At 47.1% G+C, this 144,179-nt stretch overlaps 1 protein-coding gene across 4 annotated transcripts; it reads left to right on the top strand.

Annotated features, from left to right (window-relative positions):
• Positions 1-55,587: 55,587 nt before the first annotated feature.
• dpep2 (dipeptidase 2) lies at positions 55,588-138,571 on the top strand. Of its 4 annotated transcripts, none has more exons than XM_038806751.1 (11): positions 55,589-55,818; positions 59,150-59,349; positions 60,200-60,326; positions 68,564-68,693; positions 68,800-68,944; positions 93,170-93,236; positions 106,955-107,131; positions 108,631-108,715; positions 112,048-112,123; positions 112,204-112,339; positions 134,836-138,571. In XM_038806751.1, exons 2-11 carry the CDS (start codon positions 59,228-59,230, stop codon positions 135,037-135,039), a joined length of 1,269 nt encoding a protein of 422 aa, XP_038662679.1. In that variant the 5' UTR covers positions 55,589-55,818; positions 59,150-59,227; the 3' UTR covers positions 135,040-138,571. The 4 variants fall into 4 exon arrangements, with proteins under 4 accessions (XP_038662682.1, XP_038662679.1, XP_038662681.1 ...); XM_038806753.1 differs by lacking the exon at positions 55,589-55,818 and adding an exon at positions 55,825-55,878; XM_038806752.1 differs by lacking the exon at positions 55,589-55,818 and adding an exon at positions 56,055-56,674.
• The last annotated feature ends 5,608 nt before the right edge of the window (positions 138,572-144,179 follow it).

The raw sequence follows: 144,179 nt of genomic DNA, 5'->3' as shown, positions 1-144,179 counted from the left end.
CGCTCTCTACTTGCTCTCCACCAGAGATGGGTTTTGGCATGAACTCTTTTATTGTTGCTGGCAAGATGCTTTTGAGGGTCATTCTTCAGTGTAACTCACGCACACTCCCCTTGGACATTGTTAACGTGAACACTAGTTCAATGGAAAGAATAAATGGCATCACCTGCTCTTCCATCTGCTAAAAACATTACCCTTCCCCATCCAGATGGTACTATTAAGCAGAATAGCATTGCATCCACTCTGTATGTGACCCTTGGCAATAGGACTCAAAGTTGACAGCTTTTTCAGTGCCAAAGCACCTGGCTGCCGTACGAAATTACAGCTCTGTCCATTGCAGCTTCAACAAGAACTCAGCACATATATTGTTCAGTCCAACATCATTCTTGTGTCCTCAAAGTCAGCAAACCACAGGCCTCTGAGAATCTGTGCCAGCTCATGTGTCACTACTTCCTTTTCACTGTCAGTCTCCAGACTGACTCTGTCAGACACCTAGCTGAATCTGTGCATATCCCATTGGATTCACCAAGCTGCAATGTGCCTGATTGTGATGACCATGTGCCTAGTGTGCCCCGTCATACACCAGACCTCACATTCCTCTGCTCACCAAGTATCCTTTGATGACATTGTGTCAGGTTCAATAAAACACTCTTTCACCAGAAGGTCAGCATGGCTAGTGATCCAGTCTGACTGTCCCCTGTTGCAAAGCACTCACCCTTCAAAGTAGCTTATCGATATTTGTGATGTCAAAATGTTACCTCAGGTTGCTAACATTGCACAGAATGATTTATGCTTCATTTGGTTCAATAAGCCACTTGCCTCATCCAGAGAATGTATTATAATTCCTCTTAATGTCCTCACAGAATCATAGACGGCGCAATTCTCCCAAAAAATGACTAAGTTAATTTGTGGTGAGTTTCCCACCGGCTCTGCCAGCGAGTTTCCCACCGCTTTCAATGACACCTAGTCACTTTTTTGGGCCCTGGGGAGTTTTTCACTGGTTTAGCCCACGCTTAGAATTTATTTTAGTACTGGGGAGCTGAATGCAGAGATCGGGCTGCCATTTTGAAAGGGTTCCTCGATCTCTAAGTGAGCTTACCCCCCACCCATGGCAATGTCACCCCACCGACACATGGACACTATCCCACATCCCCCAAGTGACGACACCCGGCTATTGGGTCCCTGGGGGTCCCCTCTCTTCAGGCCCCCCAATCTCCCTTACAGGACCTCCTCCCTTCCAGGTCTCCCACCTGTCACCCCCCAAACCACCTGGAGGCCCCTACTTACCAGCCCTGCACACCACAGCCTTCGAAACCCCCGCCACTTTCATTTCATCGGCATGGCCGCCCTTAGCCCTTGACCCATGGCACTGCCAATGTGACAGTGTCAAGGTGGCAGCTGGGCAATGCCAAGGTGCTAAGATGCCCACGTTCCAGATGGAGGGCCAGAGAACCACCCTGCACTTACCCTGACCACCTCGAGGTCTCCGATGGCTCGAAAGACCCCTCCCGGGTGCCGTTCCATCTGGTCCACATTTGTGTGAACCAGCACTGATCGGCACCCGGCTGCAGCCTTCCTGGTGAGCCGGTGGATCCCAGAGAAGTAGGCCGTAACTTGGCCCCGCCCATTATGGGCAGAGTTCCGAATCCCAACATCTTGTGGGACTTCAGTGAATCTCGCGAGGCGCGGAGGCTGTCGGGAGGTCCACTGGAGGCCTCTCCTGCATTCTCCGGCCGCGTTGTGCTCTCGCTGGAGCACAACGTGGCAAGAGAATCACACCCAGAATAATATAGTGCAGAAGAGGCCCTTTGGCCCATCAAGTCTGCGCCAATGCATGAAAGACACTTGACCTGCCAATAAATCCCATTTACCAGCAGTTAGCCAATAGCCTTAAATGTTATGACGTGCCAAATGCTCATCCAGGTACTTTTTAAAGGATGTGAGGCATCCCACCTCTCCCACCCACCCAGGCAGTACATTCCAGACTGTCAGCACCCCATGGATAGAAAAAAAATTCCTCAAATGCCCCTAAACCTCCTGCCATTCATCTTGAACTTGTGATCTCTCGTAACTGACACTTCAACTAAGGAACAGCTGCTCCCTATCCACTGTGTCCAGGTCCCTCATAACCTTGTATACCTCGATCAGGTCACCTCTCAGTCTTCTCTGCCCCAGAGAAAACAACCCAAGCCTATCCAACCTCTGTTGATAACTTAAATGTTCCATCCCAGGCAACGTTCTGGTGAAATGCATCTGCACCTCCTCCAGTGCAACCACATCCTTCCTATAATGTGGTGACCAGAATTGCACACAGTACTCCAGCTTGGCTTCACCAAAGATCTATACAACTCAACATGACCTCCCTGTTTTTGTAATCTATTCCTTGATTGATAAAGGCATGTGTCCCATATGCCTTTTTCACCACCCTATTAACCTGCCCTTCTGCCTTCAGAGATCTACGGACAAACATGACAAGGTCCCTTTGTTCCTCGAAGATTCCTAGTGTCAGACCATCCATTTACTACTTTGTCAAATTACTCCATCCAAAATGTATGTCCATTTGTTGTGGTTCCTATGCATATATTTAGATTGCTTTTTGCAAAGACATTTTAATTTCTTACGTTTATGTTACTACCTTTGAACAGCTCTATTTGCCTGAGGGTTGACTTCCATGTGAAGAAGTTCTTTGCATCTACTCGGTGTGGTTAGTTTTTATTTAATTTTGCCATTGTTAGTTAATGCAATAAGAACATTTGCTGTAAGGAGGAAGAGAAAAGAAAGAGATCACTCCCTCTTGTGGCTAAGAGGTTGTTACTGTGTGGACGTGCCTTTTTGTAATGCTCATTCTGCAACTTGATTTAGTATCAAGTATTAAACTCGATCTGTTGATATTTTCATTCTGTTTGTGTTCCAACTAGCCTACTGCAGTGTTCTTCAAACCTTTTTTCCGGGGACCCATTTTTACCAACCGGCCAGCCTTCGGGACCCAACCTGGCCGACCTTCGCGACCTGCGCCAGGCGACCTTCGCGACCCAGGCTGGCCGACCTGCGCGACCCACTATTTTCTCTTACCTTGTATGCTGCTGACAAAAATGGAGGAAATGGTTTTGGATCCCTTTGGCCCTCGTACACAAAATGGAACCTGTTGTACAGGCTATGTGGCTAAGTGATGATAAGCTGTTTTAGTTCCTAATATTTAAGCCTTCTGGTGTCGGAAAGTATGGAGTCTCCATCTGGCCAAAGTTCTGCATTTTTTTCCAGTAAAATTTTATCACATTCCTCCCCGAACTTGTAAAAAAAATGAATAAAATAAAAATTAAATGAACAAAATAAATGAATAAAATGAATAAAACCCCCCGAACTTGTAAAACAAAAAGCTGCGACCATTTAAAAAAAAAAGTGGCCGCACAGCGTATCCGTGCCTGATCATCGGCGCACAGCACATGTGCTTAGTTTTGTGCATGCGCGCCGATGGTCAGGCATGCATGCGCAATGCGGACGCTTTTTTTTACATGTTTATGACCATTTTGAAAACCGCTTGCAAGCCGCTTGCAGCCGGCGTTTTTAACAGTCGGCTGCTGCGCGCAGATTTGCGCCATCGGGAGGGCCACGATGGACGGCTCCGCAACCCTCCTGACACCCGCCCGCGACCCACCCGCAAGTCACGCCCCCGAGTTTGACAATGCCTGGCCTACTGGATGTGGTATTCTTCCGTCCAAATGAGAAAGAACAGTTTACCATTACTCCCTGCTTTCTGTCTATTAGCCATTTTTTGCTCCTAATATTGCTTTAATCTCATGGGCTTTAATTTACCAACAAGTTCCATTATGCGGTACCTTGTCTTCTGTTTCACTTACTATTCTGTAATAATATATTGCTGTTCCACTGGATAAATGCAAGTTGTTGTTATGGAGGTAGGGACGCAGGATGTACATCAGTATGTCATTTGCCATTTCCAAATATTGTGAGGCTATGTGGTTAAGTGATAATAAGCTGATTGAGTTCCTAATATTTAATTTAAACTATTATATCGAACACATAATGTAGCTTGCCTGAGTGCTCAATTTGATATACATAGTTCGTTGGATAAATTTCCCTGGAGACATCAAATTTGGCAAATGTATGTCATAATGGCATCAACGTTTTACCATCAATCTTCTGCTTCCTTCTGTCATGACGCTTCGACTAGAAAGGTCTTGCCACTAAACAGATTAGTGTGTAATTATGAAATGTACTGAAGATATTATCTCAAAAACATCAAGACATGACTTATTAGAACAACGTGTTAAATGGATCATGATGATGCATTTTAAATTTCTCTCTGAATCAATTATTTGATTTATAGCTGGAGAATGAATTGATTGTCAATCTTGGAAAATCACATGTGCTACACAAACACATCACAAGGCCTTACCAGTGATGATGCGCTATCAGCATATGCTCATTAGGTGATTCAGTTAGTAGATTAATGATCCAATCAACTGTGAGAATTTGATGGATGCTTTAATGACAAATCTCCACTTTTAATTCTTTTCTGGTTCAATCAGGAAAAAAATATGTTAAAATACCAGACTAGGAATCTTGAATAATGTTTCTTCACAATTTTATTGTTTGAGGATCATAATATTACATTGTTATCAATCAAAAGTAATATCACTAAATGTTTTAGTTCTCAATACATCAATTGTGATTCTCAATTCTATGTGACTGGTATGATAATTTGTATATTATTTAATTTATTTATTGTCACGTGTACCGAGGTACAGTGAAAAGTATTGTTCTGGGTCCAGTCCATACATGAAGATATAGGACATATTATAAATACACAATGTAAATACATAAACATAAGTTTTGTGAGGGCCACGAAGAATCCAGCACGAGTCTTCAGGATACAAAGAAATAACATTTATTTACAATAACATATATTACAGCAGCAGCAACTTCCCTTGCAGCTAACTCCTCTCTCTCTGCTGGTTCCAAACTGGCCAGCTTTATTTATGCAGGGAGTCTGCTAATGATTTCTCCGCCCCCCTCATTGGGGAAGCTCATACTCCCACAGGATTGTGGGATTGTCATTAGTCCCCAGCCAATGGTAAGCAGGCAGGTTACAACAATAAGATGCAGCATACAGTGCTACAACTGCAGAGAAGATGCGTAGAAAGCTCAGTTCAGTCCATAAGAGGGCCATTACCAGGAGTCTGGTAACAGCAGGAAGAAACTGTGTTTGAACCTGTTAGTGCGCGTTCTCAAATGTTTGTGTCTCCTGCCCGATGGAAGAAGTTGGAAGAGAGGTGGGAGTGGTCTTTAATTATGCTGCCCGCTTTCCCAGGACACAGGGAAGTGTAGACAGAGTTAAAGGATGGGAGGCGGGTTCGTGTGCTGGGCTGGGCTGAGTTCACAATTCTCTGTTGTTTCTTATGCTCTTGGGCTGAGCAGTTGCCATACCAGGCTGTGATACAGCTAGATAGGATGCTTTCTATGGTGCATCTGTAAAACTTGATAAAAGTCAATGCGGACATGCCGAATTTCCTTAATTTCCTGAGGAAGCAAAGGCGCTGTTGAGCTTTCTTGGTCGTGGCATCGACGTGGATGGACCTATGGTACTGTGGGACTTTGGCTGGGTGTTTATAGATTTAGGATATTGCGTGTATGAATATGAGTTCAGGATGGTAGTTTATTGGCTGTGTGGTTATAATTTGTCATAAAAACATTAATCATCATACTTCCAAACCTTTTGTGGAATGCATCGCTTTTCGAGTTAAGATTTTGCAACCTCCAACAACCAATCATAAATTCAAAATCAGCTCCAATGACCACTTTAGCGCACTAAAATATCGGACTGAATATTAACCTTCAGACCAGCTCAAAGTGGGTAAATGGCTGACAGTGCATTGGGAACCTGAAAGTTACAGAAATGTGCTTGTTTGTAGCATTTTAACCCAGATACTGGCTCCCAGGTTTCCCAACTGACCAGAGTGGGATGGGGTGATGACGATCCGCCTTAGCTAGTTTCAGCTCCAATACTTAAAGGGACCCTGCAAGGGTCAGAATTGTCGAAGCGTCGTGGCAGGGCCAGGAACTTCACACATTGGCGGTCAGGGTGGAAAGACAGCACCATGCTGTTCTGATGTGCTCTTAAAAACCATACTGCAGTTAAGGTCCGGCGGAGCAGGAGGAAGAAGGCAGCCTCAGATAAACAAGCAGGGTTGGCTGCAAGAAGCCGAGGGCCTGGTGCCTTGCTTCTGGATATAGGTTGAATGACTTGCCCAGGACAGGAATGGTGAATGGGGCACGTGTACAAACCACCCGACTGTGCCTTTCGCAACCTTCTCACGCACATCACTCCTCAGACCAGCACCACCTTGCAAGCGCACTCATCCCCCTCTCTAAAGGCAACTCTTTACATCCCCAACAGTCCAGCCACCATGATACACAGTCTCATTTAAATTGCAATTTTACACCTTTACCACACCACATATGCTGTCCTTCTGTCCTCTCAAAGCCTTCTCCAGCTCACCCTTATAGATCTCTTCCTTCCCGCCTTGCAGGATGGGAGAGCACAGGTCACTGGGGAGAACCTGGCGACAGAATTTAATAAAATGCAGCCACACGGCTCTCACAAATGTCGAACTGATGTCAGCAGCCACAGAAATATGATGAGTTGCTCAGCCATGACTTGTGAACCTCTCACTTTGTCAGTCCCCAATTCATGTATTCCACCCCCAGTAGCTCCGACAAGTGTCCTTCAGGAAGTGGTGCTGGAAGGGGAGAAATATTCCTCTAAGGAGGGCACTCACTCTGAGGAGGCACCATCACACCACTCATGTGCAGCCTCCCTGTGTTCAGATATGTTCCCCTCAGTGTGGAAAAAAAAATTAAATGAAAATCGCTTATTGTCACGAGTAGGCTTCAAATTAAGTTACTGTGAAAAGCCCCTAGTCGCCACATTCCGGCGCCTGTTCGGGAAGGCTGGTACGGGAATTGAGCCATACTACTGGCCTGCCTTGGTCTGCTTTCAAAGCCAGCGATTTAGCCGTGTGCTAAACCAGTGTGGTCACCAAGGCAGGCGGTGTGGGGGTGAAGAAGATATGACATGTGAGCTGGAGTATATGATGGCAACAAGGACAACAGTGGAGAATTCCCATCAGAGGGTGCAGGACATTTCAATCCCTGCTCAGCGGGATACAGATACCTGGGGTCATTAATGAAGGCAACTATTCTAGAGCAGCAGCAGAAAATGTGAGGTTCTGTCTTAGGAATGTAGGAATTGAGGCAGTAGTAGGCTATTCAGCCCCTCAAGCATGCTCCACCATTCGTGGCTGATCATCTACCTCAGTGCCCTTTTCCGGCACTATCTTCATACCCCTCGATATCCTTACTATCTACAAATCGATCAATCTCTGTGTTAGATATATACAATGATGCAGCTTCCACAGGCCGCTGGGCTGGAGAGTGCCAAAAGCTCACCAGCCTCTGATTGAAGTTTTGCCTTCTTACTTGCTTGCTACACCTGCATGTTCGCCCACTCACTTAGTCAGTCTAAACCCCCTTGAAGCCTCTTTGCATCCTCCTCATAACTCACTTTACCACCAAGCAAACCTGGAATTATTACATTTGGCCCCCACATCCATATCATTGATATAGATTATGAATGTCTGGGGCCTAAACACTGATCCTTGGGGTATCCCTCGAGTAACAGTCTGCCATCCTGAAAATGACTTCTGCAGATTTATTTAAGTACCTGAAGCATATCTTCGGCATTTCGAAGGCTTGCTCTATGACACACCAAGAGATCATGAGACTTCCAAAGTCATGATCCTGTGCGCCATTGGTGGGACTCCTCACTAGTATCTGTAGTGATCTTTATATAGGTGTGCTTATAAGGGGTTAATGGGAAATTGGAAGATCACTAGAGGGAGCACTGGCGGGTATAAAAGCCAGATGCAAGCAGCTCTCTCGCTCTCTTGGTGATTAGACTGTGAAGAGAGCAGGAGCAGTGATCTAGCTCAGGGTGACTAGCGTGGTCAGACATAGCTACTGTATATAAACTTTGTAAACTTTCTACTGGTATTGATCTTAAAGTAAGAACTCACACAGTTGTTAATTCTGTTACTCAATATGCGCTCCCCGCGAAGGGGGTGAGTGACAGGGTGCTCTCGGGGGTCTGGGTCGGGGAGGGGAAGATATCCGATATCTACAAGCTTATGCAGGAGAAGGAAGAGGCGTCAGTAGAGGAGCTGAAAACGAAGTGGGAGGGGGAACTGGGGGAACAGATCAAAGACGGGACATGGGCTGATGCCCTGGAGAGGGTAAATTCTTCCTCCTCGTGTGCGCGGCTTAGCCTCATCCAATTCAAGGTGCTGCATAGGGCCCACATGACTGGGACGAGGATGAATAGGTTCTTTGGGGGTGAAGATAGGTGTGCCAGGTGCTCGGGGAGTCCAGCGAACCATGCCCATATGTTCTGGGCATGCCCGGCATTGGAGGAGTTCTGGAAGGGGTTGGCGAGGACGGTGTCAAGGGTGGTGGGATCCAGGGTCAAGCCAGGATGGGGACTCGCGATCTTTGGGGTTGGGGTAGAGCCGGGAGTGCAGGAGGCGAAAGAGGCCGGTGTGCTGGCCTTTGCGTCCCTAGTAGCCCGGCGAAGGATTTTGCTACAGTGGAAGGACGCGAGGCCCCCAAGCGTGGAGACCTGGATCAATGACATGGCGGGCTTTATTAAGCTTGAGAAGGTTAAATTCGCCCTGAGAGGATCGGTGCAAGGGTTCTTTAAACGGTGGCAACCTTTCCTCGACTTTCTGGCTCAACGATAGGGTACTGGGACAGTAGCAGCAGCAACCCGGGGGGGGGGGGGGGGGGGGGGCGTTGATTATGTTAGCTTATTTTATTTAAATTTGATTTATCTAATTTTAATTTATGGTTAAGTTCTCTTGTTTGGGGGGGGGGGAATGTGATACATGTGATGTTACGGTATGGGGGGAATTGTGGGTGTTATGGGGCTGTTAGTTGCATATTACTGCTTTTTGCTATACTTTTTGTTATATTTTCTGCAAAAAATTTCTGCAAACAATTCCAATAAAAAAATTAAAAAAAAAAAAAAAAAAAAAATTCTGTTACTCAATAAACCTTTCAATACCTGTGGACAACTTCGATCCTTCTTCATCAAGGTACAGAAAGCCTCTGCAGCAACTGGATTGAGTAACGCATGTTACGCACAGTAGAGCTACCAAACACACTACAGTAAGGTAACAAAAGATGGTACCAGGCTGGCTTTAAATGAACAATACTAGCTAGATTAGGTTAGAGAAAAATAAAACAGAAACTAAAGTACTGACTGCTCGACTGTGGAAGATTTTGCAGCATTTGGATCATCGACAACCAACTGACTCGATGGAACACGTTCAAGCTCCACAGCAGCTGAAAAGTACTGGTAATTTAAATAGTAACTGGACAATGTTTAAACAACAGTTCCAAATATACATGGCAGCGACTGACTTAGACACAGCCTCCAACGAGAGAAAGATTGCGCTGTTACGAGCAATGGCAAGTCAGCAAGCTGTAGATATTTATAAACCTTTCAATTACGTTGAAAATGAAGACAAAACTAAATTTAAAGTTATACTCGCAAAATTTGAAGAACACTGTAAAATGCAGTCTAATGAAATCCTGGAAAGATTTAACCTACGCAACAGGTTCCAGAGAAACGGTGAGACAATCTCTAATTCTGTTACAGAGCTCGGACTAATAGCACGAGGCTGTAATTATGCTGACTTAACAGACTCTATTATCAGAGATCAATTAATCTATGGACTCGCCGATGAAGGGAATCACTAATTCAACAAAATGATCTAACTCTAAAAAACCACCACGGCAAAGTGCACAGCGCAAGAACAAAAGAAACAGCAGTACCTTGAGTTTCTTCAGAAAGAAAACAGTGAGAATTTCCTCCACTAGATGGAAGAAGTTAAAATGGTGTCCTCTCTTCACAGGCATCTTCTCCCCGGCGCCGGCTCCAGTTCAAATATGTATGCGCATGACACAGTCAAGAGAGACGCGACCCGCCAAAATCCCGTTCTGCGCATGCGCAAGAAGCTGCGCGTGCGCACTTCACAAAATACCGAGCTCAGCCAGAGGAGTGATTCGCGCATGCGCAATCACTGCTTACGCATGACATCATGAATGTCATGACGTGCTACCGCTGTGGCAACGCCCACATCACGACTAAACAATGATATCCAGCTTCTGCTCAGTGAGTATCCTGACGTCTTTCGTGGCATGGGTACGCTACCTTACAAATACAAAATCCTGCTCAAGGAAGATGCAAACCAAACCTGTCATTCATCCACCTTGGAGGGTACCTTGGGGGAAAGGCTAAAATCAGAGCTCCTACGCCTACAATCTCAAGGGATAATATCAAAGGTCACACAGCCGACTGACTTGGTCAGCTCATTGGTGTGTGTCAAGAACTCATCAGGTGACGTCAGAATCTGTATAGATCCCACAAACATTCGCAGGGAACACTACCCCATCCTCAAGCTAGAGGAGATAACATGTGAAATGGCAAATGCTCGCATCTTCACCAAACTTGATGCTTCCCAAGGCTTCTGGCAGATGCAGCGCGAGGATTCCAGCAGACTGCTGTGTACGTTCAACACGCCTTTGGACAATACTGCTATAACCGCATGCCTTTCGGGATCATCTCTGCATCCGAAATTTTTCACAGAGTCATGGAGCAGATGATGGAGGGCATTGAAGGTGTTAGAGTATATGTTGATGACATTATCATATGGCCAATGACAGAAGAAGACCACATTGCTCGACTCAGACAAGTCTTCAAAATAATTCACCAATTTGGGTTGAAACTCAACCAATCCAAGTGCACCTTCCCACGCTCATCTCTGACCTTCCTGGGTGACACAATATCAGCGCAAGGGTTGAGGTCGGATAATGAAAAGATCGTGGCAATCCAGAACATGCAGCAGCTAAGAGACAAGAAAGCTGTGCTCAGATTTCTTGGATTCATTAACTTCCCAGGTAAGTTTATACCGAACTTATGGACAAGGACGTCAGCAATATGAAAGGTGATAAGGAAGGACACAGAGTTTGACTGGACTCCACGCCACCAAGAAAAATGGGTGGATCTAAAGCACCAAATGATGACAGCTCCAACTCTGACGTTGTTCGACCCAACAAAACCCACAAAGGTCTCCACCGACGCCAGTCAAGATGGAATTAGTGCGGTACTCCTCCAACAGGATGACCAATCAGACTGGATCCCAGTTGCAAACGCGTCCAGAGTGACGACCGCTACAGAATGCAGGTATGCACAGATGGAGAAGGAGTGCCTGGGGCTGATCACAGGTATAACAGCATTTCACCACTATGTGTACGGCCTTCCCACGTTCCTCGTTGAGACTGATCATAGACCGCTGGTCAACATTATTGGAAAAAGTCTCAATGATATGATGCCTCGCCTTCAACGCATGATGATGAAGTTGCGAAGGTACGACTTCACACTGGTCTACACTCCTGGGAAGGACCTCATCATAGCTGACACACTGTCCTGAGCCATTGTCACTGACAGACCACCTCCTGGGTCCATTGACGATGTCGAAACTCAAGCACAGTTGTGCAGAGAGACTCTCCTGGCATCTGACGAGAAGCTGCAGCAAATTCGTCTGGCAACATGAGGAGATGCGACCTTGCTCCAGGTCATGCACAACCTTCAGCATGGCTGGCCAAAAGGACGGGGCCTGCAGTTCCAAAACATCAAAACTGAACTGTCAGTAGTGGACGGATTAATATTGAGAAATGACAGAATCGTCATTCCACTAACGCTCAGGTCAGACATGCTCCGCAGGATTCACGAGGGACATCTCGGAATCGAAAAATGCAAAAGAAGAGCAAGGCAATCTGTGTACTGTCCTGAGATCAATGAGGGCATTACAAACATGATACTCACATGTGACACATGTCAAAAACATCAACTGGCACAATGCAAGGAGCCACTCCAGCAGCATGAGATGACTACGTCACCGTGGACCAAAGTTGGCATAGACTTGTTTCATTCCATGGGTCGAAACTATGTTCTTATCATAGACTATTACTCCAACTTTCCGGAAGTAATGAAATTCCTGGATCTCACTTCTGCATCGGTTATTAAAGCCTGCAAGGAAACATTCTCGCGGCATGGTATTCCAAAAACAGTCATGTCCGATAACGGTCCTTGCTTTGCAAGCTCAGAGTGGACAGAATTATCCAATAAATACAACTTTAACCACGTGACATCGAGTCCACACTTTCCCCAATCCAATCGCAAAGTAGAGAAAGGTGTGCACATTATCCATCAACTCATAAACAAGGCTACTGACTCAAATTCCGACATGCACTTGGCTCTATTATCATACAGATCATCACCATTGAGCTCAGGGCTATCACCAGCTCAAATGCTCATCAATCGAGATGTGAGAACAACGGTACCAGCGTTACACTTCAGCAATCCGGATCACTCACAAGTGCTTGACAAGCTATGACACCAATGTCACAAACAAAAGCAGCACTATGATCAGCATGCAAAACCGCTGCAACCATTAGCAGTCAATGACATGGTTCGACTGTGACACCCAGGTGGAGGATGGTCCAACGCGGCAACAGTGTTACGTCAAACAGCGCCACAATCATACATTGTAAAGCCCGATGAAGGTGTGCTGTTCGGACGCAATCAGCGAGACCTGCTAAAGGTTCCACTTCCTGAACCTGTCTTTCCGAAGTTAAATCTACATGACTTACTCACACGACAACACTTGACACCATCAGCTGGTGAACAGACGGACATTAAAACCTCAGTGTCTCCATGCTCACTCAGGAGATCAACTCGAATCAGACGCAAACCCAACCGTCTGAACCTCTGATCATTGGACTGGTGCACTCATTGATTTCTGTAATACATTTGCACATGACACGAACTATGTTTATTTAATTCTAGTAACAACACTGAAACTAGGTAACACGAAAAAGGGGGGATGTAGTTATCTTTATATGGGTATGTACATAAGGGGTTAATGGGAAATCGGAAGATCAGTAGAAGGGTAGCACTGGCGGGTATAAAAGCCAGATACAAGAGGCTCTCTCTCTCTCTCTCTTGGTGATTAGACTGTGACGAGAGCAGAAACATTGATCTAGCTCATGGTGACTAGTGTGGTCAGACATAGCGACTATATAAACTTTGCAACCTTTCTACTGGTATTGATCTTAAAGTAAGAACTCACGCAGTTGTTAATTCTGTTACTCAATAAATTTTCAATACCTCTGGACGACTTTGAGCATTCTTCATCAAGGTACAGAAAGCCTCTTCAACAACTGGATTGAGTAACGCATGTTATGCACAGTAGAGCTAGCAAACACATTATAGTAAGGTAACAAAAGAGTATCATGACTGAAGTTTGAAGTGTTCAGTATCATAGAAACCCTACAGTACAGAATGAGGCCATTCAGCCCATCGACCCTCTGAACGAGCACCTCACCAAGGCTCACTCCCCCACCCTATCCCCATAACCCCATCTAACCTTTTGGACACGATGGGAAATTTAGCATGGCCAATCCACCTAACGCTCACATCCTTGTGGGAGGAAACCGGAGTACCCAGAGGAAACCCACGCAGACACAAGGAGAACGTACAAACTCCACAGACAATCACCCAAGGTTGGATTTGAACCCGGGTCCCTGGCATTGTGCGGCAGCAGTGCTAACCACTATGCCGCTGTGCCACCTATTTCCTGTAAGCTGCTTCCTGGTGCTAAGAGGTTTGGGATGTTGGACTGCTGTAATAAAAATGCAATATGACTACTCCCAAGAGTCTGTTGTACACTTTCTTAAACTTCTTATGTGGTTGCAAATGTGCTGTACGTTGATAGAATACTATCCAATGTGATTTCTCAATCTTCCTGGGTAATTTGGTGATGCTTTCTTGGTTGTAGCGTTGATGTGGGTGGACCAGGACAGACATTTGGTGATGTACACACATAGGAATTTGAAGCTGTCAACCATCTCCACCCTGGTCCTGTTGATGCAGACAGAGGTGTATACGATACTTTACTTCCTGAAGTCAATGACCGGCTCCTTAGTTTTGCTGACATTGCGGAGAGATTGTTGTCGTTACACCACGTCATTAGGCCTCTTCTCTTCTCATATCTTTTAATATTTCTTATCTTGATCTGTACTTCTATATGTTGAACTCCACTTGGAAGAAGCACTGAGGGTATCAAGGGCACAGAATGTAGTTTGACTTCAATGTCCATCACCGAGTGAGGCTATAATAATTACATTTTCAATTATCTTTATTGTCACAAGTAGGCTTAGATTAACACTGCAATGAAGTTACTGTGAAAAGCTACTGCGGCAGCGCCAAGACAGACAGAGTAGCAATTCTGATTTATTCTTGCATGGGATGTGGACACCTTTGGTTATTTTTATAACCCACATGGGTCTCACAGGGTAGGGATGATCCACTACCCCAGGGAGCTTGCAGAATACAAACTCCCCCAATAAGGGGGCAGGGGACCCTTAACTAAGTCAATGTGCCTTTGTATAAATAGAGTTGGCCAGTCAGGCACCAACTGGAGAAGACACAGTATGGACTTACCACAGCTGTACATAACAGTTACGTGTTAAATAAAAATAAGTTTGTTTTTCTCTACAACTCGTTGTGGACTCCTTTAGTTGTCCCCCACAAAAGTTAGGCCAGCATTTTAGCCCATCCCTCATTTCCCTTGCGAAGGTGGTGGTGAGCCACCTTCTTCTACCGCTGTAGTCCATGTGGTGTAGATACCATAGTTGTGTTGTAATTCACCGACTGACCACTAGGAGTCTCACTAGTATATATAAGTGAACGTCAAAGTCAGCTGATCCCTCAGACTGGCTAGATTAAGTCAAAGAGAGAGGTTGCTTGTGCATGATTTCACTGTGTTTTCATCTGTTCTCTTGTATATTGTTTACCCACAGTTAAAGTTAATAAATCGTTCATAACTTTAACTACATGTGGTTCTTGTAATAAATAAGGACATCCAACAAGAACATTACATGATATCAGAGTGGGAAGGTATTAAACACCGAGGAAAAGAAAAACGATCAGCCTGCAACAGAGATTTTAAGATTTTCCAGACTGCAATATTAACAGCATGGAGTTGTTGAACCCACCAAGGAGTCTTAGATTTCATGATCGCCTCAAAAAGGAGCTAGACAGAATGGCAAAATTAAAGGTAATCAGAAAAATAGAAGAACCTACCGACTGGGTAAACTCCATGGTTTGTGTGAAGAAAAAGAATGGTGATATTCACTTAAGTATGGATCCTAAAGATCTTAACAAGAATGTCAAAAGAGAACATTACCAAATACCAAAGCGTGAGGAAATCACATCTGAGGTGGCTGGTGCACAATTCTTTACGAACCTTGACACATCTCAGGGTTTCTGGCAAAGCTGGAGGAACAAAGTACAGAATACTGTTCCTTTCAATACACCATTTGGGCGGTACTGCTTTCTGAGAACGGCGTCTGACATAATTTTGGCATCAAAAGTTTTTCATCGTGCCGTGGAGCACATAATCAAAGGCATCGAAGGTGTAGTGTGTACATGGACGATATCATTGTTTGGGGCTCAACCGCAGGAGAGCACAATACGAGGTTGCTAACGAGCATCAGAAGAAATTGGCTGAAGCTCAACAAGCAAAGTGCAATTTGGAGCAACTGAAGTCACATTCCTAGTTGTCAAACTCCCATCGCATGACATTGAACCTGACACGGACAAAATCCAAGCAATTCTCAACATGCCAAAACCAGACGACAAGAAGGCCATCTTAAGAATGTTGGGTGTGATCAATTTTATAGGGAAATTCATTCCAAACCTGTCAGTGAAAACAACATATCTAGGTGATCTCCTGCACAAGACAAAGGATTTCACTTGGACTGAGCAACATGAGCAAGGATGGAAGAAGTTAAAGACTTCACTCACTAACCACCACACCAGTTCTCACATTTTTTGACCCATCTAAGCAGATTGATGGTCTGGTGGCAGTTCTTCTGCAATTCGAGCATGACGATTGGAAACCAGTTTCCTATGAAGAAAGAACAAAGAACAATACAGCACAGGAACAGCCCTTCAGCCCTCCAAGCCTGCCCTGGACACTTGTCCTATCTGGACCAACCACCTGTATCCTTCTATACCCCATCTGTTCTTGTGCCTATCCAGATAAGTCTTAAAGGTCGCTAACGTATCTGCCTCAACCATCTCACTTGGCAGTGCATTCAAGGCCACCACCACCCACTGTGTAAAAAACCTCCCCCGCACATTGCCACTGAACCTATCGCTGCTCACATTGAACCTGTGCCCCCTTGTAATTGTCATTGTCTTGTGTCACTTCTTGGATTCTTACGCACATGGACACTGACGGCGTTTACAAAGCAATGCCACCATTAACATCCGCGCCTCACCAACCAAACAAGAAAGACAGTCGACCATAATAATTAATGGATTTTGGACTCATATGTATGATTTGGACTTATTGTTTAATGATCACTGTTATCATAACTTGTACATAGCATCACTTATCTACCTGTTTTTGTTCAATTTTCTTTAATACTGTACAGAAAATAAGTACCACGAAAAAAGGGGGATGTGATGATATGCATCACTGTAAATACACAAGGGGTTAATGTAAATACACGTAGAATAGATAGACACGAGAGGGAGCACCAGAGACATGACACACAGGCATTCAACCAATAGGCCAGTAAGATAGGACACGACCAATGGGCATTCACAATACACACAGAGGCGACACCACCACAGGAGGGCATTACACCAACCCATATAAAAGGACATAGCACACATGCTCAGCCTCTTTCCAGTGGAGACACTCAGTGAGTACACAGGGTTGATTTGAAACACATCACACCCACCACGTGGATTGTAGCAGACTGGTTAGTCAGCCTGAGTAGCTATAGCAGGATTAACAGGAGAGTTGAATCCAAGTAGGAGAATTGTTAACAGTTTAATAAATATGTTAAAGCTATCTCCAAGCCTGAACCTTCCTTTGTCAGAGTGCACATCAAGGAAGCAGTTTATGCAACGTCAAGAGCATAACAAAACACAATCCTCTGGGATCTCACCTGTGGCCAGTGAGGACACAAAGGTTTCTGTCAGAGGCCCAGCGAGTTCATCTCTTGTCTCCCTCCATAATCTGGGATAGATGCCATCTGGCCCTGGGTATTTGTCTACCTTAATGCTGTTTAATACACCTAACACTTCCTCCCTCATAATAACGGCCTGTTCTAAAGTGTTTACATATCCCTCTGAGACACCACCAATCAACATGTCTCTCTCCTTCGTGAATACTGATGCAAAATACTCATTAAGGACCTCAACTACTTTCTTTGGTTCTACACATAATTTCCCTCCTTTGTCCTTGAGTGGGCCAACTCTTTCTCTAGCTACCCTCTTGTTCCTAAAATACGTATAAAATGTCTTGGGATTCTCCTTAATCCTGTCTGCCAAGGACATTTTGTGACTCTTTTTTCCCTCCTAACTCCCTATTTGAGCTCTTTCCTACTTTCCTTGTATTCCTCAAGTGCTTTATCTGTTTTTAGTTGCCTGTACCTCACATATGCATCTTTTTTCTTTTTGAAAATATTCTCAATTTTCTTGGTCTTCCATGGTTCCCGAATCCTGCCTTTCCTGTCCTTCCTTTTTACTGGCACATGCCTGTCCTCCACTCCCATCAACTGCTCCTTAAAAGACTCCCACATACCAAATGTGGATTTACCCTCAAAAAGCCTCTCCCTAACAACAGCCTCCAAATCCTGCCCAATCTGATTGTAGTTAGCCTTCCCTCAATTTAGCACCTTAACCCTATGACAACACTCGTCCTTTTCCATGAGTATCCGAAAGCTTATGGAATTGTGGTCACTGTTCGCCACATGTTCTTCCTACTATAGCACTGATGACCTTGCCGGGTCCGTTCCCTAGTACCAGATCCAATATAGCCCCCTCTCTTGTCAGACTATCTGCATATTGTTCCAAAAAACCTTCTTGGACATACTTTTTTTTTTTTAAATAAATTTAGATAAGCCAATTCATTTTTCCAATTAAGGGGCAATTTAGCATGGTCAATCCACCTAGCCTGCACATTTTTGGGTTGTGGGGGCGAAACCCACGCAAACACAGGGAGAATGTGCAAACTCCAAACAGACAGTGACCCAGAGCCGGGATCGAACCTGGGACCTCGGCGCCGTGAGGCAGCAGTGCTACTCACTGTGCCACCGTGCTGCCCTTCTTGGACATACTTGACAAATTCCTCAACATCCAGACCCCTAGCCCTGAGGGATTTCCAGTCAATGTGAGGAAAATTAAAGTCTCCCACTACAACAACCCTATTATTTCTACATCTATCCAGAATCTGCTTATATATCTGTTCTTCAACTTCCCGTGGGCTGTTGAGAGGCCTATAGTATACCCCCATCTTAGTGACTCCCCCCTTCCTGTTTCAGCTCTACCCACAGTGCTTCATTACTTGATTCTTCCATGGTGCCCGCCCTCTGATCAGCTGTAATATGATCTCTAACCAGTATTGCAACTCCCCCACCTGTTTTACCTTCCTCCCTGTCTCGCCTAAAACACCTATAGCCTGGAATATTTAGCTGCCAGTCCTGTCCCTTTTTTAACCATTCTCCGTTATAGCAACCACATCCAAGTTCCGTGAATGAATCAAAGCTATAAGTCCATCTGTCTTACCTGTTATACACCGTGCATTTAATCAGATATAATCCAGACCTCCAGGCCCACTGAGTTCGACCTACCCCAGCCTACCTTTCCTCTTAGCCAGCCTGACCCTGGTACCATGTTCATCCCCAGTCTCTACACTTGCTGGCTCACTGTCCTGATCCAACTCCCCTGCCAAATTAGTTTAATCCCACCCAAAACAGCAAACCTCCCAGCCAGGATATTGGTGCCCCTCCAGTTCAGGTGTAACCCGTCCTTCTTTTACAGGCCCCACCTTCCCTGGAAGGCATCCCAGTGATCCAAAAAACTGAAGTCCTCCCTCCTGCACCAGTTCTTTAGCCACGTGTTCAACTGCACTATATCCCTGTTGCTAGCCTTGCTAGCACGTGGCACAGGGAGTAATCAGGACATTACTATCCTAGAGGTCCTGCTTTTTAATCTTCTCCCTAGATCCCTAAATTGCCACTGCAGGACCTCGCTACTCTTTCTACCTATGTCATTCGTACCAATGTGGACAATGACCTCTGTGTGATTTCCCTCCCGTTTTAGGATGCTTTGTACCTGCACAGAGACATCCAGGATCCTGGTACCAGGGAGGCAAACGACCATCATGGAGTCCTTTTCGCGGCCACTGAAGCGCCTATCTGTGCCCCTGACTATTGAACTGTGAGAAAAAAAAAAGAAAAACCCTTACCTTGGAAAATGTAACTCAGAATCTACTCCGGTGAGTAGGTAAGTTCCCGAGCGAGACTAGGCCCGAAATCCGCCCCGCACTCAATTTAAACTCTTACCGGTCACTAGGCTCCGTCCTCCGGACATTGCTCCCACGATTCCCGGCTGCTCCTAGGGTTTCTGTAATGGTAAGTTCCCAAACGAGATTAGGCCCGAAATCCGCTCCGCGCTCAATTTAAGCACTTACCAGTCGCTAGGCTCCACACCCCGGACACTGCTCCCGCGATTCCCGGCTGCTCCTGGGGTTCCTGTAACGGTAAGTTCCCAAACGAGATTAGGCCTGAAATCCGCCCTGCGCTCAATTTAAACTCTTACTGGTCGCTGGGCTTCGCCCTCCAGACACTGCTCCGGCGATTCCCGGCTGCTCCTGGGGTTCCTGTAACGGTAAGTTCCCAAACGAGATTAGGCCTGAAATCCGCCCTGCGCTCAATTTAAACTCTTACTGGTCGCTGGGCTTCGCCCTCCAGACACTGCTCCGGCGATTCCCGGCTGCTCCTGGGGTTCCTGTAAAGGTAAGTTACTGAGCGTGACTAGCATCTCGAGTACGTATCACAATCCATGATGACAACAGATCAGAGGTATCCTCAAATCGTAAAAGAATGCCTGGGTTTAGTTGTAGGCTTGGAGAAATTCCACGACTACGTCTATGAGCTTCCGACTTTCTCAGTTGAGACAGATCATCGTCCTTTGGATAACATCATCCAAAAAAACAAATCTCAACCAGATGTCTTCACGCATTCAGAGGTTGATGATGAAGTTACAATGCTCTGACTTAAATCTCATCTGTATGCCAGACAAATATTTGTTCTTAGCAGATGCATTATCGGGCGCGCCGATACAAAATATTTGTGGTGAGATTACTGAGGATGTAGATCTCCACACTACTGCCAATATCAGATGCGAAACTACGGGAGATCCAAGAAGAGACCAGGAAGGATCAAACTCTTCAAGACGTTATGAGGAGCATCAACTCACACTGGCCAGAGGTCAATGTATGGAGTTCTACAGTATAAGATCTGAACTCAGTATCATTAATGGGGTGGTACTTCGGTTGTCCTCAATCATGCCGCAATCTCTTCACAAAGATGTACTAAAGAGGATACACGAAGGACATCGTGGGATTGAAAAATGTAAATGGAGAGCTTGTGACTCTGATTACTGGCCAGGTATAAACCAGGATATTGAAAGGATCATCAGTTGTTGTGACACATGCCGAACGCACCATTGCAAGCAAACAAGAGAGCCTATGCAAATGTCTGATTTACCTACAGCTCCATGGCAGAAAGTAGCTATGGATCTCTTTCATCTATGAGGGAAAGATTATTTAATGATCATAGACTATTTTTAAATTATCCTGAAATGGCTCTACTGTCAAGCATAATGGCAAACAGTTTAATACTGCATACCAAGTCAATTTTTGCTAGACATGGAATTCCGCAAGTCGTCGTCAATGACAACGGTCTTTGTTTTAGCTGTAAAGAGTGGCAACACTTTGCAGTCACGTATGATTTCAATCACGTCATGTTGAGTCTGTTATACCCTGAAGCCAATGGACAAGCCAAAAAAGGTGTACATATTGTTAAGCAATTGTTGAAGAAAGCAATGGGCAGCCAATCTGATCCCTATCTCGCACCATTGAGTTACAAAGTATCACCATTGTCACATGGTAGATCGCCAGCAGAGTTACTCATGAATAGAAGGTTCCATACTTGGCAAAGAAGGAGGAGGATGCAGTGGTACTGCAAGAAATGCAAAACATTAAAGACATTAAACATTAAACACAAAAGCAGTTCTATGATAGAGTGTGTAGAACTTTACGACCTCTGAGTAGTGATGACATTGTGAGAATAGAAGATTCAGGCAATTGATCGAGAAAAGCCATTGTACTTGAAGAAGTAGCACCTCATTCCTACAATGTACAGGCAGAGGATGGGTTGCGCACTCTTGAAAACCAGAGAACACTTTCACAATAACATGATGGATTATGAATCTACATCAGAACCAATGCAAGCTGCAGTGTCAGATAGTCCAGCTGTTCCTGAGTATGAGATTGTCATGGAGAACATTGAATCTACAGATTTTGAGCAGCAAGGTCAAACTTTGAGAAGACCAGAGTCAGAAGAAAACCTGATCGACACAATTTATAGATTTGTACTATTTGTACATACACTGCTTGCTGGTCTTTATATATATATATATGTATATGTATATGTGTGTATATATATATATGTGTGTATAGTTGCCCAGTTTAAAAAAATAAAAAAAACAATCATACTCTTAGACTCATAGGCTCATGATACCACATGTAAATATACTGATGAGAATGTATTCATTTATTATTTCAAATGAAAGGGGATGTAGTGATAGCATGGTTGTGTTGTAATTGACCGAATGGCCACTAGGAGTCTCACTAGTATATAAATGAATGTCAAAGAAAGAGGTTGTTTGTGCATGATTTCACTGTTTTCTCATCTGTTCTCTTGTATATATTTTACCCACAGTTAAAGTTAATAAATCATTTATAACTTTAACTACAAGTGTTATTGTTAAAAATAAGGCCATCCAACAAGAACAGTACAGCTACTGTTAATCATTATAGTTGGTGTATGTTATGTTGGGGCAGTCTTACTTTAAGAGACGGGCCATGTGAGCACTGGTGACATCATCAGTCAGGTGCACAGGCTTTCAGCCCAGTCTTGTATTTAAGCCTGTGAGAGTGCATGGCATAAAATAATAAAAAGCCTACCTGTTGAGTTACAGCAATCCATGAATTGTATATTCTTTGGGTCCAGCTGTGGCCTGCTACATGGCCCAGTGAAGAACAGATACACCCACCGTGCTGTTAGAAAAGGAAAATTATGGATGGGCAACAAATGCTAATCTCGCTAGCAAGGCTTACAATCCATGAAAGAACTAATAAAAGGTTTGTCTTTTGGCTGACACTTCTCCTGAAAGGTTAGATTCCCTTGTACTCAAAGCTGTTCTGATATTTGTTACCATTCGCTTGATAGTAAGATGTCTGTTTATCTTTATGCACCACCTGCCTCCACACCCATGATTTGAACAGTTTGCAAAGGTCTCACAACAGTTTGGAAGCGATTCCAGAAGACATTGTGCAGCTCTGGTGACTCATGACTCACACCAGGTTTCCCAAGATACATCTGCAAACCAATTGTGTGGACTAGTAATGACCAAGCTAAGAGAATTGATGTTACGATTGGATAAAATTAACCATCGTGTCCTGAGAAAAACCTACCATGTTGAAGCCATAAATTCTTATTTTTAGTTTTAAAGTACCTACTAAGCTACTGTCAACCAGCAAAACCAGGCGTTGGTATCAGAAAAGAACAGGCCGTAGTTTAAGGAGAAATTTGCAGTAGGAATTGGCCTTGAAGGTTCTGTAAAGTAAGATAACACGGGACCTGGTGGACAGTTGATTACTTCTGTAAATAGCCTGACCTGGACGTTTGCCAACTCAAGGGTCAAGATGCACATAAAACACAATTAAATTACAACCCGACCTCCAGCTTTATACTGTGGTCTTTGCTTGATGGAATTTCATTGGTTGAGAAAGATTGGCAGTGTTGGAGTTTGCTTTGACTCCTTGCTTTTGTCAGGGACAGGAGTAGGGTTAAGTTAAATAGCTCATCTGTGAACAGAAAGGTTTTTTTTTATTTCCCGCTTTATACGTGTTGGCGAATTTTCCCCAACCCTTTGGAGTATTCCAATCCTCTGAATAACTCACTCAACAACTCGGGATAAGGGGTTGGTTTATTTCACACACGCAACTTGTGGGAAAGGGGTTTCACAGGGCTGGCTTAGCTCACCCGGCTAAATCGCTGGCTTTGAAAGCAGACCAAGCAGGCCAGCAGCACGGTTCGATTCCCGTACCAGCCTCCCCGGACAGGCGCCGGAATGTGGCGACTAGGGGCTTTTCACAGTAACTTCATTGAAGCCTACACGTGACAATAAGCCATTTACAATGTGTGCCCCTTTTTGCACACATCCAGTAAAAAGGGGGGATATAGGAAAGGAAGAGGGTTCTGGGCAAGCTCAGAATAAAAATACAAGTTGGGGTTTTTCATATGTCCAGAGTCTAGAATAAAAAGCCGATTGGAGCGTTCCTGCAGAGGAGAGGTTGACTGTTGCAGGGTGATCTGTCTTTCCAGAGGCAAGACTTCCACCAGGTGAGAAGGCACACAGGGTTGAATTGTGCTTAAAGGCATCAGTTCCAATGTTCCAGTAGTTCACAGTTGAGATGAGGGTCAGGCAATTGTACCTGAACAGAACTCCTTCTTTTGCTACCTGTTTGATGGTAAGATGGTCATGAGCACAGGCTGTTGCCTGGAGTTACTATTTGCTTCGGCGATCAATCAACAACTGAAGACAACTTACATCAGCATATTAATTGAAGGAAGTTAGACAGCTCAAGTCTTGTTCATGTGACAGCATGCTTTTGCGCAGTCATTTTCAAACCCAGGGTCGTAACCCACGGGTGGGCAGGAATCGGGAGGTCACGGGGCTATGCTTTGTGGCATTCCTGATTGTTGGGCCATGCGTCGTGGGATCGGAGGACAGTGACCCACGATCGGGGGATTAAAAATGCCCATCATGACCGGCTTTCAGAATGCCGGCCATTCCGCGCAAGCGTGCCCCTCAGCAGTGCACAGGCCCGGAACCCAGCGCGCTAACCCAGGAGCAGATTTAAAAAAAACCGTTGGAGTCTTACTGCCTGGAATGATGGCGGCGGCAAAGAGCAGATCACACACCCTGTACACTGATGTCATGTGTCCTGTGCACGAGAGAGATTCCTCCATTTTGCAGCTGCTGGGTTTCTGGTGAACAACCCATCAAGAAGAAGCTGAAAACAGGAACAAAGCAGCATAAAGATGATTATTTGAGTTCTGGGTTATTAATAGTGCCATTGAAAAATCAGGATTCAAAGTTCATGTGTGTTATATGCAGGGAAGCACTGGCAAATGAAAGTTTAAAACCCTCAAAACTTCAAAGATGTTGCATGGCGAGTTCGAGGACAAACTTGTTGATTTTTTTTCAACAGATGCAGTGAAATCATAAATCATCAGCTGAAATCATTATCAGAAATGTAACATTGAATAACAAAGCAAATGAGAACGTGAAGATCAAGAAGGCTCACCTGTCACATTAAAGGTAAGTGAAAATGGTATGTCGCAAAGTTCGGGCAGTATGGGGCATGAAGGTCGGTCGATGCTGGTCGCAAAGGTCAGCCAGCATTGGTCATGAATGTTGACTGGTGTGGGTCAGGAAGGTCAGCTGGCGTGGGTCCCAAAGGATGGGCAGTTGGTAAAAATGGGTCTCCCGCAAAAACGTTTGAAAAAACACTGGTTCTGGGTATTCAAGGCCCCCTGGATGAAACCCGTTATGTTTGGATGCAGGTAATGGTTGGGCCATTACACCACCTTGTTATTTTAGAAGTCACAAATAGCTTCCTTTGTCCATAAATGACTGCGACAGACAAACCGGGCGTGATTTAGCGGCCTCATCACGCCTGACTTGCTGTCAGGTCAAGGCCTTTGAATCTCGCTAGAGGCCTCTGCCAGGGTGGCACTGTCAGGGTGCCAGGCTGACAATGCCAGGGTTGGGGCCTGGGGAGCCTTACCAGGTAGGGGAGGGGTGGGGGGGTGGGGAGGGGGGATGAGGGCCTCCCCAAGGTTGGGGCATGAGGGGTGAGGCCTGAAAGGAGGGGAAAAAGTTGGCGCAGCCTTCCAAATTAACACTTCAAGCTCGCCCGCAGGGAGCACGGTAGCATGGTGGTTAGCATAAATGCTTCACAGCTCCAGGGTCCCAGGTTCGATTCCCAGCTGGGTCACTGTCTGTGTGGAGTCTGCACGTCCTCCCCCTGTGTGCGTGGGTTTCCTCCGGGTGCTCCGGTTTCCTCCCACAGTCCAAAGATGTGCGGGTTAGGTGGATTGGCCGTGCTAAATTGCCCGTAGTGTCCTAAAAAGTAAGGTTAAGGGGGGGGTTGTTGGGTTACGGGTATAGGGTGGATACGTGGGTTTGAGTAGGGTGATCATTGCTCGGCACAACATCGAGGGCCGAAGGGCCTGTTCTGTGCTGTACTGTTCTAAATCTCTCTAAGTACAGCCCCAGCAGAGAGAAACACCCGAGGCTAAGAAAAAAAGCAAAGTGCCGTTGGATAGCGAGGTATTTTATGGGTGCAGCCACCGAGAAACACTCCACTAAACAAGCCTAAAATCGGACATGCACATTTATCGGGTGAATCACGCCTATTATCTCTGGGGCTGGAATTCTGCCTTAGAAATTATGGATTTCTCTGGGAATCGATTGTGAGCTGTCACAGAGGGCACCTTACGAGTCTCTGATGGTTTGAAATTCCTCTGCTATGAATCAGACCTGATCTGGGAAAGCTCGGCCCATTAAAAAAAAAGCCAATTTTTTTACAGGATAGTCCGAGTGATGTAGATTATATATTTATTTCCCGTCCCGTCTTGACCAGTACATGTTATATAATCTACTGAGCATGTTATTTGACATTGTGTCGGAAGGTAAATGTCAGTTGGATAGTGGTGCCTTGTCATCTCAATAACCCAGGTCTACCTCAAGACAGTAAAAATTCAGAGACCTGTACTACAGTCATGAAAAAGGAAATTTGATGCATTGATGGAGGGATATCTAATACCAACAGAAGCTGATGAATTCAGAGTGATTGTCTGACTAGATTTGTGTGTTCTAGTGCTGTTTTGAGCATTATATTTCTCTTGTACCATATTTCAAACATTGAGTGCTATGCGCGTGGGCTCCCGTCTCCGGCGCGGAGACAGGAACCCACGCGCATGGGCGGACCTTCGCCGACCATGGCGTGCATGCACGGACTCACGCCTGCCGTGGCATGCCGGCTTTCGAGCGCTGGAGCAGCGGACACCACTCCGGCGCTGTACTAGCCCCCTAGGAAGGGGTGGATACCTGCCACTTGAGGCCCGTTGACGCCGGAGTGGCTCACGCTGCTTTTCACGCCGGCGTCAGAACTTGGCCATGGGTTTGGAGAATCCCGGCCATTGGGTTTGGGAGCAGGTAATTGTTGGGCCATTAACATCACTTTGGAATTTTAGGAGTCACAAATAGCAGCCTCCAGTTCATACACTGAGCTGAGTTCAATTATAGGTTAATCAGACTTCCGGTGGCAACCATGGAGTGAGTGGTTACACATTTGATGGCTCCCGCTCAAGGTGGATTTTTTGGGTATTTCCCCACCCAAATGGTGTGGTATCCGAGGGCAAAAGGTATATGAGTGACCAGGGAAGGTAATACTCCTCTGGTGAGGCTGGTGTATGGCTCATCAAACGAGGAGTGCCACAGGAAAATTTTCGTGGTGCACCACAAGTGAAGATAGTGGAGGGCAGCACTGCCCGCCCGGTGATTGGTCGAGCAGCTGGTGGAGTTATTGAACAATAAATTCCAGCAACAGAGGAAAGAAGCTTTGGAGGATTTAGCCAAGGTGGCGGAGCCACTCAAGGCTGCAATCGAGCAGGTGGAGCAGCGACATGAGGCTCAGGGCCTCACGATCCAGAAGGTCAAGGCATCAGTGGGGGAGCATGAGGATTGACTGGCCTCGCTGGAGGCGGAGATGGGATGCTGTTAAGCAGCCAGAAGAGGCTAAGAGAGAAACTGCAGGATCTTGAGAACCGCTCAAGGAGACAGAATGTGAGGATTGTCATGATGCCTGAGGGCATTGGGGGGTGGAGCCCGCCAAGGATGTGGCGGGTATGCTGGAGAACGTGAAGGGGGAGAGGGTCTCTGGCCGGCCCCTCGAGGTGGATACGGGTGCATAGGGTGTTGAGGAGGAGACCACAGATGGGGGAACTGCAATGGGCTATGGTGGTGAGGCTGCATCAATTTTTGGACAAAGAAAAAATTCTGAAGTGGGCAATATGCGTACAGGCATATTGATCTATAATTGTACATAGTTGTATCAATGTATATATTGTATATAACAGTGCCACTGTATATAGACAATGACCAACACATGTAGGGACAGCTATAAACTCCCGCCAGCAGGTGGAACCAGACCGGACAGATGTATATATATTAGAGGATGGATGGGAGCCAGGCACTTTGATAGCAGGCTGGACAAGGCAGCAGACTTCAGTAGCGGAGCAACTACATCTTCGTGTTCAATGTGTGTCTTCATCCCCAAGGAAGTAACAATACAGCAGGCGAGGCAGACCAAGAAATGCATCTGGGAAGGGAGTGAACTGCAGATTTTCCCGGACCTGGGTGTGGAGCTGGCTAAAAAGATCCGGGTACAACCAAATAAAGGTGGCCCTCTTTAAGAAGGGGATGAAGTTTGGGGTTTTGTACCCTGCCGCTTGTGGGTGATGCACCAAAAGCAGGAATTGTATTTTGACTTGCCAGAGGAGGCGATGGACTTTATGAGGAAACGTGGACTGGGAGTGGTGTGAGGGCATTGAACTTTGGAGAGGAGCTTTGTGTTCATTGTGGGGCACATGGGGTGGGCAATCTGAGGTGAATTTCACCGGGGGAAGAGGTGATTGTGAGTGTGCCTTTTATTTCTCTTTGTTGGTGTTTGGGAGAATTAGCGGGGGGAGGGGTGGACTGGAGGGTGATTGGAAGTCAAAGGCTTTGGGCGGGGGGCCGCCATGCTAGCTGGGCAGGTTAGTTAACGGGAGTGGAATGGGGGGTTTCAGGGAGGATGGCGTGGGAGGATGGACTTGGGTTTTTGTTCAGTGGTTGGGAGGGTCGGGGGAGGTTTGCTGACATGGGCGTGGTTGGTTTGATGTCGTTGGGAATAGAGAGAAGGTGGCAGACATCTGAGGGCAGACTTGGAAGGGCACACGAGGCGGGCCGGGGACTGGCTTAATAATAATAATAATAATAATAATCTTTATTATCACAAGTAGGCTTACATCAACACTGCGATGAAGTTACTGTGAAAAGCCAAGTCAAAGAGCAATGGGGAGAGAGGGCACCCCTGCCTCATCCCACGATGTAGCCTGATGTACCCCAAATTCACTCCGTTTGTCCGCACGCTCGCAACTGGTGCCCTATACAACAAATGGACTAATTCCACAAACCGCTACTCGCCTCAACACCTCCAAACAATACATCCACTCCACCAAATCAAAAGCATTCTCCACGTCTACAGCCACCACTACCTCCAACTCCTGCCCCTCTGACGGCATCATGATTACATCGATTAGCCTCCTCACATTCACCAACAACTGCCTTCCCTTCACGAACCCTGCCTGAACCACACCTATCACCCCCGGCACACAGTCCTCAAATCGCATTGCCAACACTTTCGGCAATAACTTGGTGTCCACATTCAATAATGATATTGGGCGGTACAGCCCACACTGCTCCGGGTCCTTGTTCCTCTTCAAAATCAGAGAGGTGGAAGCCTGCGACAATGTAGAGGGGGGGGGGGGGGGGGGGGGATTCCCCCCCCCCTCTCTCCCTCACTTCATTATATACTGGTCGCAGTGGCCCCATACCATCCATCACTTTTTATAAAACTCTACCGGCAACCCGTCCGGCCCCAGGGCCTTCCCTGTTTGCATTGTCTCCATACCATCCATCACCTCCCTCAGCCAAATTGGGGACCCTATCCCCTGAACCAGCCACTCCTCCACTTGGGGAAACTCCAACCCATCCAGGAACTGCCACATCCTGTCCTCCCCGAGTGGGGCTCCAATTTGTGGAGCCTCCTATAAAAGGCTTCTCACACCCCATTCACCCCTCCGGGCCCATCACCACCTTATCATCTCTAACTCTGCCGATCTCCCTCGCTGCCTCCTGCTTTCTCAGCTGATGGGCCAATATCCTACTTCACCTTTTGCCCAAACTCATACAATGCCCCTCTGGCCCTCCGCACCTGTCCCACCGTCTTCCCTGCAGAAACTAACCCAAACTCTATCTGGAGCCTTTGCCTCTCCTTCAATAATCCAGCCTCTGGCATTTCCAAGTATCTCCTGTCCACCCTCAAAATCTTATCCACCAACCTTGCCCTCTCCTTCCGCACCGCCTCCTCCCTATACGCCCAAACCGATTTAAACTCCCCCTGACTACAGCCTTGAGTGCCTCCCACAATGTGGCGGCAGGAAAGTCTCCCATGTCGTTCAGCTCCATATAACACTGAATAGCAGCCCCCACCCACACGCCTCCTCATCTGCCAGCAACCCGACATCCAGCCTCCACTGCGGTCACTGGGTCTCCCTCCGAGCCACCCGCAAAATCAACCCAACATGGCACGTAATCGGAAACCACAATCATTGAGTAGTCAGAGTCGGCCACCCATGGCAGCAACGTTTTGTCCAACACAAAATGTCAATCTGGGAGTACCCCTGGTGCACATGGAGAAGTATGAAAACTATCTCGCCCTCGTCCTCCCAAACCTCCATGGGTCCAACCCCCCTCATGAACCCCCTCAGCTCCCTCACCACTGCCGACACCGCCGAAGACTTAGGACTCGACCAGTCCCAGCTCAGATCTATTATGTATTGAAATTACTTCCCATGATCAGCCAATGCGAGTCCAAGTCGAGAATCACCCCCAATGCTTGCCTCATAAAATCCACGTCATCCTTATTCAGGGAACAGACATTTACCAAACCAATCGGCATCCCTTCCAAATTCCCACTAACCATCACATACCTCCTTCCGGATCAGCCACATTGCTCCCTACCTTGAGCGCAACCAACACCACCACCGTCGTCTTCATATCCATCCCCGAATGAAATGCCTGCCCCACCCATCCCTTTCTCAGCCTCAACTGATCCCCCAAGTTCAGGTATGTCTCCTGCAAAAAAGCCACGTTCGCCTTCAGACTCCTCAAGTGCGTGAACACACGCAACCGTTTAACCGGCTCATTCAACCTCTTCACGTTCAACGTGACCAGCCTGGCCAGGTTGGCTCTCCACCCCCTTCCCCTGCCGATCAGCCATATCCCTTTTTCAGCTAGCCCCCGGCCCACGTCACGCAAGTCTCCAGGCCCCCCCCTCGGATGTCCACTGTCATTGTTCCCTTCCCAACTGTACCACACCAACCACACCCATGTCAGCATCCCTCCCCCTCCCCTCCCCCCAGCCCTTAAACAAATAACCAACCCAAGCACCAATCCCCCCCCCCCCCCCCCCCCCCCCAGTCTTCCTCCTGGCAACCCCGGACTTCACTCCCGTTAATTAGCCCGCCCAGTTAGAATGTGTTGTGTTTGGTCCCTTGTACTTTATGATTAACTCACCAAACACTTTGATCTATCCAAACTAAGATCCTTTAATTGTGTCTCGTGCACTAGGATGGCAATCTAATACAGAGCACGTTATCATGGAGTCTTGCTATTCCTCTGGGTACAACTTCTGCTCACTTGTTACCTGTATGTCCTATTACCCTCTATCTCATGTTCTTCTGGAGATGGCCAGATGAGTCTCCCTTTATATACAGGTTCCAGCACACATGACCTCGGTCTTGAGACCTCATGGTGTGTCTGTACCGCCACCTGCTGGTTGGAGGTCTCACACCATCCAATTCCGATGTGGTCCATAGGCATATCACCAGAGGATGGTAGCCCCCACCCAAGGACTCCAAGCATCCCTCCTCCCTCTAGTTACCCTCCCCCCCCACCATCCCAACCATCGACCCCCAAAGAGTCGCAAAAGACACACTCACCATCACTGCTTCCCCGCCAAGACCTGCCCTGGAATACCCACTCCCAAGCACTTTAAAAAGCACACAAAACTCCTCCAAAGTTCAATGTTCACACACTCCTCCCAGCCCATCGTCCCTCATAAATTCAATCGCCTCCTCTGGCGTGTCAAAGCAGAGCTCCCATTTCTGAAAAGTCACCTACAGGTGGACTGGGTATAATACCCCAAACTTCACCCCCTTTTCAAAGAGAGCGGCCTTAATCCGATTAAACTTGGTCGTCCTCTTAGCTAGCTCCGCACCCAAGCCCTGGTAGACCCGCAGCTCATTCCCTTTGCAGGTACATTTCGTAGTCTTCCTCACCCATCGAAGGATCTTCTCCTTATCCAGAAATCGATGCAACTGCACCACCATTGCCATCGGCGGCTCGCCTGCCTGTGGCCTCCTCCTCAGTGCCCTATATTCTCGGCCAACCTCCAAAGTCCGATCAAAGGCTCCCTCCTCCATCAACCTCTCCAGCATCCTCACCATATTCACAGCAGTCTCCACACCTTCAATGTCTTCAGGCATCCCGACAATCCTTACATTTTTCCTCCTGGAACGATTCTCCAGATCCTCCATCTTGTCCTTCAGTCTCTTCTGACTCTCTCGCATCACTCGCACCTCCACCACCAATGAGGCCAACTGCTTCCTGTGTTCCCCACCACCTCCTCCACATTCAAGATCGCCTGGCCTGGGACTCCAGCCTTTGCTCAACTCACTCGATCGCAGATCTCAGCAGTTCCACCACCTTGGCCAAACCATCCAGGGCCTCTTTCCTCTGTTGTAAGTATTTGGTATTCAGGAACTCTACAAACTTCTCCATCGACCACTGGGCGGCCAGCACGCCCCACTTATCCTCTGCCATCTTTACCAGTGGTGCACCATGAAGACCCTCCTGCTCCTGCTGCTCCTGTCTTTCTTGCAGCACTCCTTGTCCGCGGATCCGTCCACCAGCCGCACCAGAAGAGTATTATCTTCTCCGAGCACTTCTGTACCTTTTTGCCCTCAAATACTGCGTCTCTCGGGCAGGAAAGGACCGCAAACATCCGCCTTGAGCGGGAGCCCCCAAATGTGAGACCACTCACTCCATTGGCTGCCACCGGAAGTCCCCTTGTGAGAGGTTGAATTGAACTGGTCTTAAGGTGTCTAGTGCCAGTGTCCTCCTGGCAGCATCACATGACTATGGCAAGCCAGTTAGTTAGTAAAGCATTGCATTTCCAAAACCCAAATATTTTCTCCTCATTCATGCCTCCCCAGTCCACTGATAAACTTTTCCATCTCTTTTTTCTCTTTTCAGGCTTACAACATGTCTTCATGAAAAATGTCTGAAAGGTTTAGTGCAATGGAAAGAATGACCAACTTGTTCTATCTTCGAGCTTCAGTCCCCAGGATAATGTTTATTGTTTTGCATTTGAGCTGACACTTTTGCGACAGTCTCTATTTGAATTTTACTGGCTCCACTGACAAATTTGTATAATTCAGCTGGTGGATTCTCCAGCCAGAGTAAAGACACTTGCAGGTACATCACATAAAAGCAATGTTGTTCCACGCCTGTTGTAGTAAACATTCTTCCGACTTCCTTCTTGTGGATATTCTAATTTAACAGTACTTCCTTCCAACTGAATGTCTGTCATAATATACACACAAGTATATGATGGTGCATAGACACACACTGACTGACACACTGAAAGACCAATCAACACACAGAACACATCAGCCAATCACCAGACAGGACACGGCCACTATAAAGCCAGAGGGCACTAGTTTTCCCGCTCATTTGGGTGCAGCCTCTGAGACAGCCAGAGCCCGCAGTCAGTAGCACGAACATCTACCATGTGCTAGCAGTATAGTCTGGTCAGGTTAGCCATAGGTCTTCAGTCAACCTAACATAGTGTCGACCCACAGTGCAAGTATTTTTAACAGCTCATAGTTAAATAAAATAGAGTTGTACTTCTACAAGTGTTGGTAGCCTGTCTCTCTCACTACTCTGGTAAACGCAGTCCTTGCAGACCCAGCATACCCAACACATCAATGTCCTTCACAAGTTTAATTTCAATTGACAGCTTTCACAAAGAGTCATCCAGACTCGAAACGTCAGCCCCCTTCTCTCTGCACAGATGCTGTCAAACCTTCTGAGATTGTCCAGTATTTTCTGTTTTTGTTATCTCCCCGTGTGCTTAACTCTGTCCTGCTTGTTGCATTAAGTTCTCTGTGAAAATTAGTTTTACAAGTGCCTTGATTGTACAGTTTAAATCAGAAGTTAATGCTCTCCTGAGCCACACTGTGTGGAGTTGAGTGTGAATGCGACTTATCCTTAACTTGACAAACTGAGTAACGCAGGTGGTGGATTGTTGATATCGGTGGAAATTCACATTTGTTTCACCTTTCCTTTGGAACAGTATTAAACAATATTGTATTCCCTTACTGTATCCAGGACTTCACCTCGCATTAAAAAAAATCAATGCTTGATCAATAGACAATAGCATTTTTTCTCTGAATGCTGTATGAATTGTTGAAGTATGGGCCAGGTTGTCCACACATTTTCATAATGACTCACCTTTCTTTATCGTCACCAGATCTAAACAATTCAAAATTAGCATTCCTGTTTTGAATAACACCACTACTGCCATGTGTGCTCCGTGACTGGGATAAAGGTTTCCTCCTGTTTGCAACCAGAGACTCACCCAATGAGTACACCAATTTTACTCTGTTCGACTTAGTTTATGGGCATCAAGTGCAAGGGCCTCTGAAACAAATCCCTCACTATTCTCTGAGAGAAGAAATTCCTCCTCATCTCTGCCGTAAAGGTACGAAAAAACAGGTCGACAAACATGCCAACGCTCGAACATTTCAGCCAGGAGACGATATATTAATGCTTTTACCAGCACCTGGTTAACCCTTGCAAGCCTGGTTCAGTGATCCGTAAAGAGTAGCAAAAAAACTTGGGGAACTGAACTATTTAATCGAGACCGCCAGTGAAGAAAAAGCAAAGGCTGTATCATGCCAACACAATAATGTAATGTCACAGTTGCGAAGGGGACAAGCAAGTTATGGTCAGTTCCACTGCCACCGACCTAGAGGGCGAAGGTAGTAGGGGAGACGAATTGGAGGGAGATGTGGGCAACGCCCACATTGAAGCCCCTACTGCCTGGCTAACCAACACCAAATCTCCAGCCAACTTAGACTCCTTGTTCTCCCACTTGGGTTCAGAACAGCGAGTCAACCTGACGAAGCTGTTCACTGCATTTAAAGGTTTGTGCAGAGACAAGCCAGGCTTCACCACACTGTTTTGTTATGCTCTTGGTGTAGCATAAGCTGCTTCCTTGATGTGCACTCTGACCAAGGAAGGTTCAGACGTGGAGATAGCTTCAACACGTTTATTAAGCTATTAACAATTCTCCTACTTGGATACTTGGACTCCTAATTGGACTCTACTGTTAATCCTTCTATAGCTACTCAGACTGACGAACCAGTCTGCTACAATCCACGTGGTGGGTGTGATGTTCAATCAACCCTGTGTCTGTACTCACTGAGTGTCTCCACTGGAAAGAGGAAGATCATGTGTGCTGTGTCCTTTATATATGGGTTGGTGTAATGATCCCCTGTGGTAGTGTCACCTCTGTGTGTATCGTGAATGCCCATTGGTCGTGTCCTATCTTACTGACCTATTGGTTGAATGTCTGCGTGTCATGTCTCTGGTGCTCCCTATAGTGTCTATCTAGTCTACGTGTATTTACATTAGCCCCTTGTGTATCTACAGTGATGCATATCAACACACACACTAGCCCTACATAGTAGCCCTACAGTGTAGCTGGAGCCATTTGGCCCATTAAGTCTGCACTGACCCTTGGACCGAGTACCCTATTTTAGCCCATGCCTCCACCCTATCCCCTTAACCCAGTAATCCAACCTCACCTTTTGGACACTAACGGGCAATTTAGCATGGCCAATTCACCTAATCTGCACATATTTGGACTGCATGATATGGATGTGGGAGAGGCCCCTCCGATAATGCAACATCCTTATCATCTAGGCCAAGAAATTCTGGCCTACATCCAGGAGATTAACTACATGCTAGATTGCTAACTATAGAGCCTAGCAACAGTCACTGGAGCTCCCAGATGTGCTTGTACCCAAGCCAGATGGCTCCACAAAGCACTGACTATTGAAAAGTTATGCAGTAACCTAAGCTGACTTCGATGTGATACATCAGTTAGATTGGGTAGGTAAAGCAGCCCATATTATGAAGATAGATTTACTCAAGGGATACTGGCAGGTTCCCTTGGCTGCCCACATGAAGGAAATCTCCACCTTCATAACTCCAGACAGTTTATACCAATGTTGGACTCTGATAAAACCAAATTACGGCGGATGCTGGGAACTGAAACATCCTGGCTCTCTGAAAATCATCCCACTCAAGCACGACCCAATCACCACCTGTTACCAGGCAGACTATATGGCCTTTTAGCCAATTCATTGGTCACCAGCCAACCAAACAAAAGAATTCCCATCGATCTCTCGGATGTCAAAAAGTCTGAGTTCTGCTGTCCAAACGCTAGCACAGTGTTCTCCTTTGTAACTTTTGAATTCCTCACTTCCCCTGCTCGATTTAAAGTTATATATCCATTAAGCATCCATGGATCAAAATGATGACAGCATAAATAAAGAAATGGGAAATAAGGGAATCAACAGGAAAGGCCCTTACATACCTCCCTCCCTAAAGGAATCAAGCATCAGTACATGGATATTTCATTATGAGGTACGCAAGACATAAATCGCCATCATATATCCATTCAGCTGCCCCCCTTATATAAGTTCACTTTGCAGTTTCTACATTGGTAACTAATCAGCTCTTAAACACATTCCAAAGCAGCCACTCGTTATGACATGCTGGGGATGTGTACAATGTTAACATTTAACTGCTGTAATAACAAACTCTAACAGAATAATTTTGCTTTTAAACCTTTACATAAACGCAAGCAGATTATGGTCTGTATAAACTAAACGTTGTTTATTATCATGCCGGGCATATACTTCAAAGTGCTGAAGGGCAAGTAACAAATCTAAGGCTTCCTTTTCGATGGTGGAATACTTTCTTTGAGATGGGCTTAGTCTTTTTCTGAAACCCCACTGTCTCTCGATTCCTGCGTTGTCGTCTTGTAGGAGCACCGCACCTACCCCCAGATCACTGGCATCTATGGCCATTTTAAATGATCTGGAAAAGTCCGGGGCAGCAAGCAATGGTTTGCTTATTAAGATGGCCTTTAATCTCCCAAACTCTACTTTGGCATTCTGTGGGCCTCAGCGTTTTCACTTGTTTCCGCAACATATCCAACATGCATTGTACTTCAGTCTCTAACTGAGCCAGACTCCATGGTTTTAATTGAGACAGCTGTTGCTTTATTGATTCAGAATATGTCTACATCATGACTAGTTAACATAGTGCACCTTGGTGAGACTCAACAAATCTGTCTATATTTTTTCAGTTCCTTTATTAGATCATCTCACTGTTCTTCTGGTGATAGGTTTGCATCTTTGGTTTTAGAACTCCCTCTAGTATCTTCAAACAGTGTCTTGTTCTCACTCTCTTCTTCAAAATCAAAGACAACTTGCTTCCCTTTTTCCAAATTGGAGAGGGTCCCCGATTGAGTTTCTTCTGCATTTCTGTCTCTTTCTGTCTCTCGTGTAATGCAGCCAGCCTTTTCTGATTGTCCAATAAATATTGATCCAAAATCTTCTGCAGCCAAACTACAAGCAGTATTGTCAAAACTGAAGGAAATATTTGGTTCATTTTTAATCAATAAACACTTTCAAGCCCTCCAGCTTTATATTTTCTCTTTTCCTTCATATGGTTACTTTCAGTGACAAGTGAAGTTAAGAGTTCAATCTTCACAGAATTGGTTGGCTTGGCTGTATGTCCACCATTACATGTTTTACAGGTTTTACCTCTTCATCAGAGTTTTCATGTTCTTATTTATTAATACCATCTTATACAATTTGTTCTTCCCCGATTTCAACTTTTCTTCTTTACTTTCAGATATACCAAGGTCAAATCTGTAGCTACAACTGTCCATGGTGGATGTGTTGAATTGTAGAGACATTGAGTGGGATTCTGACACTGGAATCGCGTTCGGCGATCGGCCAGAGAATCCACGATGGCGCCGAAATCGGGGGCGGCGCCTCTTTTGCAACGCTCCGCCCCCTCCAAAATGGTGTGCTCGCAGAGTAAGCCGCACGCCGCATGGATGGCCTCAGGACATTATCTGAGGACCCCCCCTCCCCCCCCCCACCCCCCCCGTGCTCTGCCCCTGTCGGGCCGAGTTCCCGAAGGGCCGAGTTCCCAACGCCGTGGGTCTCTCATGTTATTTATTTTTGTGAACACGGCAGGGTGGATGCGGACTGCGTCCAGCGGCCGCCACAGTCGGGGGAGAGCCGATTCGCGGGCGGGGCGAGGGGGGGGGGGGCGTTGGCTGGGGCTGGGGGCACTGGTGGTGGGGTGAGTCCGGGGGTGGTAAGCCTGGCCAAAGGGGGGCACTATTTGGCAGGCCAGGTCCACACACGGCCAGCACCATGTTGCACAGAGCGGCCAGTGGAGGCCGCCACCGTGCACATGCGTGGCTACGGATCCGGTAATTCTCCAGCCGTGTCGGCAGCTGGAGCCAGGTGCTCTATGCTGTGTGCCTGCTAGGCCCCCACCAGACGGGGGAATAGGTGGCTGTTTTGCGCCATTTCTTCAGTCGTAAAAGATGACAGTTTCCACACCGGCATCAGCACTTAGTCTCAGAATCGGAGAATCCAGCCCATTGTTCCTTGAAATGATGTGACCTGAAACTACTTTTCACATCATAATAATATTTATTAATGTCACAAGTAAGCTTACATTAACACTGAAATGAAGTTACTGCGAAAATCCCCTCGTCCCCATACTCTGGCGCCTGTTCGGGTGCACAGAGGGCGAATTCAGAATGTCCAATTCACCTAAAAGCACGTCTATTGCGACTTGTGGGAGGAAACCGGAGCACCCGGAGGAAACCCGCGCAGACACGGGGAGAACGTGCAGGCTCCGCACAGACAGTCACCCAAGCCGGGAATCGAACCTGGGTCCCTGGCGCTGTGAAGCAACAGTGCTAACTATTGTGTTACAATGCCGCCCTATATCAGAATCAGGAGATGGCACATAGTTGGTTCCATGAACTTTCTGTTTTTTGTTCATAGGTGTAGAATCACTGTATGGTTCTTTCTCCACTTTCCTCTTCATTTTCAAAAAGAATTGATCACTAATGATTTCATGTCCTTTGCTATTTACTCTCTTTACCTCGAGGAGGCACTGTGGACCTTTAAAAGGATGTGGGTTAACCAGCCATTTGCTTGTTGTAATTTCACAGTCATAGCTGTCGCCATCCTGAACAACTGATGCCATGCCATTATTTATATTTTCCTTCAAGACAGGCATGCTCTGGGAAAAATTTGCACCTGAAGTGGGTGACAATGGGTTTACTGCAAGAGGCTGTAACAAGTTACATTTAGGAAAGCCTAACGCTTTCGATTTGCTTCCGATTTGCTGTCTTCCTTCCTTAGCTTTGGAAGAATTACTTGAACTGATCTGTTCAAGATCAGTTCGTGACAGGTCTATTCGGTGTCAGTCGTTTAACATTTCATCATAATCAGAATCCAAATCGGAGTCAGAACCCTCGTCTGAATCTTCATCATTGTTATCAATAACTTCGGACGCCTTTTTCTTAGGATTCAGTCATGGAGTTCTCAGAATCTGGTTTTCTATTAGATTTTATCTTTGAGAAACTTCTGTGTGGATTTATTCTTGTAGAGATAATTTAATCACTATCAGCAGAATTGTATTTACTACTATTGTCATTTGATGTGTGATTCACGGCTTTGAACATTTCTGCCTCTGAGTCATTTAATGCCCAATGAATTTTCCTAATTCCCTACTGTCCTACCATTGGAATCTCATGTGCTATCTACTGCCCTTCCCTTGGACTCTCTGTAATCATGGCTGAAGCTGCAACCCTCACTCCTGCCAAATCATTCCTCAAAAGTAAGTCTACTCCATCCACTGGCAATTTCTTAACCATTCTGACAGCTACTGGACCCGACACTAAACCGCACTCTAATTGTACTTTATACAATGGAACCGGATATAATCTCCATCTATTACCTTCACTAATACCTTAGATTTCATTGAGCTCTCTGGGGGAGGGAGGGGTGGGGGGGGGACCAAATCCCTCTCCAGTAAGAGAGTTTGAGTAGCACCTTTGTTCCCCAAGAGAGTTATGCGTTTGGCTACATGAGTTGATGAAAATGGGTAATCTTCTCATTAGACAAAAAACAGCATGGCCAGGATTCTTCACTACCCGGCGGGGCGGGGGATCCCAACGTGTTGGAGTGGCGTGAACCACTCCGACGTCGGACCACCCAAAGATGTGGAAGTCTCCGCACCTTTAGGGGCCAAGCCCTCACATTGAGGGGCTAGGCCCGTGCCGGAGTGGTTCCCGCTCCGCCGGCTGGCGTGAACGGCCTTTGGCGCCATGCCAGCCGGGGCCAAAAGGACTTCGCCGGCGGCGTAAGTCCGCGCATGTGCCGGAGCATCAGCGGCTGCTGACGTCATCCCGGCGCATGTGCAGGGGAGAGGGTCTCTTCCGCCTCTTCCATCATGGCGAAGGCAGAAGAAAAAGAGTGCCCCCATGGCACAGGCCCACCCGCAAATCGGTGGGCCCCGATCGCGGGCCAGGCCACCATGTGGGCACCCCCGGGGTCAGATCGCCCCGCCCCCCCCCCCCAGGGCCCCGCCGCCCACCCGTGAAGCAATCCCGCCATTGGGAGAGGCTTGACAGCGGCGGGACTTCGGCCCATCGCGGGCCGGTGTATCGCCGCGGGGGGGCCGCCGACCGGCGCGGCACGATTCCCGCCCCCGGCGAATCTCTGGTGGCGGAGAATTCGGGACACGGCAGGGCCCTGGAGTATTCTCCACTTTGGTTACCTTTTCAGAATCCTCCTCACGGATTCCAACAAGTTCCATGGGCTTTCCTCACAACTCCCAACATGCTGAATGAACTTGTCCCAGTATTTTACAATGTTAACACCTAGGCTTTCAAATGTCACCTTCTCCCTCAGCACCTTCCCTCCTGGTCTTCGGAGATCTCGGAGCGTTCCTAGCTATCCATTCGTTACATGGGTGAACTATTACAATCCCAGGCAAGACCCCAAATGTGGCATCTACCACCACTTCAGTACTTTTCACTGGTCTCTCTAACCTTACCTTACATAGTGGTACTCTATGCCTCTCACCACTAATTTCACATATTGCCACCTTTTCTAGCAGTACTCCTTCCAAACTACATATCTCATTATCTCTCACCATTAAAGATTGACTTGCTCCTGTATCCCTTCAGATCTTAATCTTCTCATCTCCTCCACCTTGTACACACATGTAAACCTTACCCTCACAAAATAAATCCTTAAAAAGTTCTGGCACCTGATTATCCACCAACCTCTGACCATGCTGTACATTCTGTTACACCTCTTCCTCTGGCACAATGTTTTTTGTTCCCACCCACTTTAATAGACCCAACTGGCTTATCCTGTTTTACAGAGTCTGTGTTTCCGGTACTTTCCTTAAGCCACCAACACTGCGAATTCACAGGTCTAACTTTATTACAATTAAATCCCTTAAGTTTTCTTATCTCTCTTCCACTATCATCAGTTTCCTTTCTTTCTCTGAGGCAAACTCTACTTAACTCTCCTTAACATCACCAACTAAACCTCCTTTTCATTGACCAGCTGTGACTTTCTCATTTCCCCAGTTTCTATCCTTTACAAAAACCAGACTTTGCTTTGTGAACCAATTCAAAATCACCTGCCACCTCTGCTGCCAGCCGAGCAGTTTTAACTCTTTGCTCTTCCACGCGAGTTCTCACTGCTGTGGGAAGTGAATCTTTAAATTCCTCCAAGATAATCATTTCCTAAAAACTGCAGCTTCATGGGAGAGAGCTGATTGGTAAGTAGTGGATAAGAACCGTAAGTCTTTGCAACTTTCATCACTTATAGTTTGAAAATATGTTTTGTAGTTTATAACGTGTAAAGGCTATAATTGGTAGTAACTAGGACAAGGAGCCATAGAGAATTGCATATAATCTGATATTAAACATCTTCCAAAAAATTAATTTAAAAGGGCAAATCATGACAGGAGAAGGCAAAGCCTTGGTTTGCTCCTCTTGCTCCATGTGGGAGGCGGGAATATTTCCAGTGGCGAGGGTCAGCATGTGTGCAAGAAGTGTGTCCAGCTACAGCTCCTGGATGCATGGTTTTCAGAGCTGGGACAGTAAGTGGGGACACTGTGGAGCATTCGTGAGGCAGAGTGTGTTGTGGATAGCACATGTAGAGAGGTGGTCACACCGCAGGCTCTGACTTCACAGGCAGGAATGGAATGGGTGACCACCAGGCAGAGCAAGAGAGCTAGGCAGGCAGTGCAGGAATCTCCTGGGGACATTTCCCTGCAAAACATATATGCCGTTTTGGGTACTGTTGAGGGGGATGACCTTTTAGGGGAAAGAAGCAACAGCCAAATTTGTTACAGCACAGTTAGTTCTGCTACAGAGGGGAGGAGTAAGAAGTGTGGAAATGCAATAGTTATAGGGGATTCGATTGTAAGAGGAATAGAGAGGCATTTCTGGGGCCACAAACTAGACTCCATGAGAGTCTGTTGCCTCCCTGGTGATAGGGTCAAGGATGTCTTGGAGCAGTTACAGGACATTCTGGAGGGAGAGGGTGAACAGCCAGTGGTCATGGTACACATCGGTACCAACCACATAACTAAAAAAAAGGGATGAGGTCCTGAAAGCAGAGTGTAGGGAGTTAGGAAGAAAGTTGAGAAGTTGCACTACCAAAGGTAGTGATCTCAGGATTATTACCAGTGCCACATGCCAGTCAGAGTAGAAATAGTGGGACGTATTGGATGAATACATGGCTGAAGAGATGGTGTGAGGGGGAGAGTTTCAGATTCCTGCGGCATTGGCACCAGTTCTGGGGGAGGTGAACATAGAACATAGAACAGTACAGCACAGAACAGGCCCTTCGGCCCTCAATGTTGTGCCGAGCCATGATCACCCTACTCAAACCCACATATCCACCCTATGCCCGTAACCCAACAACCCCCCCCCCCCTTAACCTTACATTTATTAGGACACTACGGGCAATTTAGCATGGCCAATCCACCTAACCCGCACATCTTTGGACTGTGGGAGGAAACCGGAGCACCCGGAGGAAACCCACGCACACAGGGGGAGGACGTGCAGACTCCACACAGACAGTGACCCAGCCGGGAATCGAACCTGGGACCCTGGAGCTGTGAAGCATTTATGCTAACCACCATGCTACCCTGCTGCCCTGCAGGTGGGGTCTATACAAACTGGACAGGTGCCATCTGAGCAAGACCAGGACTCATGTCCTTGGGAGGTACTTTCTAGAGCGGTTGGGGAGGGTTTAAATTAATATGACAGGGGGATGGGAGTCTATGTAAGGATGAAGAGCAGGGGGAATCAAGAACAAGACAAAAAGGAGCAAGGAGAATAAGAAATGTGAGAGGCAGAGAAATCAAGGGCCTGTATCAGATAATGACACCGTAAAATATAGTAGGGACAGGACAATGAACGTTCAAGGGACTAGTTTAAGGTTTTGTACCTGAACGCAGAGTATTCAAAATAAAGTGGATGAATTAGTTGCGCAGATAGATGTAAAGGGATATGACATAGATGGGATTATGGAGACAGGGCTTCAAGTTGACCAATAATGGAAACTAAACATTGAGGGCTATTCAGTTTTTAGGAAGGACAGGCAGAAAGGAAAATGTGGTGGAGTTGCATTGTTGATTAAAGAAGACATTGATACAATAGTGAGGAAAGATATTAGTATAGACAATGTAGAATCTGTCTGGGTCGAGTTAAGAAACATCAAGGGGCAAAAGCATTTGTAGAGATGGTGCACAGACCACCAAACTGCAGTGGTAATGTTGGGAATAGCATTAGACAGGAAATCAGAGATGCATGTAATAAAGGAACATGTGTGATTATGAGTGACTTTAATCTGCATATCGATTGGGTGAGTCAAATTAGTGACGGTACAGTAGAGGAGGAATTTTTGGAGTGTATACGGGATAGTTTTCTGGACCAGTATGTTGAGGAACCAACAAGGAACAGACCATATTGGACTGGGTGTTGTGCAATGAGAAAGAATTTGTTGGAAGTCTAGTTGTGAGATAACCCTTGGGGATGAGTGACCATAATATGGTAGACTTCTTTATCAAGGTGGATAGTGAGTTAGTTGATTCTGAGACCAGGGACGAGAACCTCAATAAAGGTAACTGTGATGTATAAGGCATGAGTTGGCTATGATGGAAACATTACTGAAAGGAAGGACAGTGGACAGGCAATGGCAGGCATTCAAGGAATGAATGGGTGAACTCCAAAAGTTGTTTATTCCTATTTGGCGCAAGAGTAGAAAGGGAACTGTGGCCAAACCATGGCTTATAAGGGAAATTAGAGATACTATTAGATTCAAAGAAGAGGCACACAAATTAAGCAAAGAAAAAGCAATCAACTTGAGCATTGGGAACAGTTTAATTTTCAGCACAGACGGACCAAGGAATTGATTAAGAACGGGAAAACTTGATAGTGAGCTAGTGGGGAACATAAAAACTGACTGTAAAAGTTCCTATAGGTATGTAAAATGAAAAAAGATTGATAAAAAGTAATCTAGACCCCTTACAGTCAGAAATGGAGGAATTCACAACAGGGAACAAAGGAATGGTTGAGGAACTAAATTCATTCTTTGCTTCTGTCTTCAAAAAGGAAGACATGAATAACGTACCGGAAGTTCTGAGAAACACAAGTTTAGTGAGAAGCTGAAGGAAATTAGTGTTAGTAAAGGATTGGTTTTGGGGAAATTAATGGGACTAATGGCAGGTAAATCTCCAGGGCCTGATAATCTTCATCCCAGAATATTTAATAAATGGCCCTAGAAATAGTGGAACCATTGGTGGTAATTTTCCAAAAATGTTTTGATCTGCAATGGTTCCTCCAAATTGGAGGGTAGCTAATATAACTCCATTATTCAAAAAGGGAGGGAGAGAGAGAAAACAAGGAACTATAGACCAGTGAGCCTAATGGCAGTAGTAGGGAAATTGCTGGGTTCCATTATGAAATGAAATGAAAATCACTTATTGTCACAGGTAAGCTTCAAATGAAGTTACTGTGAAAAGCCCCTAGTCGCCACATTCCGGCACCTGTTCGGGGAGGCTGATACGGGAATCGAACTGTGATGTTGGTCTGCCTTGGTCTGCTTTCAAAGCCAACGATTCAGCCCTGTGCTAAACAGCCCCTTATCAAGGATTTCATAGCACAGCATTTGGAAAGCAGTAGTTTAATCAGACAAAGTCAGCACGGATTTATGAAAGGAAAATCATGCTTGACAAAACTGCTAGAATTCTTTGAAGATGTAACTAGTAGAGTTGATGAGGGAGAACCCATGGACATGATTTATTTAGACTTTCTGAAGGTCTTCGACAAGGTCACACATGCAGATTAATATGTAAAGATAAAGTGCATGGGATTACAGGTAGTGTCTTGAGATGGATAGAAATCTGGTCAGCAGACAGGAAGCAAAACGTTGGAATAAATGAGTCTTTTTTCTGATTGGCTGACTAGTGGGGTACTTCAGGAATCTGTACTAGGACCCCAACTGTTCACATTATATATTAATGATTTAAATGGGCAACTAAATGTATTATCGCAAAATTTGCAGATGATAGAAAATCGGGTGGGAGGGTGAGTTGTGAGGAGGATGCAGAGGAACTTCAGTCGGATTTGGACAGGCTGAGTGAGTGGGCACATGCATGGCAGATGCAGGATAATGTGGATAAATGTGAAGTTATCTGCTTTGGTAGAAAAAACAGGAAGGCAGATTATTATTTGAATGGGTGTAAATTGAGCGATGTGGATACTCAGCGTGATCATTCGCTGAAAGTAAGCACATAGGTACAGCAAGAAGTAAGGACGGCAACTGGTATGTTGGCCTTCATAATGAGAGGATTTGAGTGCAGGAATAGAGACATTTTACTACAATTGCATAGGGCATTGGTGAGGCCACACCGGGAATACTGTGCTATTTTGGTATCCTTATCTGAGGATGGATATTCTTGCTATGGAGGGACTGCAGCGAAGGTTTACCAGGCTGATTCCTGGGATGGTGGAACTGTGATATGAGGAGAGACTAAGTCAGTTAGGATTATCTTCATGGAGTTTAGAAGTGCGAGAGGAGGTTTTACAGAAACTTACAAAATTCTAACAGGATTAGACAGGGCTGATTCAGAAAGAATGTTTTCGATGGTGGGGGAATCCAGAACTAGGGGTCATAGTTTGAGGATAAGGGGTCAACCTTTTAGGACTGAGGTGAGGAGAAACGTCTTCACCCAAACAGTGGTGAATCTGTGGAATTCATTACCACAGACAGTAGTTGAGGCCAAAATGTTGTGCGATTTCAAGAAGGAATTAGATATGGGTCTTGAATCTAAAGGGATCAAGGGGTAGGGCGGAAGACAGGATCAGCGTATTGAGTTTGATGATCAGTCAGGATCATAATGAATGCTGGAGCAGGCTCGAAGGCCTCCTCCTGCTTCTATTTTTCATGGATGTTTCTATGTATATCATATGCTTGCTCAATTTATAATGCTCATATACACCTATCAAAGGCATTTTGTTCAATTCTTTCGAATTCTATATAGGTCTGACCTGGTTTATTCCTTAAATTTCTAAATTTTTGTCTGTAGGTTTCTGTTACAAGTTCATATGTACTGAATATATTTTTCCCATCTCATCATAATCCCTAGATACCTCCTCTGATAATGATGCAAACACTTCACTAGCTCTGCCCACCAACTTTGCTTGAACCAACACTGCCCACATGGTTTTTGATCAGTCCAATTGTTTAGCTACTGAGACGAAAAAGGCTTCCACATCTTTCTCACCAAATCGTGGCAATAGTGAATATTTTTAAGCATATCCGTACTACGCTTTTGACTTGGAAGTACTTCTTCCTCCTCTAGACCTTCCTCATCATCTGCCTTTAACTCCAACCTTTTAAGTTGATGTTCTCCTTGCAGTGCCATTTAGCTTGAGAAGATTATGTCATTGCCAATCGGCCACGCGTCTGACCCGGACCGCCCGCTCAAAACTATCCCGGTTCCATTTGAGGCCCCCCCACCCTCCGTTAGGCCCGCTTCCAAACATGGCGGGCGCAAACACGAGTATCCAAAACAGCAGGACCAGATTAGATCCACGCTGTCAGGACTTCGGCCGGTCGGGGGCGGAGAATAGCGGGGCGGGCCTCTGGCAATGGCCGCTGATGTATGGCACTTTTTGGGGGCCAGTAAATCTAGGATCCGCCGCTGGTCCCGATTCCATGCATGGAACTGGATTCCCCGCCCCAGCACTGGACACGGTTTCGGAGTCGGGGTGTGGAGAATCCAGCCCATTAACTCCACAGGGACTTCCTCTTGTCAAACAACATTGCAGTAACCCAGGCTGAAAACACATTAACTCCCCAGGGACTCCCCTCTAGTCAAATAACATTGCATTAGCCCAAGCTGAAAACACATTACTCAGGTCAATTTCACCTCTGGCTTCTAAAAGCTTTCAGGTCTTGCAAATCTATTCTAATTTTACTTTCATATATATTTAGATAAACTACAAAAAGAAATCGAGCAACATTTTGCATTGTTGGCTCTGTAGTACCTTTTAAGTTATACATATCTTCAGGTAAAATTTGCAACTAGGAAAGAATTTTCATATCATCATGCAAGGAAATTAAAGAAAAAAATCTGGTTTGAGCCAACTGTGATTCATTCAGCAGGGTTTAGCAATTCTGGTCTTGTAAACCACAGGGTAAAGTTTCATATCACTAGTAGATCAGTATCGCTTGTCGACTTTTTCAATTGCTCCAGGGCAATACTATATTTGTTTTGCTTGCTTTTTTCTGGATAAATTATATGGGTCGGGATAGTTGTCCTCCTGGCTTACTGCTCCTTCCAATATAGAAAACATATTTCAGATTTATAGCTTTGAAAATATACATCATACTACTTTTGCAAGCGTTTTCCGATGATAGAGCAACTGAGATAATGTTTTGACTTGATAACCTGGATGTTTAAATACTCTAGGTCATGTCGGCATAAGGAAGGGGGAGGTTTTGAGTATTCTAAAAGGCATTAAGGTGGACAAGTCCCCAGGACCAGATGGGATCTATCCCAGGTTCCTGAGGGAAGCGAGGGACGAAATAGCTGGGACCTTAACAGATATCTTTGCAGCATCCTTGAGCACGGGTGAGGTCCTGGAGGACTGGAGAATTGCTAATGTTGTCCCTTTGTTTAAGAAGGGTAGCAGGGATAATCCAGGGAATTATAGACCTGTGAGTTTGACGTTAGTGGTAGGTAAACTGTTGGAGATGATACTGAGGGATAGGATCTATTCACATTTGGAAGAAAATAGACTTATCAGTGATAGGCAGCATGGTTTTGTGCAGGGAAGGTCATGTCTTACAAACCTAACAGAATTATTTGAGGAAGTGACAAAGTTAATTGATGAGGGAAGGGCTGTAGATGTCATATACATGGACTTCAGTAAAGCGTTTGATAAAGTTTCCCATGGCAGGTTGATGGAAAAAGTGAAGTCGTATGCGGTTCAGGGTGTACTAGCTAGATGGACAAAGAACTGGCTGGGCAACAGGAGACAGAGAGTAGTGGTGGGAGTGTCTCAAAATGGAGAAAGATGACTAGTGGTGTTCCACAGGGATCCGTGCTCAGACCACTGTTGTTTGAGATATAAATAAATGATCTGGACGAAGGTATAAGTGGTTTGATGAGCAAGTTTGCAGATGATACTAAGATTGGTGGAGTTGCAGATAGCGGGGCAGACTGTCAGAGAATATAGCAAAATATAGATAGATTGGAGAGTTGGGCAGAGAAATGGCAGATGGAGTTCAATCCAGGCAAATGCGAGGTGATGCATTTTGGAAGATCTAACTTAAGAGCAGACTATATGGTCAATGGAAGAGTCCTGGGGAAAATTGATGTACAGAGAGATCTGGGAGTTCAGGTCCATTGTAACCTGAAGGTGGCAACGCAGTTCGATAGAGTGGTCAAGAAGGCATACAGCATGCTTGCCTTCATCGGACGGGGTATTGAGTACAAGAGTCGGCAGGTCATGTTACAGTTGTATCGAACTTTGGTTAGGCCACATTTGGAATACTGCAGTTCTGGTCGCCACATTACCAGAAGGATGTGGATGCTTTAGAAAGGGTGCAGAGGAGGTTCACCAGGATGTTGCCTGGTATGGAGGGTGCTAGCTATGAAGAAAGGTTGAGTAGATTAGGATTGTTTTCATTGGAAAGACGGAGGTTGAGGGGAGACCTGATTGAGTTCTACAAAATTATGAGAGGTATGGACAGGGTGGATAGCAACAAGCTTTTTCCAAGAGTGGGGTGTCAATTACAAGGAGTCACGATTTCAAGGTGAGAGGGGAAAAGTTTAAGGGAGATGTGCGTGGAAAGTTTTTTACGCAGAGGGTGGTGGGTGCCTGGAATGCTTTGCCAGCGGAGGTGGTAGAGGCGGGTATGATAGCATCATTTAAGATGCATCTGGACAGATATATGAACGGGTGGGGAACAGAGAGAAGTAGACCTTGGAAAATAGGCAACAGGTTTAGATAAAGGATCTGGATCGGCGCATGCTGGGAGAGCCGAAGGGCCTGTTCCTGTGCTGTAATTTTCTTTGTTTGTTGTTCAGACAGACAGATTGTCTCATTAAAATCGAGGATTCCCAATGCATTGAAGAATATTGAATTAGAATTTGATTGCTGTGGTGAGTGTAATTGACACTGTATTGTGTTGTATGGTATCGTGTCCTTGTGGGCTCTGTCTGTGAGCCATTGCACGGCTCTGCCCAGAGGGGGAGATGAGGAGCTTGTACAGGGCTGCACCCTCGGCTCCGCTCCCACTACCGGAAGTATACAGGGCTGCAGCCGTGTGAGCCTGCCCTCAGTTCTTCTGGTCGCAGGCAGGCTCAGTTGTAAGACTATTAAAACCACAGTTTACTTCCAATCGTGTTCCGAGTTAATTGATGATCACATCAATTTAATAGTCTTAGAAAACTTGAAGAAAACTACTATGGAATCAGCCCTCAAACCTGATCGACTAGAACTCGACCCGCAGGCTGCAGAGGCGAAGGAAATCTTCCTACACTGGCTTCGGTGTTTCAAGGTCTACCTGGCTGAATCGATCACCTCCGAGACTACAGAGGAGCAGAAACTCAGCCTACTGCACGTACGGGTGAGCCATCGCATCTCTACGCAACTCAATTGTACCAACTCCTATACTGAGGCCCTTGCTATGCTCAACCAATTGTACGCACGGCACATTTTCACTACCCGCCGCCAGAGCCCTGCAGAGTCGCTAGAGGACTTCCTGCCCGACTTAAAAGCCCTTGCTCGGGACTGCAAATTTCAGGCTGTAATGGCCTCCCAGCATATGGAACTCTCTGTCCATGATGTATACGTTGCGGGGCTCTGGTCTAACTATGTGTGCCAGCGACTACTCAAGAAAGGGGCCCAGAACTTGGAGGACACGGTAGAGCTAGGAACTACTATGGAAGTCGCATTCCGAAGTCAAAACTCATTCCATGCGGACCAAGCGACCCCATCGTGGACCCCCGACCAGCGACTGCCCCAGACCTGCACGGCGTGGCCAGCCCCAACACCCACGGCAGCACTGCCCGGCCCGCAATGCGACGTGCAGCAGCTGCGGTCGAAAAGGACATTATGCCAGAGTATGACTGGCGAAAACGAAACCCTCTAATTCCCCCGCAGTCCAGAACAATCACTCCCCCAACTCGCAGGCCCACAGACCCCGCAACGTTGCAACGTGTCTGCCGACTCCGCCTCCGCCCGACATGTGCGAGTCATGGGGGCCGCCATCTTGGATGCCATCTTCCTCGCCGCCCGCCACGTGCGATCCACGGGGTCGGCCATCTTGGACTCCATCTTCTTCATCACCCGCCACGTGCGATCAACGGGGGCCGCCATCGTGGCCATTACCCGAAGTCCACCTCGACGACTACGACCTCCGCGGACAGTCATCACGGGGCGACTCCAGCACTGCTGATCGAGCTGCCGACTACCCGCAACTCAACGCAGTCACATTGGGCCAGTCGCGTCCGAAGCACCTCCAGAGCTCGATGATGTCCGTAAAAATCAACGGACACAAGCCTCTTCGACTCCGGGAGCACCGAGAGCTTCGTACATCCTGACCTAGTAAGACGCTGTTCACTCCCTATCTTCCCTGCACGGCAAACTATCTCCCTCGCCTCGGGCTCGCACTCGGTCCAAATACAATGGCGCACCGTCGCGACCCTAACGATTCAGGGCGCCAGCTACTCTAATTTCCAGCTGTATGTACTCCCCGACCTCTGCGCCCCACTCTTACTCGGGCTCGATTTCCAATGTAACCTCAAGAGCCTCACACTCAGCTTCGGCGGACCCCTACCTCCACTCACTATATGCAGCTTAGCGACTCTAAAAATCGACCCCCTTCCACTCTTCGCTAACCTAACGGCTAACTGTAAACCAGTAGCCACTCGCAGCAGGCGGTACAGCCTGCAGGATAGAGTATTCATTAGGGCCGAAGTCCAGCGCTCCTACGTGAGGGAGTCATAGAGGCCAGTAACAACCCCTGGAGAGCTCAGGTGGTGGTCGTCAAGACCGGGGAAAAGTTCCGGATGGTGGTTGATTATAGCCAAACCATTAACCGGTTCACACAACTCGATGCGTACCCCCTCCCCAGAATTGCAGACATGGTCAACCAGATCGGCCAGTAGCGCATCTTCTCCACGGTGGATCTGAAGTCTGCATACCACCAGCTCCCAATCCGCCCGGGGAACCGCCACTACACGGCGTTCGAGGCAGATGGCCACCTCTTCCATTTCCTCCGGGTTCCCTTTGACGTCACGAATGGGGACTCGGTGTTCCAACGAGCAATGGACCGACTGGTGGACCAGTACGGGCTGCGGGCTACGTTTCCGTACTTGGACAATGTCACCATCTGCGGCTATGACCAGCAGGACAACGACGCCAACCTCCACCGATTTCTCCAAACCGCCCAGAAACTCAATCTCACCTACAATAAGGAGAAATGCGTTTTCCTCGGCTATGTCGTGGAAAACGGAGTCCTGGGTCCCGACCAGGACCGCATGCTTACAACTGCCTCTCCCTCATTGTCCCAGGGCCCTCAAGAGGTGCCTGGGATTCTTCTCCTATTACGCCCAGTGGGTCCCCCAGTATACGGACAAAGCCCGCCCACTATTTAAGACCACGCTCTTCCCACTGTCAGCTGAGGCCCACCAGGCATTTAACTGCATCAAGGAGGACTTCGCCAAAGCCGCCATGCGGGCGGTGGATGAATCCGCCCCCTTTCAGGTGGAGAGTGACGCCTCAGAGGTCGCTCTCGCTGCCTCTCTGAACCAAGCAGGGAGACCAGTCGCCTTCTTCACCCGGACCCTCTCCGCTTCGGAACTTCGACACTCCTCAGTCGAAAAAGAAGCTCAAGCCATTGTGGAAGCCGTACGGCACTGGAGGCACTACCTCGCAGGTAGGAGGTTTACCCTCATCACCGACCAAAGATCGGTTGCCTTCATGTTCGACAACTCGCAAAGGGGCAATATAAAAAACGATAAAATCTTGCGGTGGAAGATCGAACTCTCCACCTATAATTATATCATCATATATCGACCGGGGAAGCTCAACGAGCCCCCAGATGCCCTGTCCCGCGGCACTTGCGCCAGCACGCAAGACGACCGCCTGAAGGCTATCCATAACGACCTCTGCCAGCCGGGGGTCACCCGGCTCGCCCACTACGTCAAAGCCCAAAATCTGCCTTTCTCCACCGAGGAGGTAAAAGACATCACCAGGGATTGCCCGATCTGCGCGGAGTGCAAACCGCACTTCTATAGACCAGACAAGGCCCACCTGGTAAAGGCATCCCAGCCCTTTGAACGCCTGAGCATCGATTTCAAAGGGCCACTCACCTCGACCAATCGAAATGTGTACTTCCTCAACGTCATAGACGAATTCTCCCGCTTCCTCTTTGCCATCCCATGCCCTGATATGACCTCCCACACAGTCATCAGAGCCCTGCACAGTGTCTTCACCCTGTTCGGCTTCCCCAGCTACGTACACAGCGACAGGGGTTCGTCCTTCATGAGTGATGAGCTGCGTCAGTACCTGCTCGACAAGGGCATCACCTCGAGCAGGACTACCAGCTACAACCCCAGAGGGAATGGGCAGGTGGAGAGGGAGAACGCGACGGTCTGGAAGACTGTCCTACTGACCCTCCGGTCCAGGAATCTCCCGACCTCCCACTGGCAGGAGGTCCTCCCCGACGCGCTCCATGCAATTAGGTCTCTCCTGTGCACCGCCACCAACCAGACCCCTCACAAACGACTATTTGTTGTCCCTAGGGGCACTACCATGGGGGCTTCGCTCCCATCTTGGTTGAGGACACCGGGCCCGGTTCTCCTCTGGAAGCACGTCCGGACACACAAAATGGACCCACTAGTAGAGAGGGTACCATTGCTACACTGGAACCCACACTACGCCTTTATTGAATACCCTGACGGCCGTCAGGACACCGTTTCCCTCCGGGACCTGGTGCCTGCAGGATCCACCACTACCACCACCACCGCCGAGGTACCCCTCACACTACATCCCACCCAACCCCCCACCTTCTGCGCCCCCATGCCTATAGGTTTTCTACCCGCCCCCGCGCCTATAGGTTTCCTGCGCCCCCCCCCTTCGCCCGTCGCACCGGTCAGGAGCAGAGCTCGGACCGAAACACCCCCAGAGTCCACCCCCATACCCACACCGACCGTCACCATCCAGCCACCCGAAGAGGCTGCAACCCCGGTGCTTCGCCGATCCCAAACGACGACTCGGCCACCGGACCGGCTCAATCTGTAGACCTGTCGCCTCCGCCGGACTTGATTTTTTTTACAGGGGGTGAATGTGGTGAATATAATTCACACTGTATTGTATTGTATGGTATTGTGTCCTTGTGGGCTCTGTCTGTGAGCCGTTGCACGGCTCTGCCCATAGGGGGAGATGAGGAGCTTGTACAGGGCTCCACCCTCGGCTCTGCCCATGGCCCCTCCCACTACCAGAAGTATAAAGTGCTGCAGCCGTGTGAGCCTGCCCTCAGTTCTTCTGGTCGCAGGCAGACTATTAAAAGCACAGTTTACTTCCAATCGTGTTCCAAGTGAATTGATGGTCACATCAATTGCACAACACAGGACAATACTATCAGTCACCATGGGTCAAGGATAGATGGTAAAAATGTCCCTATAATATCAGATGCTTTTCATGAGGCCCCATTTTACTGAGTTGCTGCCATTTTTCATTCAAAGTTTTTCTTTTGTGTGTGCAGACTTTGGTCCTTGAATTAGTTTTCTCAGCAAAAGAGAGACAATATGCAATTATTTTCCCAAAACCTGTGCAATTAGGACACCGCATTGACCATAGAACAGTACAGCACAGAACAGGCCCTTCGGCCCTCGATGTTGTGCCGAGCAATGATCACCCTACTCAAACCCACGTATCCACCCTATACCCGTAACCCAGCAACCTCCCCATTAACCTTACTTTTTAGGACACTACGGGCAATTTAGCATGGCCAATCCACCTAACCCGCACATCTTTGGACTGTGGGAGGAAACCGGCGCACCCGGAGGAAACCCACGCACACACGGGGAGGACGTGCAGACTCCGCACAGACAGTGACCCAGCCGGGAACCGAACCTGGGACCCTGGAGCTGTGAAGCATTTATACTAACCACCATGCTACCGTGCTGCCAAATATTAAGGATTGCATGGAGTAAAGGAGGGAGGGAAATTAGCCTCCAGGACAGCATGGTTTAGATCTGGAATCTTGTAGCCTGTGGAGAAATTAGGGAAAAAAGTTCAAAACAAATAGGGTAGCTTATGTTAAACTGTTCTACTATGTTCAAAATGACAGAGTTTCAGCCAGAGAAATGATTTTATGGATGACCTAAGACATTTTTTAAAAGGTTGCCTGGATGTATGTCCTACAACAGAAAACTGCTATTTACAAGCTGCAGAGTGCGTGTAGCTATTGGGGTGCGTGGCAAAAACACTTGCAAGGTGTGGAGAGGTGCTTTTTTTTTAGTACAATCTACTTACCCTTCCACTCGTAAGAAAAATGGAAAAACATCAACACACTGCCTCAAACAAGACAAAAGAAAAGACTTTTCCCATTGAATGAAGCTGCCAGTGATGTTATTCAAATTGTGTATTTAGCTTGTACAAACTCGGCCAACACAAACAATGTTTCAAACGCAAACTGTCATAACAGCTGGCCACCATCGAACAACATGCCTTTGGTTCAATTTACTGCCCCCGGTCACTCAACGCTCTCCAAATACAAGGAATCTCAAAGAATCTTAGTGAGAAATTAACCACCCTGGTAGCTGCCACAACAGGACTCACTATAATTGCAGTAGATAATCTAATTCACATCATCACCAGAATGCCAAATGAAACATCACTGAACAGCCAATTTGTTTTGTTTGAGGAAAATTCCTCTTCAAACAAGACCACCACAATTTGAATATCACACAAGCGCGACACACACACACAAACGTGCCAAATAAGCGCGGGAATCAGAACAAAATCCGAGGTTGCTCCCAATGTTGGTTTTGACTAAAAAAAAACAATGTAAAGATACAGGAGAGCTATCAAGTGAGTTTTAGTTGACGACATTTCTGCATGCACGTTTCATTAATCAATCTATATCAGAAAATGGCACAGCAGCTCACCACATGCTGAGGGGAAAACGGGTAGAACCAGAAAAAAATGATTATTTTGCAATAATGTAGTAATATTATTGTTTATGTTGGTTTCATAAAAAAATTGTCCAATTTTTACCTGATTATGGGATTAGTTTCAGCGCTCTCAATTCTAACTTTTCTTGAATGTCATCCACCCCCCCCCCCCCCCCAATCCCCCTCCCGTTTCCTCTCCTGATAGTTTGAAGTTTCTAACTCTCGCAAGCACTGTTAGCTGGCAATCTACCCAGGAGTTGCAAACATTCAGGACCTTGAGCGAATGGTGGGGAGGGGGCATCCCAGTTAGATTTGATCCTGTGATCAGTCTGCCCCCCCCCCCCCCCCCCCCTTCCTTCCACATAATGCTTCCCCATCCAGCAGAGTTTGGATAAGGGACCTTCCCCGGGTGTGAACCCCTGGATGAATGTCCCTCTCTGTCCCCACCTTGGGGGAACCTTTGGGCCAATTATCAGCAGTTTAATTTGTCTTAAACAATTGGGCAAGGAGGTTTCCAGACCATGTGTGAGAGGCACTGCTGCAATAAGTTCTGCTTCGGGGCTGGGCTAGGAGTGATGTCAGTGGAAATGTAGGCGTTTGTGTACCGCGGAAAGCCGTCCAGCTACAGCCCTCAGGGTCAGTGCCACAGTAGCAGAGCCCGGGACAAGGTGAGAGCCAAAGTGGGACAGTCCTTGGCCAGCCTGTGAGTGGCTGGAGCAGCGGGGCAGGTACACAGGGGTCAGTGTGAGCGGTGCCTGGCTATCTCGCTTATCAATTGTGCCGCTGTGCTTAACGCGACTGGCTCCCTCTCAGGAACAGTCTAGACTTGCCAACTCTCCCGGATTGCCCGGGAGCCTAGCGAAGAACCCGGGAGAAAACTTACGCTTTATTTTTTACACTCTAGAGTATTGGAAATTAAGAATATTGGAGAAGGGATGTGACTGGGGAATGCTGAAGGAAGCGGAAGGTTGTCAGATGAAATCTCCAACCAGAGTTGGCAACCCTACAGATCAGGAGTTACAATGTGTCTCACCTTCTGGGAAATTGAAACCTGTGGAACAGCCTGAACCCGGAATCTTTACCAAAGTCCAGCTGTTATATAGAGCTGAGAAGGGTTTGCGAGTTGGTCCTTTTCCTCTCCGCCACACGCTCGAAACCTGCTTCATTCACAGTTCGTGCCTCTAACGCAAAACCCGGCGGAAACTTTAAAGGGACAAAATAAGACGCGGGGCCGAGCCTGCTGCAGTGCCCAGCTCAGCTAATCACACTCCTGCCTCGGGCAGTACCTTGTGGGCTCACAGCCCCACTCCACCCAGGGGCCAGGGCTGTGCTGAGGCACAGGTATCGCAGGCACATCCGTCCTTCAGGAGTCGGCCAGCTCAGTCGATAGTGGTGCTACCAAACCCCTTCTTGATGATGGACATTGAAGTGCCCCATCCTGAGTACATCTTTGCCACCCTCCGTGTCTCTTCCAAGTGGTGCCTCAGCATGAAGGACTGCTGATTCACCAGCTGAAGGAGAGAGGTGGGTGGTTGTGAGCACCACGTTTCTTTGCCTATGTTTGACCTGCTGCCATGATCTTTGGTTGGGGCCTGGAGTCAGTGTATACCACTGTGCTGCCACCTCTACTGCGTCTGCCCTATCGATGGGACAGAACATACCCAGAGAGGGTGGTGGTGGTGTCTGAGATACTTGTCTATCCGGTACGATTCCGTCAGTATGATTGCGTCGAGCTGTCTGATCCACAGGGTAGATCTCCGTTGGCGGATACCCGCAGATGTTAGGAGGAATTTGCAGGGTTGGCAGCGCTGGGCACGCCATTGTCATTTCTGATGTCCATGCCGATGCCAGATGCCTCATTTAGTTTTATTTCTTTATAATCTTTTTGTAGCAGTTCCATATAACTGAGTGGCTTGCTAGACCATTTCAGAGGAAATTTGAATCAGCCACATGGCTGTGGTTCCAGAATTGCCCGAACAGCCAAGTGCAGCTGATTTTCTTAACTAAGGATCATTAGTGAACAAGGAGAGCTTTTGTGACAACCCAATAGTTTCATGGATACCGTTACTGAGGCTATCCTTTTTAAACTCCAGAACACAGGGCAGAAAATATTTTATGAGCATTGAACGCAGCCTTTTTGAGTAGGGATGTTGGTATTTATCTTAAATTCTATAAGCAGCTGGTACGCTCACATCTGGAGAATGAATCTACAGTTTGGAATCCACACTTTCAGAGGGATGTACAGCTTATAGAAAAACGAAATGAAAATCATTTATTGTCACAAGAAGGCTTCAAATGAAGTTACTGTGAAAAGCCCCTAGTCACCACGTTGCGGCGTCTGTTTGGGGAGGCTGGTACGGGAATTGAACGTGCTGCTGGCCTGCTTTAAAAGCCAGCTCTTTAGCCCTGTGCTAAACCAGCCCCCATGAGAATGCAAAGACATGTTGCCAGATAAATGGAAGACATGAGGGGAATACCTTAGGAGCATTTAAGAATTCTTGGATTTCAATCTTTAGAGAAGATTGATTTTTGATTTAGTTGAAGTTTATAAATTGATACATGGCCTACCTCTACGCCTGAAAAGTTCTTTACTGGCAATTATAGTATTTTGCATGGTCACCAGTGTAAACTACAAAACGTCGCTTCACATCTTGAAATTCATAATATATTTTTTACATAGAATCGTTGATACTTCGAATGCTGATTTTGCTGTGAATGCTGAAAATGTAGTGACTTTTTGAAGATTTGTTGGAAACATAGTGTGATTTCTATGTCTGTTGTTGATGTTTTTCATACTGTGCCTATGTGCTTCGCAGTGTGTGACAATAAAGATAAATAAATAAATGAAATGAAAATCGCTTATTATCACGAGTAGGCTTCAATGAAGTTACTGTGAAAAGCCCCTAGTCACCACATTCCAGTGCCTGGGGAGGCTGGTACGGGAATTGAACCGTGCTGCTGGCCTGCTTGGTCTGCTTAAAAGCCAGTGATTTGTGAGCTAAATCAGCCCCAATTTATAAACTTCAACTAAATCAAAAATCAATCTTCTTTAAAGATTGAAATCCAAGAATTCTTAAATGCTCCTAAGGTATCCCCCTCCTGTCTTCCATTTATCTGGCAACATGTCTTTGCATTCTCATGGGGGCTGGTTTAGCACAGGGCTAAATGTAGTTAAATTAAAAATTCTACCCTCGAGCATTTGCGTGTGTTTCTGGATTGCTAGTCTAGTAATGTTACAATTATGCCATTACCTCCCAAGATGCCTCTGGAGCCTTGCCCAATATTTATTTTTCAAAGAACAAAGCTAAAAATACAGATGACCTGGTCAGTTGTTGTGTCGGGTGCAGCCGTGTGTTATTTAGCTGCTGCTTTTCTTTGCAAGAGTGACTGCTTCACAAAATTTTATTGGCTGCAAAGGACTCTGGAAGTTATATAAATCCAAGTCTTTGGGCAGCATGGTGGCACAGTAGTTAGCACTGCTGCCTCACGGCGCTGAGGACCCCTGTTCGATTCCAGCCCTGGGTCACAGTCTATAGAGTTTGCACATTCTCCCCGTGTCTGCGTGGGTCTCACCCCAAAACATAAAAGATGTGCAGCGTAGGTGGATTGGCCACTTAATTAGCCCTTAATTGGAAAAAAAATAATTGGGCACTCTAAATGTAATAAAAATAAATAAATGCAAGTCTTTCTCCCTCCTCTCACTTTCTCTCTTTAAAGCGCGCTGAAATTTCATTACGATGGATTTCTGGGGTATCAGGCAGGAACACCCTGCTTGCTGTCATCTACTGCTCAGCTGGATTCTTCAGGAAAGTCCCGTGTTTGGTACCAGTACCCCCCCTCCCCCCCCCCCACCCCCAAACCGTCACCGCCACCACCACCAGCATGAAAGAAAGGTGAAACTGTTTCCAACACATCCAAAGTAGTATCTGTCTCAGAATGAATGAGTTTTGGCATTTGTTAACTTCTACATTCTGTTTTTTTTCTCCTCTCTTCCGACAGCTGTCTGGGTTGTATTGTCATACAGAATGTTCTTTATCACATCTCTACAATTCTGAGATATTAGCTTCATCCTACAAGATGGGTTTCTGGGCATCACTCCGCCCAGCTGTGTTTCTACTCTTACTACTGTCCACCACACTGATGTCCGAAATAGACAACACAGTCAATCAAATAATGAAATCTGCACCGTTAATTGATGGGTATGTTCACCATATTCCCCTAACCTCCTTACTTAGCAATAACTATTTGGAAGACTGTTAATTTACAGGAAGGTAAGAGATTCAGATATGGAAAAGGCAAATTGGAATCCGACAACAGAAAATGTTCAACTAATTAAAATGAGCAGTGGAAACAAGAGAAGGGAACGCAGGCTCAAACCAGTAAACCCCAGATGGAAAAAGATACTCTTGGTGATGGAGTATATAGTAGAGTCGGAAGCACAGCTCAGCGTCAAATTGCTCATAAAGTCTGCAAGTGGTTTGGTTCAGCCAAAGAGAGTGACATACACAAGAGATGAAGCCAGTGGATAGGGAATGGAGTTCATCGGGAGAATCAAAGACAATGGACTTGATCTTCCTAATATCCAGTTGGAGGAAATTATTTCTCATCCAAACAATGTCAGGCAAGAATTAGCGATGAATTGGAGGAGGTGGAGTGGTTACAAGAAAGGGTAATGGTGCCGAGGTGAGTGTTGTCAGAGTAAACGTGGAAACTGAAATCGTGTCTTCAGATGACGTTACAATATGTAGATGAGAAATAGGAGGGAGAAAAGGATAGATCCTCAGGGACAACAGAGGGAATGGTTTGGACATTGCAAGTGAGTCTCTTGCTACAACTGGAAAGTTAAGAATGGGATTCGGTGAGAACGACAAGGAATGATCAACATATCAAATACGCTTCTGGGTAGAATAAGGGACAAATGGGATCAATAATGGGAGACTGATTTGGAGGGACAGTTATTCATCAAATAGTGTTAACCAGAATCAAAACAATTTAACTTTCGCAGGCTGTGTTTAGAATAAGCTGATAATCTTTTGTTATTGTTCTTAGCCATAATGATTTAGCACTACAGCTGAGAAGATACTTTAACAACAATCTGACGGGTCTTGACTTGAACACCTTGAAGAAGACACACACAAATATTAACAAACTAAAAGAAGGAAATGTAGGAGCCCAGGTATGTTTTCTCAATTTTCTTTTTTTAATTCTCTTTCGTCTCCATTCTCCCCACCTCTTGTCATCCTGGTACATCCTGTAAGGCACAAATTATTGAGAGTTTGAAGTGGCTGGTCTTTTGTTACGCTTCTGTAGTATGTTTGGTTAATATAACATTGGTTTGAATGTAATATACGTTACTCAATCCGGTTGCTGATGAAAAAGACTCAAAGTTGTCCAGTAGTAATGAAAGGTTTATTGACTAACTAAAACAATAATTTTGTGAGTTCTTTACTTTAAGATTAATACAAGTAGTAAGGTTACAAGATCTAATTACAGGAGCTATGTTTGACTACACAAATCACTCTGAGTTAAATCTATGCTCCTGCTCTCGTTACAGTACAACCAAAGAGGGCGAGGAACAGCATGAGTCTGGCTTTTATACCTGTTAGTGCTGCCCTCTAGTGATCTTCTGATTACACATTAACCCTTTATGTACTTGCACATACAGAGGTCACTACAGCTGGTAGAGTACACTGAACTTCCACAATGAACAGTAATTTTATCATTTAAGATTAAAAGGTGCTTTAGTTGGATTTTGTAGATTGGGGTTAAGACTTGGTCGAATCCATCACACACCTGGCTCCTTGTGTTCGCACGTTGCAGTTTTATCCCATGCTGGGATATTTTAACCCATGAGGTTATGGGTGTCACTGGCAAGTTTGAATTGATTGTCTCTACCTAATTTCCCTTGAGAAGATGATGGTGAGCTTCTTTCTACAATACAACTAAGTGACTTAGTTATCGAGGTCAGTTAAGAAATTGTAAGATGAGTATCTTATATTGCCAGCATCTGAGATGCTAGTAACTGCTATATATATTGAATTTTTCCAATTGAGGGGCAGTTTAGCGTGGCCAGTCCACCCACTGTGCAAATCTTTGTGTTGTGGGGGTGAGACCCACGTAGACATAGGGAGAATGTGCAAACTCCACATGAACAGTCATCCAGGGCTGGGATCGAATCCGGGTCCTCGGCGCCGTGAGGCAACATTGCTAACTATATAACTGCAATATTTGCTAAAAGATACTGACCTGAAAACCTGGACTATCACAGCTAATTTCACCACGCTAAAGGAAATATTCATACCAGGTGACCAGAAATGGAAAATCTCCAAACTTTATCTGCATGTGTTCACTATATTGAAACACTAAAAAATGAATACACCCCTTATTGCTTGTATCAGCTCAACTGACAAACCAGTCTAGTCAAGCAGGTGACATTTTTGAATTTTTAAAATATAATTTACAGGATGTGAGCATTGCTGGCCGGGACAACATTTCTTGCCCATCCCTAATTGCCCTTGAGAGGGTGGTGGTGAGCTGCTTTATTGAACTGCCGCAGCCCCTGGTGTGGGTACAGCCATAGTGCTGTTCGGCAGGGAATTCCAGGATTTTGATCCAGTGACAGTGAAGGAATGACAATACACTTTCAAGTCAGGGTGGTGACTGACTTGGCTGGTGGGCGGGGGGGGGGGGGGGGGGGGGGGGCTATATTTCGGGTGGTGTTCACATGTGTTGCTGCCCTTATCATTCTAAAGTGAGACTCTCCAATTTAGTTCTTTGGCACTTTTGGGCTACTTGGTGGTGGTTGGTCAGTGTTATACATTTTAGATAGGTTTCGTGAACGAGGCGGAAAGGCGACAGAACGCTACTTTAGTTCAGCAGTTCAGGAGAATGTATGAAACTTAACAAACCGCGCAGTGGGTTTCAGATCGCTTTACTTCTTGTTTTAGCCTTGGATGGTGGAGCACGGCAGGAATCATCCAGTGGTCTGCTCATGCTTGCAGTTTCACACCACTGTGTGGCCGGCCTTTGTAAAGGCCTTTTTCTCCATGGTGACAAGGGCTTTTGGCTCATTCGGTTTATGAAGTTCCCAGTGCCTGGGTCTCCATGGTGTGACATGATTTGCACTCGATGTGATTAAGTCAGTGCTGGCCCCTTCCAGGGGTGATGTGATTTATACATACTATTAGTTAAGGATCAGTTCAACTGGTTGGATTGGCCCTTGCAGTTATATGAATAGTTTTTTAACCGGCATGAGCTATTTTAGATAAATACATAGATTGCAGCCGAAAAGACTCCTCCAGAGCTTAAAATCGAACATTTAAAATCAAATATTTATGTTATTTTCCTGCAGACATCATCACATATAGGGGTTGGTTTAGCACAGGGCTGAATTTCTGGCTTTTAAAGCAGACTAAGGCAGGCCAGCAGCACGGTTCAATTCCCGTACCAGCCTCCCCGAACAGGCGCCGGAATGTGGCGACGAGGAGCTTTTCACAGTGACTTCATTTGAATCCTACTTGTGACAATAAGCGATTTTCATTTCATTTCATTTTTCATTTCATATCTTTTCCTTATAAGGTCATTTAATTAAGTTAAACTATTCTACTGTGTCAGTCATCATGGGTATCCAAAAGTTCTATTTCAAGCAAAGCCCATATAGCTTCTTGATAATACAATTTCAGAAGGTATTTGATAAAGTACCACATCAAAGGTTATTGCAAAAAATAAAAGCTCATGGTGTAAGGGGTTAACATATTGTCATGGAGAGAAGATTAGCTAGCTAACAGGAAGCAGAGAATAGACATAATTGAGTCTTTTTCAGATTGGCAAGATGTAATGAGTGCTGTCCCACAGGGATCAGTGCAGGGACCTGAACTGTTTATAAGTTATTAAAAATACTTGGATGAATGCCAAGTTTGCTGATGCCACAAAGGTAGGTAGGAAAATAAGTTGTGAATACGATATAAGGAGACTACAAAAAGATATAGATGGGTTAAGTGAGTGGGCAAAGATCTGGCAAATGGAGAATGATGCAGGAAAATGTGAAGTTGTCCATTTTGGCAGGAAGAATAAAAGAGCAGCATCTTATCTAAATGGTGAGAGATTGCAGAGCTCTGAGACACAGGGGAACTGGGTGTCCTACTGCGTGAATCGTAAAAGTCTAGTATTGAGGAACAGCAAGTAATTGAAAAAGCTAATCGAATGTTATCATTTGTTGCAAGGGGAATTGAATACAAAAGTAGGGAGGGTATGCTTCAGTTATACAGAGCACTAGTGAGACCACATCTGGAATGCGGTATACGGTATTGGTCTCCTTATTTAAGGGAGGATTTAAATATGTTGGGAACAGTTCAGAGAAGGTTTACCAGACTACTACCAGGCAGGTTGTTTTATGAGGAAAGATTGGACAGACGAGGCTTGTATCCACTGGAGTTCAGAAGAGAAAGACGCAACTTGATTAAAACATACAAGATCCTGAGCACGTTTCCTCCATGGGAGAATCTAGAACAGGGGTGGGCAAACTTTTCCGTGCAAGGGCCACATTCAGAAATTCACAATTTTGAAGGGCCGCATAGTATATTAAGTAAAATAATTAATATTTAAAATAGCCAAAATAAAAGGTTTTTAAAGAAAAAAAAGCAATTAATTTTTATTAATTAATATTTTAAAGTAGAAACTTCACATGAAACACATGTTGTGCCGAGCAATGATCACCCTAATCAAGTCAACGTATCCACCCTATACCAGTAACCCGACAGCCCCCCCCCCCCCCCCCCCCCCCCATTAACCTTAAAATTAAAAAAAAAATTAAAAAAAAAATTTTTTTTTAATGACTTGATCTTGGTGGGCCGCATAAAGACCTTTGGCGGGCCGCATGCGGCCCGCGGGCTGTAGTTTGCCCACCCCTGATCTAGAACCTAGTGGTCACAGTTTAAAAATTAGGGGTGGCCCGTTTAAAATGGAGATTCGGAAAAATTGTTTGCCTCAGAATGTGGTGAGTCTTTGGAACCCTCTTCCTGAAAAGACGGTGGAAGCAGAGTTTTGAATAGTTTTACAGCAGTGGTGGAGAGATTCTTGGTAAGCAAAGGGGTGATAGTTTATCAGGGGTAGGCGGGATGCAGATCTGAGGTTACTATCAAATGGGCCATGATCTTGTCAAATGGTAGAGCAGGCTTGAGGGGCCAAATGACCAACTCCAGCTCCTTGCTCATATGTTTGTATGTAATTAAAACTGGGAGCCGGGATTTGCAATCATGCAGCAATTGTAGTTCATTACCTGAGTTCGAAACACAGACATGAGCAATTTCTCATAAAAACTAATCACTACGAGGACCCTTAGTGCTCCTATTATTTACAAAATGGAATGTTAACATGACTGTAATTTAATAAACATGGACTATAATTGAACACAATAATCCCTTTAAATGTTAGCTGAATTATACAATTGGAGACCAAGTATACTCCCTTACACTGTGTAAAATTATTTTAATTAGGACCTTTAAAGCAGAAAGCGAAAGAAGATCTCTTCAGTCTAGCCTGGATTCAAGCTGTAATCACAGAAGTAAAAGGGCAGCATAAAAACGACTATCATCCTTGTACCCCTAAATTCAAGTTCCCAAATTAATTTATTTTATTCTGCCATCAACTCAAATTACAGTGTTCAATGCAACCTGTTTGAATGTTAATGTCTTTTGAGATGCCAGAAATTAAAAATAATAAAGAACATTTTACATTCTCAAATCAATTTTCATCACAATTATATAAAAAGTGCCTTACTGTGAAATGATTCTCAGTAAATGCACTATTGGGGTAATCAGGTTATTCATACGTTCGATTTTTGAAAATACATATGGCCTGGATCCTACCTGCAGCTGCAACGATCACTGGATTGCCACTGTGATCAAACATTCCCCGACACTGCTGCACACTTCTGGAGTTTTCCGAGCCCAGCTTCCTTAGAAATGTCAAACAGGGAACTCCGTCAGAGTGGAGCAGAGTCAGGAAAAGACAGGATACACTCCCTTTTTACTGCACTAGCCGCCATATGGTAAGTTTAAAAGTTCAGTGTGAATGTTAGTAAATAGATGAGTGAATGGACGAGTGCATGAATGGGTAGGTGGGTGAGTTAGGTAAGTGGGTAGGGGGTAGGTGGTTGGTCAGTGTGGTGGTGAGTTGGGTCAGTGGATAGAGGGTAGGTGGGTAACTGGAAAGAGGGTAGATGGATAAATGGATAGAGGGTAGGTGGGTAAGTGGATAGAGGGTAGATGGATAAATGGATCAAGGGTAGGTGGGTAAGTGGAGAGAGAATAGATGGGTAACTGGATAGAGGGTAGGTGGGTAAGTGGAGAGAGAATAGATGGGTAACTGGATAGAGGGTAGGTGGGTAAGTGGAGAGAGAATAGATGGGTAACTGGATAGAGGGTAGGTGGGTAAGTGGAGAGAGAATAGATGGGTAAATGGATCAAGGGTAGGTGGGTAAGTGGAGAGAGGATAGATGGGTAACTGGATAGAGGGTAGGTGGGTAAGTGGCTAGACGGTAGGCAGGTAAGTGGGTGGGGGTTAGGTGAGTTGGGGGTAGGTGAGTAAGTGGGTAGAGGGGAAGTGGGTTGCTGGGTAAGTGGGCAGAAGTTAGGTGAGTAAGTGGATAGACGGTAGGTGGGTAAGTGGGTAGAAGTTATGTGGGTAAGTGGGTCGAGGCTAGGGTTAGTGGGTAGGTGGGTAAGTGGGTATGGGGTAGATAGGTAAGTGGGTAGGGGTAGGTGGGTAGAGGTTAGGTGGCTCAGTGGATAGAGGGTAAGTGTGCAAGTGGGTATACGTAGGTGTGTCAGTACGTAGGGGGAAGGTGGGTAATGCATAGGGGGTAGGTGGGTAAGTTGGTAGGGGTAAGTGGGTATTGGGTAGGTGGGTAGGTAGGTAAGTGTGTAGGTAGGTATAATTAACCATTCGGCTAATTACAAAAATCTAAATTTGAAATGCTAATTCAAAGGTTAAAAGTGGGGATTTCAAGAACCAATTTTGCTAATTAGGCAGGAAAGATGGAGAGCAGTAGAGAGAGAGAGACTAAGAGGTGCCTAGTGCTCCCTGGCACAAAATTTTAGGGAAATCACTATCAATGAGGTAACCGGAGGTTGATTTGCACTTCTACCTGGATTGATCACCCAACTGACGTTGTAAAAGCCTGTCAGGTATTTGATATGTATACCTTTCACATTCTAAAAATAAACTAATTTTAACATTTATTATCTGTTCTGCTTTTGCCTTAATTTGTTAAAATTGTGTCAGAACCAAAATGTATTTTTCAGTTAGAGAGGAGAAAGTCAGATAAGATAACATCTTTTGTAAAAGTTTACAGTCAGGTGGGTAGGAGACAGATGGGTAATGTATGAGATGAATAAGGTTATATGGTGGGAAAATGGGTAGGAGATAGATTGGTGAGGTGGGTAGGTCCTTAAATGTGTGATTGGTAAGTGGGTGAGGTGGAGAAGTGGGTAGAGGGGTAGGTGGGTAGCGATATTGGATGAGGTGGATGAAGTGGGTCGGTGAGTAAGTAAATGAGGTGAGTAAGTGGATGAGCAGGGGAAGTGGGTGAGGTAGTTCAGGGGGCAGTCTGGTCGGGGGCAATCAGATGGCCAGGTGATATTCACATCAGGGCGGGTTGGTGGTCAGGTGGCCAGGGTGTTGGTCAGGTATGATCGCACGGGTATTTGGCTCAGAATTTAGTCAGACGGGGGTGGGGGGGGGGGGGGGGGGGGGGGGTGGCTCTGTCACGGTGTAGATTATGGGAGTCAGGAGGTGAGTTACTCGGCACATGATTCCTAGCCTCTGGCATGATCTTTTAGCCACAGTATTTATATGGCTAGTCCAGTTCAGTTTCCAGTCAATGATAATCCTACAGGATGTTGATAGTGGGCGTTTCAGCCATGTTAATTGCATTGGATGTCAAGGAGTGATGGTTAGGTTTTCTTTTGTTGGAGGTGGTCATTCCGTGGCACTTGTGTCACGTGAATAATACTTCTCAGCCTGGATATTGTCCAAATCTTGCTGCATTCAGACATGGACTATTTCTGTGTCTGAGGAGTCACAAATGGTGCTAAATATTGTGTAATCATCAGCAAACATACCCACTTCTGACCTTATGATGGAAAGAAGGTCACTGAGGAACTACTGCAGTGATGTCCTGAGATTGAGATCATCAACCACCAACACCACAACCATCTTCCTGTTTTAGTTGGCTCCAATCAGCAGAGTTTTCCCCTCAATGCTCATTGATTCCAGTTTTGCTAGGGTTCCTTGACGCCGCACTAAGTGCCATATCTTTCCATTAGCCTTCCCCTTGTCGCATCCTGCCTCCAGAAGCTCACATTCCCCTAGATTTGGAGTGGATCTGTCAGTCCATGTTGACTTCCTACTCACCTACCACACTGCTCCAGGATTCCCTTTCCTCCATGAGGTCCTTCCAAGAAATCCGTGACTCAGTACCAGAAGGCATTCTCAGGAATGATGTTTTTCATGCTTGACAGTCCTCTCCTTCCTTCCCCCCCCCCCCCATCACCGCTCTTAAACCCCCCCTCCAAACTGAGTCATCCCCCCAATCTCCCTCACAGTCCATCCCCATCGACTTGGCTCCCAGTACGCTGTTGCCTTCCCCCCACTGCTCCCCCATCTCAGGTTAGGATTAGTGATGTGGCGTCTTCCACCCCGATACCCTGGAGTTAACACCTGAGTACCTTTCCGGAATTACCCGTGTCTCGTTCCAGTGTTACCCTGGCCGCCCTTGTCTCAAAGGCTGCTTTGACCCCGAGTCAGAGCCGGTACCCCCAAGTCAAAGGATGCTTAACCCCAAGTTAGTGCCAGTACCCCCAATTCAGAGTCAGTGCCCCTGAGTCAACCCCCTTAATACAGAGTTGCTCAACAAACTCTGCACTCAGCTTGGGGCTCCCCTTGGAGGTGTGATTGGCAAGTACATGCATTTTGAAGCCAGTTGTGAGTCTTGCTGTTCTGACATCAAGCCACTGCAGATGAATATATTGACGGGAGGGGTGTATGATTCCAGTGTATGGACCGGATAGTGAGATGCAAATGTATTATAATAATGCTCCCAATGTTGAATGGTGGGAAACTTGGCCCACCACTGACGGGGGGAGAGGCAATCGTGACAAGTTATCACACCGGCATAAAATGTAGCTGGCCTTCTTGCGATATTTTCCTCTCCCTTAACCGTTCCTGCCCGACGTTGATGGGAGCGGAAAATCCCAGCCAATGGCTTTGCTCTTCAACTATTTGTTCAGAGTGTCTGCTCTACACATACATCACTTGAGGACATTGTTCCTCCTTATCTTTCGCTGAGGCTTATTATTTTTAATAGTCACAATGCATGCAATAAATACAACCGGGTTTTATTATTCATTCCAGTTGTGGTCTGCATATGTACTGTGCTCATCCCAATACAAAGATGCTGTTCGCTTGACCATGGAACAAATAGATGTCATCAAACGCATGTGCAGGAAGTATAAAGAATTTAAGTTGGTTACAACTTCAGAAGGTACTACTTGTGAATGTCTCAATAAAGCTTATCTGGAAATTGAACATTTCTGAATTTATGCATCCGATAAAAAATATTAATTTCAATTTGTTGATTTTAAATCTAGGCATGAGAAATGCTACTGACAAAATAGCTTGTCTAATCAGTATTGAGGGAGGACAGTCAATTGACAGCAGTTTGGCAGCCTTGAGGATGTTTTATGATCTTGGAGTACGCTCTATGTCTTTGACTCACATGTGCCATACACCATGGTAATAAACTTTGTTCAATATCTTTTGTGTTGAGAAAGAGGGATGATTCTTCTGTGCTCAAAATGGAGAATGTCATTGGTACGATTTGGAGATTTTCCAATCTTGGAACCCATTGTCAACATTGAGCACTCCCTAGTTATATGTGATGCATGACAGATTCAGAGTTATGCTCCTTCAGCACATATAACAATGTATGTTAACTTCAAACTCACAAGGTCAACCAGACCACCCGGCCGTGTATTTTTCGGAGGTGGAGGCAGCCCGCCGGCGGGATCTACCAACCCCGCCGTTGTCAACGGGATTTCCCGGTGACAGCATCCCTCGTCACCGGGAAACCTGTCCGCCGGCGTGGACAGCTGGTAAATCCCACCCATTGATTAATTTCCTCTATCCTTCCTCCCTGACCAATACCAGTGGAAAACCTCTCCGACAGATTTTATTACAGGCAATGCACGTAATAATGAAGGCTGCAGGAGACTTGGGCCGGAATTCTCCGGCGTTTGTGATTCACTTTTCCCAACGGCAGCGCATCCCCAGCCAGTGGGTTTCTCGGCGGCATGGGGTGGCTTCGGTAGGAAATCCCCCTTGACAAGCGCCGGGTAGATATTCAGTATTATGTGTATATATGTTTCTATTATACTTTCCATTTTAAACACTCAGTGACATAATGCGAGTGAAAACTGACCGACTGAGAACAGGATTCCAGATTTCTTTGATGGGACGTGTGCCTATAATTTAAAAAACAATTAAACCCTATGATGGAAATATCGGTCAATAGCTTGTTTATTTCTGCGAAGGAAACGCAAAAAAGTAATTTATGAGGCAAATATTCTAATAAATTCCATTCAATCCAACCAGACTCCTTTTCTGAGCAACACCCGTCACCCGTATCTTGTAAAGAGATGAAAATGATACCCGGCAGCAGTTCTAGATCCACTGGTCTCGGGTTCGAATCCCACCACAGCAGATGGCAAAATTTGAATTCAATAAAATAATGTCTAGAATTAAAGTCTAATGATGACCAAAAACCCATGGTCAAATGTCGTAAAAAACCCATCCGGTTCACATGTCCTTTGAGAAAGGAAATCGGCTACCCTGACCTGGTCTGGCCTATATGTGACTCCAGATCCACAGCAATGTGGTGGACTCTTAACATGCCCTCTGAAATGGTCCAGCAAACCGCTCAGTTCAAAGACAATTAAGGATGGACAATAAATGCTGGCCCAGCCAGCGACACCCACATCTCCTGAACAAATTTTTTTTAAATTCAGAGACGGGTTTAGCAGCAGCACTCCATGAACAACCAGGATGAAAAATCTGTTCACATCTGGGCCGGTATTCTCCCCTACCCGGCGGGGCGGGGGTCCTGGCGTAGCGGAGTGGCGCCAACCACTCCGGCGTCGGGCCTCCCCAAACGTGTGGAATTCTCCACACCTTTAGGGGCTAGGCCCGCGCGGAGTGGTTTCTGCTACGCCGACTGCCGCCAAAACCGGCGCCAACGGCCTTTGGCGCTACGCCGCCCGGCGTCGGGGCTGGCCAAAAGGCCTTCGCCGGTCCGCGCATGCGCCAGTGCATCAGTGGCCGCTGACGTCACCACCGGAGCATGCGCGGTGGAGGGGGTCTCTTCCGCCTCCGCCATGGTGGAGGCCGCGGCGGCGGCGGAAGAAAAAGAGTGCCCCCACGGCACTGGCCCGCCCGCCGTTCGGTGGGCCCACATCGTGGGCTAGGCCACCGTGGGGGCACCCCCCGGGGTCCAATTGCCCCACGCCCCCCCACGCGGGTCCGCTCGTGCCGCCAATCCCGCCGGCACCAGAGGTGGTTTAAACCACGCCGGCAGGAGAGACCCGACAGCGGTGGGACATCGGCCCATCGCGGGCCGGAGAATAGCCGCAGGGGGCACGCCAATTGGCGGGGCGTGATTCCCGCTCCAGCCGATTCCCGGGTGGCGGAGAATTCCGGCCACGGTGGGGGTGGGATTTACGCCGGCCCGGGGAGATTCCCCGACCCTGCGGGGAGTCGGAGAATTCTGTCCCTGATGAGGTGTGATGCATTTCGAGCATAGTGTATAAAGCTGCAACAAATCGTCAGCCATGCCAATTTAAAATCATTTACAGGATGTGGGCGTCGCTGGTTCCGCCAGCATTTTATTGTCCATCCTTAGTTGATACTATTTCCTTTTTTGATTAATAATGACATTTCTGCTGTTGGAAACATTGCTGATTTAGTGAAGGACAAAAGAGCTCAGATGACGATCATCTGCATGATAGTGATTGACCAAAACAATGAACTAAATTCCGTAGTTACTCCATGTTTGTTCCAGATGCAGGACAGCTGCTCAGTGTCTTCCATCTTATTAATTCCTATTTTATGAAACTTGAAAATAATCAGATCAATATTATCTGCATATAAACACGCAGGACCTTCCCCACACACCAAATTATTGCCTTCACGTATTGCTCATTGGGTTAACATAGGTTATCTTTATAGGATATATTTAGTATATCCTAGATATTAAAATTACATCTCATGTACAGCAACAAAACAGGTCTTTCAGCCCAACAGGTTTATGAAAATAGTGTTCCAGATGACATGTCAGTCTTCCAATCCCACTGGAACGTGTTGCTATTTTCAAGGTGAGGGTGGTGGGTGGACGGTATAATTATAATCTTTATTAGTGTCACAAGTAGGCTTACATTAACACTGCAATGAAGTTACTGTAAAAATCCCCTAGTCATCACACTACGGCGCCTGTTCGGGTATACTGAGGGAGAATTCAGAATGACCAATTCACTTAACAAGCACGTCTTTCGGGACTTGTGGGAGGAAACCGGAGCGCCCGAAAGAAACCCACGCAGACACGGAGAGAGCATGCAGAGTCCACACAGACAGTGACCCAAGCCGGGAATTGAACTCGGGTCCCTGCTGCTGTGAAGCAACGGTGCTAACCACTGTGCTACTGTGCTGCCCCTGTACCCACTCACCTCTGCTTCAGTTGTTGATGATTGGCAGTGGAATGTTGACCAGGACATCCATTTTGTCCTGTTTGATTGTATTGTCTGATGGTATGAGAGAAACTTATTGCGTTGTCTGTAAAAGGGTCTGTCCACCTCCGTTCTCAAATTTTACAACAGAATTATAATGAGAAAAATAAACAAAATTAGAGGTGGAAATTCAGAAAAGAAAAATATCCTGAAATATAAAATTAAGGAAATCACAACTGCCAAATCATGTTTTTGTGTAACAACTTACAAACATAGAAAATATTAATTTTATTTCCCGTCTGAAAAATATTTGTTTGAATTCGGGTCCAGTAGTGGAAAGGGTATGTTCGTTAAAAACTTAAGATCAGTTATTTTTTTAATTTAGAAAAATTGTATTATTTTTGGGAAAAATTGTATTATTGATGGTTCAAGCATTCATAATGTTATTGATCTGTGAATACTTGAAAAAACGAGGGTGCAACGAGGGTGCAATTAAAGAGGAAGTGGATCACTTCGGCAGAGATATATTTACAGTTCATTGGCAACAAAGGGTACTAGATGACGGAATATTTACTCCATCGTGGGAGGCAAGACTAAGTTCAAGAAAATCAATCTGCAAATCTTGCATCGAGTCATATGGTCCCTCAGGAGGCTGTTGAATGGATTGCCAAGCTAAACATCCAGTTATAAGTTTCCCCTTCAGGTTATTTGAAAATGGATCCAATTCAGCATTTTTAAATGAGTCATTAGGCTCATTTAAATATACGTTTGTGGCATTCGTCTGACGCCCGGGTACTATTGGCCACACCTGGGAGACCTTGCCAAGGCACCATTTAGTGTTGGTTTCCACAACTGTGGACCAGTTGTAATGGTACCCGTGCATTAGAGACTCTCGGGTGATCAGGGACCGAGCAGGCTGGCACTCTGGCACTTCCTCTGGCACCTGGGCACTGCCAGGCTGGCAGGGGCACTGTTAGGGTTCCAGGCTGGTGGTGCTAGTGTGCCAGGTTGGCACTGCCCGGGATCGAGCCCAGTGGGCCTTACCAGGTGGAGGGGGTTGAGGGGGTGTTTGTGGGGCCTCCCCAAGTTTGGGGACGGTCGGGTTGTCAAAAAGGGGCGGGGGGGGGTGATGAAACAGGGGGAAAAGATCAGAGCAGCCAGACAAAATGGCACCCCGATCTGCGAGGAGCGTTTCCTGTTGGGCTTGCCAACAGGAAATGACTCAAGTGCGGCCTTGGCAGAGAGAAACTTCCGAGGCCAAAAGAAATGGCAACGTGATATTGAATAGCGGATTGATTCTCAGTGGCTGCAATGCCCAAAACCGGACACAGATATTTTTTCATTGAATCGAGCCCAATATTTGTATTGTTGGGTGTCAACATTCCCATTAATGCTTTAAAAAATATATATTCCGCTGACACAAAGGGTCTACGTTCTGACTTACAGTTGTGTGGTAAGTAACAGGCTAGATGTTTTGGTTACTTTGCGTTGTATTAATGTCAGTTCATACATAAAGATCAAATCTCAGCAAGTTATTGAATCAGTTATGGGGCCAGCGTAGCTAAGTGAAATGGCATTGAAAATTCAGCACTTTGAAATCATGAATTACACAAAAGGATATTGGATTCTCTGGTCGCCGACACTGAAATCACGTTCGGCAATTGGCCGGAGAATCCCCGTTTGCGTCGAAATAGGGGGGCGGCGCCGCTTTTGCGATGCTCTGCCCCTCGAAAACGGCATACTCAAAGAGTACGGCACACACCGTCAGGACGGCCTCAGGATATCACCTGATGCCCCCCCCCCCCCCCCCCCCCCCCCCGTGCTCAGCACATGATGGGCCGAGTTCCGGATGGCGTGGGACACTTATCCTTTTTTTCTTGTGAACCCAGCGTGGCAGCTGCGGACTGAGTCCGGCGGCGCCAAAGTCGGGGGTGGAGCTGTTCCACGGGCAGGGGGGGCTTCGTGTAGGGGCTGTGGGGACTTTTGGGGGTGGTTAATGGGTGGCGAGGGGGGTTACTGGGGCTCACTGCACCCCCAGCTCCAGCAGGATCCCCTGCTCACTGGACCCCAGCCCCTCTACCCCAAACACCCGCACGTAATGTTACCTGGACAGGGCACCGGTCCCCTCCCCTGTGCACACACCCACCCTCTGGGAGTGTACTGTAGCCGGTGCTGGGGCCCAGACACTGGGAGGTCGGATGCTGCCCGCTGTGTCCATGGTGTAGCCTCCCGCAGCGTTTAAGCACATCGTCCAGGCTTCACAGTCTCTTTGGGGTGCGAGGCAATAACCCCCACATGACACATGGCACATGTACCCACGGGAGTCCACTTGGGAGGTAAGTGCTCACTCAACTATGCCAATTCCAATTGGCAATAACCTCCAGCCACGCAGCCAGAGTCCTCCGCGGTCATTGGAGGTTATGGGCGGTCAGTGGGGCAGGCGGGCAGGGGCTGGGGTTTTTCCTGGAATGGGAGCACACAGTCCAGGAGTCAGCATGGTGGACCCGCAGGCGCAGGGGCATCTACCCCCCCCCCCCCCCCCCCCCCCCCCCCCCCCCCCCCCCCCCCGATGACGGTCCACCCCAACCGAGGCTCAGCACCCTGGGGGCTCCCCACGGCCACCGAGCACTGGGGCAGCAGTACCAGTGTCCCCGGGCTCTGTGCCTGTGAACAAAGATGGCTGCTCACCTCCTTGTGTCCCTGCAGCAGCCCTTACGCCATCCCGTACCAGCCTCCCCGGACAGGCGCCGGAATGTGGCGACTAGGGGCTTTTCACAGTAACTTCATTGAAGCCTACTCGTGACAATAAGCGATTTTCATTTCATTTCTTCCTGATAATGAAGAGTGCTAACCGGCGCTCGCGTGACGACTGGCTGGGTAGGCGGGCCAATTACGGGAGGCCGATCAATAGGGGGCCGCTCTCGTTAATTGTGTGGAGATTGGGCTGAAATGGTGATAATCGGTTTTTCACAACTCTCAGGCGAGATCCTGATTTCGCCAATGGGAACGAGTTAGTTCGATCGCAAACCAATCGGTGCCCGGCGCAGTTCTCGATTTAACGGCCTCCCACGATTTAACGGCCTCATCGCGCTCTCGCTTCAACACAACGTGGCCACGAAATCGCACCCAAAATGTCTGACATGAAATTGCACAGTGAAGCCAGAAATATAATAATCTTATAAGGGCAATTTATGAAATGAATGAAATGAAAATCGCTTATTGTCAGAAGTAGGCTTCAAATTAAGTTACTGTGAAAAGCCCCTGGTCGCCACATTCCGGCACCTGTTTGGGGAGGCTGTTACGGGAATTGAACCGTGCTGCTGGCCTGCCTTGGTCTGCTTTCAAAGCCAGCGAATTAGCCCTGTGATAAACAGCCCATGACCAATCCACCTAACCTGCGCATCTTTGGACTGTGGGAGGAAACCGGAGCACTCGGAGGAAACACAGACATGAGCAGAACATGCAAACTCCTCACAGACAGTGACCCAAGCCGGGAATTGAACCTGGGACCCTGGAACTGTGGAGCAACGGTGCTAACCACTGTGCTATCGTGCTGCCCACTATGAATCCGCATTCACAGACATGTGAAATAAGTACATGTGCATAAGCATTTAATTAAAATAGAGAGAAGTGACTGATAGTTTTCGCGCTCAGTGGGGTGAAGGAATTTAAACCATGGGACGCGATTCTCCGCCCCCCACGACGGGTAGGAGAATAGCGGGAGGGCCTTCCCGACATTTTTCCCGACCTCCCGCTATTCTCCCCCCCCCCCCCACGCCCGCCCCCCGACACGAATCGCTGCTCGCCGTTTTTTTACGGCGAGCAGCGATTCTCCCCTAGCCGATGGGCCGAGTTCCCAGGCCTTTACGGCCGTTTTCACGAACGGCAACACACCTGCTCTCACCGTTCGTGAAAACGGCCGCAAAGTGCCGTTCTGGGTAACCATGACGCCGATTGGCACGGCCGCACCACGGCCATGCCAAGGGTGCCATGGGCCCGCGATCGGTGGGCACCGATCGCGGGCAGCGGGTCCGAACCCCGCGCACTCTTTGTTCCTCCGCCGCCCCGCTGGATCAGTCGCTGGGCGGCTGAGGGGCATACCGGCCCGCGCATGCGCGGGTTTCACGCATATGCGCGATGACGTCATCCGCGCATGCGCGGGTTGGAGCCGTCTAATCCGCGCATGCACGGCTGACGTCATCGTGCGCGTCAGCCGCCGTTAACTTTGGCTTAGCGAATTTAGCGGGTCTTAGCGGGTCCCGGGAGGGGGCGCGGAGGCTGCCGGGAAACACGGCCGGTTTCACGGCAGCCTTCACGACTCTCCGCATTTGCGGCGAATCGCGCCCGATGTGCAGAATCACAAAACAGTCTGAATCCCATTTGCAGATCTTTCTAAACAATGCTCAACTGTAATCAGCAATTAGAAGAGAATTTCCGATAGCTCCATGTAAATTTGCCTACGAGCCAATGTGCAATTTTACCTCGATCATTTAATGAGAATTGGTGACTCACTACTTTAAACAATAGACAAATAAATCGGTTAACTACGATATTTATGATCTTGCCAATCCTGCCCTTCAATACAGAAGTTGCCTCCCACGCTTTACAAATTTGGTATTTAATTAAGTGTCGCCTTAAACACCCTTCACTCATCAGCGGCCGGCTTTGTCACATTTCCGGGCAGGAATGCTGAGCACAAATTAGGGATGGGTTTTAAGCTACGAAGCCCCATCCTGTTCTCACCTACGTGGTTGACACACGGTCACTTCCCCTGAGTTACATTCACTCTGTGCTATCTTTATTATCAGACAACAAGCTGCGAGTATGTTTCTTGTATTGACTAAATGACCACACAACCAGTATGTTAGTTCAAAAGACAGTTTATTATTAAACACAAGACTTATTTTCATGTGTAATGATACACGCGGCTACGTATTAAACTACACCTATCAACTAAGATGACTTTTACTTAACATCTGGGTGACCGGCTCTGTGCAGGTAGATAAGGCCTTTATTTGAGTCCCCATGTATATCGGCTGGAAATCATCAGGTTCGTCTCGGCTGCCGTTCTCTTTCTCAGGTAGTGATCGCAGGTCTTAAACTTGGCTGGTCATTATGCTGTGATTGGTGTGGGCACAGGCCAATCCCAAAAGAGACCGATCCCTAGTGAGCAGGGCTTCTTATCCTTCTTCTCTTTTGCGCCCTTTTGGGTGGTGCTGACTCAGGGTCCAATGGATTGCTAGAGTCTCAATCACTCTGATCGATACCGGCCAATTAGGGGCGGGTACCTTGACGGCTGGCGGGTCGTCGTTATTGTTCCAAATGTGTATGCCTTTCCAAATAAGGGGGAGCAGCGCCGTGGAGTCTGCTACTGTTGCTATTCCTTGATTTGAGTCTATTGTCCTGGGGAAATCGATGATTGACCTTTAACAGGTGCAGGTTTGAGTTCGGTCTGGTTTTTCCTTTGCACAAGGAAGGTGTACGGTGTGTTAGCTTTTATTGGTAGAGGAATTGAGTTTCGGAGCCATGAGGTCATGTTGCAGTTGTACAAAACTCTGGTGCGGCTGCATTTGGAGTATTGCGTGCAGTTCTGGTCGCCACATTATAGGAAGGATGTGGAAGCATTGGAAAGGGTGCAGAGGAGATTTACAAGGATGTTGCCTGGTATGGAGGGAAGATCTTACGAGGAAAGGCTGAAGGACTTGAGGCTGTTTTCGTTAGAGAGAAGAAGGTTAAGAGGTGACTTAATTGAGGCATACAAGATGATCAGAGGATTAGATAGGGTGGACATTAAGAGCCTTTTTCCTCGGATGGTGATGTCCAGCACAAGGGGACATAGCTTTAAATTGAGGGGAGATAGATATAGGACAGATGTCAGAGGTAGATTCTTTACTCAGAGAGTTGTAAGGGCGTGGAATGCACTGCCTGCAACAGTAGTGGACTCGCCAACACTAAACGCATTCAAATGGTCATTGGATAGGCATATGGACGATAAGGGAATAGTGTAGATGGGCTTTAGAGTGGTTTTACAGGTAGGCGCAACATCGAGGGCCGAAGGGCCTGTACTGTGCTGTAATGTTCTATGTTCTATGTTCTAATACACGGGGGCTGTGCACTGTCTGTGTCCAACCTTGACTACAATTCCCATTACCCTTGTCAGGCGGCTATTTTAGATGGCCACATATCCGTCCTCTTGATCCTGAACGCGAAGCGTGGTGGATCACAAACTCGAGCCCATGTTTACCTTATTGTGCCGGCCACCTATCAGTCAGTTCAGGTCCTACTCTACTCTGTCCAAAAATTCATTGCACAGTTTTACCTAATTCATTAATATTACATACAGTTTCTCAAATTAAATACATTGCTAATTATTATTTTATCTTTAAACTAAATTCATATCAGAAGTTCATTTCTAAGTAACCTCTAAGCTAAACTGCTCTCATGCTGCTTGTTCACACATTAAATAACTTTTATTTACAACACAAGATTTAAAGCAGCAGCACCTCATTCATTCTATTTACCCTTATAACTAAAGAAAACACAAATGGCGCATTTCAGTAGCAGTTATTACATTCGCATATAAATTGACATTCCTAGAATACTTTGTTATTTTTAATTGAATTCCGAAAAGGGGCCTCAGACCATGTGCATTGAGGCTGGGAGGCTTCTGCCTTCCCTTTACAGAGTTGGAATGTTAGGATGACGATATGAGCGGGATTCTCCCGTAGCCGGCGGGGTGGGGGGGGGGGGGGGGGGGGGTGGGGTCGGAGAATCCCGCCCTAGATATTACTGAAATCAGGAGGAGGGTCTCAACAACGTAGGGGAGGGGGTTCCACTTTGCAAAGTAATCCCACCGTTGCTGGGTGGTGTCCTGACTGGAGATGGTCTGTTGGGTGGTGGTGTTTGGGGCTGGCTTATGTCCTTCTCTAATTGTGTGCAATACTAAGTTACCTTTAGTGGGTGTCTGCGGGCAATTTTGTCCGATTCCTAACGTGTTCCCTAAGCTTCTCTTGAAACATCCAATTTCGGGGCATCCTTTATTCATAAGTTCCTACCAATCCCCTTTTCCAGTTGTGCTTATGTAGCATGCAAATGTGTTCCCGTTGGGCCTTTTGTGCATTGCCCTTTGATTATTACACCCAAAGAGGATGCTTCTGTTGGATTTTACCCATAAAATACCATGCTCACATTCCCCTGCACTTGGCGAGGCAAACCATAGCGGTCCAGTAAGGAAAAAGGTCAAGTTTTGTTGTGCTCGGATTTCATTAAGTCCAGCGTTGATCAGTGTGAAGAGTAGGGATCCTGGATTCATTCCGTATGTTGTCTGTCTTCCGTGTATTCCTAGGGAATCAAGCATGGTATCGTGTTATTATGTTTGGTTAATATCTGTATTTATTAGTCTTTCTCTCTTAATTCCAAATACCACCATGTCACCATGTGTGACTCCCCCATTTAAAAATAAATACATTTTGGAGGAGACCAGAAATGCAAATTTAAAATACAGATTCAGTGTTCAAATATCTCACAGCCTGTATGGTCGATGTTTGGAGTGGGCGGACACTTTATTTGACCAGTCTCCATCTTAAATCACAACCATGGGAGGTTGAAGCTTTGCTTAACTAGCCGAATTTAGGACGGCCAGTTTTATAAAGTTTTGTCCCAGGGGCACAGAGGGGTTCCGTGTATGGCAGCAGTAATTCCAAATCGTCAGGCGGGATTCCCCCCCCCCCCCCCCCCCCCAACGCCGGTGGGAGAATCACCGGGGCACCAAGCGAATCCCGCCAAGCTGCCTCGCACCCGCACACGATTCTGCCCCCCCCTCCCCAAACCGGCGTGGTGAGATTCACGGCTGGCCGCTGGGAGAATCACCGCTCGCCGTTTGTAATGGGCGAGCGGCGGTTCTCCGGCCCAGATGGGCCGAGCGGCCTGCCCAACACGACAGGTTCCAGGCAGCGCTGTCCACACCTGGTCGCTGCCGGTGGGAACAGCGTGGGAACGCTGAGGGGGGGCGGCCTGTGGGAGGGGGAGGGAGGTTCTTCCATCGGGGGGGGGCCTCAAAAGGGGTCTGGCCCGCGATCGGTGCCCACCGATCGGCGGGCCAGCCTCTCTGAAGGAGGACTTCCTTTCCTCCGCCGCCCCGCAAGATCCATCCGACATCTTCTTGTGGGGCAGCCGCGGGGAGGACGGCAACCGCGCATGCGCGGGTTGGCGCCAAGGCCCGGCGCGCATAAATGATGCGGCGCCGCTCCTAGCCCCCGGGGGCGGGAGAGTAGGGGGCTGGGAGCGGCCTCCGACGCCGGAGCGAAACACTCCGGTTTTTACTCCGGCGTCGGGACTTAGTCTCCTGATGGGAGAATTGTGTCTAACGAATAAATAGCAGGTGGGAGTGACCAAAGGGGTCTGGAGAAAGGTGGAAGGGAAAAGGGGTTTACAGTGTGGAGCAGTGTGGAGTACATTCTTTATCCCACAACCAAACAGAGAGGATAGAGTCAGATTGGGAGTGAAGATTTACGACCTGCCCAAGTCAATGAAGTGTGTAGAAGACCATTCAAGTGAATTTGAGGGTGACATGGGGTGCGTATGGGCCGCAACAGGTGACGAATGTGTGGGATCCCCGGGTAGGGTGGGGGAAATGGCGTGTCTCCACTACCCGAGCATTACTTGACCAGTTTTTTTTGTGGAATCCGTAGGTAGGACGGGGATGAGTGCCGTGTCTCCTTACCTGGGTGACTGTGATGAATAGGAAGAGTTTGTGTTCATATGAAAGTTGTTTTCACCATGGGAGTCTAATCTAAAAGGGGTGTGTATGCCTGTGGCCACAAGTTGTGTCTCTGACTGCCATTAGTCAGTAGACTGCGTCTTGGACTGTACAAAGAAATTCTTGTGCAATGTGGTGCTGGTCTGACATGAGTTAAAACCATGTATTAAAAAGAAAAATTAGGAAGAAGAAGAAGAAAAAGGCGGGCAGGCTCCATCAGAAATTGGACACCTTAATTCTTGGGAGGCATACGCTTGTCATCATCTGGACACCTCAGATATTTGCGTGCATCAATTGTTCCATTAAATCATTTCCCAGAAGAGGCTCATTGTCTGAATCATCTTCCCTTCCTGGCTGCCAGACTCGCGTCTGCAGATTCATGCCGTTGCTTTGAGCGTTTGCCTCGTGGGCCTTTGAATTGTCTGATCCGTCATACCATACCAATCTGCGAGAAGGATCACGGTGCCATAGTGGAGGATTGGGGTTGTGGTGTGTCGGAGGGTAGTCATAGTCTGAGGTCCTGGAAGGGAAGCAATGCTGTGAGGGGAGGGTGTATATGTCGGTGGGGGACTCCAATCAAGCATAGGGCTGAATTGGAACAAGTCGTTGCTCTGGGGGCTGGGATAGTTGAAGTCAGAGAGATCAAATAAGTCACCAGGGTTACTAGTCAAATCCAGGAGGTCATCATCCGAGTTAAGTTCAAGTACAAAGTCTGCATGTATGGGAGGGGTTAAGGGAAGGGTGGCGTCATGAGGGGGGGGGGGGGGTGGTGGTTGGATCAGGGGAGGGGCGTCATCGTTAGTGGACGGGGCATCATCATCTCCCATTGCCAAGGTGATGTGGTGGGCATGGTTACGTTGGGCTCTGTAGGCTTTGAGTTGATTGATGTAGAACCAACCAGTCTTACCGTTAGGGTACGCTATCTTGTACACAGAGGGGCTTACTTTGTCAGAAATGGAGTAGGGGCCTGTGAATTTAGGGGCTAGGAAGGAGCTTGGGTTGTACAAGATCATAACTTGCTGGCCAACTGTGTATTCTATGGGGTGGACCTTTTTGCCAAAGCTGGCTTTACTCTCCCTTTTTCGAGCGCCTAGTCAGACAGCAGCAGCCAGTTGTGCAGCTGAAATTTTTTCTGTGACCTGTTGCACTGCTTTTTCGTGTGTGAGAGCGGTTACTGCAGGCTTTGCCAAATTGAGCCCTAATAAATATTCAATGCCTTTCAATATTCAATGGGCCTCCCTGTCATGAGCATGTGGCGGTGAAACCTGTGGAACGGGAAACCGTGTTTCTGATGAACATGAGGGCGAAGGGAAGTACCGTGTCCATTTTCCCCATAGTCGTTTTTAAAGTGCGGTTCATGCGCTCTACTATGCCACTGGACTGGGGTGGTAAGCTATGTGGAATTTCTGTTTAATGTCAAATATTGTCATTACGTTCTGCATCACCCTGCCGGTGAAGTGGGAACCTTGATCTGACTCAAGGCTGCGTGGAAGACCCCAGCGCGTAAATATCTGATGAGTCAAAATTGTAGCGGTGGCCTTTGCTGTGTTGGAACAAGTGGGAAATGCTTCAACCCATTTAATGAATGTATCGATAACGGCCATAACATATTTGAAACCAATTCTGCGGGGGGGGGGGGGGGGGGGGGGGCAGGAGGGGACCAATGTAATCGATTTGAAGATTTGTCCAGGGGCCCTCTACAGGTCGGGTGTGTCTTAATTGTCCCTTCTTTGCAAAACGATCGGGATTGTTTTGTGCACAAATGAGGCAATTCTCTACATAATGTGTGACATCGCTTTTCAATTCAGGCCACCAACACAGAGGTTTTAAATGGCCAATGGTAGTGCCCATTCCCTGATATCCGTGTTCGTCATGGAACTGGTATATTAACTGGTTTCTGTCCTGGGTGGGGAACAGATAAATTTGGTCCTTTAAAACTATGCTGTCCTGTATAGTGAGTGGGTCCTTCCATTTCTCATAAGGGGCTGGGTAGGTGCCATTTAAAACCTGTTTAAGGGTTGCCTTCTGTGCTTGGGATTAATCCTCGATATTGGTTTTGGATACCTGGAGTGTATGCATCTGTTCGCCTTCGGGTGGTTGCCAGAAGTGACCATTGCGGGCTCCAGCTTTAGCTAAGGCGTCTGCCTTGAGATTACCGGGTGGGGAGATGTGGTGATGACTTTTTACTTTAATGAAGCCACATGATGGACAACACCTAAGTTCTGATTCAGCAACCGTTTTGTTTTATACAGTTAGGGCAGCACGGTAGCATAGTGATTAGCACAATTGCTTCACAGCGCCAAGGGTCCTAGGTTCAATTCCCAGCTTGGGCCACTGTCTGTGCGGAGTCTGCACGTTCTCTCCATGTGTGCGTGGGTTTTCTCCGGGTGCTCCGGTTTCCTCCCACAGTCCAAAGATGTGCAGGTTAGGTGGATTGGCCATGATAAATTGGCCTTCGTGTCCAAAATTGCCCTTAGTGTTGGGTGGGGTTACTGGGTTATGGGGATAGGGTGGAGGTGTGGTTTTGGGTGGGGTGCTCTTTCCAAGAGCTGGTGCAGACTCGATGGGCCGAATGGCCTCCTTCTGCACTGTAAATTCTATAATTCTATGATGTGCGGCCAGCTGCTTGTTTAAGGATGTGTTTCAGTACGGGGCGGCGGATAGGGGTTTTCCATCAGTGGACACAAAACCACGAGCTTCCCATAGGGGGAGGAATTCTGTCAAACTGTTGCAAACATACAGGCTGTCTGAGTGTATGTCGGCAGGCATTGGGAAGTAGTCCGGGTGGTCAATTACATAGGCTATGGCTGCGAGCTCTGCTGCTGCTTGGGCTCCTAAATGTCCTGCTAATTTTAAAGATACCTCTGCTACTGACAGTCGCTGTGGATCCTCCATATAAATCCCGCATCCAGTGATCCTGACACCATCCTCTACAGTGGAGGAGCCATCCACATAGATTTTAAATGTGTCCCCTGAGTTTTGGGAACCGTTTCTCGCTGCCTGCGCGTGGCTGTAGTGACTTGGGAATAAAGGGTCCTGTCTGGTGTTTGGCTGTAATGATCTGGTATTCATGTGGGATCCCTGCATATTGAAAATTGTCCGCTAAAAATGTGTGGGTCTTGGTGCGTTTCATGGAGATGTCCCTTGTAGTAATAGTGTCCTCCTTCTGCACTGGTGTAGTGTAGTAATAGCTGCTCTTACCTGGCTGACTGAACGTCTTTTAATCTGCCGTCTAACAAAAGCTGAATGGGGGGGTGTGCTCGGTGAGAATAGTGACTGGGTTGAGGCCTGTAATATATGTGAAGTACTGAACTGCCCAAAAGACTGCAAGCAGGTGTCGTTCACAGGCAGAAAATCCCTGTTCTACGGGGTCTAAAACTCTGGAAGCGTAGGCGACTGGTCCTAATCGGTCATGTTGTTCCTGTAGGAGTACTGCTTATAGTGTTTGGTCGGTAGTTGCTACTTCTATGGCATATGGCACGTCAGGGTCGGGAACTTGTAAAGCGGGGGCTGTTCCTAAAGAGCGCTTTAAATCATCAATGGCATTTGCGTGCTGTGGGAGCCAATTCCAGGGGGTGTTCTTTATCAAGAGCTCGGAGAGTGGGGTGGCATTGGTGGCAAACCCATCTATGTGATTCCTACAGTATCCTACTAAACCTGGGAATGAACGGAGTGCGGTTACATTACGGGGCAGGGTCAATTTAACTATGGAGTCTATTCATTTCTGTTCAATCTCTCTTTTTCCATGGGTGGTAATTGTCCCTAAATAGAGCGCCTTCTCCCTCAGTGTTTGAGCCTTTTTGGGGTTTGCTTTACATCCGATGGACTGGAGCAGGGCTGGCAATTCGGCTAACAGAGCTATATGCTCTTCCTTGGTGTTAGTTTGCAGGAGCAGGTCATCTACATATTGAACTAGGCATTCGGGGCGGGAGAATTTAGAGAGACCCACAACTAGCTGTCTGTGGAAAATGGATGGGGAGTTATGGAATCCTTGAGGGAGAGACGTTCATGTGTACTGCTGACCTTGAAACATGAATGCAAATGTATATTGGCAAGCTCGGTCCAGAGGAATGGACCAGAAACCATTGCTAATGTCCAGCACAGTGAAATAACTCGCTTGCACTCCCTGTTTAAGCATGGTCGCGGGACTCGTGGCAACGGTGGGGCTGTTAACGAGGTAGCTTTATTTAATTTGCGGTCGTCAATCGTGAGTCGCCATGAGCTGTCTGGTTTCTTTACTGGCCAAATCGGGGCATTATTCGTGGAAGCTATGGGTTGAATTACTCCTTGTTTTAGTGGACTGCTGATGACATTTGAAATCTCGCTCTCAGCCTGCTGGGGAAAGCCGTATTGTATTAGAGCATCCCGGGGGGGGCTTTTTTGTCTTAGACATCTGCCATACACACCTCTTTACGGGGTCAAAGAAAAGGCTATTGGAGTTCATGAAATCCATACCAAGAATGTGTTCTGTGGTTGGGGGTAGCTCGACTAAAACGACAGGGTGCTTGGTGGCTATGGTTCCAACATGGACAGGTATAGGGGCTGTAATGTATCCTTCCTGCATGTGCCCAGTGAATCTCACTTAGTGTGATGGTGTCTGTAATTGGCCAGGGGCTTTCTAGGAACCGGGTTGAGGAATTTAGTGTGGTCCGGGAGCCTCCTGTGTCCCAGAGAAAATAGACGAATGTCCCCTGGCTTTGCCTGTGACTACTGGCCTTCCGACATTATCCCAGCGCGTGTCACAGACCCAAGTTGGAGACTCCGGACACCGTCAATCAAGGGAGTTGTATGTGAGGTTATCTGAGCGGGCGTTTACGGTATGCATGGGGTTCGGGTTGCCTTCTAGCTGGCATGGCTGGCGATCATGATCTGGCCTATTGTTTTTGGGTGGGGGGTTGGGTTGCTCCTGTAGTCTCTGGTATCCGTGATTGGGTGGGGGGGTTTTGTCTGCAATCGTGGGCAAAGTGTCTCGTTTGTCCACAAGTATAACATGACCCTCGTGGCGCGTGGGGTGAACCTTATGCTCTGGAATACTGTTCTCTGGGGTACTATTCCTCTCTCCTACCTTCATTTATCCATATGGGTTCATAACTAGGTCTGAATGGGTGCATGGGGCAGCACGGTAGCACAAGTGGCTAGCACTGTGGCTTCACAGCGCCAGGATCCCAGGTTCGATTCCCCGCTGGGTCACTGTCTGTGCGGAATCTGCACGTTCTCCCCGTGTCTGAGTGGATTTAATCTGGGTGCTCCGGTTTCCTCCCACAGTCCAAAGACGTGCAGGCTAGGTGAATTGGCCATGATACATTGCCCTTAGCGTCCAAAAATGTTTGGAGGGGTTGTTGGGTTACGGGGACAGGGTGAAAGTGGGGGCTTAAGTGGGTCGGTGCAGACTCGATGGGCCAAATGGCCTCCTTCTGCATTGTATATTCTATGTTCTAATCCATTCTGATCTATCTGGTCATGTAGTGACTGTTCCCATGTTCTAGAAAGATGTCTGAGTACCCATGCCTCATTATGTATGTTATCTGCCGGGTCATAGTTTGCACAAGCCTTTTTACCTGTTTCTGTTGCATGTGAAATTAGGGTTCGGGACCATTTAGTGGTTTCTTCATCATTTAGGTTAGCGCGGTTTAATTTGCCAAAAACTGCTCTGAAATGGATCCAGAGGCGACCGGCAAAGGGCTCCGGGGGCCCAGCTTTCTTTTGCCTACATTTATTTAGACCTTCGATTGGGTCCCCTTCATTATACCCGATAGCAGCGAATATGGAGTCCTTCATTTCATCTAGGATTCCTCCTCCTACATTTTGGGGTTCAGGTAATGCTGATCTTACTGACTGGCTAAGGCTCATTACTATTAATTTTACTTCCTCCCTCTCATCTAAACCATACATAACCTTTTGTTGGCGCACCTCCTCAAAGAAGCTATGCGTGTCTGCATTGGGTTCAAATTGTGTTATCTTATTGCAGACGTCCCTTAACTGGGTTATCGTGAGCGGGGTTGTGAAGGTGATAGGTGGACCTATAGGATTCCCTATCCTTCTTTCTGTAGTGACCAGATTTATGGGTGCCGGGGCAGTTTCACTACATGTGGGGGTTGGTTCTATCTGTTCAGCCGGGGATGCTGGTGCTTTTCTCTTTGGTATGGGTGGCAGTTGCTTTTGACCTTCAGTTCTATCTTCGTATATGTGCGCGCTTTCTTTTAACTCTGCCTAATCGGCCGTCTCTTCCTCCTCTTTCCCTGCTGTTGAGAAGGTACATATAACTCCATTCTGAACCGAAAGTAACAATTGGAGTCTGTTTATCTCTCGCTGGCACTTGGTGTGATTAGCGGTACTTTGTTCCTTAGTGGTCTGGTGGAGCGCTCTTAAAGCTGCCTGTAAGTCGGCACATTTGTTCGTTAATTGAGTGACCTTTTGTTCAGTCTCCTCTCTTACCAAGACCGCACATTATCTTGGTAGGCCTTGTCATACTGGGTCTGAAAGCTGCTAAGGTGTACGATACAGGACTGGTGGGCGCGTTTAACATTGGCGATTTCCCTTTCCTTAACGGCTAACATCTCCCGGAGTTCCTCAATGTTTCTCCTATTTTGTTACTCTGCTCTCTTAACTGACCCCGGAGTGCCTCTATGACCTCCTCGGTGCCTCGCAACTGTGCCAAGCAGCACACTGTTGCTTTCTAAACTTTACTGCATTCTTCTTATATATGTCACAAAGATTCTCCCACCAAGTCTGTCCTATCTTTCCTGGAACTGTCTTGGTGTTTGCCCAAAAATTCAACCAAAGGGGCCATCCTTTCTCCTTTAAATGCTTCCTCAACACATCCTCCTATACGGGGCACTGCTCTGACTTATCGACTACTGTAACCTCGGGTTGCAGATTCATCACCTTTTCTACTAATTGCACTGCCATCTCTTCTCTACTTTTAATTTTGAACAGGGGGAATAAGGAGTTGATCGAACAATGGGTACAGCTTACGGTTATATTCCGGTTCACAATCCCTCTAGATTTGCATGCAAGTCTAACAAGTTTACCTTACTTTTCCCTATTAGTTACACATGCGGTTAGTGCACCCTTCTGAAATTCGGTTATTTGGTCAATACAAAATTTGTGCTTGTGGTTTATTTTTCCTTTTTACAATTTAATTCAAAGTTGTGGGATCTCTCGGAGTAACAAAGTCACTTCTAATCGAGTCCCACCAGAGTCGCCAATAAATGTTGCTATCTTTATTATCAGACCACAAGCTGTGAGTATGTTTCTTGTACTGACCAAATGACCACACAAACAGTATGTTAATTCAAAAGACAGTTTATTATTAAACACAAGACTTATTTCTATGTGCAATGATACGCGCGGCTACGTATTAAACCACACCAATCAACTAAGATGACCTTTACTTAACTTCTGGGTGACCGACTCTGTGCGGGTAGGTAAGACCTTTATCTGGGTCCCTACATGTGTCGGCTAGAAATCGTCAGGTTCGTCTCAGCTGTGGCTCGTCTCTCTCTCAGGTAGCGATCGCGGGTCTTGAACTTGGCTGGTCGTTATGCTGCAGTTGGTGTGGGCACAGGCTGATCCCAAAAGAGACCCTAGTGCACAGGGCCTCTTATCCTTCTCTCTCATGCCCTTTTGGACGGGGTTGACTCAGGGTCCAATGGATCGATAGAGTCTCAATCACTCTGATAGATACCGGCCAATTAGGGGCGGATACCTTGATGGCTGGTCGGGTCCTAGTCGTTATTGTTCCAAGTGTGTGTATGCCTTTCCAAATAAGGGGGAGCGGCGCTGGGAATCTGCTACTGTTGTTATTCCTTGATTTGAGTCTATTGTCCTGGGGAAATCGGTGATTGACTTTTAACAGGTGCAGGTTTCAGTTCGATCTGGTTTTTCCTTTGCACAATACACAGGGGCTGTGCATTGTCTGTGTCCCAGCTTGCCACAATTCCCATTATCCTTTGCAGGTGGCCATTTAAGATGGCCACAACTCTAACATGATCTTCTTGATAAATGTACGTCCATCAGCTCCGATGTCCCTGAAACCAATTCCAGTGCACTGAAATTACTTCTTGAAAATAATTAAAGGAGCAAAATTGATAAACATGAATCTGATGCAATAAGGGGCAGCACGGTAGCACGGTGGTTAGCACAATTGCTTCACAGTTCCACGGTCCCAGGTTCGATTCCCGGCTTGGGTCATTGTCTGTGCGGAGTCTGCACGTTCGCCCTGTGTATGTGTGGGTTTCCTCCGGGTACTCTGGTTTCCTCCCACAGTCCAAAGATGTGCAGGTTAGGTGGATTGGCCATGATAAATTGCCCTTAGTGTCCAAAATTGCCCTTAGTGTTGGGTGGGGTTGCTGGGTTATGGGGATAGGGGTGGAGGTGTGGGCTTAGGTAGGGAGGCTCTTTCCAAGTGCAGATTGATGTGCCAAATGGCCTCCTTCTGCACTGTAAATTCTATGATTAAAGCTAGAATTCCTAACTGTCAAATCTGTCCTCATTGTAATTCTTTAAGGAGAGGACTGTATTGACATTTTAGATGGGATTTTCCCTGCAGGCTTCTCAATGCTGCTTTTGGGAAAATCCGCGTTAGCGGCTGACGGTCAGAACGAGCAGCAATTTGATCCTGCCTCCGTGATCCTTCTGACTCCTGCCCGCGGGTCACGACCCCCACTTTGAAAACCCTGGTTTAAAGAACACAATAAACGTGGGTTATTAACTCCATGGTGCTGATATTTATTGAGGCCATGAGGAGAGTAGGAATGCGGGAATGGAGAAAGATCTCCGGATGGAAAACCGAAAAGGACTGAGTCGGTCAGATGTCCAACTGAAATTAAAATACGAGCCAGATTTATTCAACAGAGAAGAGATAAAGAATATTAAATAAAAGTTGCAGGTGACAACCGACAACAGATTTTAATGCTTCTCTTTGAATAATTGAGAACAAAATGCTTCTTACTTTAACGTAGACTGAAAGCATAACTCCTGACTAATATGCAAAGGTTAACTGCCATACGAACCACTTTATTGCGTTCTGTCAGTATTCTGACCTGTGTCTGTCTATGATAGTTTCAGAATGACAGCTGAATGGGACTAAATCAGCTTCAGATGTAACAACATCCTTCAAAGGTCTGGCAGAACAGAAATTACTTTACTCAACCTAACTAAAGCTCCCATTCAAATATGTACATCACAAGATACATGTACCTAATTGTGTGGCTTTGCCCACTTATTTTTTTTTGTTTAGATATTTTTATTCTCCTTTTTCACATTTTCTTCCAAATTTGCACCCACCATCAATAAACAATAATCAGTAACGAATATAATGGCAATCCCCATATCAATAACAACGATTCCATCCTCCCACCAAACCCAAAACATTAGCCCGCATGTTGACATAAACAAATGACAAAAAGCAATCAGGAAACACCCATAGTCACCATTAGTTCAGGTCCATTGTACCCTGAAGGTGGCAACGCAGGTTGATAGAGTGGTCAAGAAGGCATACAGCATGCTTGCCTTCATCGGACGGGGTATTGAGTACAAGAGTTGGCAGGTCATGTTACAGTTGTATAGGACTTTGGTTCGGCCACATTTGGAATACTGCGTGCAGTTCTGGTCGCCACATTACCAGAAGGATGTGGATGCCTTGGAGAGGGTGCAGAGGAGGTTCACCAGGATGTTGCCTGGTATGGAGGGTGCTAGCTATGAAGAAAGGTTGAGTAGATTAGGATTGTTTTCGTTGGAAAGACGGAGGTTGAGGGGGGACCTGATTAAGGTCTACAAAATTATGAGAAGTATGGACAGGGTGGATAGCAACAAGCTTTTCCCAAGAGTGGGGGTGTCAGTTACAAAGGGTCACGATTTCAAGGTGAGAGGGGGAAAGTTTAAGGGAGATGGGCATGGAAAGATTTTTACGCAGAGGGTGGTGGGTGCCTGGAACGCTTTACCAGCGGAGGTGGTAGAGGCGGGCATGATAGCGTCATTTAAGAAGCATCTAGACAGGTATATGAATGGGCGGGAAGTAGACCTTGGAAAATAGGAGACAGGTTTAGATAAAGGATCTGGATCGGCGCAGGCTGGGAGGGCCGAAGGGCCTGTTCCTGTGCTGTAATTTTCTTTGTTCTTTGTTCTTTGTTCAGGCGATCAACGAGGCGCAGGCTACACCATCTGCCTCCGCACCCGTTTCCAAGCCCGGCTGGACTGACACCCCGAATATAGCCTCCCGAGGGCCCAGGCCCAGTTTCATGTGCACCACTTTAGAGATTACCCTAAACACCTCCTTCCAGTAAAACCTCCAGCTTCGGACAGGACCAAAACATATCAACGTGATTTGCGCCTCCCCCCCCGCAACATTCACACACATCTTCTACCCCTTCAAAGAATCGGCTCATCCTCGCCCTCGTGAGGTGTGCTCTGTATACCACCTTCAGCTGTATCAGCCCCAACCTCGCGCACGAGGTGGAGGCATTCACTCTCCTGGACACCTCACATCAGAACCCCTCCTCCATACCCTCTCCCAGCTCTTCCTCCCACTTTGCTTTGATCCCTTCCAGTGGTGCCTTCTCCTCTTCCAAAATAGCTCCGTAAACTGCCAACAGTACCCCCTTCTCCAGTCCCCCTGTCGTCAGCACCTCCTCCAGCAATGTGGAGGCCGACTGTACCGGGAAGCTCTGTATCTCCTTTCTGGCAAAATCTCGAACCTGCATGCATCTCAACATTTCCCCCTGCTCCAGCCCATACTTCGCTTCCAGCTCCTTCAATCCTACAAAACCGACTCGCAAGAAACAAATCTTTTAGTGTTTTAATCCCCTTCTCCTCCCATTTCCGAAAATTTCCATCCCACTTCCCTGGCTCAAAGCTGTGGTTCCCCCGAGTCGGCATTTCCCTTGACCCTGCCCCCAACCCAAAGTGCTGGCGAAACTGCCTCCAAATTCTCAATGAAGCTATTATTACCGGACTGCCTGAGTACTTCCAAGGGGCCATCGGGAGCGGCGCTGTTGCTCGCACTTTGCCCACTTGTTTGCGGAGAAAATTAATCTGTCCCACCTCAACGCTGTGAGAAGAAACCAACTAACGTCTATCAGTGACCACACCTTGAAAACAACGGTGCGGACAAACAGGCAGAGTTCCAGTTTAATATCTCCACTTATGGTTCCATTTCTATGGTGCCTTTCATGCACAGATGTGTTCCAAGCTGCTTTACAGGATCACACGGCCATGCCAAGCCAGAGAAAATACAAGGAGGAATTACCAAAATGCTGGTCGGAGTGAGGGTTTTTGAGAAGGATCTTAAAGGTGGGTTTGGAGAGTGGGGTTTGGGATGGGGGGCATTATTCCGGAAATGGGCAGCACAGTGGCACAGTGGTTAACAATTCCGGCCTCAGGTGACCGTCTGTGTGGAGTTTGCACTTTCACCCCATGTCTGAATGGGTTTCCTACGGGCGCTCTGGTTTCCTCCCACAATGCAAAGATGTGCAGGTTAGGTGGATGGGCCTTGCTAAATTGCCCCTTAGTGCCCAAAAGGTGATACGGTGGAGGCGTGGGATAAAGTAGAGTGCTCTGTCCAGGGGCCGGTGCAGACTCGATGGGCCGAATGGCCTCCTTCTGCACGGTAGTGATTCTATTCTATGATTCTCTGATTTTATGATGCTATCACTCTATGACATGGGATCTTGATGATTGAGAGCATAACTGGTACATGGTGGAAAGGTGGCGGACAGAGACAGAGGAATGTGCTAGGGAGATGCAACACTGAAGATGGGATAGAATTAGGCTGTTTAGGAATTACACACAAGGATAAGATCAGTTTTACATGGAGTCAATGTGGATAACTGAGAACAAGGGGGATGGGCGAATGGACTGTGAACACGTATGTCATCTTATCCTTGACATTAGAAGGTAATTTCCCGATTTGGAGTGAGTAATAAAAATCTTTTCCTGAGGGATGTCTTAATTATAACACTGTATTTATATACAAACGTGTGAATTAGGAGCAGTAGGAGGCCATTCGGCCCCTCGAGCCTGCTCCACCATTTGATAAGATCATGGCTGATCAGATTATGGCCTCTACTTCTCTTTCCTGTCCAATTCCTATACCCTTTGATCAGTTTGCCAATCAATTATCTATCTAATTGAGCCTTAAAAATATTCAATGACCACGCCTCCACTGCTTTTTGGGGAAGAGAATTACAGTGAAACGTGAAAAGAGATAAAATAATGTACCACGGATTTCCTTTTAACCACACAGTGTATCTAATCCACGAAACCACCACGGGGGCTAACCTGAATCAAAAGGGTACGACTCTCTGTGTAATCCTTTTCTGGTGGCTCTTAATCCGTTGCTCCTGCCTATATGGGCATTGCATGTTGTTAAACAGATTACTGTTACAAAGGGTGCATGTGTAAAGTTCCGTCAACATGTTGATAATCCTGTAGATGTGAACCCTGGTTAAAATGGCAAAGTACAATCATTGGTGTCGACTTTTTCAGGGCAAGAAGCACAGAGGAGCGTCCTGACATTGTGCCTCCCAAATCCAACTTGACTGATTTTGGTCGGGTAAGATCTGTGTTTTCAATGTGTCTTTAAGTTTTGCCCTCCTTGGGCTGTGATGCTGCTGCAATTATGACTCCCAACATTGATTAGCTTGTGCAAATCCTCCTGAAAACCGGCCGTGTCCACAAATCGGACATTTCCTTTCAGGGGATCATGCCAGAGGTTTGGAGGTCTTGTGGCGCAGTGGGCAGCGTCTCTGCCTCTGAACCAGAAGTTTCGGGTTCGAGTCCCATCCCAGGAAGTGATGGCCAAGGAAGGTGCATTCATAACGCAGCCAAAAAGGCTGAGTGTCAACCTGCAAATCTTTCCAACATGCTAATGGCTGGTAAGAGTGAGAGATACATCTGGTCAGCCATGCATGATGAGGAGTGGCATCCCTCAAGCTATAAACCTATAAGCTAGCAACCTGTTCCAGGTTAAACTAGTTATGGAAACAGATGAAAGTCTGCCTTCTGCACCACTAGGTGTGGGAAAGGAAACAAACAAAGCACGCAATTTATATGAGTGAAAAACCTTACTGGGTTGGATTTTGCGGCCTACCTTGCCACATGTAGATTCTGGCAGCGGAGGTGGCCTGCCTGCCTTTGGCCAGTGGCGAAAGCTTCTGGTGCCACCAATTTCTATGGGTCTTGAGTCCCCTACACCTGACACTGCCGGAGAATGTGCCATGGGGGGGGGGGGGGGGGGGGGGGGGGGGGGTCACCCCTCGGCGGGATCAGAAGAGCCAATCGGCCGAAAGGGCTGGAAAATTTAGACCTCTCTTATTCAGAGATTTGCTGCATCAGAAACGTAGTGTCCCGAGAAGTTACTCATCTCGTGTGGCTGATGTTGTAAGTGGCTTTGTGACCCTTGACCCTCCCCCCACCCGACCCAGGTCGGAAAAGTTTGGGGAGTTGCTGCATTGCTTTGCGCGCCTGTCACTTCCTGTGATCTGAGTGCGTTGAAGATGTGGCAGAGACGATTGAGCTCATCCACGAAGACCATAAAACCTTTGCAGATTCCAGTAAGGTAGAATATTTAGCTGTACTTGCGACCAGAACCTATGCCTATTCTTACTACAGTGCGGAGCTTTGAGGCTACTAAGGCCACTCAAATAGAAGCACACCGGCATAAATTCAACCATTGCATTTCATTCCTAAAAACCTGTATTTTCTCTGGACACTGGTTGCCTTTTTGAAGTTAATGTAAAGAAAGTTATTGAAGCGTACTTTACAATCTTGTGTAAAGAAAACCAAAAACTTTTCAGTTTCAATTGTTTTTAACATCATTTCATTTTGATTGATCTTTTCTCATTTAAATCAGGACGCACTGGTGGAGGGAAGTGGGGGAGGCAGAATGAGTTATTAACTTCGATATATATGAAGTGAATAAACATCAGCAGAGACACGGTCATTACCCCAAAGTGCTTTCAAAGCAGTCATATAATTTGGTTTTCATGTGTGACTTATTGGCTGAATTCAGGGGTTCCAATTTTTGGAGAAACCAGCACGGAGTTGATCTCAAAGTTGCAACTTTTGAGACCATCTGGCCGGGATTCTCCCCAATCCGGCGGGGTGGGCCGTACCGACACCAAAGAGTGGCGTGAACCACTCTGGCGTGGCCACCCAGAAGGTGCGGAATCCTCCGCACTTCCAGGGTCTAGGCCGGCGCTGGAGTGGTTGGCGCCGAAGGACTTCCGCCGGCCGGCGTCAGTTGGCACATGCGCAGAATCGCTGGCGTAATTCCTGCGCATGCGCAGAACCGCTGGCGTGATTCCTGCGCATGCGCAGAACCGCTGGCGTGATTCCTGCGCATGCGCAGAACCGCTGGCGTGATTCCTGCGCATGCGCAGAACCACTGGCGTGATTCCTGCGCATGCGCAGAACCGCTGGCGTGATTCCTGCGCATGCGCAGAACCGCTGGCGTGATTCCTGCGCATGCGCAGAACCGCTGGTGTGATTCCTGCACATGCGCAGAACCGCTGGTGTGATTCCTGCGCATGCGCAGAACCGCTGGTGTGATTCCTGCGCATGTGCAGAACCGCTGGCGTGATTCCTGCGCATGCGCAGAACCGCTGGTGTGATTCCTGCACATGCGCAGAACCACTGGTGTGATTCCTGCGCATGCGCAGGGGGATTCTTCTCTGCGCCGGCCATCGCGGTACTTTACAGAGGCCGGCGCGGAGGGAATGAGTGCCCCCACAGTACAAGCCCGCCCGCAGATCAGTGGGCCCCGATCGCGGGACAGGCCACGGTGAGGCCCCCCTCCCCTGCCCCCCCCTTCCCCCAGGGCCGGATACCCCCTGCACTCCCCCGAGGACTCTGCAGGCCGCCCTCAGAGCCAGGTCCCACCGGTATGGACCTTGTCTATTTTACACCGGCAGGACCGGCCGCAAACGGGCAACCACTCGGCCCATTGGGGCCCCGGGGAGGAAGGGGGGGGCACTGCCAATGGCCCCCGACCGCGCAGCGCGATCCCCGCCCCTGCACAACCGGCACTGGAGAATCCGGCGTTGGAGCGGCGGGGCAGGATTCATGCCCCCTCCCCCCCCCCCCTCCCCCCGGCGAATCTCCGACCCGGCGGAGGGGTCGGAGAATCCTGTCCTCTACCTGGACAATCATTTTTTTTTGCCACCATATTTCTTGCAATGTACATCAGCAGTAGGGAAAGTTCACCGGGAGGATACAACATGAATCTAAAGTACTGATGCAGAAGTGCCGTCTCCATTTCCGACAGATCCCACTTTTGCCATCAGGGAAAAAGTGTGGAGCGTGAATCATACAGGGGGGAGACCTGAACTCAACAGGACCATTTAAAATAAGTTGTGACTTCAAACAGACTCCATTTTCACTGTTTTACGGGCCTTATCCCACAGTGTGGCAGTCACAAATTTATGGAGGAGGCAGGAACATTTGTGAAGGGCGGATAAGGTCTGTTTTAGTGTCATGGTCTGAAGTAATTTAAATCTCCAGCCTTTTAAAAATGAAAAAGAAAACAGTCTGCAGTTGTCTGTTAGACTAAAACACAGATAGTTCCTGAAGTGCATTGATTGACAAGCCATCTGGTGTAGCTTACAAAAATCCCATTAACCATCTGTTCCTGCAGTTTCAATAGACACCGTTGTTGATATTTTCTAAGGGCTGTTCACAGAATCATAGACGCTTAACTTCCTGGCTTGCTGGCATTGGATTTTCAGGGGATACACCCAAAATGCACTGGGAATCCCTCCCAGGTAGTTTATCTGGCAATGGGCCAGAAGTGCTAGCTTCCCCAGGAAAATTGCACTGGGAACCATCCAACAAAGCAATTAAATCACTAACTTCAGATGGTTTTGCCAGTCTTACACACATAGACACTAGAAGAAATAAAAGCACTTCTAACTTTAGCGGAACTGTTTTAAAGACCGACACCAAGCCCTGGTGTGGACAGCCTCCAAACCCCTCAGGGAATCCCCCACATCATTCCCCAGCTAAGCCCACCCTACCCCCCACACCCACAGAATTCCCAACCTCCCATCTCAAACTAACTACCCGACCAGACCCGATCCGACCTCCCCCTGCAACCCGAAGACACCCAGCCCCGCGGACCCGATTCACCAGATATGTTTGACTCCACCCCCCGATGTTCGGCCCCCCCGCTCCCCCCACACCATGTCCAAATCCCTACCCTCAGGCATCCCATTCATTTACCTTGGGGACTTACTGTCTCCCTGGCCTGCTATTTTCAATGGCTTGTTTACAGGAGGGGTGGGAAAACTATGGCCCGCGGGCCGCATGCGGCCCACCAAAGGTCTTTATGCGGCCCACTAAGTCATTAAAAAAACATTTTTTAAAAAACATTAAAAAAAATTTTTTAATTATTTTTTTTAAGGTTAATGGGGGGGGGGGCTGTTGGGTTACTTACTGGTATAGGGTGGATACGTTGACTTGAGTAGGGTGATCATTGCTTGGCACAACGTCGAGGGCCGAAGGGCCTGTTCTGTGCTGTACTGTTCTATGTTCTATATGAGGCGCCCAGAATCATAACCGGGTGAAGTAATTATTTTACTTAATATACTATGCGGCCCTTTAAAATTGTGAATTTCTGAATGTGGCCCTTGCACGGAAAAGTTTGCCCACCCCTGGTTACAGTCACCTGCTTAATGGCAGTTAGTGCTGTAAAAAAGGGGACATCCTCCTGTACTCTGCTACTTTTCCACTTGTTGCTGGAACCAGGAATGCGCTGAGCTGCCAGAATCTCACTCAGCCTGTGTCAGGAAGGTTGGGTAAAACAGGCATTTAGTAATTTACTAGAATCACAGAACGCTTGCAGCTATTTTGGCCTGTTGTATCTTCACTGGCTCACTGACTGAGCAATTTATCTCGTGCCATTCCCCACCTTCTTCCCATCACCCTGCACATTCTTCCTTTTAAGGTTTAAGGTAGCAGACTAATTCCCTTTTGAATATTTATATTAAATCTGCCTCCACCACACTCCCAGGCAGCGCATTCCAGATCTTAACCACAGTGAAAAAGCTTAATCTCCTCTCGCTTTTGCTTCCTTTGCCAATTACTTTAAATCTGTGCCCTTTCATTGTCAACCCTTTCATGATTGGGAATAGTTTCTACCTACCTACTCTGTTCAGACCCCTCAAGATTTTGAATACCTCGAGGGGCGGGATTCTCTAATAATGGGGCTATACACCCACTCCAGCATCAAAACATGGGCGTTTCACTCTGAACTTTCCTGAAGAAAGTCCAGAGTGATCCTTCCACCTGAAGGGGGCTAGCAGGGCCCCGGAGTACTCCAGGCAGCTCTGCCTGGCAACAAGGGGCCCTGCACTTCCGGTCAGGAGTCCGCGGAAGCGCACGGCGCTGGCCTTTGGCGGCCGCCCCGGGCGACATGGCGCACTCTCAATGCGGAGCGGCCCCAAAAGTATAGGCCCCCCCGAGATCGTGCGCCCCCGCGAATCGGTGGCCCCCGATTGCTAGCCTGGCCGCCCCTGAGGGACCCCCCACGGTGAAGGGTTACCCGCCCGCCCCCCCCCCCCCTCCCCCAACCAGGGTGGATGCCGGCTGAGTCTGCAGCTGCCGCCGACCGTTCCCGCCAGACAATACGTGGTTAGAACCATGCTGTCGGGAACTCGGCCACTTTTCTTCGGTGAATGGCGGGGGTGGGGGCCTCTATCAATGGTCCCTTACCCGCGCCGCATAGACCACGCACGATTCGAAGCGATTCTCCGGGGACCGGAGAACCGTGAGAGGGGCATTGTGCCAGATTTCGGCGTCAACGCCCATTCCCCTCCCCCGCGCCGATTGCGATTTTGGCGCAGAGACTCAGAGAATCCCCGATTGTATTTTGTTCTCGCAGGAAAACAGTCCTAATTTCTCCAATCTAACTTTATAACTGAAGTTCCTCATCACTGGAAACATTCCTATGATTCCTTACTGCACTCTTTGCAATGCCTCCATTCCTAAAGTTCGGTTCCCAAAACTGGACACAATATGCCAGCTGAGGCCAAATCAGGATTTTACATAAGTTCAACATAACGTCCTTGCTCTTGAACTCCATGCCATTATTAAGAAAGCCTAGGGTACCATATGCTTAATTAATTGTTCTCTCAACCTGTCCTGCCACCTTCGATGATTTGTGCACATTTAGCACATTTATATCTAGGTCTCTGCTTTTTTAAATTCACTTCAGGGTTGTGGGCGTTGCTGGCTAGGCCATCATTTATTGCCCATCCCTAGTTGCCCATGAGAAGGTGGTTGTGGGTTGCCTTCTTGAACCCCTACCATCCCTGTGGTGTAGGGTCACCAACAGTGTTCAGGAGAGTGTTCCAAGATTTTTACCAAGCGACACTGAAGGAACGGTGAAATATTTCCAGGTCAGGATGGGGAGTGGCTTGGAGGGGAACCTCCAGGTGGTGGTGTTCCCATGTATCAAATTCTAGGTGGTAGTTGGTCGTGGGTTTGGAAGGTGCATCGTGAGTTTCTCCAGTGCATCTTGTGGATTTCTCCCTTCTGAATCAATTCTCTGATTTGTAATCCACTGCCTAGCTAGCCAGTTTGTGGAGTGGTGTGGTCACAATGGTTAGCACTGCTACCTCACAGGGCCAGGGACCTGGGTTCGATTCTGGCCTTGGATGACAGCCTGTATGGAGTTTGCACATTCTCTCCATGTCTGTGTGTGTTTCCTCCAGGTGCTCCGGTTTCCTCGCACAGTACAAGGATGTGCAGGTTGGGTGGATTGACCATGATTGATGCGTGGGGTTACAGGGATAGAGGGGAGTAGTGGACCTAGGTAGAGTGTTCATTCGGAGGGTCAGTGCAGACTCAATGGCTTCCTTCCGCAGTGTAGGGATTTTGTGTCGGAATTCTATGGAGAGTTCAATCACTCCCCAACAGCAATAGCTAAACCCCCCTGCGAAGATATTGGTCTCAGCTATTTCTTAATACCACATGGAATTAATCAAGTTGATTGAAGACTGGCATTTGTGATGCTGGGTACTAAGGTGGATCATCCACTCTGCACTTCTGACTGAAGATGGCTGCAAATGCTTCAGCCTTGTTTTTCTTTTGTAAAACTCTCGCAAAATCGACTTCGACGGACTGGACACTGTGTCTAGATGGCTGAGAAGCATTTCCCCCAACAAGTCCTCTTTTCTCAACTGTAAAATGGCCAACCTTACAGGGGAGGATGAAGGAAACACTTCAAAGACATTCTGAAGCTCTCCTTGAAGTGTGAGAGTATTGATATTAATGACAGGCAGGAGCTTGCTACCAAATGGCGACAACTTGTCCGTCAAGCTGCATCGCGCCTTGAGTCACAATGTCATAATGAGGGGACAGAACAGTGGCAGAGAAGAAAAGAAAAGAAAGAGAATCCTGCACTCCAGATCCCACTACCTCATAAGGTGTTTATGCCCCATGCGCCCAAAGATCTGAGGGTCAAAAATTAACCTGTTCACACACATGAAGACCCATGGCAGAAACCTTCGAGCCAGAGTAGGTGTCTTCCTCGAATTGAGGGTTTGCTGATGACGATAGTGACATGATGGGCTCTACCATCATTAAGGAATCGGGATGTTTGTGAAGCTTTCTCCTCTGATTACCTTTTTAATGGTCTTCCACTATTCACGACTGGTTATTCAGAACCTTGCTTATGTCACAGTATCTTCTCAACTATTCAAATAGTTCAGGCGCCAACATCCCCGTGACATTATCAAAAATAATGGACTTGATGTAATGTGAATGCTTAGCATATTTCTCGGAAATTCTTCTCCATTATTCTAGCTGTTCAATTGACATTTGCTCAGAAATGTCACTGCCCCTATTAAAATAGCAGAGAGAGGACTTTCAGAGAAATATGTACACCTTTATTTCACAGCCTGGTAACGGTACTATCTAGTATGCCTCAGACAGAGATAATAAGCATGGTTCCTCCTATTCATTATGCTCACCATTAGTCAAGAAGTACCAGACTGTCTCACTTGGAAAAATAAATGTTTTTCGTACAGACAGTCTGTGATTTATCTTGAAATATCCTGCTAGCCCCCTTCAGGTAGAAGACGTTCCAGAGAAATCATCACATCTTGCAGAACTGGTTTAACTCCCATTTACCTGGGCTGCCGGGTACAGCCCCGCCGGAGGAGTGTGCATTTATTTATTTGTGCAATTACTTTTTAAAGGAACGCCACGTTCAAGAAAAGTGTTTGGTGAAATAAACTCAAATTGGGAAGGAGGAGGAGGAGATCCAGATGGTATTTTTGTCACGGTGATGCCACCTCATTGACGGAATGATGTGAATCAGTGACATTTAACCAATTGCCCATCAGGGAATCAGCGGAGATGGTAAATTGGTGCCAAAGGAAGTGAAGGACTGAGACAGGGCAAACCCCAGGATTAGTGTTGTGTGCTGGGACTTGCTGCTTCTGTGATCTTCAATAAGTTATTGAAAGTTTTTAAGGGGCGGAATGTTCCGATTTTTTTTTTTGTCCCCAAAGTGTCAGCTCGGGCAGAAAAAGCAGAGTGCAGCCCACTGGCTGCGCTGCCGGCTTTTCCCGCCATATTTTCTGGCACGTTGGGGGGCAAAATAAGGTGAAGGGATTGGTCCCATGACATCATGCAGGCAGGGCAGGTGGCTTTTAAAAAGGGCGCCCCATTAGAAAGCATTGCAGGGAACCTGTCCCTCCCCAATTGAACCCCCACCAGCACTGCCTCTGTGGTAGTGCCAGGGGAAAGTGCCATGGGACAGGTAGAAGGGTGCTGCCCAGTATGAAACCCTCCCCACTGGGATCTCTATTCACCTTTGTGCCTCCGGCAGGCTCCATTTGCCAGGTGCACATTGTAGTGAATTTGTCGTGATCCATGTCAGCGTGAATGGACAGTCTAACGTGGGGGGAGTGGAGTGCAATCAGGCATAAAGACCTAATTTGCATATTTCATTACCTCATTGGTGGGGTTAGTGGGGCAGGGACAATCGAACAGGGAAATCCCGACGACGTAAAGGCCGATGTGGGTCTCCTGCATGATTCGCCAAAAACGTGGGCGCAAAATCCTGGCCAAGGGATAATTACTGCCCTTCCCATTCACAGTTATGACCTGCATGGCAGAAGAACTTCAAATAACAATGTAAATCACTCTGGCAAATCAATACCACTGACAGATATCAATCCTCTTTATGGGATCTGAGCACAATCAGAGTGTTGTCCATACTCAAATTACTGAAAGGTAACGGAAATAATACCATCTCAGTCACTGATTCTGGGTAAAGAGAGCTAAAGGAAGCATCACTGTAGCAGGTCAAGAGTGTTGCAAACATATTTCCACGTTAGATAATTCAATTGTTCCATGCTGCTTGCTGAATAATAATGTTGGTTGCAAACAATGTGGGAGTTCAGAGTTCATGCTATGTTTGGCAACCTGTTTAAAACTGAGCTGCTTCTCTGCCAGAGAACTTGTGTTTTCTTCCAGCCACTAGCCAATGATCTGAGGAGCCTGTGCACAACTGTGAAGACCTAGCAGCAACACTGTTAATAAGCAGCAATGCAATACTCAATGGCACACCTCCCATTTTCAATGTTTTTTTAAAATTAGCATTGTACACGGCATATATAATTTTATTCTTTCATGGGATGTGGGCATCGCTGGGCCTGCATTTATTGCCCTTCCTTAATTGCCCTTAAACAGTGTCCTGGTTGATGATTTCAGAGGGCAGTTAAGAGTCAGCCACCGTGCTATGGGCCTGGAGTCACATGTAGGCCAGACTGGGCAAGGATGGCAGATTTCCTTCCCCATTAGTGAACAAGATTGTTTTTTACGACAATCGATGATAGCTTCTTGGTCGCCATGACTGAGTCATGATAGATAATAAGGCATCACTGTAAAAACATCATTCCTGCTCTGCCTCTGTGGATCTCTCGGGTCCTTGGAGGGCAGAAAACAACTTTGCTCACCGTAGATGCTAGAAATCTAAAATTGTCCATTATTCCTAAAAGGGTGGATTTATACTGTGCAAACGGCGTGAGATGTCCGCCACCAAGGATCTCAGGTCTGAGTGCTTTTGTGTGCTCAGTAGTCTTGAGTTATATTGTCACTGTTCATTTCTACCTTCCTCACAAAAATAGCAGTATAAATGTGGCTGAGTTGCTTCAGGAGCACCTTAAAGGGAGAAAATAAATTGTGAATGGAAGAGGAAAGAGGAAACACTGTGACACACAGGTTACAGGAAATCTATTCCAGCAGCAATACCATTATAGTGGGAGCAATAGATCGTGTCTGCTACACACTGAGGTGCCTAGGCAGGAGGAAAACAGCTACAATCATGAACTGCAGCCTGACTGCTTTATCGAAACCCAAGTGGTAATCAGTATCATTAAACTTCACATTCACAGCAATACTACAAAATAGCCAGGTGGTATTTCTACGTTGCTACATTTCCACACTTCATTTTTTTATCATTCACTCATTAGCAATCCACACATTGTGCAAACTACCTGTCCATTTTGTAGCCTTGCTGTAAAGGGTAGGTTTAAAGGTTCGCTTTTAGTCCTGTAAATAAGTAAGTCGCCATAGTCCCAGATGACCATTGACTGCTTTTCCCTTCGAGGGGGGAGAGCTGACTGGTGGTAATTTAATGAGGATCACCACACCTCAGGCAAGAGGCAAGGTTGAGAAGACGGAGCCTTCATGGTCCCGTAGGCTGATTCTTGCTTCCTTACTGCCGAGCTCAAACTTTCTAAGTGTCATTTTCAGTACACACTTTAGGGCAAAGAAACACCAGATGTGTTTTCAGTAGCACGTACCTCAAGCTCAAAGCGATGAAATAGGGAAATTGAGTGGCAGTATCAATATTAATCAAGTAAACAAATTCAGTCTTTGTAATTGATACTCATACATAAAATTCCTGATGTGCAAACACCAGAATGCAATATAAAGGTTTTAATACTTTCTATATCTAAACACCCACCATGCTGAATATTAGTGCAGCTCTTTAGCATATTTGTGAAAACAGACAAGAGGAGTCCTCTCAGATCATCTTTTTGAGTGTCCACCCTGTCCCAAGCCAATTGTCCCCTTTTATCTTATACTTGATGTGGTTGGGTGAGCTCTGTTAAGCCTTTGCAAAACAAGCTGAGGAACTGCATGACAGTGATGACTGATATACTGCCGAGATGGGGAAATGTCTAGTTTCCTCCCAGTTCGTATCAGGAATTTACTAATGTGGAAAATGTCACATTTTGGATTCCAAAGCTAGACATTTTCCAGGATTCACTATCAGATAATCTAAAGGTGGGCCTCATGAGCTCGACAACCTGGAGTGCATAGCTAGGTAAAGGAAAGTGATTAAATGTAATCATTCTGGCCAGGTAAACAACAAATTTGGACACATTACTGCACTTTCTTTGAAGGCTACAGTGAAAGTCTGTGCAGTTAGCCTGTGGTTTGTCAGTTGCGAAATACCCTGTGGGCTTTTAAATCCTTTGTCCACTCACTCTAGTCTTGCAAAATCAAAATCAGAAATCTAAATTCATGCAAAGTTCATTATTGCAAAAGGCACAAAGCCATGTCTCACCGATTGGCAGGGCTGCGTACTGGTGCCCGACCGCAAATTTCCCCACAGCTAACTCCCGATCCTGGGTGAGCCATGACTTCTCTCCTGCTTTTTTATTTGCAACCCTGACCCTAATACGCTTTCTTGGCTCAGAATCTGTGTTTATTTCATAAGTTTGTCTTTGTTGGGAGCTCTTTGTTAGAGTCACAAAGTCGTGGGTTCCCGTCCCACTCCAGGTTTTGAGCACAAGAATCTAGACCGACACCCCAGGGCATTGCTGAGGGGGTGCTGCCCTGTTGCAGGTGCCACCTCTTGGGTGTGTTGTTAAAGGAGATCATGTCTTCCCTCTCAAGTAAGCATAAAGGGTCCTATGGCACTATTTTGATGAGCAGTGCGAGTGTCCTGGCAAATAGTTATCCCTCAGTCCTGTTGCGGGAGCTTGCTGTGTGTGAATTGGCAAATGTTCTACATTATAACAGTGATTGCACTTCAAAAGAACAGTGAGTGTGTAGCGCTTTGGGATGTCCTGACATCATGAATCGCGCCACATAAACGTAAGCCTTTTTCGGACAAGGACCTGTGCTATTTGCAGTGTGACGGGTGTCAGTTCGGAAGCTGGAAACTTCCTGTAGAGCTTTACTGTAGCAGAGGGGGGCAGCTCTATTAAACAAGGAGGGTGGAGGTGTGGAAAGGGAGAGTGGAATGGTGAGTGGAATGGAAGAGAGGAAAGGAGGGATAGGAAGAGGAAAATGGGGAGATGAGGAATGGAGGAGGGAAAGAAGTGTGGGAAAAGGGAAGGAAAATTTAAAAAAACATAAAGTTTGTCACCTCTGTAATTTTATTATAATCAGAAACTGTAAGATGAAAAAAACAATTATCTCAGCTCTAATTTACTCAGTCCTCGCAACTCTACCAATCCCATGGAGCTTGCAACCTTAGACCACATCTAAAGTAAAGCCAGGACGTCAGATAAGGTCCATTTCTTATCTTTGTCGCAGAAGTGTTATGAGCTGATATGGAGGTGTTAGCAGCTTAATAACAGCCTGTTTATATTTGTCTCGAAAGAAAGCACTCAGCATTAACTGAATGAGTCATGGATGGCAGCAAAAGGGCGTATAGTGACTGCTGCCCCACAAGTGATGTGGGTAAGTGCGGATGGTGCTGTTAATGGCATACGGACTGTCATATTTGTTTAAATTACCCTGACTCTGGTGGCAGGGGTTCAGGAAATAGGGCATGAAAGTTGGATTTACTGAAATCTGTCATCATTGTTACACTGCCGGGGGGGAGGGGGGGGGGGGGGGGGGGGGGGGGAGGGGGGGGGGGGGGGGGGGGGGGGGGGGGGGGGGGGGAGAGAACTCTCCTTGACGTATTAAATTTATTTACAAAAACAGGGAACTGGGTGACACGATGCATTCGGGGAGAAAGAACTTGCAAATATAACAGTATTCACAACTCCGAGACCTTCCTGAAGTGTCGTCACTGTTGTAATGAAGGAAACGCAGTAGAAAATTTATGCCGAGCAAACCCTCACAAACAACATAACAAGGGAACATGGCTAGTAGATCAGCGAGAGAAAAATATTGGCCAGGACACCAGGGAAAGCAAGGATAATGATAATAATCTTTATTAGTGTCACAAGTAGGCTTGCATTAACACTGCAATGAAGTTACTGTGAAAAGCCCCTAGTTGCTGCACTCCGGTGCCTGTCCGGGTACACTGAGGGAGAATTCAGAATGTCCAATTCACCTAACAAGCACGTCTTTCAATTCACCAGGATGTTGCCTGGGATGAAATGTTTCTGCGATGAGGAGAGACTGGATAGGTTGGGTTTGTTCTCCCTGGAGCCCAGGAGGCTGAGTGCCGATCTGATAGAGGTATACAAAGTTATGAGAGGCATAGATAGGGTAGACCGTGAGAAACCTTTCCCCCATGGCAGTGGTGTCCAAGACCAGAGGCCATAGATTTAAGGTGAGGAGTAAATGGTTAGAATTTCATCAGAGTTTCTCTCGCTTTGCTGCCGGAACTAATGGCACTTCTAAACACGGGATTTTATGATAACTCGCATGAATTGGGCTAGCTACTAGAACCAAGCCATTTTTTCTTCTGACTTTACGAAAGGCGACATGTTAGCATTGGGTGGAAGATGGTTAAGAGTCATGGTAGGCTCTTCTTGAAAATTGTTCCACTCAATATTTCACACCCAGCCGAGAGGATTAGACACTTGCACCTCAAAGAGGTTCAGATCCAGCCCAGGCACAGGCCATGTTTGGTGACTGTAAAATTTCTATATGAAATGAGTTTGGGTCATCTTGTCCAGTTCCTACTGGGAAAGAGCCTATCACACTGATTGGTAACTTTGTTCAGATAGGCGTAAAGATCATTGATGGGACAGCTATAAAACTGTCACATTGGAACAGTAAAGAGTGGCCACTTGAGTTGGGGCAGAGTTGTATGCTGCATCTGGCTGGGGTATATCTGGCCTGGGAACGCTTGATGCCCGAACTGGAAAGAGTTTCATTCTTGATCGCACTGGCTGCCTTGATGAACAATGAGAGAAAAAGTTAAAAGGCTAAAATGTTGAAAGCAATGCATTCCAAAAAAATCTAATTTCAGTTGTGCACTTTAATTGTAACATTAGTTTTACATGTGAACTTTCAATAAAAGGTACAGCACTAAACTTTGTCTCTGCAATGTTGAATTGTTAGGAGGTTGTGTTGGAGATGAACCGACTGGGAATGATAGTAGATCTTTCGCACACCGCCCATGGCACAGCTAAAGCTGTCCTTCAAATCTCCAAGGCACCGGTTATATTCAGCCATTCCTCTGCTTCTGCCATCTGCCAGCATCGCAGGAATGTTCCAGATAATCTTCTGAAGATGATTGTAAGCAATTTAAACTCAACTCTTGTCTGTGCTCCCATTGAGTTATTGTTGATAGAACACATTAAATTATAAATTACTGACCTATATCATAGCCTTCCAGGAGCAGTGGTGCTCAGTTACACAGCAGAAGCTACCATTGCGTGGCATCGGCAGGGATTAGAGTAAAAGATTATGTAACACGGAGGGTGGGAATCCCCTCAGAGCTTCTCCCACTCTACTGCTTGTAACTTTGACACGAGTGCAGCAAAATGTCTGTTTACACTGCTTAACGGATTTTATGTGCTTTTTGCACACTGGTAGGGGGAAGACCCCCTAAGATAGAACCCCATCCCCCTCTCTAAAGCACATCATGCCACACCCTCCCCAACACTACCTAGCCAATACCCCGGATTTAACTTGCTGTAGGATCCATTGCACCTTCTCCTTGGGCCTGCTTGCAGTCCTGGCAACACCCTCCACTGCGATCCTGGTGCTGCCAGCATGAGTGACTGACCGGCAGCTCCCAAAAGCGGGACGTCCTCCATCAGTGAAAGATAGAGGCCCCACTGACAACAGGCAATGTAGCCTGTATGCAGTGCTTTATAGCTGTGGAATAGGCTAGAGTGGAGCAAGTCGGTGAGCTATTCAATCCCCCCCCCCCTCATAATATGCAGCCCACAGAATCAAAGCAGCTCAGAAGATAGATATGCTGTCTATTGAGTCCATACCAGCTCTCTGTAGAGCAACCTGGTCAATCCCAATTCTCCTCTTCCCGTAGCCCCAAAAGATTGATTTGCTCAAATGCCTGTCTAATTTTCTTTCATCGTCTCTGCTCCCACCAATCACACAGGTTCCAAGTCACTTTCGCTCAACATATAAAAAGCTTCTGCCCACATCTCTCCTTATCTCTTGCCCAAAACCTTGAATCTGTGCCTGGGCATCATTCTGCCATCAGATAATGGGTTACAGCTTTTCTTTGAATAACGCTATCTAAACCTGTCGGCAGATCTTCCCTAAACTCCGAAGGGAACAACCTCAGCTTCTCCAACCTAATCCTATAGTTAAAATCCTTTATCCCTGGAACCGCCCTGATAAATCTCCTCCGCATATTCTGAAGGACCCTCACATCACCCCACAAAATACAGTCAGGTTTCAGTGACTTAGTGTCCCAATGTGCTGTGCCACAGAGGGGAAGAATATGCTTCTGCTCTGGCCACTTCCCTACACAGTGAGTTCCTGATCCCAGCTGTGCTATCAGAAGGAAAATGTTAAATGGAAGTCAATATATCCTTTAAAATGAGCAAAGAAGCACCCAAGGAATTATACATGGCTGCCCTTACGACATGTTAAAGTATTGGCAGAAGCCTGGACCTGGGTTATCAGTGCCATCTCTGAGCTGAAGACTGTGTAGAAGATCTGATGATTAGTTAGAAAATAACTGTAACTTTAAAAGTAAGGATGAAATAAGAAATCAAGTGTTCAGATCAGCTATAATTTTCTTTTCCACATTTATTTTTCAGAAAAGGAAAAAGGGCCTTGTGATGGTAAATTTCTACTGTGGTTTTGTGGCCTGTCAGAAAGTTTGCAATATTTCTAATGTTGCAGGTAACTAATTTAGACAGTTTACTGGGATAAAGAAATGGTGTTCCGTTGATCTGCCTCTCTGCCCTTTTAAAAGAGCTCAGGGGCGGGATTCTCCGGCCGCCCGCCGGGTCGGAGAATCGCCGGGGGGGGGGGGGGGTAGCGTGAATCCCGCCCCCGTCGGCTGCCGAATTCTTCGGAGCCGGAGATTTGGCGGGAGCGGGAATCATGCCGCGCAGGTCGACGGCCGCTCTAAGCGCCCCCCCCCCCCCCCCCCCGTCGATTCTCCAGCTCGCGATGGGCCGAAGTCCCGCTTATTCTATGCATGTCCTGCCGGCGTAGATTGGAGTAGGTCCCTTACTGGCGGGACCTGGCTGCGCGGGTGGGCTCTGGGGTCCTGGAGGGGGAGAGGAGGAGGGGGGAGGGGGGCCTCGGGGCAATCTGGCTCGGGGGGGTGCTCCCACGATGGCCTGGCCCGTGATCAGGGCCCGCCAATCGTGGGCGGGCCTGTGCCGTTGGGGCACTCTATTCCTATGCGCCGGCCATGTAAGCCTCTACGATGGGCGGCGCGAAGGTGAACCCCCCCCTGCACATGCGCGGGGATGACGTCAGCAGCCGCTGACACTCCCACGCCGGCCGGCGGAGTCCCTTCGGCCCTGGCTGGCGCGGTGCCAAAGGCCTTCCACGCCGGCCGGCGGGGCGCAAACCACTCCAGCGCCGGCCTAGCCCCTGAAGGTGCGGAGGATTCCACACCTTTGGGGTGGCCCGCACTGAAGTGGTTCACGCCACTCCGTCCCTCCGTCCCAAAAATTGTGCTTTTTGATGAAGTAATCCTGTTTTGTGCTTGTTCACAAAATGTTTCAGGGTGGAAGCACTCACAAAATGTTAAGGGGATGTGAAGAAAAGACAAGCTATGGTTTTAGATAAAAATCTTTAAATTAAAATCAGAGGCCACATCCTTTAAAGAGCCTGTATCATTTACGTACTGCTAAATTATGATTTTTTATAAAGTGAATATGAATATATGTCCCTGATCAGATAGAGAATCATGTTTGAGAGATCCACACAAAATGACTAGCTCAGAAATATGTAAATCAGCCCAGATTAGATAGAAACATAGGGAGGATATTTCTCATTTCTAGCCAGAGTGGCACAGTAGGTGGGCAAAACAGCTTGGAAGTTGCTGGCCCCAAGGGCAGCTTCTCCCACTGTAGAGTTAGGGACATATAAAAACTAAAGGGCAGGTACCATGGCGTCATACTGGTGGGGCAAGCACAGCAACATAGGGCTGGATTCTCCGTAGCCCCGTGCCGGAATCGGGGCCGGCGCGGGGGAGCAGAATCCACTTTCACGCCGTAATTGGGCCCGACACTGGTTCGGCGATTCTCCAAGCCCCGAAAATCAGCGTGACCACGGAGTATGCCGTGCCACCGGGGAGCCATTGTCAGAGGCCCGCCCAGCAATCCTCCGCTCCCGACCGGCCGAGTTCCCGAAGGCGTGGAACCAACCACCTATTGCCAGTCGGGATGCTGGGCGTGGCAGCTGCGGACTCAGTCTGCGGCCACCCTGGTCAGGGGCAGGTGAATAGAAGACCGGGGGGGCCTTATAAGCGGCCGGCAATTAACTGTGCGGGGGTCGAGGTTTGGGCGTCCATCCGATCGGGGGGTCTCTTTTTTCGGAGTCCACCATGGCACAGTGCAGCCTCTGGAAGACTCCAGAACCTGATGTGGGGGGGCCCGTAACCACAGCTAAAGCTGTGAGGTTCCCTCCGGGTCCCTACAGGGCATCGAATTTGTTCAAATTTTTGGAAGGAATTTCTGGAGTAAAACTCCACCGTTTTTACTCTAGCGTGAGGACATGGGGCGCGATTCTCCCAACGGGAGACTGAGTGCCGACGCCGGAGTGAAACCTGGAGTGTTTCACTCCGGCGTCGGAGGCCGCTCCTCGCACCCAATTCTCCCCCCCCCCCACCCCAGGGGGCTAGGAGCGGAGGTTTGTGAATCCCGAACGCCCGGCCTTGACTCTTGCGTCAAAGCGGCGCGCCAGGAATGACGCGGCCGGCGGCGCCGAGGTGACGTCAGCCGCGCATGCGCAGGGTGGCCGGCTCCAACCCGTGCATGCACGGTTGTCGTCTTCCCCTCCACTGCCCCCGCAAGACATGGCGGCTTGATCTTGCGGGGCGGCGGAGGGAAAAGAGTGCGTCTCTTAGAGACGCCGGCCTGACGATCGGTGGGCACCGATCGCGGGCCAGTCACCTCATGAGCAAGCCTGTGGTGCTCGATCCTCCCTCCGTCCCCCCACAGGCCCCACACTTACCTGTCGCGCGCTGTTCACGACAGCAGCGACCAGGTGTGGTTGCCGCCGGCGTGAACCGGTCGGGTTCGTCAGGCCGCTCGGCCCATCCGGGCCGGAGAATCGCCGGTCGCCGTGAGAAACGCAACACGCCATTTTTGGGGGGTGGGAGAATCGTGGGGCGTGCCAGGGTGGCGTGTCGTGATTCGCCAGGCCCTCCCTCGATTCTCCCACCCGGCATGGGGAGCGGAGCATCGCGCCCATGGTCTCATTTTGGGAGAATCCAGCCCATAGTTCTTAAAATATTGGGTTGCCCTTTTAAAAATAAAATAGACCTCTTTCCACCCACCCACCCTGCACAGAACACAGCCAGTGCGTGGAGGGTGTGCGTGTGTGTGGCAGCCATAAAAGATCGAACCAATCTAAACCCAGCTTCCAAAGAAATATAGATGTGCCTGAGGTGCGAGTCCTCTGCAGATCAAATGCTGTGAAAGATAAATGATGGACCTTAATGAATGACTGGGACCACCTCTGCCCTGATGCATTGCTGGAATAAGTAAAGAGCAGAGCTTTAAGCAGCAACTGGCACTTGCCGAGCTTCCGTCCTTACAGAGCTGTAAATACACTGGGACTTTCTCACAAAGTCAGCCGCAAGAGCGCAACATCTCTGCCCCAATATAGAGAACTGGGTGGGCATTTGGAAAGATGAATATAAAAGTGTTGGTTGGTTGGGGGGGGGGGGGGGGGGGGGGGGTAGGTGTTTCGTTGGACTTCAGGAGTCAGCAAATACTCGAGTGTGATGGGCTGAATGGCTTCTTACTGTGCTGCAAATTCTTTACGTTTCGAGGCCCAGCTTAAATCGACACACAAGCAAAATAAAAATCTGAGTTTCATGTACTCAACAACGGACATAATGCAGCATGTATTTTGTTTTAAAAAATTGAATTGCAATTGATTTCTTTGCAAGAACAACTAGAATTTTGAACCTCACTGAGGAAAAAAATAGGAGAATGTTGAAGCTTCCTGTTCAGAGTCGGTGTTACAAATTGTGCCTGCTGTTACAGATCATTTCGACTACATCAAGAAGATTGCTGGTTATGAGTCGGTTGGAATCGGTGGAGATTATGATGGGGCCACTTGGTTTGTATGCTATGCTATTCCAAACGTTACTTCTTTTGATATGCTGTCTGATATCTCCTGACATTTGTGGTGGGTTGCAGGTTCCCCCAGGGTCTAGAAGATGTGTCAAAATATCCTGCACTAATTAAGGAATTGCTGAGGCGCAAATGGACAGCAGATGAATTAAAAGCCGTACTGCGAGATAACTTTCTCCGGGTTTTCGGCAAAGTTGAAGAGGTAAGAAAGCCAAATATGAGTGGGTGGTGGGGTGCTGTTACCTTACTGCCGCTGGTGTTTGTGTTAACTGAATAATGTGTGGTCGAGTTCCTCTGGAGAACGTATTGGGAAGTAAACCTCAACAATGAAATCATTCCTTCCCCACCCACCCCCGTCCTGCCACCCCCCCCACCCACCCCCGTCCTGCCACCCCCCCCCCACCCCTCTCTTCCACCCCCCCCCCCCCCCCCCCCCCCCCCCTCCGCCAATCCTCCAAATATTTGACTGTGATAAAAATGGCGATGTGCATGAGTATATGACAATCTGTGCCCTGGGTAATGGGACTGGACCTGCAGTCTCAGCCATGTTAGGGAATGAAATAAGCCAGTTTCCTCCAAGTGCTCACTGCAAGGTGGTATTCCAGCGGCTTAATGTCAGCCTGTTGTCAGACAGTGAGAAATTAACAAGCACTTACTTGTGAAAGAAAATAACTAAGGTAATGGGATAGTAATACAACGGGGGCAATTTTCCCATCGCCTTGCACCCGGTGCCAATCCCGTTGGTTTGGGAGCACCATGGGAGAGGTCCAAAATTTGCTTCTCACCAGGCGCAAAACCGTGCATGAGTCATCCCACCCGTGGTACCCGGTGTGGGATGGGCATGATCCAGGTAATGATATTTCAGTGATCGTAACCAGCGGACTGGTCAGTATTTAAAAACTCTGCGACCAGCCTGCACGGGTTCACCACTACAGTAACTGACATCATTAGTAAGTGTGTAGAAGACTGTGTGCCAAAGAAGCAAATCCGCGTGTTTCCCAACTGGAAACCCTGGATGAACAGGAGTATCCACTGCTTGCTAAAGTCTAGGTCTGAGGCGTTCAAGTCAGGCGACCCTGACCTCTATAAGAAAGCCAGATATGATCTAAAGAAATCCATCAAAAATGCCAAAAGACAGTACCGGACCAAGCTCGAGTCCCAGGCTAGCCACACGGATCTCCGCTGTCTATGGCAACGGGCTACAAGATGTAAACTCGTCGGCTCCAACGCACCCCTCCCTGATGAGCTCAACGTATTCTATGCCCCCTTTGAGCAAGAGCTCAGCGAGAGCGAGCCCTCCACCCCAGAAGCCTGGGATGAACTGTATCTGCGATCACCACTGCAGACGTCAGAGCAGCCTTTTCGAAGGTCAACCCTCGGAAAGCCACAGGCCCGGATGGGGTACCCGGATGAGCACTCAGGTCTTGCACGGATCATCTGGCAGACATCTTCAACTCTCTTTACAACAATCTGAGGTCCCTATCTGCTTCAAGAAGACGACCATCATCCCTGTACCAAAAAAACGACAAGTAGCGTGCCTTAATGACTATCATCCAGTGGCTCTGACATCCATCATCATGAAGTGCTTCGAAAGGTTAGTCATGGCACAAATCTACTCCAGCCTCTCGGATTGCCTTGGTCCACTACAGTTCGCCTACCACTGCAACAGGTCCACAGCAGACGCCATCTCCATGGCCCTGCACTCTATCCTGGAACACTTAGATAATAAAGACACCTACGTCAGAATCCTATTTATTGACTTCAGCTCAGGCTTCAACACCATCATTCCTACGAAACTCATCTCCAAACTCTGTGACCTTGGCCTCCACTCCTCCCTCTGCGACTGAATCCTGAACTTTCTAACCCACAGGCCACAATCAGTAAGGATAGGCAACAAAACCTCCTCCACGATCATCCTCAACACTGGTGCCCCACAAGGCTGTGTCCTCAGCCCCCTACTATACTCCTTATACACCTATGACTTTGTGGCCAAATTCACCTCCAACTCGATTTTCAAATTTGCTGATGTCACCACCGCAGTGAGGCGGATTTCAAACAATGACGAGACAAAGTACAGGAATGAGATAGAGAATCTGGTGAACTGGTGCGACGGCGATAATCTCTCCCTCAATGTCAGCAAAACTAAGGAGATTGTCATCGCCTTCAGGAAGCGTAGTGGAGAACATACCCCTGTTTACATCAATGGGAATGAAGTAGAAAGGGTCGAGAGCTTCAAGTTTTCAGGTGTACAGATCACCAACAGCCTGTCCTAGTCCCCCATGCCGACACTATAGTTAAGAAAGCCCACCAACGTCTGGTCCATGTTTGTGTGGACCAGTACTAAATGACGCCCTGGCGAGGTCTGCTATGAGCAGCTGGTGAATCCTGGGCCCCTAATGGCTCATTAAAATATGTATTTATGCATCTCTTCCAGCGAGAGCGAGATCCAGAGCGTGACGTAATCTCGGGAGACTTTTCAGTCTCTGGAATCTCGCGAGGGGCCCACACGAGATTCAACGGACCCGTCCTGACACCAAGTTGGGTGCAGCGAGGCCACTTAATCACGCCCGATAGGTCAACATTTCCCTGCAAACATCTGTCCATCTTAGTTCTTGCTTTATTGGAAGAAGGGTGAATCGCATGAGATGGACTGTTTTAGATTTCTAAATTTTGTGTAGCCCTAACTGAAATTATTTTATGCTCAGTAAAAGTGAGTGAAATGGCTGCTATGCAATTGGCCATCCTTTTCTCCCCCTTCATACTCACTTCCTTGTTGCTATTGGGAGAATAACATTTTTTAAAATGAAGAGAAATAATTAATTTCCCAAGTGATAATGAGGGTTTCATTTTCAATCAAATTAAGGAACCACCCCCCCCTGCCTTCCTTTGATTCAGGGCCATGTTCATTATAAATTCCAAAGTACTGGAGAAAAACTGGGTAAAATGGAAAACAATCCCAGATATTTCCTCTCTGAAAATGAATACGCTGTCTTGAACACTTGAAGATTTGGGGTTTTTGTTTGCTATAATATGAGTGAAGGAATGCTACCGAAATTTACACAATAGAAAAAGTTAATGCGGTCCAATTGGTCTCGGTTGCACATGGGTTTCTTTGCACACTTTATTTCACCCTATCAGCATAACGTTTGGCTGCTCCTTCTCTCATGTTTGTATTCAGCTTCCTATTAAACATGTCTATGCTATTCAGCATAACTGCACCTTATGGTGATGGGTTCCACGTTCCAACCACCCTCTGGGTCACGAGGTTCTCCTGAATCCTCAATTTGACTAATTGGCTGGGTACTTACATTTCTATTACATGTCTGCTTCCCACTTCACTTTCCAAGTACTGTACTATAGCAGACTTATATTCAGTGTCATTTCTGAGTACTTAGCGTTTTAGACACTGTTAATGACCTTTCGCTCATTTTCTATGCTGGATTGGATGCTGACAGAATCCATTGTAATCAGGTTTAGTATTTTGACAGTTCTCCCTCTTTTCCTCCGATGTTAATGACTGTCATGGTAAGAAATCTTTGGCCAATTGACAGATTCTATAAACCTTGATAGAAATCTACATTTGAAATCTGTCTGAACCAGTTAAAAAGCGATTCTCCTGATATCATTCAAGGTTTTATTCCGAGCAGATCACATTGACCAGCCAACATAGCTGTCAGTGATTATTACTTAACATACATACAATGATAAATCAGGAAGATGAAGCAATGGTAATTTGCCATTACAGCCAGAGATAAGAGTTCAAGACGGCACGGTGGTTAGCACTGCTGTCTCATAATGCCGGGAACCCGGGTTCATTTCCGTCATTGGGTGATTGTGTGGAGTTTGCACTTTCTCCAAGTGTTGTTTTTTATTCTTTTTTTTACAGGATGTGGGCATCACTGGCTAAGCCAGCATTTGTTGCCCATCAGTAATTGCCCTTGGGAAGATGGTAATGAGCTGCCTTCTTGAACTGCTGCAGTCCATGTGGTGTATACATCCACAGTGCTATTAGGGAGGGATTTCCAGGATTTTATCCCAACGGCAGTGAAGGAAAGGTGATATATTTCCAAGTCAGGATGTTGAGTGACTTGGTGGGGATCCTCCAAGTGGTGGTGTTCCCCATATCTGCTGCCCTTGATGGGAGTGGTTGTTAGTTTGGAAGGTGCTGTTTAAGGGGTCTTGGTGAGTTCCTGCAGTGTATCTTGTAGATGGTACACCCGGCTGCCACTGTGCGTCGGTGGTGGAGGGAGTGAATGTTTGTGAAAGGGGTGCCAATCAAACGGGCTGCTTTGTCCTGGATGGTGTTGAGCTTCTTGAGTGTTGTTGGAGCTGCACTCATCCAGGCAAGGGGAGAGTATTCCATTACACTCCTGACTTGTGCCTTGTAGATGGTGGACAGTCTTTGGGAAGTCCGGAGGTGAGTTACTCGCCGTGGATTTTCTCTGGGTGCTCCAGTTTCCTTCCACAGTCCAAATATGCGCAGGTTAAGTGGATTAGCTACACTAAAAATGATCCCTTAGTGTCCAGAGATGTTCAGGTTAGGTGGGGTCACAGGGGTAGAGCAGGAGTTGGGACTAGGAAGGGTGCTCTTTCAGAGGATATGTGCAGACTCGATGGGTTCAGTGACTTCCTGCACTGTGGTTCTATGTAGTAGTCCAAGCAGCTAGGCATTACAAACCACCTCCAAACCACAAGGGAGAACTTAGCATAAATAAAAAGGATTCACAGAAGACATCTGTTACGCACATGGCTGCTGGTGAATGCTTAAGGGAAATTAGTCGACTGCCTACAACTGTATTTTTGCAATTTATTACAATGTGAGGAAAGCTTTGAAATCGAGAGAAGGACATGTCCCAAACATTTTGTGATGATTTTGAGTAAAATTAATGTTTATTGAGCGTTAAAATAAACAACAATAAAGTAAATTAGAAATACACTTGCCTGAGGCAATGGCCACGCAAAGTGTCACTCACATTCTCCCCGTGTCTGCGTAGGCCTCACCCCCACAACCCAAAGATGTGCAGGGTAGGTGGATTGGTCACGCTAAATTGCCCCTTAATTGGAAAAACATAATTGGGTACTCTAAATTAATAAAAAAACAAAGTATAACCAATTTTGCATCGTTCTAAACAATCTTTACTTCACTACATTTACAGCTAACTCTCCAGAAGGGTTCCATAACACCTTATAGATTTTCAAAACTGTAAGGATACAGTAACAGTTACCACACCAGGCAGTTATATCTCTTTGGGCTTGCTTCTGAGATAGAACAAACAGCTGGCTTTTCAAAACAGGCTTTCTTCACAGACACTGCTTACTGGGAGTTACACAGCTATTCCTGCGACTCACCGAGGTCTAAATAGCACCTTCCTAAGCATACCCTTAATCATGTCCTTATATATAGTTTTCCATTTAGATCCCTCATCTCAGCTCACGGGCAAAATTTTCTAATTTCTTGTTCTAAGTGCTGGTTCTGGTGAGAAAAACGGTGTGCAGCTCCTCAGCCGGCATTTCTCGGCAGATAATGGAACACTTTGAGTAAGGAAATGCTGCAGGCATGTCTGATGCCATCACACTGGCAGGGTGAGGCCTAATGGAGCCGGGTGCTGGCTCTACAGGGATCAAAGCATGCTTTTTAACTGCAATAAACAAAAACACCTCTGCCCCCCCCCCCCCCCCCCCCACCCCACCATGGATAAGGGGATCTCTATTTCACGGATAAAGGGAACACCCCTCCCCCTAGGAATCTCGCCAGAGGCTGCCCTCTGGGGCAGTGCCAGGGTATTGACCGGCTAGGTCCCTCTCCCCCCCCCCCGGGGGTGAGACTTACCTGCACGTCTCTTCCCTTCGCCTGGTTCACATTTTGCAAAAGTAGTTGTAAACCTTGCCAACGTGATGACACGCTAGTGAGGGGGTAATTCTGAACGTGGGGGAAACATACGCTGGGAAAACCCTTTAATTAAATGATCATTTATGGAAATGAGGTTCCTGCCCGTTATGTCACTGGCGAGGGGTGGACAAAATCAGAAATAGAGATCTTGCCGCCAAGATTCCCGTTTCAACAGTTTCGACAGATTTTCGACCAGCATCACCATTTTCACCAGAGGTCAAACTTAAATACCTTCATTTGTTCATTCTGGCCTTTAAAGTGTAAATACAAAGTACACTCACCTAATGAGTCTCTCCTCACACCTTGTCCCTTCCTTTGACCTTTAACACTTTAGTCAAATCTCCTCATGTTCTATCCCCCATTGTATCAACTTGCCTTTGGTAAACATGCCTTTATAGTGTTGCTCAGCTGGTCAACATATCAAAGGCAATGGTATCATTGACACAGCCAAGCTGCACCTGCCCTATTCAAGTTACATTTTCCCACAGTTTAAAAAATATATAACCAGCAAACAATATTCCAATTTCTTGGATTTCCCTGATATTTCAGAGTCATTACTGTTTTCCTGGCACATCACAGAAGCTGGTGTAAGATGGAGTGTTACAAATGCTGTAGTTTACTAAACAGCCACTTAGGTGGCAATGAAAATACACCTCCCCCAAGTTCCTCTAATAGTTGGTTAAGAGAATAGGAAGTTGACCGTAAGGATCAAGCAAGTGTTATGCCTGATTATAATCACCAGGGAAAGGGTGCTGAGAAAATTATTAGAACTAAAAATTGACTGGTGCCTAGGTCCTGATGGACTTCATCCTGAGGTCTTAAAGAAAATGGCTGCTCCCCGAATGCTGGAAAGGTCCGATTAGATTAGAAAACAGGTATTAAAGAAAGGAGAGACACAGAAAGCAGCAAGGTGCAGGCCAGTTAGTGCAACATCTGTCATAGGGAAAATGCTGGAATCTATTATTGAGGTGGGTACAGCGGGACACTGAGAAAATCTCAAGGCAATCAGGCAGAGTAGGCATGGTTTTGTGAAAGGAAAATCCTGTTTTGACAAATTTATTAGAGTTAGAACATAGAACAGTACAGCACAGAACAGGCCCTTCGACCCTCAATGTTGTGCCGAGTTCTTTGAGGAAATAACTCACAGCATAGATAAAGGGGAACCTGTGGTTGTGGTGCACTTCAATTTCCAGAAGGCATTTGACAAGGCGCTGCATCGAAGATTATGACACAAAAGAGGGGCTCATGGTGCAGGGGGTAACATATTAGCATGGATAGAGTTTTGAATAGCTAACAGGAAGCAGAGAATAGGTACTAATGGGTCATTTTCAGGTTGACAAGATGTTAATGAAGGATCACCACGAGAATCAGTGCTGGGGCCTCAACTATTTACAATTTATATGAATGTATAGTTTCTTAATTTGCTGATGAGAAGGGGAAAGTAAGTTGTGGAGAAGACACAGGGGGTTGCAAAAGGATATAGATAGGTTAAGAGAGTGGATACAAAATTTGGCAGGTGGAGTACAAGGTGGGAAAATGTGAGCTTGTCTTCCGTGAAAGGAAGAGCAGAAAAGCAGTGCATTATTTAAGTGAGAGAGATTGCAGAAATCTGAGGTATGGAGAGGTCTGTCAGTCCTGGTGCACAAATCACAAACAGTTATTTTGCAGGTACAGCAAATGGAACGTTATTGTTAACCGTGAGGGGAATGGAATATAAAAGTAGAGATGTTTTGCTGCAAAGGGCTTTGACTGCGTACAGTTTTGGTCTCCTTATTTAAGAAAGGACACTATCTGTGTCCTTTCGCACTGGCCACGCCGTGCTACATTACGTCAGCCGCTCGTGGACCCAGCCCGCGAAATCGTCTCCCCCCCTTTGGCCGGCTAGGGCACCCCGGACCCCACCCCCATCCCAGTGCCCCCAGCCCCTGATAAAGTCTGCCCTGCCTGCGAAACAGCCCTCCCCCGACTGTGGCCGCGCTGGATGAGACCACATGTGACCGACGCCGCCGGGAACATGGACGGTCGGGGGCGGAGCATGGGGGGGGCGAGCCTCAGGCAATGTCCTGAGGCCGTCAATACGCCGTGTGGCGTACCTTCTGAATATGCCGCTTTGGAGGGGGCGGAGCCACCCGCGATTTGGTTGGGAACTGTGGGCGCGATTCTCCCGAGTCACGAAAACTCGGGAAGCTGGCGTCAAAAACGGGCGCGTTTGACGCCAGCCTCCGCCCCCCCCCCCCGACCGGGAACCGATTCAGCTCCCCGGTCGGGGCTAGTATCGCACGGCCGTGAACTCCGGCATCGCGGGCTTAACGAATGTCGTTAAGCCCGCTAGCCAGAGTTAGCGACAGCTGACGCGTCAGATGATGTCAGCCGCGCATGCGCGGATTAGACGACTCCAACCCGCGTATGCGCGGATGACGTCATCGCGCTTGTGCATGAAACCCGCGCATTATCCGCGGATGGATCCATCGGGGCGGCGGAGGGAGAAAGAGTGCGCGGGGTAAGTACCCGCTGCCCGCGATCGGTGGGCACCGATCGTGGGCCATGGCACCCTTGGCACGGCCGTGGTACTGCCGTGCCAATCGGTGCCATGGTTTCCCAGATCGGGACTTTACGGCCTTTTTTACGAACGGTCAGACAAGGTGTGTTTTACGTTCATAAAAACGGCCGTAAAGGCCTTGGAATTCGGCCCATCGGCCAAGGGGTGAATAGCTGCTCGCCGTAAAAAAACGGCGGGCAGCGATTCGTGTCGGGAGGCGGGCGTGGGGGGGGGGGGGGGAGAATAGCGGGAGGGCGTCGGACCAGCGTGTCCGTAAATATTTACGCCGCCCGCTATTCTCCGAATTTTCGTGACCGCGGAGAATTGCGCCCTATGATTCTGGCTGATCGCCGAACGCAATTTCGGTGACCAGAGAATCCAGCCAGAGTCTCCCATTTAAGATAGAGATGAGGATAATTTGTTTTCTCAGAGGGTCATAACTCTGTGGAACTCCCTTCCCCAGAAAGTGGTAAAGGCAGGGTCATCGAATATTTTTTAAGGCAGAGTTAGATAAATTCCTGACTAACAAGGAAATCAAAAGTTATTGGGTGTAGGTGGGATAGTAGTGTTGAGGCCACAATCTTATTGAATGATTGAGCAGGCTTGAAGGACTGAATGGCCTACACCTGTTGCTAATTCGTTTGTTCGTATGATTCTAGGCATGTCCAATGCTGTTCTCAGTGTAACACTCAGTGGAACAGTGGATGTAAGATATAATAGTAGACTTTGGCACTGTTCAGTTACAGAGGGAAAAGTTAGTCATGTTTCCTGATCATCATCCAACAATTCTGAATGGCAAGGCCATATATGTGACTATCATGTGAGGGCAAGGTTAGTTCAGATTGATGTTACCATAGCTGAACACATGATTAACACACCATCAAGATTAACACATGAAAAATAGGCGCTCGAGTGAGTTATTTAGGTCTCTAAATAAATTCCAAAGCAAGAAGTCAATATTTTCTGTGGCAGTGTAGTGAGGTGGGGTAGGGGATAGAGAAAACTGGTAAGATCCCTCCCACTAGTATACTGGTTATGAAACAGAGGGGATAAACTGAATGCTGTAAAAGTTTTCACTTTTAATGACAAATACACATTCCCATCATTTCAAATTGCAGCAGTCCTGTAAACAAGTTTCGAGTGTCATGTGTGTGTTGTTGCTCTCCTCATTCACTTTCCCAAAGAACAATCTTCTGCCTGTCTGTGCTGCCTGACTGGGCGAGCTCACCAGCCAACGTTACAGTCAGGAAGTGTTCTCCCCAATGACATTGTAAATGTGCTCTGTTCAAAATTGGAATCCAGAGCCCAGTTGAAGGGTAAGGGGATTGAACATTACTGTAAAACCAGTGGCTCGTTTCCTCATGGGGTGCTGACTGGTAACCGATAACTAATAACTTATGGTACATTTGATGAGGGGAGGGAAAACACAGAGCATCAGGCCTAAATCCTGACTCTAAGTCCACCTTGCATGGATAATACCAAAATGTATTTGTGGGTTTAAACCAAATGGCCCAGATTTGAAATAAAGATAAAATGGCTGACAGCAAATGGTATCCTTCTGAACTGACTCTGGTGTCAGGGGAAGGACTATTGAAATAGAAATATCCAGCAAATAGCATTGGAGAAACTTGTAAAAAACCACATTGATAACAGCGAGATGATTACTAATAAATCAAATAGGAAAATTGGGAGAAATTCTTAACTCGGGGTGGGTTAGGATGTGAAATGAAGTACCACAGAAAGGGGCTGAGGCAAGTAGTTTAACACTTTCAAACAGATACTGGAGAAGTACATGAAGGAAAAAGAAACCTAAAGATATGATGAAAGAATCAGATTGGGTAGATGGAGCTGGAAGCAAACTTGTGTGGAATATAAATATCAGCGCAGACTAGTTGGACCAATGGCCTATTTCCAGGATGTATGCTCTATGTAATTCAGTCTAAGTAATTGCTGTTCAAAATGCTTACCACTAAGATTCTTAAGACTAAGACAGAATACTAACATGATGTAGATTAGTATTACTAAAGGAACATTGTAGTGTCAGAGCCTTTCCGATGAAACGTTAAACCAAGGCCAGCTTATGTCTGGCTTAATAACTTGATAGACCGAGGCCCAGATTTTCACCACAACAGAGAAAATGGTGGAACTGCCTGAAGTCCCACCCCCAAAATTGCACTTCCTGTTTTTGCGGTGATGGGAATGTTTCACATGCTGGCCATTGTTCCCCCCACTCTCGGCAGATTTTGGTAGCCTAGGAATGTGCACCCCAAAATATGCAAAGTAAACCTGGTAAGAGCAGGCCTGAACTTGACCTATTTCTTGAACACTTTAGGAGCCCACAAACGGAAGCAGAGGGGAACTACAGCAGCAGGTATACCATCACTAAGAGTACCATTGAGCAGGCAATTAACATTTTAAAGATATGCTTCAATTGCTTTATCACTTTGCAATCCACCCCAAGCAAGGATATCAAAAAGTGGTCCTGGTGTGCTGCCTGCTGCACAACATTGCGCAGCAGACATTTACCAATTGACAGCAATAACTTCATGGACAGTGCTCCAACCTTGGACGAAGAGAAAGATGATGTGGAGATGCCGGCGTTGGACTGGGGTGAGCACAGTAAGAAGTCTTACAACACCAGGTTAAAGTCCAACAGGTTTGTTTCAAACACGAGCTTTCGGAGCACGGCTCCTTCTTCAGGTGAATGGGAAGAGAAAGATGGGGAGGATTATTCGGAAGATTCCGAAATGGATGAAGATGCGAAGGTTGCCAAAGGCAGAGCGGCTGGAAGACATGAGCATGTAGCCAGCCAGGGCTGACTCTCTGCAGGAGGGAATCATCGCCAAACAAGTCTGAGTCCTAAATAGATTGTCCTAAGGTCCCCCGATACCACTGCCACCAGCCAGTTCCTGGTGACATATTCCAGCTAAAGAATCTTGCACATTGACTCCACAGTTACTCAAGGGACTGCCCATCCTCCACAGGGGAGACAATAAACATCAATGAGTTGGACTCAGTCGTATTCATATGGTTGAAACCATCACCATAATAACCATGGGCACCATCATAGTGCAGAAAAACATGGTAATACGTCATTCACAGCCTGGTCCCATGAATACCAATGACTGAAAATATAGGCCCATGCTGCCAAATTGACCATATGCAAAGCAGGACCACAATGCTGAGAGTGACACAATGTCAGACTTCAAACGCTATACATGCTGATCAGATTGTATGTTGTAGCATACATACAGATAAGGCATCTGATGCATGAGGAACCCATAACTGTGCAGCAACAGCTCTTTGAAAGAACTAGCGTACCATCTATTCTGGCCAATGTTTAATTTTTAACGGGAGAGCCACATACATCATTCCTGGCTTCCATAGATCTCTGCTGACTGCGTAAGGCACATCCTATGAGACGTGGTATGCAAATTCAGCCAAAGTAGTGGGCACAGCAAAAGACCAACATTACCTGGATGATACATGGCCTCTCAGGTTGTGATGCCTACACCTCGGCCAGTGTGCAACACTGCAGAGCAGATGAATGCCAACATGCATGCTTGAGATACACCTCCTGGAGACAGAAAGTGGGATAAGAGGTAGATAATCTAATTAGTAAGACGTGACTAGTGGTGTCTTGCAAGGGTCTGAACTATTCATTGTATTTATTAAAGATTTCGATAATGGAATGGAATGCCACATATTTCAGTTTGTCAATGGCACAAAGATAGGCAACATCACTCACAATGCAGATACAATCATCAAACTACAGAAATATTGATGGAGTGGATGGGCAAAACTGCAGCAACTTGATTTCAGTGGACCTACTTTGGACCTAAAAAGGATAGAACGGGGTACTTTCTGAATTGTGAAAAAACAGAAACAGTGGAGCACCAAAGGGATTTGGAGGTCCAGCAACATAGATCATTAAAATGTCACAACGAGTTACAGAAAATGATCAAAAGACTATGGAATGCTAGCCTTTAAAGCTAGAATGCAAGGGGATAAGAAGCCTTGCTTCAGCAATGCAAGGCTCTGGTTACCACACTTTGAATGTCGTGAGAAATTCTGGGCTCCACACTTTAGGAAGGATATACCGGCCTTGGAGGGACTTCAGCATAGATTTACCAAACAATGCCTGGAGCGGGATTCTTCGACCCCCCCCCCCGCGCCGGGCCGGAGAATCGCCAGGGGACGGCGTGAATCCCGATCTGCCACTCCAACGCTGGCTGCCGGATTCTCCAGCGCCGGTTTTTCGGCAGGGGCGGGAATCGCGCCGCTCCGGTCGGGGGACGTTGGCAGTGCCCCCCCCCCGGCGATTCTCCGGCCCGTGATGGGCCGAGTGGCCACCCGTTTTTCAGCCGGTCCCTCCAGTGTACATTGCACCAGGTCCTTACTGGCGGGACCTGGCTCTGCGGGCGGCCTGCGGAGTCCTCGGGGGGGGGGGGGGGGGGGGAACTGGGGGATCTGTCCCCGGGGGTTCCCCCACGGTGGCCTGGCTTGCGATCAGGGCCCACTGATCCGCGGGCGGGCCTGTGACGTGGGGGCACTCTTTCTCTCCGGCGCCAGCCAGTGTAACGGTCCGCCACGGCCGGCGTGGAGAAGAACCCCCCTGCGCATGCACTGGGTTGCGCCAAAACACGCTGGTGCTCCCGCGCATGCGCCAACAAGCGCCGGCTGAAGGAGGCCCTTCGGCACCGGTTGGTGCGGCGCCAAGCCCTTCGGTGCCGGTCTAGCCCCTGAAGGTACAGAGGATTCCTCACCACGCCAGAGTGGTTCCTGTCACTCCTCAGCGCCGGTACAGCCCGCCCCGCCAGTTAGGGAAGAATTCCGCCCCTGGTCTCCAAAGATTGAACTCAGAGGAGAGATTATGAGGGCTTTATTATACTCCTTGGGATTTAGAACGCTAAGAGGTGATTAGATTGAAGTTTTCAAGGTATTAAGTGGAGACAAATAGTTTCTCTCCAGCTACCTGATTTCTGATGATTGGAGAGCCTCCAACTAAGGTGCATAGAGTCAGACCTTTCAGGAGAGGGATTAGGAAAATCTTCTGCATAGAAATGGTGGCATGAAGTTTGGGTCCCCTTCTTCTGCAAATGTCAATTGATGCTAGATCAAATGGACAGGCTGAAGGGGCTAAATGCTCCATTCTCGTTCCTATTTTCCAATATGTTCCAATGAAAAGGTGGGTCATTTGACTGGTTTCATGTAGATGCTACTTTGTGAGCTTTCCGCTTGGTAACTTCTGCGTGTCTATATTTTAGCAAATTAGCATGGTTTATCAACAAGCAGTGGCTAATTGAGCTAAAGTATGAGAAATAATTTAATTCATGTTGTTAGCTCTTAAATTAAAATCCCCACTTCAGCATGGCCCATACATTACAGATCATTTTATGTCTGAGGTCAACACTGATGAGACCATCAATTCACTAGACACGTGCTTTAAGATATGAACAGTGGTTTTAATCTACTTACTACAGAGCCAGCCTGTTACACGTTGAACTCTCGATGAACTGGTCGGCTGGCTCTGGGCATTGATATTTATACAGCAGTCCAGGGGGAGGAGCCGTGGGCAGAGCCAAGGGTGGAGCCCTGTACAAACTCCTAAGCATTCCCAGAGCTTCTCCCCCTAGTGGTCGGGCAATGCAACTGCGCTTACAATCGTACGGTCTCATATATATATCACAGTGTGAATTGCAGAGTTACATTCACCACAAACACCTGACCCGTGCCCAAGTCTGAGAATGGCCTGGGTGACTCTTCTGTCTGTCCCTTTATCTGTTTGTGTGAACCACCCCAAGGATGGTGTGGCTGGGATCAGAAGCTCACTTGACAGAAACTGGTTTGGTGAACCCATATTCCAGCGCAGCTCCAGTAACACAACACTAACTTGCTAGGATTTGTCCAACAATGTGATCCAATTCTTGGGGATTCAAGTCCTGAGTTAACCAACTAATTGTCCACATTGGTCTAGACAGGGTGTTACGAGAACTGATGCAGCATTAGTATTTGTCATGCAAATAGTTAACAAAAATGAAGCCATGCAGGGAAGGGTGGACTGAACAATTGAACCAACAATTCTCTATTACTGCCAGCAGCAGTAAACCAGTTAAAAATTATTTTTAAAACTGCCAATTATTTTTAGAATAATTATCTAAGTAGTTTGTCTTTAGTTCCAACATATTAATATAATTATAATCTATTAACATTATGTTTTGCTAAGTAATGGCCAAGATATTTTGAGCTCAAAGTGTTAAGGGAAAGCACGTTAGGAAGTGTTGTTATGAAGCAGTGGGTGTTAGGTACTAGTTAACATTTCCTGCAGTTGGAGAGCTAGCATACACTTCCTCTGATCAGTATCTTCTAGAAATATACTGTTGCAGCACACTGTTCTTGTTCCGTTTTACATTAAACATAAATGAGCATCTAGAAGCTTTTCTGCTGACTACCCTCAACTCCTTATACTTTTAATCAAGAGTTAGTATTTATTGGGGCCACTAAACCTTTCAACCTAAAGACCCGTGCAATTAAGCGTATGGCTGCTGAAGAATGTCACTATCCATTACGTAGAATCATATAGAATGTGTAGTGCAGAAACAGTCCACTTAGCTGGCAAAACTGCTACCAGCGTCAATGCTCCATGTAAGGCCTCCCCCACCCTATACCTATCGGCGTAAGCTTTTTATTTTCCTTGCTCATGAATTTATCTAACTTCCTTGTAAACACCTCGGTACTATTCACCTATTCGCTACATATTATCACATATTCATCTGCTCCCCAGCATTTAGTTTCCTTGTGCCTTCAGATTGAGGCTTCATTCTCGGAATTGCAACCACATTGTGTTCTCTGTGACAGTCAGGAAAAGAGTGATGCTGTGAACATCTTATTTACATGTAGGCTGGAATTTTCCCTTCCCGCTTTAGCTTCCCTGGTGGGAGCAGGAACCGGAGTCTTTCCGTCGAAGAGCAAGGAGGGTTGTTACGAGAAACCATGCACTTCCTTTTTAAAAATTCATTTACGGGATGTGGGCGTCGCTGGTTACGCCAGCATTTATTGCCCATCCCTAGTTGCCCTTCAGAAGGTGGTGGTGAGCTGTCTTCTTGAACCGCTGCAGTCCCTGAGATGTAGGTACACCCATCATGGTGTAAGGGAGGGAGTTCCAGGATTTTGACCCAGCGAAGCAACGATGATATATTTCCAAGTCAGGGTGGTGAGTGGCTTGGAGGGGAACCTCCAGATGGTGAGGTTCCCAGGTATCTGCTGCTCTTGTCCTTCTAGATGGTAGCGGTCGTGGGTTTGGAAGGTGCAGCCTAAGGAACCTTGGCGAGTTCTTGCAATGTATCTTGTAGATGGTGCACACAGCTGCCTCATTATTTATGTATGTGCATAATAGTCACGCATCTCATGGTGGGGAGGACAGAACGTTGCACGCCTTATGGTGCCATATTTAAAAGGCACCTGTACAATTGATGAATCAGTGCAACAGAACTTCAGGGTACTGAGAAGGTAGCGGCCCCACGGTTCAGCGATGCCTCTTTGGAGACTCTCCTCCAGGCCATGGAGATCACGAGGGATGTCCTCGTGACCAAGACTGAGAGCAGGAGGCCCACCCGACTCACCACACTGACCTGGGAGGAGGTTGCCAGGGTGTGGGTGCTGGAGGGGTACAGAGGAGGACCATCTTGCAGTGCGGGAAATGGATGAATGATTTAATCCACACCCGCAGGCAATGCAAACCTTCTCATTTCTAAACTCACCATTCTTCTGCATCGGTAGTGGGATGTGGACATCAATGGCAAGGCCAGCATCTGTGCTGCCCATCGCTAAAAGCCCTTCAGAAGGTGCGGGGTTGCTGCTTCGTTGTCCCACTGTAGTCCATGTGGTCTGCTGGTTAGCAGGCAGCTTCGGGTTGCTGACCCAGCCATAGTGAAGGCATTGCGGTGGGGCGAGCAGGAAGGTGCTGTTGGAGTAGAGGGCAGCTTATAGATGCTGCTGTTCCCATGCCTCAGTTGCCCTTGTCCCTTTAGCTGCTGGGGCTCGCGGGTCTGGATGGGGTTGCCACAGTAGCCAGGGGGCTAGCAGACATCCATCTTTCACACAGCTGCCACTCTCATTGGTGGTGGAGGGACTGAACCTTGAGGGTGCTGAATGGGTTGTCAGTCAAGTCAGCTGCTTTGACCTGGACGGTGTTCAACTTCCTGATTGCTTTTGGAGCTACATTTATCCAGGAAAATGACAGTCTTCCCTCAAATCCTCATTTGTGCCATGTACATGTTGGACAGGATTTGGGGTGTCAGGAGATCACTTATTACCATAGAATTAGTAGCATGTAACTTTCTCCTGCACCAGATCATAATTCATCTATCTATCTGTAGAGTTGTCTCAGTGTTTACCTGCACTTTCTACCAGCCCAGCGACACACACCCCAGTGGATGTTATATCTAGGTTAGGCTTGGGTTCACACTCCAGTGGTCACCTCACAGACATGTGTCTCCAGCGGGCAGAGGCAGTGAGAACCGAGCCTCTGCAACTTGGAGAAGTCAGAGTCAGATGATGAGCCTCTGGGAGCAGCCATGGAAAAGATGCTGAACTATCAAAGAAACACAGGGGAACATCAGGGAGAGGTGTCAGTGATCCTCAACCGAGTGGCAGGAGGTGGAGGATTGGGTCTGCATGCTCGATGATGCCGTGAACCCAGCATGTGAGTGCATGGAGGTTTCCATGGGGAGGATACCAATCGCCATGGAGACCCTGATCCAGCAGAATGCAGAGTTTCTGCCGGATGTGAACTTTGGCCTGCACGCCATCACTCTAGTCATGGGTAAGCTTGTGCAGTAGCCAGATGAGATGGGACCAATCACCTCAACCCCCTCCAGAGGCCCTTTCTACCAAGGAGTCAAGGAGTGGACCTCAGTCAGCCAAGGGAGGGAGAACCATCAGGCTGGCATCCCTGCAGCTTCCACCAAAGACATTCAAAGGGTTTCCATGAAATCTGAATCCGGTCTGCCTGTGATCTCATCAGCTCCAGCCTCTGCGATTGTTGAGGGTACACCTGCCCCACAGCAGGACAGACAAAGAAAGCGGGGTCCTTCAGGTTTTGGGTCTCCAGAGTACCCCCACCAAAGTCAGCGTAGGCTAGAGTGTATAGTAGTCAGCAGGCTGCCTCGAACTCTGCTGATGGAAGCACCTTAACATGAAATGAAATTAAATGAAAATCGCTTATTGTCACGAGTAGGCTTCAAATGAAGTCACTGTGAAAAGCCCCTAGTCGCCACATTCCGGCGCCTGTCTGGGGAGGCTGGTACGGGAATTGAACCGTGCAGCTGGCCTGCCTTGGTCTGCTTTCAAAGCCAGCGATTTAACCCTGTGCTAAACCGGAGTAAGAAAAGCTAAGAAGTATTCAGTTAGCACTGGTGGCCAATTTGTGTATTAGTTTTAGCACCTTTGTATATATAAGAATAATGTCACTTCATGGAGGTCTTCTTTGCTGCTGGTCTTATTGGCAATCCACACTCCCTTGCGCTTCCCCCCTTCACCCTTTCCAAGGGGCCCATGCATGGACTAGACAGCTGGTTTGTGATACAGAACAAGGCCAGCAACATGGGTTCCATTCCCGTACCAGCTGAGAATTCTGAACTCTGCCTCTGTGTACCTGAACAGGCACTGGAATGTGGCGACGAGGGTCTTTTCACAGTAACTTTATTGCAGTGTTAATATAAGCCTACTTGTGACAATAAAAGGTTATTATTATTACGTTGGATCTTTGTCACCCGAAATTATACCTGCACACGGAGGCATCGCTCTTTGCCAAAGCTCATGTGAGCCATGTGTGCAAAGTCTCGCACTCAGATTAGTCCCCTTCCCTTCACTGACCTCTGGACACCATAGCGAGACCTTTGCCTTGTCAAGACAGGTCCTGACAGGGTTTCCTTCAGTTGTCCAGTTGAGTCGACCTTCAGCTCTGTCCACCCAATGACCCTCCCATCTAGAGGTTTTTCAATTGGATATTTAGGGCATTGATGTTTTGAAATGCCTGTGCCTCAGGGTGGAGAGTGTCCAACAACTTTTACCCAACTCTCGTTACCCACCCGCTACGTTCCATCACCATCGACCCACCCAATGTTGCCCTTGCCCTCCCATCAGTTATCCTTGAACTCCCTCATCACCCTAGACCCAGCAGTCATGCTCTACAAATGCTTTCCCTCCCCTCTGAGCCCACATTTGTCACAGTATCCAAGCCCACCCTGATCCTGTCCAATCCCCAGATCCAATTCTTATGTGACAATTCTTATCCCCATGGACGACCCCCCTGATGATAACTGCTCGGGTCACACCCGGACCCTCACCCTCTCACATCTCACTGTGGCCTTCTACCACCAGTAACCTCGGTTTAATAATAATCATCTTTATTGTCACAAGTAGGCTTACATTAACACTGCAATGAGGTTACTGTGAAAAGCCTCTAGTCGACACAGTCCGGCACCTGTTCGGGTACTCAAGAGGGAGAATTCAGAATTCCCAGCTGGTACGGGAACTGAATCCACGCTGCTGTCCTTGTTCTGCATCACAAACCAGTTGTCTAGCCCACTGAGCTAAACCAGCCCTTGGGTTTGCACCCAAGGTTCCAGCATTGACAGCACTAACTGTGAACAATTCCATCCTCCCCTTCCTCTGAAATGGCCTAGCAAGTCACACAGCAATAAATGCTGACGCAGTCAGTGACACCACATCCCATGAATTAATTTTTAAAAAGCTGGGGTAAGGTTGCATTTTTGGGGACAAGTAGACAAGGGTTTTACTCAGCATCAACGTCAAAAGGATAACTAATCTGATGGAAGGTCACAGACCTGAAATGGTAACTGTTTTTCTCTCCACAGATTGTACCTGACTATATTTTTTTAAAAAACCGTAAATACTTGTGTAAAAGTACCGTTTTTTAAAACCAAATTTTTAGGCCATGCTAAATTGCTAAATTGGACAAAAGATGTGTAGGTTATGTGGATTGGCCATGACCAATGCGCAGGGTTACTGGCATTGTCCAGGGGTGTGGCCCCAGGTAGAGTGCTCTTTCGGAATGTCTGTGCAGATTTGATGGGCTGAATGGCCCTCTTCTGCATTGTAGGGATTCTGTGGATCCTGAGGACTTTTTGAGAGTGAAATCCGGTTGACCAAGGTTTGTTAGATCATCAGGAATCATTGCAAACTCAGTGTTTTGGGACCTAAATTCAGCGACAACATCATCGTTAATGTGTGGTCGGGACATGTCCCAGATGAGAAGACTTTTTTCTTTACATAATCCTGGTAACACTGGTGTTGCATTTTGCTGGTGTCTCACTCTTGAATGGATTTATAACTGCGGTATTAACAAACATACAAAATAGGAACAGAAGTAGACCATTTGACCCCTCGATTCAACCTCTCTTTACACCAACCTGAGGTCCCTATCTGCTTCAAGAAGACGACCATCATCCCTGTACCAAAATAAACCAAGCAGCGTGTCTTAATGACTATCGTCCAGTGGCTCTGACATCCATCATCATGAAGTGCTTTGAAAGGTTAGTCATGGCACGAATAACTCCAGCCTCCCGGATTGCCTTGATCCACTACAGTTCGCCTACCGCTGCAACAGGTCCACAGCAGACGCCATCTCCATGGCCCTGCACTCTACCCTGGAACACCTAGATAACAAAGACACCTATGTCAGACTCCTATTTATCGACTACAGCTCAGCCTTCAACACCATCATTCCTATGAAACTCATCTCCAAGCTCCTCCAACTGGATCCTGAACTTTCTAACCCACAGGCCACAATCAGTAAAGATAGGCAACAACATCTCCTCCATGATCATCCTCAACACCGGTGCCCCACAAGGCTGTGTCCTCAGCCCCCTACTATACTCCTTATAAACCTATGACTGTGTGGCCAAATTCCCCTCCAACTCAATTTTCAAATTTGCTGATGACACCACCGTAGTGAGGCGGATTTCAAACAATGACGAGACAGAGTATAGGAATGAGATAGAGAATCTGGTGAACTGGTGCGATGACAATAATATCTCCCTCAATGTCAATAAAACTAAGGAGATTATCATTGACTTCAGGAAGCGTAGTGGAGAACATGCCCCTGTCTACATCAATGGGAACGAGGTAGAAAGGGTCGGGAGCTTCAAGATTTTAGGTGTACAGATCACCAACAGCCTGTCTTGGTTCCCCCATGCCGACACTATAGATAAGAAAGCCCACCAACGACTCTACTTTCTCAGAAGACTAAGGAAATTTGGCATGTCAGCTACGACCCTCACCAACATCTATAGATGCACCATAGAAAGCATTCTTTCTGGTTGTATCACAGCTTGGTATGGTTCCTGCTCTGCCCAAGACCGCAGGAAACTACAAAAGGTTGTGAATGTAGCCCAGTCCATCACGCAAACCAGCCTCCCATCCATTGACTCTATCTATAATTCCCGCTGCCTCAGAAAGGCAGCCAGCATAATTAAGGATCCCACGCACCACGGACATACTCTCTTCCACCTTCTTCCATCAGGAAAAATATACCAAAGTTTGAGGTCACGTACCAACCGACTCAAGAACAGCTTCTTCCCGACTGCCATCAGACTTTTGAATGGACCTACCTTGTATTAAGTTGATCTTTCCTCTAATCTGCAGTCTCTCCTTCCTTCCTTATGTACGGTATGCATTGTTTGTACAGCATGCAAGAAACAATACTTTCCACTGTATACTAATGCATGTGACAATAAATCAAATCAAAATTGAGTCTGCTCCGCCATTCAATAAGATCATGGCTGACCTGTTTGAGTTTCAAGTTCTGCATTTCCATCTGCCTCCTGATAACCTTTGATTCCCTTGCCTAACAAGAATCCATCTACCTCTGCCTTAAAAATATTCAGTGACCCTGCTTCCACCGCCTTCGGAGGCAGAGAGTTCCAAAGCCCTTTGAGAGAAAAATATTCTCCTCATCTCTGTCTTATCAGGGTGACCACTAATTTGAAAACAGTGCCCCTCACAGGAGGAAACATCCTTTCCACCGCTATCTGGTCAAGACCATTCTTATACTTCAATCAATTCACCCTCACTCTTCTAAATTTCAGTGGAAACAAGCCCAGTCTGTCCAACCTTTCCTCTAAAGACAACCTGCTCATTACAGCTAACAATCTAGTAAACCTCATTTGAACCGTCACTCACATGTTTACATCCTTTCTTAAATAAGGAAAACAAAACTGAACACAACATTAGAGATGTGGCCTCACCAATGCTCCTGTATAACTGAAGCATAACAGCCTTACTTTTACGTTCAATTCCTCTCGTAATCTCATAGAATCCCGACACTGCAAGGGGAGGCCATTTGGCCCATTGACTCTGCACCCGTACCTCCAAAAGAGCACCCTAGATAGGCCCATGATCCCACCCTATCCCCGTAACCCCAGCTAACCTTTTGGACTCGAAGGGGCAATTTAGCATGGCCAATCCACCTAACCTCCACATCTATGGGCTGTGGGAGGAAACCGGAGCACCCAGAGGAAACCCATGCAGACACAGGGAGAACATGCAAAAGCCACACAGACAGTCGCCTAAGGGTGGAATTGAACCCGGGTCCCTGGCGTGAGGCAGCAGTGCTAACCATTGTGCCACTGTACCGTAATAAAGGGCAGCATTCCATTAGCCTTCTTTAGTACCTGGATACTGACTCATGCACGAGAACACCTAGATCCCTCTGCACCTCTGAATTCTATCGTAGTTCTCCATTAAAGAAACATGCTGCTTTTTTATTATTCCTGCTGAAGTGAACAACTTCACATTTCCCCACATTATACTCCATCTGTCAGATTTTTGCCCGTTCACAACCTATCTATGTCCATCTGCAAACTCCTCAAATAGCATTATACGACATGTTATGTAGCCTCGTACCAGAGGATATTGTGCTTCAAGTGTAGGTAATCCAATTGTATTGACTATAACATCAGCAAATTATAATTACCAGTAGTAACTTGTGTTTATGCTATTTTGGTGTGGCATTATACACCAAAAAAAGAAAAAACACATTGTTCTACTACCCCTCAAAAACTAGCTTCAACTTATACATAAGATAAATGAAAATTTAAAGATGTTGTTGACCAAAATGTCAGAAGCTGATTTTTGCACAAGATCGACAATTACTCAGGTTTAAATGGCCTTTCAGATTTCCAGCATCTGTGGTATTTTGCTTCAGAAACTTTATGTTGCTAACTAAATTCTTTATTTTTAACAGGTAAAAGCAAAACTGAAGGATGTTGCAGCCAGTGAAAAGGAGATTCCCTTAACCGAGATTGCTAACAAGTCCTGTCGCTTGAGTCTAAGAGATGCATTTCCAACTCCCAATTCGGGACACTCACTATGGAAAACAGTGCCCCCTGCTTTTACCATTGTATGTACAGTTAATACCTACATCATTTCTCTCATTTTAACTGGCTAGGGAATCTGGCCGAAAGTTGTTCAGCTGTAAAGCCATCTCCAAGCAGTTATGCGGCTGGGACAATAAACATGTAAGAATCCTGTGTGCCAGCAGAGTGATGGTTGATGGACGTAAATTAATTCCCAGCGCAATTATAAAATGATGACCTTGGACTTATCTCTGATTTCCAGAAAGGAATGTGAAGTTAGAAAAACCGGGCACATCTGTTTCTGTGAAAGAAAAACTAGCTTGTTTATTCATTGCGTGACAGACCAAACAGGATATTCTTAGAAGTATCCTAATAAATAGAGGTAGTGTTCGAGTTACTGCACCAGTCACAGAGGAGTCAATATTAAAAGTAAAATCGCTTGACAAGAGCTTAAAGTTTTATGCTTTTCTTTAGCTCTCTACCTCGTTTTCCAACTTTAGACCTTTAAGGCATTCTTTACCTTTAATCAACATTTGGTCATTTATCTAATCTCTCCATAAATGGCTCGGTGTCATATTTTGCTTCATAATGTGTCTGTGAAGTGCCTTGGGATATTCTGTTACTTTAAAGTTGCTTTATGAGTTGTTGTTGATACGAATAATGTGGTATTGTCATGAGCTGCTTGCTTGTGTTTTTGTCTATTTAATCTGCTTATTGTCATTTTTTTATTAGCGCAGTATTGCAGGAAACATTCAAAGCTTTTAACTATCACATCTATTTTGCCCATTGAACCAACATATTAGTTCTTATTTAGGAATAAAAAAGCTCTCTTTTTCCTGTGTTTTTTTGTATCCCTGCTCCATGCACCCAAATCAAGGAGGAACGCAGGTTGATGATCAGGTTTAAGCTCTCTGACAAGGGTGCTCAGAGAGATATGGGTCTTTGATATTCCCTTTCTGTGAGGTAATATCTAATCCATTCAGCACCATCTCATGGCTTCATGGCATTGATAGGGAACTCACGACAAGCAAGAGGGAATAAGAGAGTCACACATGAACCTGTACCCTGCCATTGGACAACACATTATACCACATTTCATCAATGTCATACCGCTTAAACTGCAACTTCATGAAAGAAGGAGAAAGAAATGCACTCTGTTGTAGTATTGTCCACTAGCTGAACAACAATCATCAGTCTGAATTATTTCATGTGGCTTTAAGGAGCAGATGCTCGTCACAATTTTAGTGTCCGGTTCGCTAACCAGTCTAATGGTCCACTGGAGAGCCAGTGTAAAATCCAGATGTCACCTTCAAACTTGAGCTGTGTCTAGATGTTATCATGTGCTGAGGGGCTGGTTTAGCACAGGGCTGGCTTTGAAAGCAGACAAAGGCAGGCCAGCAGCATGGTTCAATTCCTGTACCAGCCTCCCTGAACAGGCGCCGGAATGTGGCAACTAGGGGCTTTTCACAGTAACTTCATTTGAAGCCTACTTGTGACAATAAGTGATTTTCATTTCATTTCATTTCCATGGTTTGGTCAGGTTTACTGTAGTCGCAGTCAGGTGGGGATTTGAGGTGCCATTTGTACATCAGGTGGCTATGTTGGCCATGTCCAGTCAATATTCTATTGAGGGTTGTCCACATACTACGGGGGAGATTGAAACCTGGTTATTGAGATGTTTGATCAGAGATAATGGCCCCAAACCTTTTGGCTTTTCCTGCTGGTAGATTGTCTGGTCCTGCCGAAGTCAGTGGACGTTTGAATGATTTGTCACATGTGTCACGGTGGAATCCGCCATGGTGTGGCCAGGAATTTCCAGCCAATGGATGGGATATTCAGCAACCCATCCCCTTCCACGGCTTGTTTCGTGGCAGCAATTGTGGCCCGCCATTGGCCAACAGCGAGATCTGGTCCTGCTACGGTCACATGGGTTTCCTGTTCATTGTACCAGTGATGGGGTTCATCATCAGCAGGACCAGAGAGAAAGGCTGGAAGATTCCGGCCAATGTGTTTATTTGGGAGTTTGTGTATTTTCTGTCTAAGCTTTCCTCCCGGTTTCATCAGTGCTATGGAGCTGGAATTCAAGTCTGGGGGTGGGGGTTTCCCAGAGCAGTGTGATGAGTTGGGGAGTAATGAAGGTCTCTGTGGATGGGAAGGTCCAAGTTGTTGCTGTTACAAGTTATTTTTCTGCATGATGCTGCGTCCTGTCGAATAGAGGGAGGGGTGATATATGAGAGGAGTGAGAACCACTGAACTGAAGTTGATCTCAGAATGTATCCTCGTTATTGAGTGACGTTGTGTGTCAATGAGTTTGTGCACCCATTTGAAGTCCATACTGGCGTACAGCACTTAGCTGTAGAGAAGACCAGAGCAATGGCAGAAGCACAAAAGACTTTTCACCCAGCTTGTGCCAGCAAGCTTGTAGATTTTGTTATTGAGCATTTCTGAAGTGCGGACCCTGTCTCATAGGTAGACCTTCATCCTTCTGTTGCTCAGCGATGTCCACAGCAGCTGGAGTGGTTTGGCACTTGGGAGCAGCAGGGTCTGTTTGAGAATCAGTCCACTTTTCCAAACAGGCTGAGGAAAGATCTATGAAAGCGGCTCCAGTCTTGAGCTTGCGATGAAAACCAGCCTCAATGTTTGTGGTTGATAGCAAAGACTTGTTCACAGCAAGTGTACTGGGGCCTAAAACCAGCCTGCTCTTGGGAGAGGGATGAGTCTGTAATATGGCTAATTCTCAAAAGAATGAGCCACTCCAGGAATTTATATGATGTACAGAGCAGAGACATGGGCCTGTAGCTCCCAGGACTATCAGTGAGAATATCGTTTTCTAAGATTAAGAATTAATAATCCATGACACATCTGTGTCAACTGTGGCTCAGATGGTAGCACTCTCCTTCCTCTGATTCAGAGGGCTCCAGGTTCAGCACCCACTCTCACTCGAGCACAAAACTCGAAAATGATCCTCCAGTTCAGTATGGAGGGAGTGCAGCACTGCTGGAGGTGGTCATCTTTCAGCTGAAGTCTAGCCCTCTCAAGTCGATGGAAGAAATTCCCATGACACTGTTTTGAAGAAGAACAGTTTTGAAGAAGAGTTATTTCCGGGTGTCAGCCAATATTGACCTCTCAAACATCACCACAAAACAGATTTTCCGGTCATTATCACTTTGCTGTTTGAGGAAGTGTGTTGTGTTCAAATTGACTGCATGTTTCTTATATTACAACAGTGACTGAACTTCAAAAGTAGTTCCCTGGCTGCAAAATGCTTTAGGATGTCCTGAGGTCATGAAAGGTGCAATAAAAATGCAAATCTTTCTTATATTGCAGACTTGGCCAATGTTAGCCTGCATAAAGACATTGGTCAGCCAACTCCCAATTCCTTAAATACTGCCATCATTTGCAGGAACATGTTGTAGCATCCATAAATTGCAAAGTGCTACAAGATAATTTTGTTTGTGAACATGTAGAGTACATCCAAGATAAATAATATCCATTGTTGTGCAAAAAAAAAGAACATTTCACAGTATATTGTTGTATTATATTTAGTTGAATATGTTGTTGTCATATGTGGCTGCTTTATCTATGTTTTGTATGCTAAACAATAAAGTCTATTTCAACAGTCAACATATGAACAGAAACAACAATCATATGCACAATGCTGGATATAGATGATGACAGGCCAAACACTTCTCTTTAAAGTATTAAATTGCGCAACAGAAATAGCACAGGATCATGCCATACACTTATCTCTCTGGGAAAAACAGCTCTCTAAATGACCAGAAAGTAAAAATTGTGTCTTTTCGGTGTAAATAAGTGCGACAAGGTCCATATTTAAGATCCAGAAAGTGTCTCGAGATGGCCTGAAACCAGCCTATTTGAACAAACCTTGGTCCCTTTTACGTACATTAATGAGAGGCATACACGAGTTTTAGGACTCATCTGAGAAATTAGCCTGTCCTGTGCAGAGAAAGCATCACGTTTGTTCTGCTCAGGCTTTCCAGATGTGAAAGTGGTCTAACCATGCAGCAAACCCAACTAAATAGCTAAATGTTATGATCAAGTGAGGAGAGGCAGAATGGCTTCCCTCTTTGCCCACTCCTCGTTGGACACAGCAGGTTTCGTTTAAAGGACTTGTTTGCCCATTTGCATAGAGTTTAACCATTTAAGTGCTGTGACTGTCAAAGACACACACAGACAGGTCTCCTTCAGGTCTTTGAAAAGAGGATAGTATTAACTATACTTAATCCAGTCTAAGTAAAGTAATAAAACCGCTCCAACTTTTACACTCGCATATGCAACCAGGTTCACACACTTACAAATATTTACAAAGTGGGAGGATATTTTAAAATCATACAGATATCATAGGTTGTTGACTTGGATGGATTCAGCCCGGACTCAGCAGTTCCTCAGGATTCGGCATTGAGGCAGTTTAAAGATGTTAATGGCGTATTCATCTTTTCTTCCTGAAACTGCAACTACAGGGTTGTTTTTTTAAAAAATTCTCTGCCTCCAGCGGAGAATTGCGGAGGCCCTGGAGAATACCGGGTAAGGCCTGCTAATGATATGCCAACAGTGTTTACTGTACATGCGGAGTGGAACGTATTGACGCCGCTGTCGAGGCACCAGAGAATTGTGGTTTGGCGGTAAATCGGCGCTCTCACAATTTCAACATCAAAACCGATTCTCCGCTAATCGTGTTTCCTGATTCTGGAATTAGACGACGTAGAACACCACCCTACATCTTTTCACTGGGCTGTTGAGTCTCCTGGTATTCCAGGTGATTATTCCGATGGGGGGTTTTATCCGTCCTCCTCCTGAGGGAGCAATCTACTTACATGGTGGTTGCGCCCCTGCATTCCGGGGTTTTCTTTTGTTAGGGGTCATCCAATATGGCCGCCAACTGTGTGTACGCTGTGTGGGTGCGCCCCTGAACTCTGGGGTTTCCCTTTGTTCAGGGGCCTTTCAAAGTGGGTGCTTGCGGTGCCTTTGTGTTCAAAGTTGCCACGTATGGCTTATTGTAGACAGCCTAGAACCCTTACCATCCTTGTCCCCATGTTTCTCCTATGATTCTCCCCCCCCCTGCTGTTATTGTCCCCCGCCTTACTCCCCTTGCCCTGTTTATTCCCCTAGCAGTCACCCCCATTGGTGTGTACTCCACCCCGTTGCCAGGCACCCTCTCCTCTGCTGTAGATGTGCCGCAGAACCCGCCTCGCTCGTACCTCCTGGCGCTAGCTCTCCCGATAGTGCAGTGGCCCCCCTCCTGGGGTCGGCTATGTGTCTATCCTTCGCCTGCTACGGGTTTCTCCTCCTGCCATCCTCATTACCCTTCTTTGTGCTCCGCTGCCCTCATCCCTTCCTTCCTACATTTTAGTTCCTGTGTTCAGAGTAAGGCCGTGCAGTCCTGTGTAAAGTGACTCTCAGGTTGATTAAAGTCCCTTTGGGTGAATTCCTCAACATTGTCTCTGCTGCTATTTTCCCAGCCTATTCTCCAGGACAAATTTTTCCCCGTCTGCAGGGGCTGTGAAGAAAGGCTCCCTGCTCTAGAATGTGACCCAGAGTTTAGCCTGGTTCAGCATCCCAAATTTGACTTGGCTTTTGTACAGGGCCGCCTTCGCCCTGTTGAACTCCGCCTGCGCTTGGCCAGGTCTGACCCAATGTCCTGATATATCCTCACCTGGTGCCCTTCCCAGTTGCAGGTCCTTGTCTGCCTGGCCAGCACAGGGTTTTTTCCCAGTCCTGGTATGGTGCATTATGGTGACTATCGCCCTCAGCTGCATTCCAGTCTTGGGTTTCGGCCGGAAGGACCAGTGGGCTCTGTCTATTTCTTTTTTTTTATTACAGACAATTTTATTGAGGTATTTTTGGCATTGTAAACAGTAACAATATGCATTAGTGTGCAGATACCAATTACAAAAAACATAGTGCAAATAACAGTACCACTCTCGCAGATAGACCCGCCCATTCTTCCCCCCCTACTCTACACGATTCTATCCCCCCCCCCCCCCCGCTGACGATTAGTTCCCCCACGAAGAAGTCGATGAATGGTTGCCACCTCCGGGCAAACCCCGATAGTGATCCTCGTATGGCGAACTTGATTTTTTTCCAAGCCGAGAAAGCTTGCCATGTTCGACAGCCATACTTCGGTCTTTGGGGGCTTTGAGTCCCTCCAGGCCAACAGTATCCGTCGCCGGTCTATCAGGGAAGCAAAGGCCACAACGTCGGCCTCTATCCCCTCCTGAACTCCCGGGTCTTCCGACACCCTGTAACCACCGAAGTTGGCCACTGCCCGACACAAAATGGAGAATTGAAATGCATGCAGGGAAAACAGGACAATGTAAGGAAAACAGACAGGCTGCAGAATCTCCCTGTGTATTCTGTCTGCAAAGAAACCAGGCAGCACTGAAACTAATAGTTGCGCATATTAATTGAGCGATTCCCGGTGATTCCCGGGCACAATGGACACAATCGAGAATAACAAAGGTCAAGCCAGACTTTCGGCGCCAGCAGGAGTCCCGGACAATAAGTTACAAACAGCCCCAAGAACCGCCCAGCAATCGGTAAACAGCCCCAGTATTGGGGAATTCAAACCAATCGATTGGTATGAGGTCCAATCGATTGCAAGCAGGTATAGGGTCCGCCCAGATGGGCGCAAAGCCCCTGTGACCTATAAAGGACAGATCCCAAGTCCAGCTCGCTCTCTTAGCCGGCCCTCCCAGCAGAACACCTTTGCAGCAGCTCTCTAAGAACTTGAACGTGAGAAGGAGAGGCCTGGCCAACAGCTACACCGACAAGTAAGTGTCCAACCGACGCACGCTACGAGAATAGACACTCCTGACCCCTTAGCCCGTACCAACTGGGAAGCCTGCAGTCTCAGGACAGAACAAGAGGCCATTGTTCCATGATCCAGTGGGTTTCCTTATCGAAGATAAGTATTGGCTTATAGTGGTAGGAATAGTTTAGTCCGTTAGTATTAGATGCATGAGTATCGATTTACTGTGTAATAATAAATGTGTTTGATTCAACCTTACTAACTGGTGTATTGAGTCATTGATCTGAACTTGAACTTGAACCTCGTGGCGGTATTATAAGGATACCTGGCGACTCTAGAGCTAAGGAATAAAACAGAGCCAATTGAGTGCAAAGCACACTCACCAGAACGAGCAACAACCCCATAAATCGCCACCTCTGGACTCATCGCCACCCTTGTTTTCAGTACCCAGGATATGACGTCCGCAAATCCCTGCCAGTATCCCCTGAGTTTTGGACACGCCCAGAACATGTGGACATGGTTTGCTGGTCCTCCCCCACATCTAGCACACTTGTCCTCCAGCCCAAAGAATTTGCTCATCCGGGTCACCGTCATGTGGGCCCGGTGAACCACCTTGAACTGAATCAGACCGAGCCTGGCACATGTTGCGGTTCCATTTACCCTCCTCAGAGCATCTGCCCGAACGCCTCCCTCAAACACCCCACCAAGCTCCTCCTTCCACTTAAGTTTCAGTTCCTCAGTCCCTGTGTCCTCCGCTCCCATAAGCTCCTTATAAATATCTGTGACTCTCCCCTCTCCTAACTCACCCCTGGAAATTACCCTGTCCTGGATCCCCCTTGGTGGAAGGCGTGGAAAGGACGGGACCTGTCTACGTACGAAATCCCCGCACCTGCAAGTACCGAAAGTCATTCTCTCTCGCCAGCCCGAACTTCTCCTCCAGCGCCCTCATGCTCGCGAAGCTCCCTTCCAGGAACAAGTCACCCATCCTTCCCACCCCCGCCCTCCGTCATGCTCAAAACCGCCATCCATCTTCCCCGGGACAAATCGGTGGTTGTCACATATTGGGGACCAGATCGACGCTCCAACTTCCCCTGCATGCTTCCTCCATTGGCCCCAAATCCGCAGAGCCGCCACCACTACAGGGCTGGTGGAGTACCTGGCCGGCGGAAACAGCAGGGGAGCCGTGACCAGGGCTGCCAAGCTGGTGCCCCTGCACGAAGCAGCCTCCACCCGCTTCCAAACCGACCCCGTACCCACCATCCATTTCCTCATCATGGCTATGTTAGCCGCCCAGTAGTAGTTGCTGAGGTTCGGCAACGCCAGCCCCCCCTCGCTACGGTTCCGTTCCAGCATCCCCCTCTTTATCCGCGGGGACTTCCCAAACAAATCCCAGGATGATTTTATTGATTCCCCACTAATGACAGCGGGAGTGCATCCCACCTCCGAAGCTCGCTCCTCATTTGCTCCACCAGCCTGGACAAGTTCAACCTATGCATCTTACCCCAGTCGCGCGCCACTTGTATCCCTAAATACCTAAAACTTTCCCCAACCAGCCTAAATGGTAGCTCCCTCAGCCTATTCTCCTGACCCCACAAACATCTCGCTTTTTGCCATGTTCAACTTGTAGCCCGAAAACCGGCCAAACTCCCCTAGGATCTCCATAATCCTGTTCATCCCTGCCGCTGGATCTGACACGTACAAAAGCAGGTCGTCCGCGTAGAGCGAGACCTTGTGTTCTATCCCCCCCCCTGACCATTCCCTTCCATCCCCTTGCCGCTCTCAGAGCAATTGCCAGCGGTTCTATGGCCAACGCAAACAGCAGTGGAGAGAAGGGGCATCCCTGTCTTGTCCCGCAGTGTAGTCCAAAATACTCAGATGTCGTCCTGTTCGTCCTTACGCTAGCCTCCAGGGCCTGATATAGCAGTCTAACCCAGTCCACAAAGCCTTCTCCAAACCAAAACCGTCCCAGCACCTCCCATAAGTAGTCCCACTCCACCCAGTCAAAAGCCTTTTCGACATCCATTGCCACCACTACCTCCACCTCTCTGCCCTCCGGGGGCATCATAATCACATTGAGTAGCCTTCTTAGATTGGCTACCAGCTTCCTGCCCTTAACAAACCCCGTTTGGTCCTCCACAATCACGTCCGGTACGCAGTCTTCGATTCTGGACGCCAGGATCTTGGCCAGCAGTTTAGCGTCTACATTAATCAGGGAGATTGGCCTATAGGACCCACAGACCTCCGGATCCTTATCCCGTTATAATATCAGCAAGATGGTGGCTTGTGACATCATCGGGGGTAACACCCCATTGTCCCTCGCCTTGTTAAACACCCTAACCAGCACCGGCCCCAGTATACCCGCAAACTTTTTGTAGAACTCCACTGGATACCCGTCCAGCCCCGGGGCTTTACCCGACTGCATGGCCTTCAGGCCCCCCATTACTTCTTCAGCTCTAATCGGGG

The sequence above is a fragment of the Scyliorhinus canicula genome, chromosome 9, assembly GCF_902713615.1.
Source record: "Scyliorhinus canicula chromosome 9, sScyCan1.1, whole genome shotgun sequence".
In the NCBI taxonomy this organism is placed as follows: Eukaryota; Metazoa; Chordata; class Chondrichthyes; order Carcharhiniformes; family Scyliorhinidae; genus Scyliorhinus; species Scyliorhinus canicula.
This window is presented reverse-complemented; position numbering and strand designations above follow the sequence as displayed.

Excerpts from the sequence above, each read along its gene's own strand:
- dpep2 (XM_038806751.1), top strand. The coding sequence starts at position 59,228 with ATGGGTTTCTGGGCATCACTCCGCCCAGCTGTGTTTCTACTCTTACTA. Across the intron at positions 68,694-68,799 it reads GTTGGTTACAACTTCAGAAG|GCATGAGAAATGCTACTGAC; the intron begins GTACTACTTGTG and ends TTTTAAATCTAG. Across the intron at positions 93,237-106,954 it reads ACTTGACTGATTTTGGTCGG|GAGGTTGTGTTGGAGATGAA; the intron begins GTAAGATCTGTG and ends TTGAATTGTTAG.